We start from the raw sequence: 144,179 nt of genomic DNA, 5'->3' as shown, positions 1-144,179 counted from the left end.
ACCTAGGACGTGTGGTGTCTGGCTGTGACACCACAGGTAAAACTGACAGAACAGTGCGGTTGGTGTTAGAGACGAGAGAAATAAACAAAATCATCTTTCCTATAACAACAAGGCCAGAGAATTTAGAAGAGCAACTATTAAAGTTTCAAGGTGTTAGGTACTTAACATCCCTCGATTTGAAGACTCCATACTGGCAAATTTTATTACATGAAGAGAGTAGAAAGTATACAGCTTTCATAAATGTTGGGAGGAGCACCCAGTATAGGGTGTTACCTTTTGGATTAAACACGAGCACTGGTGTATTTATTGAAGCATTAGACAGAGTACTTGGACCAGAAATGCTTAGCCAGGTTTGAAGACTCCATACTGGCAAATTTTATTACATGAAGAGAGTAGAAAGTATACAGCTTTCATAAATGTTGGGAGGAGCTCCCAGTATAGGGTGTTACCTTTTGGATTAAACATGAGCACTGGTGTATTTATTGAAGCATTAGGCAGAGTACTTGGACCAGAAATGCTTAGCCAGGTTATACTCTACGCTGATGATCTATTAATTGTGACCTAAACATGGAATGAATATGTAAGTATTTTGGGAAAGGTTTTTCAAAAATTTGATCAATACAATGTCACAGTTAACTTTAAAATGTCTGAAATCAGAAAAGACAAAATAAAATTATTAGGGCATATCATTTCACCAGTAGGAATTCTACCTGACCCCAATAAACTAGATACGATATGCAATTTCCCAACATCCTACACAAAGAAACAATTAAAAGGTTTTCTGGGACTGGCCTCATTTTTCAGGAAAATTCTGCCACAACAACTGTTGAACAGTAGTTCACTATTAAACTTACTGCATAAAAACCACACTTCGTTGTGGACAAAAGAATGTGAAAATGATGTTCAGCAGATTAAGCAGGCACTGGTTAATTCACCTACCCTTAAACACCCAATATGGAGTTGGACTTCTATTTCAGCACTGTTGCTTGTTATCAGGGGCTTGGTGCATGTCTGTTTCAAACAATAACAAAGAATGGTAAACAAGAAGTCAATATAATCAGTTTTGCTAGTAGAACACTCACGGAATGTGAAAGATCTGTAACTGAGCTAGAAGTGTTAGCGGTAATTTGGGCAATTCACAAATTTCAGTATTACCTTTGGGGAAAACATACTAATGTTTACTGGGATCATCAAGCTTTGTCCTTTCTTCTTATGTGTAAGTTGTTGCATAAGAGAATAGCAAGACGGTACATGTATATTCAAGAGTTTGATTTTGAAATAGTGTACATAAATGGGGAACAGAATGTTTTGGCACATGCACTATCACAGTTATCCCAAGCATCACAGATTTCCGTGACTCAGAAGAACCAACATCAGATTTCAAGGTACTTTTTAAAAATGATGGAACTTTTAAAACCATATTATATCAAAATGTGGAAAAACATGCAACACTTGCAGGAAGAAGACCCAAGATGGAGCAACGTAATAAAAAAATTTTCAGTCTAGAACACACGAACATTTACAGAAGTATTACATTATAAATAATGGCGTCCTTTTTCACAGAAGAGATCGACGAATGGATAAGTGGTGTGCGTGCATACCTCAGGAATATGTGGACAACTTAATTCAACACATGCACCACACATGGGGCACGATGGAGTGCTAAAGTGTGCTGCCAAAATTTCTACATGTTGTTATTTCCCTAAGATGAGGCGACGTATAGAGTAAGTTATCAGATGCTGTGCGGTTGGTTGGTAGGTTGTTTGGAGGAAGAGACCAAACATCGAGGTCATCGGTCTAGATGCTGTGTGGTTTGCAAAAGGTCAAGCATCAGAATAGGACATCTTAACATACTACACCCAATAATACCAAAGAAACCAAGGGATCTTGTATCTATTGACACTGCTGGACGATATCCCCAAGCCCACGGCGGGGTCAAATACATCGTAGCCCTGTATGATGCTTTCAGTAAGTATCTCCAGCTACACGCAGTCAAAACAGTTAGGTCTGGACCAATTACAAGGCAGATTCTGGAAGACTACATACCACACATTGGAAAACCCTGTGCAGTACTAACATAATGCATCAAATTTTATAGGTGACCAATGGAAATAATTTTTGAAATCACAAAACATACGTCATATTTTAGTATCCAAGTTCCACCCAGAATCAAGTCCTGTCAAATGATGCTTTCATGAATTTAATAGATTTATCTGGGCATATATACCACAGAATAAAAAGAAATGGACAGAATACCTGGGTCCATATCAGCATATAGTAAATCACGTATCACACACAGCAACAGGGTTCACGGTGGCCGAACTTACGCTTGAAAAGGTGGAACTAGGTGAATGGGCGAAACTGATACCTAAATTAGAGCACAAAGACATAGCCTTAGATGAGAAAGTATGACAAGTGCTAATAACACTGGAAGAGCAAGCTCAACTATGGAAAGGAATTTACGATAGGAAATTGAAAAATGTACCAGAATTCCAGACTGGATAGTAGGTTCTACTAAGAACTCACCCAAAATCATCAAAGTTAAAAGCACTGAATACAAAATGGCAATTGTTATATGGTGGTCCATATATCATTGATGACAAGCCACATCCTGGGTCTACTTGATGGTAAATATAAAAAATTGTAAAATAAAAGGCATGTATCCACATAAAGATTTGCAGAAATTTATTAAATGAAAATTCAGGTCTCGTTCTTTCCTTATCAGTTGTATCAATAAAACACAGGAAGGTAGGAGGTTTGTCACCTTTTGACAAATAAATTGACTGGTGCTCGGTTCCTCTCCAGTTAGGGTGTACCAATACTCATATTTCCAGTACCCTCTCCCCGTTCTACTATCCTGTTTAGCCAATAAGAAATGTTCAATTTTCTTCTACTATCTAACATGCAAAGAATGAGATACAATATAGTGAATCGAAATTTTCCTTGTATTTTGATACTGTACTTTCTTAATACTTAAATGTCTATAGAAGCAAAGGAAACCTTTTGATATTTTTTAAGGAAACATGGAATATACAATAAGAACTGAAACAACTATACACAATATTGAACGAATATAAACCACTAGATGATGTAGTTATACTACATCAGGTGCAAAAACTTGAATAAGAGTGATGGAAAAGGAAGGAATTCACAGCGCGATAACTTTAAGCGGGAGTTATGAGCGGTGAAGTGTCCCCACAGCCGTGCTTAAGGTGGAGCGTACATTAACAACTATATGCGAAGCGGCTAACAGCTGATCTTAGGGGCAGAGTATGCAAAATGCAGAGTTGAGTTCAGTGTCCCCTTAAAGATGCACAACGACCCACTGGGCACCGCAATGGAGTCCATTTTAGAATTTACGCAAACCTTGGTGCGCAGCCCACTGGACAAAACAGGAATGATTCAAAATGGAGTACCTATCAGCTGATTCCTATAAAGTAAATCAGTTACACAAACAAAACAAATAGAGACATTTGTTCCCAAGTTGCAGACTACACTGAAAGAGCACTAATGTTAAGAGTATATCATTAGGTTAAGCATATGTAACTTTAAGAAAAGGAGCAAATCGGCACAAGTAAACTATAAGGAGCATAGAATACATTAAATTTGTAAACTTAACATAGGATATTGAATGTATGTAGTTAGAAATAAGTATTCAAAGAAGAAGAGAATATACACATGTAATGACCTATCCGACTCTATACAACAGGATTAAGATAAGTTTAAAAGAGAAGTAACAACATGTACACTTAAAAGAATGCGATTAGCACAGAACTTATGAACTAAGTGACTTACATACAGCACACAAGTAAGTGATGATGAGTAAGACAGAATGAAATATATACACACAAGAAAATCGGAGTGACTGAGGCATAAACTATAAAATAATATATCATACAAGATTTAGCTAGAGGAGCAGTTTTGCACTTATAGAACTACACTTCTTTACAGACAACATTAGAAGTAGTGAGCTTGATGCACAGGGAGAATACATACCCACAAATTTGCTATTACAGAACTCACTTACGTTAGTTGCTATTAATTACATGATACCTATAGGAAAACCATAAGTAGAAAATAAAACTGTGAACATGAATCGTACAACATGTGGGAAATAAGCTAACTAAATAAGAAAACAAACCAATACACACACAATGTAATTATATGAACTTAAACAAAATAACTGAGATAAGTACTGTTTATTAAAAAAGCAATATGGAGAAATAAATGAATTACACTGCCAGGTAATACAAGGAAATAGAGAGAGTGTGAAAGATTTTTAGATTCAACTGGAGGTGTTAATTAATTAATCTACATTTGTGGTGACATGTCATACATGGAGAGAAACTAGGAAGAGAATGAAAGTGTATTAGAGTAATACGAGTTTATTTATATATGTGGGAAGAAATAAATAGGTCAGTGGTGCTAGTGTGAGAACCCCTCGGGTAACACATGGGTATAAATGGAGATTTATGTGGAAGATTTTTAATGAATAATTGTATGGGTATACGGTGATGAATATGAAGATGAATATTACAGGGGTACCTAGGAATGGGCTATGAAGGTGACATAGGAAAGAATAGATTATATAGTTTTAAGTCTCAGAATGAATGACTGTATGAGTGTGGAAAGCGAAGTATGATGATACATGTACAGTAAGTAATTGTGAAAACAAACATCTTGAAGAAGCAGTGGAGAGTAAAGAAGAAACAGTGAATTCAGTAGTAACAAAGGTACACAGTATATTTAACGTACACCACAGCACATTAATTTTCTACACATAGAACAGAATGTAAAACAACTTAGTATGAAAACTATTTCCTTAGCCACTAACTGTTACAGCTTGAGCAACTGTAAGGTGAATATAAATGAAAATCTACCATTTGTATAAGGGATGAACACAAAATGCAGAGAAACAATATTTTCTACACCGAGTTCTTGACACATGCAGAAGCGAAAGAAGTACATTTGGCTTAAGCACCTTCTTCTTTAGCAGGAATGAATTATGAGTGGAATTATACATGACAAAAAGACAGTAAAATTACTGGTCACACATTATGAAGGTAAACGTGTATGTTGTTGCACCAGTAAGGCAGATATACAGCCTGAAATATGTGTACATGAATGTGAAATATTACGACGAATAACAAGCAGTGATGAAGTCAAGATTGTCAAGGGGAAAAACATTCCCCATACTAGCCACACTAATAAATATTGTACATAGTAGGAAGATTTATCAAATGCCAAGGATATAATACGTATGCTAACAATGCACTACAAGTAGCAATCCTAGAACTAGCATGATATCTGAAGCAGATCCTAGCAAATCCTCTTCTTTCCATGCAGTGAGTAGTGCTGGAACACATTTTCTGTGTGTAGTTGTGAAGCTAAAAACGTGCAGGAGGTTGGTCCTGCAATACAAGAAAAGAAAATGCAAATATTCAGAATAATTGCAAGATTCCTTCTGATTTACATATTAGTGTGTAAGATGGTGCACATCATAGATTCCATATTTGAAATTTGAATGTGAATAGTACATTTATTTGTCAACTTTATTATTGTCAGTGTCTATGTAAAATTTATGTTCTATTGCCAATTTTATGTGAAATTTTATTCTTGAAGAAGAACCATTTTATGTATGTGTGTGAAGTGCAACACGATGAATGAGTAAAAGGTTGGTTGGTTGGTTTAAAGGTGGGAGAAGGGGCCAAACTACTAGGTCATCAGTTCCTTGTTCCTAATAAAACAATGTCACAAGTGTGAGAATAAAATGGACGAAACAAATAACACAAAACAGAAGGAAAGAAAAGTCCACAGGAACAAAGGGAAGGCAACGGACACTAAAAGGAACAAAACAGGACAAGAAATCAACAGAGAGATGCTAGAAACAGAAGAGAGCAAGACATGAAAGCAGATTACAGTGGGTGGCCAACCACGAGAATAAAAAGGGAAAGCCAGCCACTCTGCAACACATTAAAACCTCCACCCCAAAAGCACTAGGGTAGAGGATACAGAAGAACAAAGGACATGCACTAAAACCTACATAGAAGTATAAAACCTACTCTCAGGGATAAAACATAAAACTAAAGCTGCTGTGGAGGCATTGTCGCCCAACACCGAAGGCAGGGTGCTGGGAAAGTTAAAAGTGCGCCACAGAGCAGCTAAAAGTGGGCAGTCCAGTAAGAGGTGGACAACTGTCATTTGGAGCCACAGTGACACTGAGGTGGGTCCTCGCAACAGAGTAGGTAACCATGCGTTAGCCACGTATGGCCAATGCAGAGCCAGCAGAGGACAACTGATTCCCTGTGAGAGGCCTGCATGGAAGACTTCCATGCATTCATAGTCTCCTTAATGACACACAGTTTGTTGTGCATGCTGTTACGCCATTCCGTCTCCCAAAGCCGGAAAACCCTGCCGTGTAAGACCGAATGCAGGTCAGCTTCAGGTGCCTGTCTCAAGAAGCGGTTTCCGCGTCGCCTGTTTGGCCAGCCTGTCGACAAGTTTGTTGCCGGGGATTCCGACATGTCTGAGGTCCACACAAACACCACGGAATGGTGGAACTGTTCCAAGACATAGATGGACTCCTGTATGGACGCTACCAGAGGGTGGCGAGGGTAGCACTGGTTGATAGCTTGTAGGCTGCTCAATGAGTCAGTACACAGGAGAAATGACTCGCCAGGGCATGAGTGGATGTACTCAAGAGCACGAGATATGGCCACCAGCTCTGCAGTGGAAACACTGCTGCCAACTGGCAAGGAGTGCTGCTCAATATGTCCTCCATGAACATATGCAAAGCCTACATTACCATCTGCCATTGAGCTGTCAGTGTAAACCACTTCAGAGCCCTGGAACATGTCAAGAATTGAGAGGAAGTGACAGCAGAGAGTGGCGGGGTTAACGGAGTTCTTAGGGCTGCACTCAAACTGCAATCGTTAGCACTGATCTGGGCCGCCGATGCGGGAGATGGACTGCCACAGGTGGGAAAAGGAGACAGTAACTGGGATGCTCAGGGGAACTATGAATGTGTGCTGTATAACTGGCGAGCAGTTGCGCACGTCTGATATGCAGTGGAGGACACCAGCCTCCACCAGTATGCTGGTCACCGGACTCGTCCTAAAAGCTCCTGTCACCAATCGAACTCCTCAGTGGTGCACAGGGTCAAGTAAATGCAATGCTGAAGGGCTGCTGAACCATACATGACAGTCCTATAGTCAGTTCGGGATTTGACAAGGGCTCTGTAGAGCTGCAGATCCATACAGCGATCTGCATCCCAATTGGTGTTGCTCAGGCAACGGAGCGCATTGAGGTGCTGCCAGCACTTCTGTTTAATCTGACGAAGATGAGGGAGCCAAGTCAATCGAGCATCAAAAAACAGGCCTAGGAATTGACATGTCTCCACTACAGTGAGTGGATCGTCATTAAGGTAAAGTGAAGGGTTCCAGATGAACGGTATGACGCTGACAGAAGTGCATGACACACGACTTTGCAGCTGAAAACTGGAAGCTGTGGGCTAGAGCCCATTACTGCGCCTTGTGGATGGCTCCCTGGAGGTGCCGCTCAGCAGCCAGCAGTACTGGAGCAGCAGTACGAAATGCAGAAGTCGTCTGCTTACAGAGAAGGTGAGACAGGGGGCCCAACAGTTGCTACTAGATCGTTAATGGCCACTAAAAATAGAGAGACACCCAATACAGAGCCCTGCAGGACTCCATTCTCCTGGAAATGGATGGAACTATGGGAGTCACCAACTTGGACATGAAAAGTACTGACCGGCAGAAAGTTTTGGATAAAAATCAGGAGTGGTCCCCAGAGTCCCACTCATACAATGTGGCAAGGATATGATGTCGCCAAGTCATGTCGCATGCTTTATGTACGTCAGAAAAGACAGCAATCAGGCGGTGACGTCTGGAATAGGCTGTTCGGATGGCAGACTCGATGGACTCAAGATTATCAGTGGTAGAGCGAGCCTGGCGGAAGCCGCCCTGACATGGAGCCAGCAAGCCACATGACTTCAGGACCCAACCCAACCGCTGACATACCATACGTTCCTGAAGCTTATAAAGAAAGCTAGTGAGGCTGATGGGCCAATAGCTATGAACATCATGCGGGTTTTTACCAGGTTTGAGCACTGGAATGATGGTGCTCTCCTGCAACTGTGATGAAAAGACGCCATCACACCAGATCCGGTTGAAGATGATGAGAAGATGTCACTTGTAGTCAGACGAGAGGTGTTTGATCATCTGGCTGTGGATGCGATCAGGCCCCGGAGCTGTGTAGGGGCAATGTGCAATGGCACTGAGGAGCTCCCACTCTGTAAATAGGGCGTTATAGGATTCATTGTAGCGTGTAGTGAATGAGAGGACGTTCCCTTCCAGCCGCCGTTTGAGTATGCGAAAGGCTGTGGGGTAATTCTACAATGCAGAGGCTCGAGCAAAGTGCTCGGCATTCGCGTTTGCGTCGGTACATAACTCACCATTTATGGTAACAACAGGGGCAGCTGTTGGGGCCCAGTACCTGAAAAGACGTTTGATATTTGCCCAGACTTGGGAAGGTGACGTGTGGCACCCAATGGTGGAGATGTATCTCTCCCAACACTCCTTTCATTGTTTGATAAGGTAGCGAATACGGGCATGGAGCCATTTAAAGGCTATGAGGTGCTCCAGGGAAGGGTGCCGGTTATGCCACTGTAGAGCTCGCCGACATTCCTTAATTGCTTCAGCAACTTCCGGCGACCACCAGAGGCCTTATGCCTTGGGCACCCTAAAGAGCGAGGGATCGCATTTTCTGCCACAGAAACAATTGTGCTAGTCACACGCTCAACCTTCACATCGATGTTAGCGTGTGGGGGAGATTCAGCGGTGACAGAAGAGGTGAAACTCTCACACACTCTTTCACATGAACGCAACTTACACACGACTGCAGTCTCAGGCAACTGAAACCACACTGCAAGCAGCTTCACCAATGCACGATGGGAGTTGCGACTGGGTGGGGGTAAGGAGGAGGCTGGAGTGGGTAGGTGGAGAGATAGTGGCAGACAATGAAGTGCTGCAGGTTAGATGGAGGGCAGAGGGCAGGGGAGAGGTGGGGAGGAAGGGGGAAAGTAGAGGAAAACGAGAAAAGTAAAAAGACCGGGTGTGATGGCAGGATGACAGCTGTGTAGCTGTGGGAACAGAGCAGAGGCTGGATGGATGAGGACATTGATTAATGAAGGTTGAGGCCAGGAGGTTTATGGGAACGTAGTATGTATTGCAGGGAAAGTTCCCACCTGTGTAATTCAGAAAAGCTGGTGTTGGTGGGAAGGATCCATATGGCACAGGCTGTGAAGCAGTCATTGAAATGAAGTATGTCATGTTTGGCAGCTTGTTCAGCAACTGGATGGTCCACTTGTTTCTTGGCCACCATTTGTCAGTGGCTATTCATGTGGGCAGACAGTTTGTTCATTGTCATGCCCACACAGAATGCAGCACAATGGTTGCAGCTTAGCTTGTAGATCGCATGGCTGGTTTCACAGATAGGCCTGTGTTTGATGAGATAGATGATGATAGTGACCGGACTGGAGTAGGTGGTGGTGGGAAAATGTATGGGACAGGTCTTGCATCTAGGTCTATTACAGTGGTATGAACCATTAGGTAAGGGGTGGGAGCAGGGGTAGATGGTTGAATACCACTGTGGGAGAGGTGGGAAGGATAGTGGGCAGGACATGTCTCATTTCAGGGCATGTTGAGAGGTAGTTGAAACCTTGTGGTGGGAGACTGGAAAGGTAAGGCCTAGGAGATTTGTTTTTGTACAAGGTTGGGAGGATAATTATGGACTGTGGAGGCTTTAGTGAAACCCTCGGTATGTTTTGAGAGGGACTGCTCATCACTGCAGATGCGACTAGGCTGTAAAGAGGTTTGGGCTTGGTTGACATGATTTTGCAGGACTATGTTGGTGAGGTCTAAGGATTGGCAGAATCTGAATAGGTGGAGGTCATTGTGGGTAATTTGATGGTAAGGCGATTAGCAGTGATTCCGTGAGCCAAGCAACAACGTAGGAACAGTTTGTGGGACTGGGACTGGGAGGGTCTGGCTGGGGATAAGGAAACTTTTCTGTATTGATGCAGATGGAAGGAGCAAAAATCCATGCAAAAAATTACATAAATAATGTTGAATTACATTGGAGAAATTTCAAAAAAATACTCACCCCTCCTCTCCACCTCCCTCTGCCCTCCATCTAACCTGCAGCACTTCACTGTCTGCCGCCACTACCACCATACTATCCCTCGCCATCCCCGCCTCAGCCTCCTCCTTACCCCAACCCAGTCACCACTCCTCTCATGCACTGGTGCTGCTGCTCACAGTGCGGTTTCAGTTGCCTAAGACTCCATGTGTGTGTGTGTGTGTGTGTGTGTGTGTGTGTGTGTGTGTGTGTGTGTGTGTGTGTGTATGTGCCGCCTGTTATTGACAAAGGCCTTAATGGCTGAAAGCTTTATTTGTGACAGTCTTTTTGTTGTGCCTATCTGCAACTCAGCATCTCTGCTATATAGTGAGTAGCAACTTTCCTTTTCATTGTATTGTTACATTCCATCCTGGATTTTCCATTGTTTGATTTTTTTTCTTGCACATTTCATATTCAATCTGGTACCCTTAACGTTATTTCAGCCTCTGAAATAGTTTATTTTTTATTTTGTGTATGTATCCCTTAGATCCTTTAATGCAAATGAGATGCTACGATGTGGAATGACTTAAATAATATACAAATGTATTTTCATAGAATATAGTAGTTGCTTTACAAAAACAGGCATAGGACATAACAGTTATTTTACAAAACAGTTATGCTTTCCCTGCAAAGTGCAACTGTTTTTATAAAGTAACTATGTCCTATGCCTGTTTTTGTAAAATAACTGCTATATTCTATGAAAATACACTTGTATATTCCATAATACATTATAATAATATAAAACTACAACAGAAAAAATAAGCAAAGTGATAAAGATAAGGATTAACACATAGTGTTTAAAACCTGACAAACATGTAGAGAAGCATAAATTTTGTGTATGTGTATGTGTGTGTTTTATGTAGAAAAATTCATCTAATAAATAAAAGGCTTTTTCAAATAAATGTACAGGAATAGACAAAATAATGTGAACACCTGTACTTACATGGGACTGGTTTATTAATAAGGGGTTGAATCCTCAATTGCCTGTAATACACATGTGATTCTTCTTGGAATGCTGGCATGTAATGATTGTACAGTCTCCAGTGGAATGTTATGCCACTCTTTGATCAGAACCTCTTCTACTGCAGTAGTGATGAGGGAGGTGGAAATTTGCTCAGGGTACTGCACTCCAATACTACCAACAAGGGTTGGATAATTTTCAAGTCCATGGACAGTGCTGCTGTTCAGTTGCATGCCCCTCATACCATGATTGTACTATCCTGGCTGTGTGAATAGGTGCATTAACGTCCTGAAATATGGCATCATTGTCAGAGAGCAACATGTGAATATGGGGTGCACCTGATCACCTAAAATTTTCATATAATTGTTGGCTGTGACACAGCCTTTGAGAGTAATGATGGGACCAGCAGAATACCATGATATGGCTGCCCAGACTATAACACTTCCACCTCCATACTTAAACATTGGAATCAAGCAATCAGGATTGTAGGCTTCATTTGGCATTCTCCAAATGTAAACCCAGCCTGATGTTGGAAATAATGAAAATGTTGACTTTTGGACCATTGACGTGTTTCCACTGATCAGCAATCCATGATTTATGCTCTTCACACCATGTTTTACACTTCTTTGCATTGGTTGTCATCACCAATGGTTTCGGTGTAGCAACTAGTCTCTGAACATTCCCTTTATGGAGTTCTCGGTAGACAATGTTAATAAATACAGGGTCTTGAAGATGGCTATTGAGCTCTGCAGTCACTTTAGCCAACACATATTTGTGTTGCTTTGACACAATTTGTGTTAATGTATGATGATCTCCGTCATTTAGTTTTGATTTGCACCCACTATTACATTTATACAATGATGTCTTTCCATGTTTTGTGTAGGCTGTCGGGACTGTTGAAACAGTTGCTCTTGAAACATTCAATAAGTTGTTGTCTTAGTTACAGATGCTTCAGCTAATTGGGCCCCCAAAATCTGCCCTCTTTGGAATTCTGTTATGTATTTGAGTGCACATCAACCTTGGGCTCTAAATGCAAATAGGAAGTGTGTACTAATCATAAACAACCTGCACTGAACCCTAGCCCATACTTAACATGCACAGTCCAGTGCGACATGTGTCTTACCTGCGTTGTTGACCATCAAACACAAACATCCCATTATTACCACAGTTACATTATTTTACCTATTACCAGTATCTTTATTTTTAAATAATGTTTTGTTACTACATAGATGTTTGATGGATTTTGGCAATGAATTAAGAATTTTAACACTGGAGTACTGTACACCTTTCTGCAACCGAGTTTGATTTTTTAGTTCAAAGTGGTCAGCCTTGCTCTCTGTGTTTTGATCATGGAACATTTCATTGGTTGCATACTGGGCAGGATTGTTGATAATGAAACTCATAATTGAGTAAATATATTGGGATGATGTAGTAAGTATACTGAGCTTCTTCAATAGATTATGGCAGGAGGTTCTCAGGTGTACTCTGCATATTATTTTGGCCACCTTTTACTGCTGCTGGAAGCTTTTCTTTGGTGAAGATGAACTGCCTCAGAAAGTAATTCCATAGCACATGATGGGAGTGGAAGTACCCAAACTAAAGTAGATTTTGTGACACTGATGTCTCCAATTTGTGAGATTGTGCTAATGACAAAAGTAGTGGAGGACAAATGTTTTATGGTTTGGAGGATATGGTGTTCCCACCTGACCCTACTGTCTATTTGGAGATTAAGAATTTGTTGCAGTGTACTTTGTATTTGCTGCCTGTCTTGTAAAATAGGAAGGTCTTGTAGGACTTTGTGATCGAAGCTGCAATGGATGTCATTGGTTTTGCTCAGGTTTATTGTTAGTGACTTTACTCTGACAGGTTAACAGTTCTGAAAGTAAGTTATTGGCTTCAGATGCAAACATAGTAAACTTGCATGTCTTGTATGATAAAGGTAAATCATTTATGTAAATCAGAAGCAGCAGTGGACCAAGGACTTATCCCTGAGGACTCCATGGAGTACAGTGCCACAATCAGACTCCACCTCCTTCCCTGCTACACTGTTCTTATAAATAACTACCCTTTGCTTCCTATATTTAGGTAAGGTTGTAAGCAGTTTCCCATTGCCCTTCTGATGCCATAGTGGCTTGCTTTGTTGACAAGTATTTTATAATCTACACAGACAAAAGCCTTAGAGAGATCACAAAAGATCCCAGCTGGCTTTAGTTTTGTTGTTAAAATGGAATACTCACAGTTTTTTTTATGAAAATCACTGATACTGATCAGTTTATATGTGCAGCAGTGACAAAGACTGACTTATCAGTGCTGCCAATGCAAAAAGCAAAATTGTACATTTGCATTCAGAAAAATAGCAGCTACACTTCCAAAAAATTGTAAAGTTTTTATCAAAGTCACCCCATGAATCAAAGTAACCCCACCCCAGTACTAAGTTCACCCACCTCGTCTCTTACATGTCTCATGTCTTGTTAGTTGTCCAATTAGACCTTCCAATTACCAGATCATGTACACTCTTGATCTCTTATTACCAAACTTATTGACTTCTGTTTGCAGTATCATACAGACAACATGTCAGTATCTGTCTCATCAGTCTTTCACTCTAGTTCTCCCAGATTAATGTATCTGACAATTTTTCAACTCACACTGTAGATTTGTACTTTGCAAATACCATCCTATACAAGGCCAGTTATGAAGGAAATTTCTCTTGGCTAAGATCTTGAACTTTTCCATTTGTGGCAATACAGCTCACCAGGTACAACACTCACATTAGTTTCCTCATATGAAATTAAAAAAGAAGGTTATGTTTCAGTAAAACTCCTTTAGTGTATTGGGATTAAAAATTCGTTTCTTTTTAAACGAATGACCACATTTGGGTCCTTTGTCTGTACTATGGTGTATATGCCACACCACTGCATGTCTAGCTTATAACTTCTGCCCCTTCGAATTCTATCATTGTACAATGGAACATGATCATTTACTTTAAAATCTTTTGGATTATGATGTCTATCATAGTACTATTTGTTTTTCTCCTTACACTGTTTATTATAATCCTTGGCACACTGGTGCATATATCTCATTTTCTCTTTTAATTTGAGTACGTAGACATCATAATTATAAGTAACACCTGCAGGATCTCTTTGCTCTGTACTAGGTATGTTACATGCCTTATCAAAAAATTGCTCATGTGGTGTACAATTTGTGGTGCTGTGGCGTGTAGTATTGTACACAAATACCATGAATGGAAACCATTCATCCTAATTTGGTTGAGCCCTATTGATATAATGTCTCATGAATTCTGTTATTGTTTGGTGTGGTCTTTCCAGTCCTCCATTCGACTGGGAATGACAGCAGGAGGTTTGTGCCCTGTCAGCCCTTTACATACTACACACTTTCTTTAGTATGTCACTCAAGAAAATTGTTACTATCCGCATCCTGCTTTTCTACCAGTTCTGCTACAGTGAACTTTGTTAGGGCCTCCTGTAATGTTAGTATATATTTTTCCCGTCTGTTACCACGAGGGGACCAAGAATATCAATGTCATACATATTGAACACGCCTTCTATTTTATCTTATTTTGCATTTCTTTCTCTTCCTCTCCTTGATTCACTTATATGTTCTCGTGCTCCCTCGATGACCCTTTTGGATGCACCGTGGAATTTATAATATAATAAAAAATATAATAAAAATGTTTAGATATATGGAATTAATGGGATTAATTTTTCAGCACTTGGACAAGCACAATAACCTGGGCTATGCCTGTAAATGATTTCATATTAGTTCTGCATGGATGAAATAGTCTTTCTCTTGTAGATTTATGCTTACCAATTAATAATACTATGTCCGATTGCCATATCCACCTACAATATCTTGACCGTGTCCATGATATGGTAATTGGATCTTCATTATAACTCTGAAGTACATCGGTAGGCTTCAATTCTTCTTATTACAATACTACTTGGAATAATAACTCAATTTTTCACAAACAAAATATGAATGTATTATTTCTTGACACACATAAAAAATACAGACTTTTCACTTATTCTCATAATCAAAATGTCTATCACTGATTATGCTCTAAAATAACATTAGCCTATCCTCATTCAATATCAGAGAGTGAGTCCTTCCCCTTACCAAGGCGCAGGAAAAAGTCATATTTTTTAACATTTGAAAATCAAAAATACATGACGGTAGGTGCAGACTCTATGCTGGGCTACTACTTCACCTTTTCCCTTTGCCTTTAAAGAAAATGAAAACATAAAAGCAAGAAATGCAAAAGGTACATCACAAATGCCTCCCACTGTACACTGTCAGAAATAAGACACTCTATTTAGGGAGCCTTATTTACATTGGAACTCATAGTTTGGTCACTTAGTACACATCAATGGAGTTTTAATACCCTTATGCTACTACAAGTATATCTACAAAGCTTCATTTCTTTGTCCATTGCAAATTCATACACATAAATACATTCACATATACTTATATTACATACCTGCAGATCTATGTTGTGCTAACATTTAATTATCCTAGCATTTGTCAAGCTGTATGGTGTGAACAGGGGAAAAATTTTAAATTTCCTAAATTGTCCTTCCACCCTGTTGTAAAAATTGTTTTTCTCACTTGCTTTCAGTTCATTGGCAATTCTGAGAAGGTGTCCTTTCGGCACATGCTATCTCATTGTTTGCTGTACTTATTGCCAGCATCATCTCAGCCCATTGTTTAATGCGTCCATCGCAGTGACCCAAGTGCTATGTGAGCACCAGCACTGCACACGCAGACATTGTAATATCGCTCCAGACTTCTGAAGTTGGTGTTGTATATGCCCTCCAGTCCAGAGACTGGATACAACAGATTCAGCTCCAACGCTCAACCCGAAGAACACCAATACATCATCTCGCACCTGGGCCAAGTCTTTGGCCAGTGAAATTGAAGGCAAGGCCGCACTGCAGGATTCGCATTATCTTCCATTGTGCATTGTAGTTCGGGGGTTCTCACAAGCCTATTCATAGATATATGGATTTCCTCTGATTCCTCCGTCGCACACGCATCACACTCACTGTATTCACTTCGCTAGACTGTAGCGTTTACTCTTGTCATGACTCGGGCACTATGTTCACTATTATCTGGCCTTACTATTTTTGTATCACTTCACAAGTGCGAGTATTTTACTCATCAATTTACTCGTAAATGGCCTCATTGAATGTTACATGCCTTCCAAGTCTCACAATATCATCCTCCAGTGGAACTGCGGCGGTTTTTTCCCCTGCCTTGCTGTTTTACGGCAACTGTTAGGCTTTACACCTGCTATCTGCATTGCCCTCCAGGAAACCTGGTTCCCAATGTGTGTGTGTGTGTGTGTGTGTGTGTGTGTGTGTGTGGGCGTGCGCGCGCGCGTTGGGGCTTACGGGCACTAAACGCTGAGGTTATCAGTGCTGTGACACACATTAAAAGAAATTAATGTGGACAACATTTGCAAAATGGGAGCATACACACAAAGAAAGTGGTAAAGGATGAAAAATGCTTTACAAGAGAATAAAACGTAAGTGAAATGATAAAAGAGCTTCAAGATCCCACAGGAAATTGTTACTGGCTGGCCACTTACATAAAATACGGGTGAGCCAGTCATCCTGTGAACAAATTAAAACCCTCTCCCTAAAGTCTTGGCAAAAACATTGGACAAGTCACAGAATTTGAAAAATCTAACCACATTCATTTGATTATTACCTAAAAGAGATGGCTGATCCGCTGGCAAGCCAGCTGTGGCCCGCCGGTCAGAAAATAAAACACAATCCAATAAAACATGGTGCACACTGATCTGGACACCACAAGCACCACACATTGAAGGATGCTCTCTCTGGAGCAAGAAGCCATGTGTCATAGGTCTGTGACCTATCCAAGGAGAGAACTTTGTCCAGTCTACGTGGATGGAAGGAAGTGGACCACACACGCATTGTGAGCTTGACTAAACGGAGCTTTTGTCAGCCACTCAAGGCACACTGAAATATGTGTGGATCAATAGATCTGCCCTTTTGTTCCCAGCAATGCCGGTGTGCCCTGGAACCCAGCAGAAAGCCACCACCTTCCCCACCCAGTCATTGTAGTTGGAGGAGGGCACCCTGGATTGTCTGGACCATTTTAATTGCTGGATACAAATGTTGCAATGAGTGAAGGGTGCTGAGTGAATTGGAACAGACAAGAAATTTAGGGCGAGAAGAGAGCCACATCTGCTCCAGTGCCCACAAGATTGCAGATAATACTGCATCAAACGCAGTAAACGATGGAGGCAGTCGGACCTTGACGACATGGTCTGGAGAAACAACAGAGAAACCAACAGAATCTTCCTGTTTTGACCCATCCGTAAAAACTGCTATATAGTCATGGTGCTCAGACGAAATGGCAGAAAATGTTGAATTAAAAACGGAAGCAGGAGTGCAATCTCTTTTGTGCCGCATCAAATCTAAAATCACTCTGGATCTCTCCAGTAACCAGGGTGGCAGGCAGTTAAAACCCTAGATTTGGGGCTGCATGAGCTCCACACTGAGGGACTCCAGCACACATTGCATGCGGATCCCAAAAGTTATCGTGGCTTGGGGACAGTGCGAAAAATGATGGTTCAGAGGCAGATGAGCAGCAATATGGTGAGCAGGTGAAGTTGGAGCTGCAAGAAACTTACACGCTTGGTGCAACAGCAGGAGCTGCTGCCGGATGGTAAGTGGGTTCCCCTGCCTCAGCACAGAGGCTGGGTATGGGCTAGTCTGATAAGCACCCATGGCCAGCCAAAGCCCCTCATGGTGGACAGCATCAACGATCTCCAAATAGGAAGACCTCACCGATCCACATGCTGTGCACCCATAGTCCAGCTGTGAAAGCACAAAAGCCCTATAAAACTGGAGGAGACGCACCCTGTCTGCCCCACAAGACCTGTGACTAAGTCACTTTAAGATATTCAGTGCCCGCAGGGTTCTGGCTTTCAGGCCTCGCAGGTGTGGCAATCACGACAATCGGGAGTCAAAAATAAGGACCAGAAACCACACTGAATCTCTAAAACTTAGGACAGTGTCCCTCATATGCAAGGCAGGTAAATGAAAAATACTATGAGAATGATTAAAATGAACACACACACAGAAACCCGTCTTTGCAGCCTACTCCTATAACAGCCGTACATTAAGTTGCAACTGATGACTTGCTGATGCAACACTGGAGGAGGAACAGAAAACAGAAAAATCGTCTACAAATAAGGAGCAATGTACTGGACTCCATACTGTAGACATGATACTATTGATGGCTATGAAAAAGAGGGTAATGCTTAAAACGCTACTCTGAGGGATACCATTCTCCTGCTCGAAACAATCTGACAGCAAGTCACCAACTCGGGGCATAAAACAGCTCAGACAGGAAGAACCGAATGAAGATGGGGAGATGGCCACGAAAGCCCCATTGAGCAGTTGACTGAGAATACATTGTCACCGAATAGTATCGTATGCCTTACTGACATCAGAGAATAATCCAATGCAGTGATGTCTACATAGGAAAGACTGCTGAATAGCCACCTCGAGAAGAATCAGGTTGTCAGCAGTGGACCGAAATCTTCGGAATCAACACAGAGCAGCTAAGGTGTTGCCTGGTCTCTAATAGCCAGACCAGATGCCAGTTAACCATTTGCTCCAGAGTCTTTCCTACACAGCTTGTTAAGCCGATACTCCAACAACTACTGGGAGACATACAGTCCTTTTCTGGTTTGAGGAGAGGCATCAAAACTGCCTCTCTTCACGAGTTGGGGAAATGACCCATCTGCCATATAACATTAAAACATTCAAGGAGGATTTGTTTCGGTGCTGCTGCCAAATGTCTAAGAATGCAGTACCGGATCTTGTCGTGATCAGGTGCCTTGTCATGAGTCTCAGACAGGGCTGATTCCAGCTCCCACATGGAGAAGGGAGAGTTGTAACTTTCAGAATCATTGGAACCAAAGTCCAATTTACTCGTCTCAGCAGTCTCACTGTAGTGAAGAAACGCCAGATCGTGGCTGGTGTTTGCAGTAGTTTGTGCAAAGGTCTCCGCCAGGGTCTGAGCAATGTCTCGAGGTGCTATTTGGAGACATCTTTGTGTCAGCACTGCAGCTATTGGTGAACAACTGCACTTACCAGAAATCCTCCTGATGGCTTCCCATACTTTCGTAGAACAAGTGGAACAGTTGATGAAGTCCAGAAACCCTTAACACAATCTTTTCTTGCTCTCCTTAATCACACGTCTGGCATTTGCTCTCGCGACTCTAAAGGCTATAAGGTTGTCTGCCGTAGGGCAGCTTTTAAATCCTCGATGAGCCACATACTGTTCTGAATGGCAAAACAGCACTCATCCGTCCACCAAGGCACAGGTCGCCTCTGAAGATGACCTGAAGACTTTTGGATGGATAAGTCAGCGGCATGATGGATCACTTGTGTGATATGGTCCACCCATTTCTGGACACTTTTGCAACGTTCAAACACAGCTAGCTGGCTGAACAGCGTCCAGTTAGCCCTGCTGACCAACCGTGTTGGAGGATGCACAACATGTGAGACATCATGAGGCTCTCTCAAACTCGTACCCCAAGTGCAAGGAGAGGTCGAGCCCCACAGAACATGGTGAGCATTGAAATCCCCTGGGAGAAGAAAAGGTCGAGGGAGTTGTTCCACAAGAGCTATAAGAGCCTCAGAATTAATCACATCTTGTGGAGGTAGATACAGTGAGCAAACAGTAATCCTCTGACACACAAATTTCGACAGCAACTGCTTGCAGGTTGGTAGCTAGAGGAGAGTAGAGGAATGATGCACACCACTGACAAACACCGCAACATCCCCCTTGGCCCTGTCCCCGGTCAGGACATCCTTCCGGTAAAGGATATAGCTATATAGCACGGGGGAGTCAGTGGCTTTAAAACATGTTTCACATAAACACAAGCACAGAGGGCGTTCCTCTCCTAGGATTTTAAGTTCCTCAACATGTGTCCTGAACTCATTAATGTTCCACTGTAATATGGAAGCCATCAATCACAAGGGTTGTACTTTCACCCTGTCTTTGCAATGGGACGGGGACCACATAATGGGTAGGGGCTCAGTCTTTGGGTGAGATAATTGCCCCTGTCTGACATCAAGCTCCATTAGTTCTACTGAGGAGCCAAGAGAGATGTCAGAGAGAAGGACATCCCCATTACGTACAGACCCCAGTGGTGGTGGATGCTTGGCCTTTGATTTTTTGCCCTGGGTAGGCTTTGGGGCCAAACTCGCGGCGGAGGTAGTGGCAGCACTGGACGGTGGACCAGACAGCCTATGAGGGAGCAGGGAGCTCTGCAGTGTCAGCAACAACAGATTTGTCCATGTTTTGGGAGTGGACTTTGAGGGAATTGCAGCAGCACAAGTGTTGTAACCGTGACAGGAACAGTTGCTAACAAAAACACGGCAGAACTGAATGGGAGCAGCCCACTGACAGACAACCGAGCAAGACACCAAGATCAACAACAAAGTACTAAGAATGGGGTCACAAGAGATAACCTCACAAAATCAAAATAATGTCCTCGTAATCGGGAAGTAAGCACATGCAACGTAAACACTATGTCTGTAAGCGAGATATCAACTGACTCAACACGAATACCAGACTGACTCACTGAGTGAGAGGCAGCCGCCTAAATACACAACAGGATATGTCACTATTGGCCGCTGGGATCACGTGCTCCACAGTAGTGCCCTCACGTTAAGACTTGGGCCAGGAGTGTGGGCAGCCACAGCTTATGGCATGACTGTGTAGAAACCTCTAGTAGTCTTTGATGTCCATGCCATCTGTCGTGGATCTGAAACCTGTGGCGCATGGTACCAGATCCCTCCATGCTGAAACTTGCACATAGGGGTGAAAACACCCCAGATGGTGCCGCTGTGGTTGGCAGATGGGAGAAGACCCAGGCTTGTCAACTGCCATTGTTGGAGAGGAAGGGATGTCCGAGGTGTCCATGATGGCCAATCCAGAGGCCAAGGTGTCGGAGGGAGCCTCTGATCCACCTAGGGGTGTGGAGGGCCAGTGTTAGGCTCATGGGGAGGCAGCAACCAGGGCCAGTGGCGGTGACTTGAGGACCACATCTGTGCCCGAAGGAGGTAGTGTAGGAGGAGGCGGTGGCGGCAGGAGTCCTGCGAGGGTATGTGGGCGGAGCTGGTTATGATGGCAGTGCTCCAACCCTTTTGACGTCTGTACTGATGTCACACGCTGCCCATGGGCTGCGACAACTGTGGTGGGAGTCCAACCACCTTACTCCCGTACAAGCAGGTCCATACGGCAGCGCCGGGTGTGTAACGCTGAGAGGACAGAGAGCTGGGGTGGGAGGGTGATGGGATCAGCAAGTGGAGCAGGGTCCGTGGCTGTCGCCCATGGAGGAGCTCCGCCGGACTACGCCCGGCAATTGCTGTGGTGTGATATGTGCTGAAGAACAGGGTTAGGGCTGATGCAGTTGGAGATGTTTCGACTGCCTTTTTCAACTCTTGTTTAGATGTGCAGACAAGCCTCTCCACTGTGCCATTGAAAGAAGGGTGGAAAGCCGGGCTACAGATATGTTTAATACTGCTGGCCTGACTGAATTCATGGAAGGAGGATGCTGTGAATTGGGGGCCATTATCAGAGACCAATGTGTGGGGCAGGCCCTCAATGGTGAGAACCTGGGCTAGGGCCATGAGGTGGCCTCTGTGGTGGTGGATGCCATATGGACGATATATGGGTACTTGGAGGAGGCATCAACGATAAGTAACAACATGGACCCCAAAAATGGGCCCACAAAATTGAGATGGATGCGATCCCAGGGTGGGCGAGGCACAGGCCAGGGTGCTAACGACTGAGGGGGGCTTGCCTGATGATGCGCACTCACAGTGCACCCGTGGACCAGGCAGTCAACAGTGCTATCGATGCTGGGACAATACACACGCCGGTGAGCCAAAACTTTCATGCGGGACAAACCCCAATGCCCACGGTGTAACATACTGAGCATTTGATGTTGAAAATCCAGAGGGATGACCACCTGATGGGCATCCAACTCTGTGGCCAACAGAAGGACATCATTGACCACGAAGAGCCTGTGGGGCAGGTGGCACCAGGGGCTGAAGTCAGTCTGCAACCAACGAGTAATAAAGGGGGCCAATCATGGACCATGTAGCAGAGAACCTGCCGCAAGATAGGGTCTCGGTGTCTAGCCGTGGCAATGTGAGCAGCCATAAGAGGCAGACCGTCCAGCGCATCCCGGAAGACAGAATCAATGTGAAAGCAGAGGACCTCCTGTTGGTCAAACACAGGATCGGGGCCTGCTGGGAGACGTGACAAAGCACCCACGTTAGCATGGTGATGGTGTGCTTATACCGGATGGTGTAAGTGTAATTCTGTAAAAATAACGCCCAGTGCTGGAGACGTTGAGCCGTCCTCTCTGGAAGGTGAGAGTGGGGTCCAAAAAGTGTAAGTAAGGGTTTATGGTCTGTCAGGAGGGAGAACTTTTCCCCAAACAGATAGATGTGAAATTTTTGGACGGCGAACACTATTGCCAGGGCCTCCTTTTCAATCTGGGAGTAGTTCCGTTGTGGCAGGGTTAACATCTTAGATGCATACGCAATGGGCTGTTTGGATCCATCGTTATTCCGATGTGCGAGGACTGCCCCAGTGCTGTATGCCAACACATCAGCCGCCCCAACCAAAGGGCGGTCTGGAGAGAAGGGAGCAAGGCAAGGGGCGGACTTCAGCATCACCTTTAAACAGTGAAAAGCCTGGTCACAGGCAAGAGTCCAATCAAAAGTCACCCCTTTGCGATGTAAGTGATTGAGGGGTTGAGCAATGGAGGAATCTTGGGGTAAGAACTTTAAGTAATAAGTAACCTTGTCCAAAAACACCTGGAGTTCAGATAAGTCCTTGGGACGAGAAAGAGTCTCAATGGCCACGACATTGTGATCCGAAGGGCGACTGACATCTATGCTAAGCGAGTGGCCTAGGTGTTCCACTTCCAGTTGGGGGGGGGGGGGGGGGGGGAAGCGGGGTGGGATAAGCTGCGTAAGCTGCTCCAGGAACCACTGGAAAATTGCCGGTGCCGAAGGGACACCAAACGGAAGGCCTTTGTACTTGTATAATCCGAAAGGTGTGTTGATAACCATGATGTTCTGTGAAACAGCATCCAAGGGTAACTGGTGGTAAGCCTCAGCCAGATCGATCTTAGAGAAGTACTCTCCCCCTGCAAGCTTGGTGAGAAGGTCTTCCTGTCGGAGAATGGGTAAGTGTCTACTAAAGACTGAGCATTGCCAATAGTGCTGAAGTCCCCACACAGCCAAAGGGACCCATTGGGTTTCCAAATGACCACCAATGGTGTCGCCCAAGCACTGTATGTCACAGGCTCTAGGAAGCCAGCAGCCTGGAGCCGATCAAGTTCCTTCTTGACTGCCTGTTTGACTGCTGGCCGTAAGGCTACTGGAATGGGTTGGGCCCGGAAAAAGCAAGGCTGTGCATCCAGCCAAAGTGTGATGTGTGGCTGAAAACGTGAAGCACACCCAAGATCCATTGCAAACAATGATGCAAAAGTCGAGGACAGATCGTCCAAGTCCTGAAAAGGAACGGCTGTGGAAATGACCTTAACTTCATCAGAAATTGAGAAGCCAAACAGTTGAAACACATCCAGGCCAAAAATATTTGAAGTCAACAGATGGTCGACGGCAAATAGGGTATGGATCCGGGGAACATGTTTGTATGTCGCCTGGACGACGAACTGCCCACGCAGGGAAACGGAACCATCGCTATAGGCGACCAGACGCCGAGAGGGAGGTGACAACACAGGGGAGCCCAGGCGGGTATATGTCACAATACTAAACATGGAGACGATGGCCCCAGTGTCGACCTGAAAACTGACATCCTCAGTAAAAACACAGAGCGTGAGAAAGAGCTTCCATGCTGATGGGTCCTCCAGTGGGACAACTGACTGCAGAGCATGTAGTGTATCCTGAAGCCAGGTAGGGGCAGGATGGGAGCAAGTCGAACGACTACGACAGACAGATCAGATGTGGCCCCCCTCCTCACACAGTGTGCACGCTTTCCAGTGGTGGGGGCAAGCAGCTCGAGAGTGTGTGGTAAAGCACTGTGGGCAAGATGAAAGTGGGCCATGCAACCAGTGACGAGGGGCGAACGGAGGCTTTGATGCCATAGAGATGTTGGACAATGAGGAGTCCCAACAGTGCTGGCCTCTGTTGGCTGGGCCATGTCTACATCGCGACACTGCCACTTGTGGCCACACCATGAGATGCTCATTAGCCGCCTGAGTAATTTCAGATGAGTGGGAAATGTGGAGAATCTCTTCCAATGAGGGATTATTGAGTTTCAACGCTGCAGTACGGACCTCAGGATCAGATCCTGCAGAATCACCACATCCTGGATCAGGGAGTCCGCATACAAAGCCTTACACTGCTGAGTGGTGCATGTAAGATCGCATTGACGGCTGAGACCCTGCAAGTCTGTGACCCAGGAACGACAGGATTGACCAGGCTGTTTATGGTACTGATGGAACTCCAGCCGAGAGGCGACCACATGGTAGCGCTGTGAATAATAGTTTGTCAGCAAAAGGTATATCTCTTGGACAGAGAGAGCCACAGGATCAGACTAGGGTGCCAACTTGCAGAGAAGAAAGACTGTTTGGAGAGGCCCAAGACAAAAACAACGACCACTGCAAGGGGGTCATCTGTGACTTGAAAGGCCATGAAATGTTGTTTCAGCTGATGTAAGTATGTTTTTCAGTCTTCTTTAGCATCATTAAACGGTGGGAATGACGGCGAACGTGGGAAAGCATCGGACACCAGAGGACTCTGAAGCTGTTGTGGGAGTGCGTCCCTGGCATTGACTTTGTCTGTTTGCTGTAAGATGTCTAACTGGAGCTGCTGCTGCTACATGAGCTGCTGCTGTTGCTCCAGAAGACAGACCAGCTTAGCCTCCATGCTAACAATGACTACCATCTACCTCATCACCAAAATGTTGTAACCACAACAGGAACATTCGCGGGGTTTCTGCTGAAAAAAATGCACAGAACCTAACAGGAGCAGCCGCGAGCAAACAAGACTGATGAATGGGAATGAAAGGACAACCACTATGATAGACAACCGAGCAAGACACCTAGATCAACAACAAAGTACTAAGAACAGGGTCACAAGAGAAAACCTCACAAAATCAAAACAACGTGCTCCCGTGAACAGGAAGTACGCACACGCAACGTAAACAGTATGTCTGTAAGCGAGACGTCAACCGACTCAACACGAATACCAGACTGACTCACTGAGTGAGAGGCAGCCGCCTAAATACACAACATGATATGTCACGATTGGCCGCTGGGATCACATGCTCCACATTGGTGCCCTCACGTTAGACTCGGGTCAGGAGCGCGCACAGCCATGGCTTACGGCGTGACTGCAGAGACCTCTAGTGGTAATCGAGTTCCATGCCATCTGGTGCAGATTCGAAACCCACGGAACTCGGTACAACAACAAGTGCATGCGCAAATGCAGGTGCTAGTGCTGACACTAGCAACCTCCGTTTGGGTAGCAGCATCGGTATTTGGAACTGGTTGTTTAAGACCAGATGCAAAGGAGGTAGCAAATGCTGGGGGCTGCAAGGTCTTATAGATCTTTTTGGTCTCTCCATATGAAATACGTCTAATCGTTTTGATTTCCTATATCTTCCTTTCTTCAAGGAAGACACTGCAGTCCCTACTCCAGACAGGGTGATCATCAGAGCAGTTGACACACTTTGGAGGAGATGCAGAACCAACACTATCACGGGTGGCCTTACCATATTTGCCACAAGTGGCAGCCCCCTTACAACACAAAGTGGTGTGCCCAAAGCACTGTCAGGTAAAACAGCACATCAAGTTAGGGAAATAAGGCCACACAAAGAGGGAAGAAACCAACCTTAATGTGTTCAGGAAGTTTTGTGCTGCTGAAAGTTAGTATAAATGAGTCTGACTTCACAAGGTCACCATCCACGCATTTCATAATGCTCTGGACATCATCAATGATTCCTTCCTAGGACTACTCAGCTTTCAGTTCTTCTCGGGGAATGTCAACCAGATCCCTGCAAGTCACAACATATTTGCTATAGTTTAAGGTGTTGTGCAGTTAACTTTCGATTGCATACTTCCCAAGGCACTGAGGTTTCTGGATGTTCTTGACCTGTTGGGAATTGGACATTTCGATCAACAGGGTCCCATTCCACAAGCGCTTGACAGTTTTTAAAGTTATGGCAATTCTCCATAATCCTTTTTGAATGTAAATAGGTGAAACTTTCTCAAAGCTCCCCTCCTTATGAATTATACGAAACACATTCTGGCCACCAGCATGCGTCTATGTCTATGTCTATGTCTACATCTACGTGATTACTCCGCTATTAACAATAAAGTGCCTGGCAGAGGGTTCAATGAGCCTCCTTCAAGATGTCTCTCTACCATTCCATTCTCAAACAGCACATGGGAAAAACTAGCACTTAAGTTTTTCTGTGTGAGCCCCGGTTTCTCTTATTTTATTGTGATGATCATTTCTCCCTATGTAAGTGGGTGCCAAAAGAATGTTTTTGCAATTAGAGGATAAAACTGGTGATTGAAACTTCATGAGAAGATACTGTTGCAACAAAAAAACACCTTTGTTTTAATGATTGCCACTTCCATGTCTGTGGCACTATCTCCCCTATTTCGTGATAATACAAAATCAGCCACCCTTTTTTCTACTTTTTCAATGTCATCCGTCAGTCCTACCTGATGTGGATCCCACACCACACAGCAGTACTCCAGAACAGGGCAGACAAGCATGGTGTAAGCAATCTCTCTAGTAGACCTGTTGCAACTTTGAAGTGTACTGCCAATGAATTGTGGTCTTTGGTTTGCTCTACCCACAACATTATCTATGTGGTCGTTGCACTTTAGGTTATTTGTAATTGTAATCCCTAAGTATTTAGTTGAATTTACAGCCTTCAGATTTGTGTGACTTATTGTATAATCGAAATTTAGTGGGTTTCTTTTAGTACTCATGTGAATAACTTCACACTTTTCTTTATTCATGGTCAATTGCCACTTTTTGCACCATACAGATATCTTATCTAAATCATTTTGCAATTCGTTTTGGTCATCTGATGACTTTACAAGATGGTAAATGACAGCATCATCAGCAAACAATCTAAGATTGTCTCCTGTATCATTAATATAGCTCAGGAGCAATAGAGGGCCTATAACACTTCCTTGAGGAATGCCAGATACTACTTCTGTTTTACTTGATGACTTTCCATCTATTACTATGAACTATAACCTCTCTGACAAGAAATCATGAATCCAGTCGCACAACTGAGGTGATATTCCATAGGCACGCAGTTTGGTTAGAAGACGCTTGTGAGGAATGATGTCATAAGCCTTCTGGAAGTCTAAAAATATTGAATCAATTTGACATCCCCTGTTGATAGCACTCATTACTTCATGACTATAAAGAGCTAGTTGTGTTTTGCAAGAACAATATTATGTGAATCTGTGCTGACTGCGTCAATAAATCATTTTCTTCGAGGTACTTTTGCAAGAACAATATTATGTGAATCTGTGCTGACTGCGTCAATAAATCATTTTCTTCGAGGTACTTCATAATCTTCAAATACCGCATATGTTCAAAAATCCTACTGCAAATCGATGTTATTAATTCAGCGGATTTCTCCTATTTCCCTTTTTGGGTATTGGTGTGACTTGAGCAATTTTCCAGTCTTTAGGTACAGATCTTTCTGTGAGCGAGTGGTTGTATATAATTACTAAATATGGAGCTAGTGTATCAGCATACTCTGAGCGGAACCTGACTGGTATACATTCTGGACCAGGAGCATTTCCTTTATTAAGTGAATTAAGCTGCTTTGCAACACCAAGGATATCTACTTCTATGTTTCTCATCTTGGCAGTTGTTCTTGATTGGAATTCAGGAATAGTTACTTCATCTTCTTTGGTGAAGGTGTTTCAGAAAACCATGTTTAATAACTCTGCTTTAGTGGCACTGTCATCAGTGACTTCACCATTGTTATCATGCAGTGAAGGTATTAATTGTGTCTTGCCACTGGTGTGCTTTATATATAACCAAAATCTCTTTAGGTTTTCTGCCAGATTCCGAGACAGAGCATCTTGCATTGAAGTATGTGCTATATTTTGAGCTTCTGTAAAACTTTGCCAGTCCTGGGGATTTTGCATTCTTTTAAATTTGGCATGTGGTCTGTTACTCATACCTGAAAGAGTCTGTGTAAATCCCAAGTCTGGAGGACTGGCTACATGAGCCCTCTTGTTTGTTTGGGTGTTGGTACCTACCAGCAGCCCACCCTTTCCCCTGGCAGGAAGAAGAGAAGATTTCGAAGGATCCATCTCAGTCCCACGAACAGCTAGGGAACTAGAAGTCCACCTAGACAGAGCCCTGCGTGCCTAAGTAAGCCTTATATAACTAGGTGTAGCAGACTCCCCAGTGGTTGCCCACTAACAACTGTTCCGCCTCAACAGCCAAGCATCCCATCAGTGCACAGCACACCTTGAGAGTGATGGAATCTTATAGAGGTTTATTCTGTCCTTGCGATCTAGACGGACAAGCTAAGACCTCTGTTCCCTGAGACACACAATGTTCCACCGCCATGCCTCACAGTGGTCGTTGAAGCATGCCCGGAGCTTATGGTGACACAGGACTGGCGGCGCTTACCAGTCCCCAGCTCAGGAACCTCGTGGTCACCAAGCCCTATCCAGCAAATCAATGCTGAGTCCCTGAGGGCATGTCTGTCATCTATTGTCGACAAAGGCCTTAATGGCCAAAAGCTTTATTTGTGACAGTCTTTTTGATGTGGCTCTATGCAACTCAGCATCTCTGCTATATGTTGAGTAGCAACTTTGCTTTTCATAATATTGGTGCAAGAAAAAAATATATTTTATGTTGCTATGTGTTTAATTAGCTTGAGAAATAAGAATGAACACATTATTGTAGCCTAGACAGACACCAAGCCCACACCTACCACAATAACACAAGTTTATGTGCCATCTAGCTCCGCAGATGACGAAGAGATTGAAGAAACGTGTGATGCGAAACAAAAAATTATTCACAAGACTTGTTTTGTATTATAACCTTAAAAATTTCATTCATTGGTCGTTTTTCTTTTTTACAGGGTGGTGTTGATCATAGGCATAGGGTTTCTTTAATCATTGATCAATCTCAACCCTTGACCTAGCAATTTTGCTGGTTTTGTCCTTTTTAACATTAACTGTCAATGTATTTGCAATGATGACTGCTTTACATGATGTCCCTCTTTTTTTGTTTTTTGTTTTTTTTAGTGCTATGCCAAAAACCTATAAAAAGCCTTTAGGTGTTTGCACCTATTGAAATTACGATGAAGAGGTGTTTGAGTGAGATTTAACAACTATTGCAGACGGTCATATACCCCTGCATTCAGCTTCTGAAAAAGTTAACATACTGTAATGTATGGTTTTCAATAAATACCAGGGAAAATTTGTTAAGAAACTGAGAGCTCAGCCAATATTTTCCAAAAATGGTGAGAAATCTAAATTGAAAGCTTGTGTCAAAGTTCTAAGTGGGGCTATCCCCTTACAGTCTTGGTTTTGCACAAGTTTGCTAAACTTCTTTTAGACAAAGACGGCAGAACAGTTTCTAAATTTAAAAATGACCTTCCTGGATAAGGCTGTGCATACTCACAAAAACGAGTATTCTAAATGGGTTGCTAGTAACGTCAAATAGGCTTGAGCTGCAGTATCTCCTGAAAGTATCAAAGAATGTTTCAACAACCTTAATAAAATGTAGATGTGCCTCACTCAAATATTTTCAATTACAATGAGTCTGTTTTGAGCAATGATCCAGGGGAGATGATAGGGATATATTGCAGAGGTGTCAAATACCTAGAAAAAGGAATGAATTTTTCTAGAAGTGCAACACTTGTAACAAGTTGTGGATCTGCTGATGGTGTGCCTTTACTTTTCTATATCATAACAAAAGTCTACACCTTTATGACACCTGGAAAGAGAGAGCTCCATGCAGTCCACTATGGTTCAAATAGCCTTGTTTGTCAACAGTTGCATGGTTTAACTGCACAGCCAGTGGTTGGATTGATGCATTAACATTCAGAGATTGGTTTGTAATCAGTGTTTTGCCTCATGCAAAAAGACTGTCTCAACTTAAAGTTCTAATTGGAGATAATCTTTCTTGTCATTTAGATAGAGTGGTTATACAACTTTGCGATGAAAATAATGTTGATTTTGTATGTTTAATGCCACGTTCAATGCATCTATGCCAACCTCTGGATGTGACATTCTTCTGCCCCATGAAAATAGCCTGGTGACAAGTGCTGTAAAATTGGAAGATGAAAAATGATAAATTGGCAACTGTTCCCAAGGACACATTTCCAGATTTTTTGACAAAAGGTCTCAATAAAATGGATCAAGTTCAACCAAAACCAAACTCTTCTTATGAGACATAACTTACAGGTTCGAACAGAAAATCATGAGCAGATTTTGTGCGAAACATTCGTCCTTGTAACACACAAAAAGTTCTTAATCACTTTCTGAGAGAACATATTGAATAACAGGAAACTGAAGATATTTTTGACATATTTCTTGAATGAATCAATTCATAGATGCACTTCAAAACAATCTGCAAGAAAGAGTATTGCACCATGAGCGGAAACAACTCAATCTGAAAATCAGCAAAGTAAAAATCAGGGAGATGAATAGAATACCACCGCAGATTCCGATCACCAAGTAATAGAAACTAAAGAATTGTTGAATTGGTTTCATCTCACGTTGGAGCTGCAAGTGTCTACAGTGAGAAAATCTCAAGATATACAACTGAATAAAAATGACCCTGACAAAGATGCGGTGGAATATAAAGACAAAGAGCTTTAGCAGATTGTTATCGGTGAAATTCTTTTTGAGACATGACAAATATGTTTGCCAAATTACTGAAACAATTCCTTACTTGTAGAAGGTTTTAAGTCAGTTTAAAATAAAAGAAAATTTAAAAGAATTCACAAGGATGAAATAGATCATGATGATATTGTACCTTTTTTGCCAAAACCTGTAGATGAGGGTGAATTTCCTTTTTTTCCCCCCCTTTTGAAATTAATATTCTGTAGATACAGATTTAAGATTAGGACCAATATTGATTCCTATTTATGTTTTTACAATTGATAGATCTCAAGGAAACTGTGATTGATGTTTCGATTTTTGTTTAACCTTACTAGAATTTTTGACAGTTTGTAAGACAGAGTAATAAAGTTGATTTTTTTCAAAAAGTACTTTTTTGCCTTGATCACTGTCACCTCCAAACTCTTAAAAATGTAATAACTTCTTTGGTATTTAACCAGTTTTTCAAACTTTTGAAAAATGTTTCTTAAAAAGGTTTTCTGTGATAAAACATGGGTGTATCAAAGTAACTCCACTTATGGGTTAACATTAATCAGTCACATTTATAATTTTTCTTTGACATTAATTCATTAAAAAAATCAAATTCATTGTCTCAATTGTACAGCAGAAACTGATATTCTCAGTTTTTTCCACCTTTGGTATATTTGTATTTTTGAAAATACGACCATTTGAATTTTGATACTAATCAGTGACACCCAGTTCCATGGTAAAATATTGTTTGTGATGATTTCTATTTCAAATCAAAGACTGATATAACTGAAAATGAACAGAGGCAGTTGCTTTAAGTTGACTGAAGAGCAAGTAAAAGATGTAAAAGCAACTTTGACAAGTCTGAACTGTACAGTAGCTTGCCTTGCACATAACAAGGAAATGATTGTTAAAAACATGGAAAAGCTCAATATGTACATGAATGAATATGGTAATGGCACTAATGAGAAGACATAGCCCTTAGCTGAGATCACTACTGTTACAGAACAGTTAATATTGATACACACTGAGTTAGAAAGGGAATATGAATGTTAATTTCTGCCATAGTAAGTCAACAAAAAGGAATACTAGAACCTCACATAATTAATCAAGTGTAAATAGTTAAATATTTGTGTTTAATTCAGTATGATATTAAAGACAAGAAGGTCTCAATCACTCTCACAGAACAAAATGGATACCAGTTATGAGGGCTATTCAGAAAGTAGGGAACATTTTGGCATTAAAAAACCTAAGTACAAGAAATACATTTTATTATATATACATTTTATTATATACATCTGAAAGAGTGACTGACGTACTACTTTTCCACGTAGTCACCAAACACACTGAGTCACTTATCATAGTGTTGGACAAGCTTTGAAAGACCTCCGTTGTAAAATTCTGCCACCTGGGACTTCAGCCAGTGAGTCACACCCACCTGGAGTTCCGCGTCATCATCAAAGCACTGCATTGGAAGCCAGTTCTTCATCTTGGGGAAACAAGGGGAAGTTGCTTGGTGCAAGACTGGGGCTGTAGGGTGGATGAGGGAAAATTTCCCATTTGAATGAATTAAGGAGTTCTTTAGTGCAGTTTGCTGTGTGAGGTCTGGCATTGTCATGCAAAAACAAAATTTTGGATGCCAGCTTTCCTCGGCGTTTGTTTTGAACTGCTCTTCTAAGGCTGTGGAAAATTTGACAGTACCGGGCAGAATTTATGGTTGCTCCATGTTCGAGAAAATCAAAAATCCCAAAACACTGTCGCCATCAGCTTCCTTGCTGACAAGGTTTGCAAACATTTTCTTTGTTTCTGGGGGGACCTTGTGTGTCTCCACTCCATGGACACTAATTTTGTCCCACAATTGACATGTTTCATCCAGGTCTCATCACCGGTTATGATTCGATCCAGTAATGAATCACCATGTTTGTGGTAGGCCTCCAGAAATGTCAATGTTGCCCCCATTCACTGTTCTTTATGGAGCTGTGTCAGCATTTTGGGCACCCATCATGCACAAAATTTGTGGTAGCCTAGCTTTTGAGTGACAATTTCAAACAACAAAGTCTGTGAAACGTGTGGAAAAGAAAGCGAAAGCTCCGTTATTCTGAAGCGATGGTTTTCAAGAATCATTTCACCAACTCTAGTGAGAAGATCGTCAGTCACAATGCTTGGGCGTCCACTATTCTCTTCATCATGAATGTTGGTTCAACCATTTTTAAACCAAATGCACGATTCCGGATGGAACATGCACTCATTATGTTGTTTCCATACACTTTGCACAGTTCACAATAAATTTCTATAGGTTTTAGCTTTTTTGCCAACAAAAACCATGTCACAGAATGCATCTCACAACTGGCGGGATTTTTGATTGCAGCACACATTTCAAATTCGAATATCAAAAAAACCAGATGTGCAGAGACGTTCCTGCTGTCACAGATGGTTGCCGACTGAGCTGCTAAGAATGCACATATCAAAATATGTGTGATTGGTGCACGCCTAGTGGCGTCGGATGGAAACATTCCCTACTTTCTGAATAGCCCTCATATTATACGCATGATTGAAGGTTTGTGTGTTTATGTCTGGTCTTATATTATGTACTGAATGCCTCACTAGAGGAAAATGAACTGTTTCATTTGATAGAGCATTACCCTTGATGGAAGTCAAGGTTTATTCATGTACATATGAGCAGAGAAAGATTCTTTATTAACTGACGAGTCCACATAGTGTTAGGCAAAACTGAGTAACAAACAGCTGTTGTGTGAAGACATTTATAGCATTCACAAAATTTATAAGCAAATGTTTTAGTGTCCACATATGATCATGAAATGTGTGAAGCTAGGATGTTGCAACCAATAAGGGTAATTCCAAAAGATTGTGTTAAGAAGTTTGCAAAACTTAAATGATCAAATTTGGACTCCACGGAGTCCATTGTTATTTGTTGCTCCAAAAGAGGAAGCCTTGACAATTTTGTGTAATGACAACAAGCCATGAGACAAATTGGTCAAAGGTGCAGTTAAAATAACATTTTATTGAAAATATAAAGGGAATGGAACACAGGTGTCCATACACTCTGAACAAATAATAAAAATCAATATGACCAGTGAAGACATAGCGCCAGCATGAAACATGGAGATAGATTGCTGTATTATACATAAGGCAAAAGAGGAAAATTTCTGAGTTAGACATGCCGCTGAAACATGTAGTACAACATTTATATGACCTTAAAGCAACAGGTTATAAAATAACAGAAATAGAAGAAGAAACAGCTTTCCATGAACAGAATAGTTTCTCAGAAATAACTTGGAAAATGAAGGGTATGGGGAAGTATAATGGTAACCCACATTAGCTATGAATGGAGATATTCAATTGGAAAAGTTTAAAAAATATTTCATTCATAAGTTATTAATACTTTATTATTTATGCAACTGGTAGTCACTGTACAACATCTTAAGCACACAAATCAATGGAAAAAAAATGCAAACTTTGAGTTAATAATGTCCACAACTCTATATTCTCCTAGCTGTGGCGAACATATTATGTGGCATACCATTGTCATTGTTTCCCTGCAACAAACACAGGACAGCTGAAAATTCTCACACTTTGTCTGCAGATGAATCTACATACTCATCCTCATTTGTAGATGTCTTCATAGTTTTTATTGCTTTGTAGAATTTGCTATGAATAGGTGGTATCCAGTTCAGTGCAGATATGAGGTCTTGTTTCTTCTTTGAGTCAATTGGAACTGACCGCAGAATACTTCTTTTGAAGACTGGTTCCTTCTAAGGTGGTAGGGCGACCTCTTTTGTGTGAACTGACTTTCTGCCAGTCTTCCCCATGAAAAGTATTTGATATGAACAAGATTCATGTTTCATCTGCATCAAGGAGGAGCCATACAGCATCTCGCATAACACCTTGTGCCCTTCTCCTGAGATATCCTTATGACTAAATGTAGATCTCATGTTACTGATACATACAAAATCTTCTGATCACATAACATGGACACAAAATGGTCGCGTTTGGTCACACTTCTTCAACATGTCCACCCAGTCTTGAGAGACACATACAAACTGCACATGTCAGCGAACATACTGCTCCACAACAGCAAAATCTCGATTGCTTGGCAACATGGAATGTCCAGGAAGTGGGAAGTGGTACTCAATGGGGGAAAATCTTCCTTTTTCTATAGACAGCATCCAAACAAATACAATGTTTCAGTTTTCGTTTTGCCCAGATCAGTTGTCTGAAATTGCAATCAACTTATTCCCTCGTATATTATGATCTTCAAAATACTTCAGTAAGCAGCTGCCTATTTCCTCTGAACCCCTTGATGCTACCATTTCATCCCAAACAAAAAAATGACCTGGTGATGAATTACAGGGATGAATGCTGAAGTTATATGTCCACAGTTTCCTCATACAGAACATTGGACCTGTAGAGATTTTAGGAGTGGAAAATGCCTGTTGTAGATCGAAAGTTGTAACATGAAAGTCTTTATCAAAAACTTCCTTCTCTGTTTGCACTTTTATATTATCTTGGCATGCCTGGGCTATTCTAAGATGTTACTCCTTCTCTATACTAATTTCTCTTAATTTTTCCAGGTTGTTTTTTGCTTCCAACAGTTTAATTTCATTTGAATCGCATGTTGGGAAAGTATTTGATTTTGACAGTTTGGATGAAATATTGAAATCTTGAATGAAAATGCGATGATACTTATCAAAAGATACAGGCTTCACTTTGATATCAAGACAGTACTGGTATTTATCTTTATAATGGTTGTAGCAACTTTGCGTGGAATATTCCATCGACACATAGAATTTTTACCATTATCTTTTCTACTATAGTGACTTTTGTATTTTGGAATACCTTCTATATGTTTTTTGACCAATTGCATGTCTTCCTCTGAGTAGGCATTTGGTCTATTCTTGTGTTTGCCTCTTCTGTCTTCTGGTGGAATAATAGCCCCTGCTCACATTTTGGATTGTGTGTTTTCTACTCTAGCTCTTTTGTGCTGCAAACCATGGATGCTTAAAAACAAAACTTTACAGGCATCAGTGCTTCTGCCATCTTTCATAACACTGTATTGTACAGTGTTGTTATGCCTGCTAGTTTCATTGCCTGTGTATTTTATTTTTATGGGTTCTAGCTGCAAGGAACCAAAGAAATAAGCATTTTCTCTATCAAAGTCCCAAATGTTCCAGAATGACTTGTTTATACTCTGTATAAGCTTCTCCCCAATCTGTTCAAATCACTTTTTAGAATATTTACGGGAAATTCCAACTAAATTTCTTGCCTGGATCACTGTGCCTTCTTCCACTATTCCTTGCAAGTTTCTTCTGTTGTTGTTTGTTCACTAGCTTTTCTTCTTTTACTTGATGTTTTCATTGTGACATATTTAATCCTAGGGTCAGTTCTGTTGTGATCCCCTTCATTCTATTAAAAAAGTATTTTTGCATGGATAGTGTAATATTAAAAAAGTGCTGTTAACCAATAAAATGATAACCTCATTAATGATAAGACGAATAAAATGGTAACCCACAACTATGAGAAAATTGCTTTTTGTAAACATCCCATGATTTACAGAGGACAATGTAGTTGCATTAAAAGATGTGTTGACTCTATCTTCATATCAAGATCTCTTAAAAAAGTTGAATATGGAAATAAAATAGTAGCCTAACTAGCTAGCACAAAGATAATGGTAACCAGCAATTAACAATATGATTTGGAAAACAAAACTTACTTGCCTTGCAGTAGAATTAATATAAGTAGAATCTTCCATCTCCTCATTTAAATTGAAATCTGGATCATTAATATCATCATCGAAGCAGTCAGAATCACTGGAATCACCACACAATTCACTTAAAATTACAAAAATATAAAAACTTCCCTCACTACAATCTGCTGCTGCCTCCATTTTGAATTTGTGGATTACCATTGTTCCTCACCAGTGTATGTGGGTTCCCACAAAAACAAATCAACATTGTGCTGCCATCTGTCATCAATATGATGAACTCTTTACACTACCTAGCATAGTCCAGGTTAACCACTGTCTTACTGTTCTTGGTTTGAAAATTCAAATTTGAGGGTTACCATTGTCTTTCCCCATACCCTTCAAATATAACAACGAAATCAATCAATTATTAATAAAATTATCTAATTGGATAGATAAAAAAATCTACTCACCAAGCGGCAGCAGAACACACACATAAAAGACTGTTGTGATTGTCAAGCTTTTTGAGCCAGTGGCTCCTTACTCAGGCAGAAGGTTTGAAGGGGAAGGAAGAAGGGTGAAGGAAAAGGACCGGAGAGGTCTAGGAAAAGGGGTATATTTTGGGAAAGTCACCCAGACCCATGGGTCAGGGGAGACTTACTGAATGGGATGAGAAGGAAAGAGAAGGAAATAATTTGGTAATGTTACTCATTCTTGTCTTACCTCTGAGTTTAAGTATAAACCACTATGTTATACATTGTTTGTGCAGATACTGCAACTGTTTTAGAGGATGTTTTAAGTATATGTTGAAAGGAATGGAAAGAGTCTCGCTACCTTTGCCAGCTCCATGCAGAGGTCAAAGACAACACAAGGCACTGCAAAACTCCCTTAGTACATAAGAAATTAGTATTGTGAATCACATAGGGAAAATGAATACAAGAATATTGTAAATTTAGTGTCCTTGTTCTGATTTATAATTGTAATCATGATATGCAATGTTCTGTAGTGACTTAATTATGAACATGTAATTTGAAGAAATAATAAACGAATAAACATTGATGTGTATATGTACATGTAACGTGAAAAAAGAAAAAGAGAGACAAAACAAATTTTTACTTTGTATACTACCTGTATTGTAGAAAACAAAAAATTTTAACCAATAATTTTTACTGATGTTTTTTCGTGTATGTACCTATGTGTTTGTAAAGTGCAGTGAAAAATGAAATGTTTTATATGAATGTCTATGTGTGTGCCAAAGTGAAATGAAAAATTAGTTTCACAAAGTGCAAGATACAAAAAGGGCTAAAGTGATCAATGCCATGTGATTGTCAATAAATTTTTCCCACAGGGGGAGATATATACTGACGGTGCAATGCCTTGTATTTTGTTAAACTTAAGGCTGTTGGAAGACAGCAATGGCACTCCAAAACAGGAAATCAGAGACACAATGCAGAGAGCAGGCAAAAGTGTTAGTGTTTAGGATACTAGAGGCAAACAGTAATGGTAGAGGCCTGCAAATTGTAGATGCTCAGGGTAGCTGCCCAGGGGAGAACTAACTAGTAACTCCACTTACTGTCCAGTTGTCATAGCAGAATGTGGTCACAACCAGGCATATCTTAGCAGAGGCAGCAAGCTGGATATTTGCCCTTGAGAACCACAACATCAGTGGGTTTACACGGGTAACAGTGCTACAACAGCAGTGCCCTCACGAGAGTCATCTGAGTGGGGCCAAATGACGTAAAACACTCCAGAATGAGATTTTCACTCTGCAGCAGAGTGTGCGCTGATATGAAACTTCCTGGCAGATTAAAACTGTGTGCCGGACCGAGACTCGAACTCGGGGGGACCTTTGCCTTTCGCGGGCAAGTGCTCTACCAACTGAGCTACCCAAGCATGACCCAAGCCCCGTCCTCACAGCTTTACTTCCGCCAGTACCTCGTCTCTTACTTTCCAAACTTAACATCCTTTCTTTCAGGAGTGCCAGTTCTGCAAGGTTCGCAGGAGAGCTTTTGTTAAGTTTGCAAAGTAGGAGACGAGGTACTGGTGGAAGTAAAGCTGTGAGGACGGGGCGTGAGTCGTGCTTGGGTAGCTCAGTTGGTAGAGCACTTGCCCGCGAAAGGCAAAGGTCCTGAGTTTGAGTCTCGGTCCAGCATACAGTTTTAATCTGCCAGGTAGTTTCGATGTAAAACACTGTTATTGCTAGACACAAGAGGAAGATAAGTGAAGTTTAGCTTTCAGATGCATGCTGTTGCTACCAAACTTAAAGTTTGTTAATGTAAAGTCCAGACATACCCCACCTATAGAGGAGGAGAAGGGGACGAATTTGAATATGGTTGCCAGAGGCATTCTGCACGTACAGAGCCACTCGTCAGATTGACTGAAGCCTGTAAAGTGGCGATGGGTTAGCGGGTCGACTATAGGAAGGGAGAAGTAACGCACCACCACAATTCCGTAAGAACCAATGTTTTTGTATTAAGACAAATTTCTCAGGCAGATAATTGGGGCACCAACTCCGTGTCACTCATCACCAGCCTCGGGCAAGCTTCGAGAAGTCTGTTTTTCCTCACTTGGAAAGCTGCTCTCACAGTTCGAAATTTACAATGCTGCTATAATTGCTGTTTCTGTTAGCTGTCGCCCCATGGACCCAGACAGTCTTCTGTAGTGCAATCAGTTGCTCCCTTTGTTTTTTCTAGTGTTTAGAATTAGCCTTCAGTGTAGTAGTTAGCCTGATTGTACATAAATAGTGTTAATCAGATCACCGAGTTCTCCTAAGTCTCGCAATGAAAACATCCTATAAAATCTTAAAATCTGCACCTCATAAGTGTTTTGTTGGTTTTGTTTTCAGGCATAAAAACAACCAGGGTCACATTCTCCCACGTAAAAACTGTAGAAAATGAAGACAGAGAGGAGTTAAAAAACGACTACACATTAATCCCAATCAAAGTACGAGAAGACAGCTAAAGACTGGGATGTGGAGAAAGGTCTATAAAATACACCATAGTTCCAGAACTGAAATTTAAATGGCCTTCACCATATTGCTACGATGGATAAAAAGTAAAACACAGCTGACAGCCTGAGCATCATTTGCTAAAACAGTTGATAACTCAGATGGCAGATCCAAGCGGGAATGTAAAAGGTTAAAAAATGGGCATTCCAACAGGAAATGGTGAACAGTTAAAACTTGGGCACAATGTGTACCAATTGGTGGTGAGCACCACTTAACAAATGATGATGGCTAAAAAGGTAGTGCCCAATATGTAACCTAGTTAAAATGACCTTCTCGTGGTTGGAGAGCCTAGAGGAGGTTGTCCAAGCCATTGGGCGAAGTTTAATAACCTGGAGCTTACTCTCACGAAGTGAGGACCAGTGACGATGCCAAAGTGATACCACCAACTGACAGCTGGAAACACAGAGATCATCGGAGGGAATATAGGAATTAGTGGGCTGAAGTACGAGGGCTGCAGCCTTGGCAGCAGTCTCATTTCCTGTCAGACTGGCATGACCAGGAACACACATAGAGAGCATAGTGACCCCATCAAGAGTGAGCAAGTGACAGTTTCCTGGACCCGGTGCACTAAGGGATGGGCAGTGTGCAGCACACAGAGGCTTTGAAGAGTGCTGAGAGAGTCTGATCAGATGACACAACTGAAAACCCTGTGTCGCTGGATGTACTTCGTGGCCTGATACTGGGCAAAGAGCTCTGAGCAGTGTGCTGTGAGCCGATACCAAAAAACATCGGTGCAAATGACAAAGGCACCCCCGATACCACGGTCAGTCTAAGAGCCATCAGTGTAGAAAAAGGTTCAGTCGTGAAGTTTCATGCTGCCAGGTAAGACACGTGGGAGGACGAAGCGAGTTTCCTGTTGAGGAATTTCGTAGTTTCAACAAATGGAAGAGCATCAGGCCCAAGATGTAAAGATGGTGGGAGAAACCAACTGCAATGCCACAAATTCATACAAACAGTCTCGTCAGTGGAAAAACGAATTCCATTGTCGGTGCTCTATGAGTAAATATGATTGAGACATTGCTGAAGGCGCCATTCAATGAGACAGGTCTGTGGAGAACTGCAATAGATGGCAAAATCATCAACAAAAGGGAGCCGGAGATGTCCAGTGGGAGACAGGCCACTATAGTGTTAATGGTGATAGCAAAGAGGACGACGCTCAGGACGGAACCCTGAGGCACACCATTTTCCTGGATAAAAGTGTCCAACAAGGCAGAACCCACATGGACCTTGAAAACTTGGCCTGTTAAAAAACCCTGAAGGAAATGGGGCAGGTGGCCACGTAAGCCCCATATGTAGAGAGTATGGAGGATACCAGCCCTTCAGCACATGTTGTAACGCTTCCTCCAAGGTGTGATAGGCTTTCTCCAAATCAAACAAACATGAGCACAGTATGGGATTTCTGCAGAAAACCATTCATTACATAGGTGGACAAAGTGATGAGATGGTCAACTGCAGAACACCGCATTCAAAATCCACACTGTGCAGTTGATAGTAAATTACGAGACTTGAGCCACCATACCAGTTGGGTATGAATCATGCATTCCATCACCTTGCAAACACAGCTGGTGAGAGAGATGGGGTGGTAGCTACAAGGCAGGTGTTTGTCATTACCGGGCTTAGGTATTGGTATGAGCTGGCTTCATGCCAGTATCTGGGAAACGTGTTCTGCGCCCAGAGGTGGCTGTTCATATGAAGCAGAAAGTGCTTACCCACAAGAGAAAGGTGCTGCAACATCAGAATGTGATCACCACCTGGCCCTGCAGTGGAGGACCCAGATGAAGTGAGAACATGACCTAGCTCCCTCATAATAAAAGCAGCATTGTAGCACTCATGATTCTGAGAAGAGAAGGGTATTACCCAAGCCTCCTCCACTCGTTTCCGATGGAGGAAGGCAGGGTGATAGTGGGAGGAACACGAAATCTTCACAGAATGGTGGCCCAAGGTGCTGGAGACAGCAATAGGGTCCATTATGACATCGTCTGCTACTGCCAGGCCAGAAATTGAGGAATGGATCTTGGTTGCAGAGAACCATCGGAGGTTGGTCCACACAACAGACAAGGGAATGGAACTATTAAAAGAACTAATGAATGAAATCCAGCTAGCTTTTTTGCCATCCCAAAGAATGCAATGACACTGTACATGCAACTGATGATACACGCAGAGAACACATCTCCATATGTGAATTGCATTGCAGTACACATCAGTCCACCAAGGGACGTGGACACAGCATGATAAAGAGGATGTGTGAGCAATGGAACATTCTGTGGCAGTAAGGATAATGTTTGTAACATATTCTACCTGGTCATCACAACTGGGGAAATTTTGTTCATTGAAGGTCATCAGGGAGGAGTAAAGGACCCAGTTGACCTTAGTAAGCTGCCATTTGGATGAGCATGTAGGTGGGGTAGGAGTCAGAAAATGGATAGCATACGGGAAATGGTCGCTCGACTATGTGTCTGAGAGAACAGACCACTCGAGTTGAGGGCAAGCTGGGCAGTGCAGAAGGATCGGTTAAAATGGGAATAGGTGTGGGTGGAGTCTGAAAGGAACATGGGTGCTCCTGTGTTAAGGCAGAGGAGGTTAAGTTGATTGAGGAGGTCAGCCAAGAGGGCACCTCTCAGACAGGTTGGTGCACATTTAAGTCACCAAGCAGCAGAAAGGGGTGAGGTTGCTGCCCAATAATCTGGAGAAAGTCTGACCTGGTGACAACAAATGATGGAGGAATATAAACGGTACAAAGGGAAAAGGTCAAGTGAGGAAGGAAAAGGTGAACTGCAACAGTTTGAAGATGGGTAGTCAGAGAGATGGTTGACCATGCATGTCATCCAGTATGAGCAGCATGACTTCCCGGCAACACAGAGGCCAACCGGGCGTAGGCATCACGTGGCGACACTGCCGAAGAGGATGTTCAAGTTGGCAAAGGAGAAGACCATTTGCCTTTGTTGGACTCCTTTGAGCCTTTCTGGATAGCAGAGGAAGACTTGGGTGTTGGTTGGCTGGAGGAAGTCTTCAGGGGAGTACTCCTCCTGTCCTTTCCAGACTGCCGGCTGTGTAGCTGGTGACTTCACCCCTTGAGGTGAGAGTTTGATGGCTTGTTGCACAGCTGGACGAGGGGATGGCAATGCCATCTTCACAATGGACGATTTCACAACTCAGAGCTGAATTTGAGGCTGCATGTCTGCATGGAGCGAGACATATCAAGAACAGTACTATAAGTGCCAGACAGTAGAACACAGAGTTTGCAACTAGCCAATAACTTACGAGTGACCGGGTAAGGAACATTTTCTTTTACCTGGACCTCTTGGACAGCCTGCTCATCGAGATACACTAGACAATCTCGAGAGGTGGCGGCATGGTCGCCATTGCAGTTGAGACAGCACGGAGAAGGAGGCAGACAATCGCCCTGGTGTGCATCCCTACCACAGGTTACACATTTGGCCGGGTGTTGGAAAGATATTTGAGTGTGGTTGAAATGATGACACTGGTAGCAGCTCATTGAGGTCGGAATGTATGGTTGGACTGTGATAACTTAATAGCTGGCTTTGATCTTAGAAGGAAGTACCACTCTATCAAAGAGGAGAAAAAAAGTGTATGTGGGCACCAAGGAGGAATCTACCTTTTTCATCACCCAATGGATGGCTACGGCACCCTGATCAGAGAGGTATGTTTGGATTTTGGCCTCAGTCAGACAGTCAAGCAGCCCACTGTAAATAACATCATGGAAAGAATGCAGAGTTCTATGGGCCTCGACAGAAACAGGATAGCCATGAAGAAGCGAAGTGGCAAGCAGTTGTTGTGCTTGAGAATCAGAATTAGTCTCAAAAACAAAGTGCCATCCCATAAATGAGAGCAGGATTTCACAGGGCCAGCAATTGCATCAACACCTTTAAAAAAAAAATGGTTCAAATGGCTCTGAGCACTATGGGACTTAACATCTGAGGTCATCAGTCCCCTAGAACTTAGAACTACTTAAACCTAACTAACCTAAGGACATCACACATATCCATGCCCGAGGCAGGATTCGAACCTGCGACCGTAGCAGTAGCATGGTTCCGGACTGAAGCGCCTAGAACCGCACGGCCACCGCGGCCGGCAAGACCTTTCAGAAAAGACTAGCGGATGCTTAAATCTACACTTGATGATAACAAATTTCTCCTCTTCAGAAACGCTTTCCATGCCATACCCAGTCTACATTTTATATCCTCTCTACTTCGACTATCATCAGTTATCCTTCTCCCCAAATAGCTAACCTCATCTACTACTTTAAGTATCTCATTTCCTAATCTAATTCCCTCAGCGTCACTTGATTTAATTTGGCTACATTCCATTAACCTCGTTTTGCTTTTGTTCATGTTCATATTATATCCTCCTTTCAAGACAATATCCATTCCGTTCAACTGCTCTTCCAGTTCCTTTGCTGTCTCTGACAGAATTACAATGTCACTGGCAAATCTCAAAATTTTTATTTCTTGTCCATAGATTTTAATTCCTACTCCGAATTTTTCTTTTGTTTTCTTTACTGCTTGCTCAATATGCAGATTGAATAACATTGGGGGCAGGCTACAACCATGTCTCACTCCCTTCTCAACCACTGCTTTCCTTTCATGCCCCTCAAGTCTTATTACTGCCATCTGGTTTTCATACAAATTATAAATAATCTTTCGCTCCCTGTATTTAGCCCCTACCACCTCTAGAATTTGAGAGAGAGTATTCCAGTCAACATCATCAAAAGCTTTCTCTAAGTCTACAAATGCTAGAAACATAGGTTTGCCGTTCCTTAATCTATCTTCTAAGGTAAGTCGTAGGGTCAGTATTGCCTCACATGTTCCAATATTTCTACAGAATTCAAACTGACCTTCCCCAAGGTTGGCTTCTACCAGTTTTTCCATTTGTCTGTAAAGAATTCATGTTAGTATTTTCAGCTGTGACTTATTTAACTGATGGTTCGATAATTATCGCACCTGTTTCCTTTGGAATTGGAATTATTATATTCTTCTTGAAGTCTGAGGATATTTCATCTGCTTCAAACATCTTGCTCACCAGATGTTAGAATTTTGTTGCACTGGCTCTCCCAAGGCTATCGGTATTCCTAATGGAATGTTGTCTACTCCCAGGGCCTTGTTTGATCTTAGGTCTTTCAGTGCTCTGTCAAATTCTTCACACAGTGTCATATCACCCATTTCATCTTCAACTATATCCTCTTCCATTTCCGTAATATTGCCTTCAAGTACATTGCCCTTGTATAGACCATTTTTATACTCCTTCCACCTTTCTACTTTCCCTTCTTTGCTTAACACTGGTTTTCCATCGAGCCCTTGATACTCATACAGGCGGCTCTTTTTTTTCCAAAGGTCTCTTTAATTTTCCTATGGGTGGCATCTATCTTACCCCTCGTGATATATGCCTCTATATTCTTGCATTTGTCCTCTAGCCATCCCTACTTAGCCATTTTGCACTTCCTGTCGATTTCATTCTTGAGACGTTTGTACTCATTTTTGTCGTCTTCATTTACTGCGTTTTTATATTTTCTCCTTTCATGAATTAAATTCAATATCTCTTCTGTTACTCAAAGATTTCTATCTACTAGCTCTTGTGTTTTTACCTACTTGATCCTCTGCTGTTTTCACTATTTCATCTTTGAATGCTACCCATTCTTCTTCTACTGTATTTCTTTCCCCTTTTCTTGTCAATCATTCGATAATGCTCTCTCTGAAACTTTCTACAGCCTCTGGTTCTTTCAGTTTGTCCAGGTCCCATCTTCTTAAACTACTACCTTTTTGCAGTTTCTTCAGTTTTAATCTACAGTTCATAACCAATAAATTGTGGTCACAGTCTACATCTGCCCCTGTAAATGCCTTAGAATTTAAAAGCTGGTTCCTAAATCTCTGTCTTACCCTTATATAATCTATCTGAAATTTTAAAGGGTCTCCAGGCCTCTTCCACATAAACAACCTTCTTTCATAATAACATTTTCACTCTGCAGCAGAGCATGCGCCGATATGAAACTTCTTGGCAGATTAACACTGAATGCCCGCGAAAGACAAATGTCCCGAGTTTGAGTCTTGGTCTGGCACACAGTTTTAATCTACCAGGAAGTTTCAACCTTCTTTCATGATTCTTAAACCAAGTGTGAGCTATGATTAGGTTATGCTCTGTGCAAAATTCTGTCATGTGGCTTCCTCTTTCATTCCTTACCCCCAGTTCATATTCACCTACTACTTTTCTTTGTCTTCTTTTTTCTACTATCGACTTCCAGTCCTCCATGACTATCAAATTTTCATCTCTCTTAACTATCTGGATCCTTCTTATCCTGTACGGTAAGTCTCCCCTGACCCATTGTGCTCGGTGACTTTCCTGAAATCTACCCCTTTTCCAAGACCTCTGCAGTCCTTCACTCTTCTTCCTTCCTCTTCAACCCTTCAGCCTAAGAAGGAGCCACTGACCCCAAAAGCTTGCCAATTACAACAGTCTTCTACTTAAACATAACTAACCTAAGGACATCACACACAGCCATGCCCGAGGCAGGATTCAAACCTGTGACCGTAGCAGTCGCGCGGTTCTGGAATGAAGTGCCTAGAACCGCTCGGCCACACTGGCCGGCATATTTTATCTATCCAATTAAACAATCTATTCTTTTCATAATATTATCATTATTTGATCATGGATTTTCCATTGTGCTATTTTTTTAAAAAAAGCTGTTACACTAAAATGAAGAACATGTTGATCCCTCATGTCTGTATCAATGATGTACCAGTTTGTAGTAGTATAGAAACCAATTTTTTTAGGACTATAGCTGCAAAGTAATATAAAATGGAATGAACATATTAAATACCTTAATGCAAAATTGAGCAAGACATGACACCTCCTCACTAAAATCCTACTGTAGCAAGGAAACAGTAATGAATGCAATCATGCCTATTTTCATCCTCACCTTAAATATGGGGTCCCTTTCTCGGAAACTCTAAAGCAGCTGTCAGCCCTTTCAAACTGGAAAAACAGTGAAACTTCCTGGCAGATTAAAACTGTGTGCCCGACCGAGACTTGAACTCGGGACCCTTGCCTTTCGCGGGCAAGTGCTCTACCAACTGAGCCACCGAAGCACGACTCACGCCAGAAGAGCTTCTGTAAAGTTTGGAAGGTAGGAGACGAGATACTGGCAGAAGTAAAGCTGTGAGACCGGGCGTGAGTCGTGCTTCGGTGGCTCAGTTGGTAGAGCACTTGCCCGTGAAAGGCAAGGGTCCCGAGTTCGAGTCTCAGTCAGGCACACAGTTTTAATCTGCCAGGAAGTTTCATGTCAGCGCACACTCCGCTGCAGAGTGAAAATCTCATTCTGGAAAAACAGTGTCATTAGAATCAACTTTGGACGCAAATCTAGAGACTCATAAACCTCTATATAAGATCACTGCAGAGGCATTACAGAAAGCCTTAACTTATTTAAAATAAATGTAATAGATGCGGTAAGGACTGCAGATTAAAAAAAAGTGATATTCATTATTACTTTACCAGAAAGAAAGAAAAACTTACATAAGACCCAAATCAACACATTCTTGTGCCAAAATGGTCCTTTCCACAAGGGAGTTAAACTTTGTAACAAACTTCCCAAAAAGATAAAAACAATTACTGAGGTCAAAATCTTTGGAAAATTTTTAAAGTCATATTTACAGCATCAGTGCTTTTATTCAAATGAAGACTGTAAATTTATGAAGAGTATTATATAATACTTAATGTATGAAGTGTACTATTTCTAATTTTCAATAAATATGCAAAGAAATGATTACCATCTGTCTATTTATAAGCTCACTTGTCCAATGTCTTATGCATATATTGCTTTATATGAACAGGACCAGTAAAATACAAGCTACAATCTGGTCTGAAGCTGAGGGCACTGACTTGTGCCTTGTGGTGTCCTCATAAACTATTTTTCAAGAGAGACATTAATATCAATTCCTTCAGAAACTGATTCCAAAATCAGTGATAATTACATACTTATTTTACTTTGCTACTGAAGACCGCAACTAAATGAATACCACTCCAGTCAAAAACATTTCACAAGCTACTAATAGCCATTTACTATTAATAGCAAGTTGTTGTGAATGTATGTACTGATTATTTACACATTAACCACAACATTTAACACTTATCTGAGCAGACTACCTTACAGACTGATGAACAAATTGTCCAAAAGAAAACACAGTATTTTAACATTACTTACTGTCGAAAATATTTTATGAATAAGTCACCTAACAGTCTTAATAGGCTGAATTGTTGTTGTCACATTTTCTTTCCACTGCTACAATTAAAAAAAAAAAAAAAAAAAAAAAAAAAAAATCCCGCACTTAAACTACTTTCCAATCACTTACAAAGGGTAGTCAAAGTTTTAAGTATCATCTCAAAATAAAGTTGCGACTGTCACGAGACTGTAATAGTGTTAGTCCTTCTCTATATATTCACCTTCCAATGCAATACATTGTTCCCAACGATGGATGATCTGAGGGAGGCCGTTGTCATAGAAGTCTTCATTCTGGCTGTTCAAGAAATGTTCCACCTACATAGTCACCTCATCGTCGTTCTCAAAATGTCTGCCACGCAATATTTTCTCCATCTTAGGAAAGAGGAAGAAGTCTCCCGGGGCCATGTCAGGCGAATACGGTGGGTGTGGCAAAATCTGATAGCCCAGATCAGCAGCGTGTGATTGCGTGTCCCGGTCAGAGTGAGCTGGGGTGTCGTCACGGAGCAGAAACACCCCCTTCGACAGCTTCATGTGACGCTTCTTCCTGAAGATGTTCCTTAACTCTGTCAGGAGGTTTCAGTAATAAGTCCCTGTGACAGTTTGCCCCCGACAAGCATAATCTGTCAGCAGCACACCATGACAGTCCCAAAATACCCTCAGTAACACCTTGCCAGACAACTGTTGCATTTTTGCCCTTTTTGCTGGCAGTATTTCACCTCGTTTCCACTCCTTGTTTAGCTCCTCTGTCATGGGATCATAGTGGTACACCCAACACTCGTCCACAGAGATTAGGAGGCTAAAGAAGTCAACCGGATCAGCCCGACACAATCGCAACATTTCTGCTGCCGCCTCAACTCGGCATGCTTTTTGAATGGGTGTCAGCTGTCTCGGAACCCAGCAGGCAGCTATCTTTTTCATGTTCAAAACGTCATGCAACATGTTGAAAACTGATCCGTGACTGATTCTGACTTTTTCTGCTATTGCCTCAATCGTTATACGCCTGTCTTCAACCACCAGGGCCTCCACTTCACTTGTGATTCCCGGTTTGTCAGTGAGGGAAGGTCTGCCACTCCGTTCTTCGTCGTTCAAACTTGTCTGACCTGACCTGAAGCGCCTGTGCCACCTGACCACTGTGTCATAAGACGGTGTGTTGCTGCCGTACACCTTCACCAATTCAGCGTAGATTGCTGCAGCACTGTTTCCCTTCAAAAGTAAAAAACCAATTACCGCACGGTACTCAATTTTATCCACAGGCTGCGCCATTTCGTGTCAGCTCTTCTGGTGGTGCGCTACAGTTCTGCAGTCCTGTACCTGCAAACAAACAACAAACTAATAACGTAACTTTTTTTTGAGTAGATAAGTATAACTTTATCACCAACCCAAATAAATGCCTTCACCATACATCTTGCTTAATAGATACCACTTTTAACTAATCTGATTCAAATTTCTTTAGAAGATTACAGCATATGAACACATTTCCATAACTGTAACAAATAAATATTGCCACACAGAAGAAGGTGTAATTACATAAATGATGAACACTACCTCCACTTAACGAAGGTTTATTCAGCACTTGCACATACAAGAGCTTGGAGCGAATTACCTCCAGCCAGAACACACACACACACACACACACACACACACACACACACACATATATATATATATATATATATATATATATATATATATATATATATATATATATCTATTTCCAAACATCCCAAATTGTCCTCACCAATTGATGTACAGATTCACCGGTCCTTCCTTTCTGTAGCTTCACTAAATGAAATGGTGACAGCATTTTTCGCTTGCACACTAACTCAAACAGAGACAAACCAGTATTGGTATGGACTTTTGCACTGTATGCACATACAGTATGCTTCAAATACTCATCCCACTGACAGTGATGAGAATCTACATAAAAACTCAGCATCTTCCCAATTGTTCTGTGTACCCATTCTGTTCTTCCATTCACCTGCGGATGCAACATGCTCATCCTCAACTTCTTTACATTCAACAATTTACACAGTTCCTTCATTAAATCTGACATGAAGTTGGTCCCTTGGTCAGCAATAATTGTCTCCGGTACACCAAACTTCAAAATACAGTTGTTTATTAATGCTTGTGTGACCATTACTGCCTGATGTGACTTACCAAATGAAAGTGCTGGCAGGTCGACAGAGACACAAACGAACACAAACATACACACAAAATTCAAGCTTTCGCAACAAACTGTTGCCTCATCAGGAAAGAGGGAAGGAGAGGGAAGGACAAAAGGATGTGGGTTTTAAGGGAGAGGGTAAGGAGTCATTCCAATCCCGGGAGCGGAAAGACTTACCTTAGGGGGAAAAAAGGATGGGTATACACTCGCACACACACACATATCCATCCAAAAAATTACAGACACAAGCAGACATATTTAAAGACAAAGAGTTTGGGCAGAGATGTCAGTCGAGGCAGAAGTGCAGAGGCAAAGATGTTGTTGAATGACAGGTGAGGTATGAGTGGCGGCAACTTGAAATTAGCGGAGATTGAGGCCTGGTGGATAACGGGAAGAGAGGATATATTGAAGAGCAAGTTCCCATCTCCGGAGTTCGGATAGGTTGGTGTTAGTGGGAAGTATCCAGATAACCCGGACGGTGTAACACTGCGCCAAGATGTGCTGGCCGTGCACCAAGGCATGTTTAGCCACAGGGTGATCCTCATTACCATCAAACGCTGTCTGCCTGTGTCCATTCATGCGAATGGACAGTTTGTTGCTGGTCATTCCCACATAGAATGCATCACAGTGCAGGCAGGTCAGTCGGTAGATCACGTGGGTGCTTTCACACGTGGCTCTGCCTTTGATCGTGTACACCTTCCGGGTTACAGGACTGGAGTAGGTGGTGGTGGGAGGGTGCATGGGACAGGTTTTACACCGGGGGCGGTTACAAGGGTAGGAGCCAGAGGATAGGGAAGGTGGTTTGGGGATTTCATAGGGATGAACTAAGAGGTTACGTGGACGGCGGAAAGACACTCTTGGTGGAGTGGGGAGGATTTCATGAAGGATGGATCTCATTTCAGGGCAGGATTTGAGGAAGTCGTATCCCTGTTGGAGAGCCACATTCAGAATCTGATCCAGTCCCGGAAAGTATCCTGTCACAAGTGGGGCACTTTTGTGGTTCTTCTGTGGGAGGTTCTGGGTTTGAGAGGATGAGGAAGTGGCTCTGGTTATTTGCTTCTGTACCAGGTCGGGAGGGGAGTTGCAGGATGCGAAAGCTGTTGTCAGGTTGTTGGTGTAATGCTTCAGGGATTCCGGACTGGAGCAGATTCGTTTGCCATGAAGACCTAGGCTGTAGGGAAGGGACCGTTTGATGTGGAATGGATGGCAGCTGTCGTAATGGAGGTACTGTTGCTTGTTGGTGGGTTTGATGTGGACGGACGTGTGAAGCTGGCCATTGGACAGGTGGAGGTCAACATCAAGGAAAGTGGCATGGGATTTGGAGTAGGACCAGGTGAATCTGATGGAACCAAAGGAGTTGAGGTTGGAGAGGAAATTCTGGAGTTCTTCTTCACTGTGAGTCCAGATCATGAAGATGTCATCAATAAATCTGTACCAAACTTTGGGTTGGCAGGCTTGGGTAACCAAGAAGGCTTCCTCTAAGTGACCCATGAATAGGTTGGCGTATGAGGGGGCCATCCTGGTACCCATGGCTGTTCCCTTTAATTGTTGATATGTCTGGCCTTCAAAAGTGAAGAAGTTGTGGGTCAGGATGAAGCTGGCTAAGGTAATGAGGAAAGAGGTTTTAGGTAGGGTGGCAGGTGATCGGCGTGAAAGGAAGTGCTCCATCGCAGCTAGGCCCTGGACGTGAGGGATATTTGTGTATAAGGAAGTGGCATCGATGGTTACAAGGATGGTTTCTGGGGGTAATGGATTGGGTAAGGATTCCAGGCGTTCGAGGAAGTGGTTGGTGTCTTTGATGAAGGATGGGAGAGTGCATGTAATGGGTTGAAGGTGTTGATCTACGTAGGCAGAGATACGTTCGGTGGGGGCTTGGTAACCAGCTACAATGGGGAGGCCGGGATGATTGGGTTTGTGAATTTTAGGAAGAAGGTAGAAGGTAGGGGTGCGGGGTGTCGGTTGGGTCAGGAGGTTGATGGAGTCAGGTGAAAGGTTTTGTAGGGGGCCTAAGGTTCTGAGGATTTCTTGAAGCTCTGCCTGGACATCAGGAATGGGATTACCTTGGCAAACCTTGTATGTGGTGTTGTCTGAAAGCTGACGCAGTCCCTCAGCCACATACTCCCAATGATCAAGTACCACGGTCGTGGAACCCCTGTCCGCCAGAAGGATGACGATGGACCGGTCAGCCTTCAGATCACGGATAGCGTGGGCTTCAGCAGTGGTGATGTTGGGAGTAGGATTAAGGTTTTTTAAGAAGGATTGAGATGCAAGGCTGGAAGTCAGAAATTCCTGGAAGATTTGGAGAGGGTAATTTTGAGGAAGAGGAGGTGGGTCCCGCTGTGACGGAGGACGGAACTGTTCCAGGCAGGGTTCAATTTGGATAGTGTCTCGTCAAAGATTTACTGTCCTACACTCGTATTCTCTGCTGGAAGTATCACTTTGCCACGAAGAAAAATGATCCTAATCCTACTCCTAATGATCCAACTCCCCAAGACACAATACTAAATTGGTGATCCCTTGATGCCTCAGAACGTGTCCTACCAACCGATCCCTTCCTCTGGTCAAGTTGTGCCACAAACTTCTCTTCTCCCCAATCCTATTCAATACTCCCTCATTAGTTATGTGATCTACCCATCTAATCTTCAGCATTCTTCTGTAGCACCACATTTCGAAAGCTTCTATTCTCTTCTTGTCCAAACTATTTATCGTCCATGTTTCACTTCCATACATGGCTACACTCCATACAAATACTTTCAGAAATGACTTCCTGACACTTAAATCTATACTCGATGTTAACAAATTTCTCTTCTTCAGAAACGCTTTCCTTGCCATTGCCAGTCTACATTTTATATCCTCTCTACTTCGACCATCATCAGTTATTTTGCTCCCCAAATAGCAAAACTCCTTTACTACTTTAAGTGTCTCATTTCCTAATCTAATTCCCTCAGCATCACCCAACTTAATTAGACTACATTCCATTATCCTTGTTTTGCTTTTGTTCATGTTCATCTTATATCCTCCTTTCAAGACACTGTCCATTCCATTCAACTGCTCTTCCAAGTCCTTTGCTGTCTCTGACAGAATTACAATGTCATTGGCGAACCTCAAAGTTTTTATTTCTTCTCCATGAATTTTAATACCTACTCCGAATTTTTCTTTTGTTTCCTTTACTGCTTGCTCAATATACAGATTGAACAACATCGGGGAGAGGCTACAACCCTGTCTTACTCCCTTCCCATCCACTGCTTCCCTTTCATGTCCCTCGACTCTTATAACTGCCATCTGGTTTCTGTACAAATTGTAAATAGCCTTTCGCTCCCTGTATTTTACCCCTGCCACCTTTAGAATTTGAAAGAGAGTATTCCAGTCAACATTGTCAAAAGCTTTCTCTAAGTCTACAAATGCTAGAAACGTAGGTTTGCCTTTCCTTAATCTTTCTTCTAAGATAAGTCATAAGGTCAGTTTTGCCTCACGTGTTCCAGTGTTTCTACGGAATCCAAACTGATCTTCCCCAAGGTTGGCTTCTACTAATTTTTCCATTCGTCTGTAAAGAATTCGTGTTAGTATTTTGCAGCTGTGACTTATTAAACTGATAGTTCGGCAATTTTCACATCTGTCAACACCTGCTTTCTTTGGGATTGGAATTATTATATTCTTCTTGAAGTCTGAGGGTATTTCGCCTGTTTCATACATCTTGCTCACCAGATGGTAGAGTTTTGTCAGGGCTGGCTCTCCCAAGGCCGCCAGTAGTTCCAATGGAATGTTGTCTACTCCGGGGGCCTTGTTTCGACTCAGGTCTTTCAGTGCTCTGTCAAACTCTTCACGCAGTATCATATCTCCCATTTCATCTTCATCTACATCCTCGTCCATTTCCATAAAATTATCCTCAAGTACATCGCCCTTGTATAGACCCTCTATATACTCCTTCCACCTTTCTGCTTTCCCTTCTTTGCTTAGTACTGGGTTTCCATCTGAGCTCTTGATATTCATACAAGTCGTTCTCTTATCGCCAAAGGTCTCTTTAATTTTCCTGTAGGCAGTATCTATCTTACCCCTAGTGAGATAGGCCTCTACATCCTTACATTTGTCCTCTAGCCATCCCTGCTTAGCCATTTTGCACTTCCTGTCGATCTCATTTTTGAGACGTTTGTATTCCTTTTTGCCTGCTTCATTTACTGCATTTTTATATTTTCTCCTTTCATCAATTAAATTCAATATTTCTTCTGTTACCCAAGGATTTCTACTAGTCCTCGTCTTTTTACCTACTTGATCCTCTGCTGCCTTCGCTACTTCATCCCTCAAAGCTACCCATTCTTCTTCTACTGTAGTTCTTTCCCCCATTCCTGTCAATTGTTCCCTTATGCTCTCCCTGAAACTCTGTACAACCTCTGGTTTAGTCAGTTTATCCAGATACCATCTCCTTAAATTCCCACCTTTTTGCAGTTTCTTCAGTTTTAATCTACAGGTCATAAGAAATAGATTGTGGTCAGAGTCCACATCTGCCCCTGGAAATGTCTTACAATTTAAAACCTGGTTCCTAAATCTCTGTCTTACCATTATATAATCTATATGATACCTTTTAGTATCTCCAGGGTTCTTCCATGTATACAACCTTCTTTCATGTTTCTTAAACCAAGTGTTAGCTATGATTATGTTGTGCTCTGTGCAAAATTCTACCAGGCGGCTTCCTCTTTCAGTTCTTAGCCCCAATCCATATTCACCTACTATGTTTCCTTCTCTCCCTTTTCCTACACTCGAATTTCAGTCACCCATGACTATTAAATTTTTGTCTCCCTTCACAATCTGAATAATTTCTTTTATTTCATCATACATTTCTTCAATTTCTTCATCATCTGCAGAGCTAGTTGGCATATAAATTTGTAATACTGTAGTAGGTGTGGGCTTCGTATCTATCTTGGCCACAATAATGTGTTCACTATGCTGTTTGTAGTAGCTTACCCGCATTCCTATTTTCCTATTCATTATTAAACCTATACCATCTCATTAGATCATACATATTATAAATTTCTTCCCCTTACACTTATGGCAGTTAATGTACAATATGCTGTACGCTGACGGAAAACAATTCACAATGAGGAGTTGTGACATAAATGATACTTGGTTGGCATGTTTCTGCATCTGAAAGATGATGTCTATTTAAATTTCATGCCACTCGCATAGGAGTGGCACTCGTACCGCCACTATGACAATGTAAATCAGGTTTGTTTTAAATACACACTTCAATGGCCATGAGTGTTAGTTATCTTGGAGACTGGACATGTTGATGTCTGATGATGATGTTTGGTTTGTTGGGCGCTCAACTGCACGGTCATCAGCGCCCGTACAAAGTCCCAATTTTTACACAGTCCAATCTAGCCAGTGTCACGAATGATGATGATGATGATGATGACAACACATACACCCAGTCCCTGAGCAGAGAAAATCTGCAACCTGGCTGGAAATCAAAACTGAGACCCCGTGATCCGGAGGCAGCAAAACTAGACACTAGGCCACGAGCTGCAGACGAGACTCGACGTGGTAAGCTGATGTCAGTCAAGGACGTCTTTAATGAAGAACAGCTCTGAGCGAGACACGTTGTAGCGTGCATTCCAGTGACCCCAGCCCACTGCCATTTCTGATTTCAATGGCATTAAGCAAAGGGGAGGGGGAGGGGGGCACGGTGGAGATCAGTTGTTTTCTGATGAAAGCTGGTTCTATCTTGGTGCCAGGGATGACTGTGTGCTGGTTAAGAGGAGGACCGTTGAGGTCCTGCAACCAACCTGTCTGTGTGCTAGACACACTGGACCTACACCTGGAGTTATGATCTAGGGTGTGATTTTGTATGACAGCTGGAGCTCTCTCGTGGTTATCCCACACACCTTGGCTGCAAATTTGTACATCAATCTGATGACTCAACCTGTTGTGCTGCCATTCATGAAAAGCAGTCCAGAGGTGTTTTCCAACAAGTTAAAATTTACCCATCTACTGCCGTTGTAACCCAACATGCTCTATAGAGTGTCAACATGTTGCCTTGGCCTGATCGATCACCAGATCCATCTACAATTGAGCACATACAGGACCTCATTGGATGACAACTCCTGCACCGTCCAAAACCAGCGTTAATGATTCCTGTATTGATCGACCTACTGAAACAGGCATGGAACTCCATCCCACAAACTGACATCCAGCACCTGTACAACACAATGCACGCACATTTGCAATGACTTCTCTTGTGCTTACATTATCCAATGATCTTGCAATGTTAATCACTTCAATATGTGACCTAGACAAATATATTACCGAAATTTGGTTACTGTACATTAATTATTTTTTGGTGCTGCAATTTTTTTCTCATCAATGTATGTATGCTTGAAAGCACAAAACACGCCAGTGGGAAAGCACAGCCAGTGACAAAGTCCAGTAAAGAACTGACACAGACAAAATGCTGTGAGCCACTTTTTCATACAACTTTCAGAGTGCGTCCAAAAGAACAAACATCATGCGGAATCCGCAGCTGTGATATATTATATGTAAATTGAAGGTGGAGAGGGCAGACAGGAAAGAAAAGGGAAGTGACTATCAGTGACAGCTGCATTGGGACTAAATGTGGAACCAGTAACAATGAGTTAAAATGTGTGCTGGACCAGGATTTTAACTGGGTATTTCCTGCTTGCTAGGGATGTGCATTAACCACGTCTCTATTCTCTTTATCATAATGGCGCTGATTATCTAGACATGCCTCTTCACCGGCCCACACTCCCATTTAGCGCCACCTATCTGCAGTCCCAGTCAATGTCCTCCATGCTCGCAACTGTCAGTTTCCCGCAGGAGGTCGGACGTAATCATGCATCCACAATGAAGAGTTGGATTTACTGCTGCAGAGGTATGTTGGACAAGGGTGTAAACTGTCAGGATGTGCCTTATTAAAACTCGTGTGAGTTTTCCAAGTGAGTTATTATTTCCAGCTACAGTGCACCTCTTCCTCTCGGTCTGCGTTACCGAGTCCCGCAATGCTGAGGACACCACTTTCCTGTCTGTGAAATGGCGTGGCGAGGAACGGCTGCTTCAGCGACCCATGGAACGCACAGCTGTGTGTCAGCCTTGTATGGCCGCGGAGTTGTGATGACATCAGGAAGCCTCTGCAGTCGACTCAGCGGTCTCCATCCCCGTTGTCTCAGCACCGCCGGTGTGGCTAGGTATGCGGTGACAATCAGTGCCCATGATCTGGCGTCTGAATCTGCAGCCCTCACCTCAGGATGCCTTCGGCATGTGTTGGGAGCCAACAAGATTGCCCTTAGTAGTGAGCCATGGCGTGGCCTGCTGCTGGCTGGCTATGGCCCCGCATTGCCCTCAGAGGGTCAAACAAGCGGCCCGCCATGGACTGGAATGCTGGCACCCCATCTGCTGCTGCCTGTAGCCAGTGGTATGATACACCCCGCTGTCCAGGAGAGCTGCCACACTTGAATGCCTTGTTAGTGAATCGGCACCTATTTAAATGCAGCTATGCCCCTCTGTTTTGCTAAACGTGTCACTCTGAGTCATGTACTCATAACACCTAGGGAGGCCAGTGGGCCCCTTCTGCCTGTAACTTGTGCGATGAGAACTGCTGTGTTTACTCTTTTCAGCAGTTTGACCGCCCTGTGGCCTCCATTCTACTTCGCAACCGCTGGTAATGTAACTTACTGTCAACAGGCCTGTGCTTGGCTGTAACTTGTGCGCTCCAAAATATTGCACCAAAGCTAACCTTTTCCCATCGTAAACGGTGGTGCCACTACATTATTCCCCCCTTCAGAAAGATCTGGTCCCTGGGTCAACCTCTAACTACTCTTAACTTGTTTGGGTCGGCACTTACTTACGACATATTTACTACTACTATTAGAAAACTTTGATGTGGTTTAGTCCTCTTAAAACACGATGTGAGACAAAATGTAAAAATTCCTTACTGGATGACCACTCCACTTAATGCTTGTCACCCCCTTACCTACCCGTCTTATGCCCTCAGTATCCGATCCACTGGGATTTGGACTACCGTCAGATCTCTCTCGGAATTGGCTCTCTGCCTGATCAGAATGAAAACAACACACAACAAACTTAAGGCTGCGATGGCACTTGGCGCAGAGGTGCTCAAAATGATTGTTACTTGGCTTTGCCTTTCCCTATATTAAGCGACATGCTGGACAAGCTTTTTGGCTGATTTGGGCCCCTCTTGCTCTGAAATGAACTGGTTTTACAGATCTCAACATACTTGACTCCAGAGTCTGATTTAACAAGGTCAGATTCTGCCTTGGCAAACACTCTCAAGTTACTTCTGGCCAGTACAGCTGTGGTTGTATAACATTCACTTGAGTGACTCCTGAAATTGATGCTGGCAGATGGTAGGTTAGTCCTATTATGTTACATGCAGTTCCATTGATTAAAATTAAACTCCCCCCGAGCTCTATACGTTTCACTTCAGCAAATACTCCCTGCTTGAAACAACTTGCTACTACTATTAATTTTTTGTAGGTGGAGAAGATCTAATGCAACTCAACCCATTGCAAGCTCAATTTTAGCTCTATGATGTCCCTTGGACAGTCTATTTCTTCCCTCCTGGCTAAAAATTACTGCACCGTGCATGTGTCTGGATTGGTGCTTAACATCCTGGCTGGACATACTGTTATTTCCCTGTATGGCACCTCCATAATTCCTCCCTTGTCATCTTGGCATACCGGCTGTTAACTGCTGAGATCAGCAATGCTTCCTCAGTTTTTACTTCTACCAACACGCTCAATGCTCCCCTCTTCACTGGCCTGAGGACAGGGATCACCATCACCCTTCCTCCCTCTTCAACCAGACTGCTGTCCATAGCAGGCTCACAATACTTGAAAACACATACAACATATGAAAATACAATGCCAAATTAATCTTCGCAAACCCAATGACACATAACAAGAAAACAAAACAAAAAATCTACAAAAACTCTACTACTTTCTGGATCGCAAAGCAGATGGTACATCATGCTGTACTCTATCTTCCTGGTTTTCTCTGCGCAGAACATCTCTCTCCACTCTCTCCTTCTTCCTCTTCACTTCCTGTGACATGCCTAGAATCACATCGAGACAACCCTTAAATGGCCACATCTGCCCAAGTGTACTATCATTGTTCTAGTTGGCAGCTGAAGCTTAACACTAACGGGAGATGGCCCTTGATACCTCGTGAGGAACTTCTTCGTTTTCCCTTTTGGTGTATAGGAGCTGGACAGCATTACCCATTGCCCCACTCTATACTGTGGTAAACTTCCTTTCTACTTCCCTGTGTCTTCCTACCTTTCCAAAGACTTCGTATTTGCCTTTCGTACCTATTTCCAAACATCCCAAATTGTCCTCACCAATTGATGTACAGATTCACCGGTCTTTCCTTTCTGTAGCTTCACTAAATGAAATGGTGACAGCATTTTTCGCTTGCACACTAACTCAAACAGAGACAAACCAGTATTGGTATGGACTTTTGCACTGTATGCACATACAGTATGCTTCAAATACTCATCCCACTGACAGTGATGAGAATCTACATAAAAACTCAGCATCTTCCCAATTGTTCTGTGTACCCATTCTGTTCTTCCATTCACCTGCGGATGCAACATGCTCATCCTCAACTTCTTTACATTCAACAATTTACACAGTTCCTTCATTAAATCTGACATGAAGTTGGTCCCTTGGTCAGCAATAATTGTCTCCGGTACACCAAACTTCAAAATACAGTTGTTTATTAATGCTTGTGCGACCATTACTGCCTGTTGATTTGGCGTAGCCACCACCTCCACATACCTTGAAAAATGGTGTATTATTGTCAGAACGAATCTTTTCCCCGATGGTGTTCGACTGAAAGGTCCTAAGACATCAATTCCCAACAAAGAAAATGGACATGTCGCTTCTGGCAGTCGTTGTAGCTGTATCCGTTTCTGACTCAAATCTGCTCTCTGCGCACATGGTATACAATTGTTGACATACTGATCCACATCTACTTTCCTACCTCTCCGCCAGTGCTTCTCCACCACTCTCCTATTTGTCGCTATACAACTGCCATGACTAGATAACACATGATCATGTGCTTCCTTTAAAACCTTATCTCTCAGTTTTGCTGGCACTACTACCCTTGGTCATAACTTCATTTCCCTGTACAAAAGACCATTGTACATATTACATTGTAGCTGTGCCCAATACAATTTACAATCATTGTCAGTGTCCTATAATTCTTGCCATCTTCCTAGGTCATAAACTATGACTTCTACTTTTGCCACCTTTCTACTCAGTGCATCCGCATTACCACGCCTCTGCCCAGGCTTATGCACCACCTCGTAGTCGAATTCACTAAGCCTCACAGCCCACCTAGTGAGTCTAGTGGACGGATCCTTCAACCTCAACAACCACTTCAACGCAGCACGATCTGTCACTACCCGAAATCTTCTTCCATATAAATAACATTTAAAATATGTGATTTCATAGATTACTCTAAGCATCTCCCTCTCTGTTGTTGAGTAATTCTTCTCAGCTGCATTCAACTGCCTAGATGCATAGGCAACAGGATGTTCTTCCCATCAATTTCCTGACTAAGAACACACATTAATGCTCGATTCGATGCATCGCATGCTAGAATAAATTCCTTTTCAAAATCTGGAAACACAAGAACCGGACTTGATGTTAACACATCTTTCAGTTTGTCAAACGCTTTTATGACACTCTTCTGTCCACTCAAATTTCACACCCTTCAGTAACAATCGCATCAATGGCTGTGGTAAATCTGCAAAACCCTTCACGAACTTTCGATAGAAATTGCAAATTCCAGTGAATGACTGCACTTACTTAACTGTTTTCAGCTCCTGAAAATCCCTTACAGCCTGTACCAACCTGTTACTGATGATATGACCTACATATTTCACTTCTTCCAATGCAAAACGACACTTCTCTAGGCTCTACATTAAACGAGCTGCTCTTAACCTCATAAAGACTTCCCTAAACCGCTGTCTATGCTGCTCCATACTGCTTGAAAACACTATAATGTCATCCTAATAGACCAGACATTGCCATGGTTTCAAACCCCTCATCATAGTGTCTAGAAACCTTTGAAATGTTGCTGGAGCATTCTTCAAATGGAATGGCATTCTAATGCATTGGTAATGGCCACCAGGTGTAGAGAAAGCAATTTTTGGATGATCCTCTGGAACCACCTCTAACTGATGATAACCACTTGTCAAATCCATCATAATACTGGCACTGTCCTAAGTGATCCAAAGTCTCCAATACATTTGGAATGGGGTATGCATCTGTTACTGTCTTATTATTGAGGTATTGGTAGTCACAACAGTTCCACGACAGTTCCATCCACAGAGTTTTTAGGCACAACGACAATGCCCGCTCACCAGCAACTATTACTATGCTCTATAATACCGTACGCAAGCTGCTGATCAATGAAATCCTCCACAATCAGCTGTAAACACCTCAGTATTCTGTATGGTTTATGGTAAACAGGTCTTTGTTCCCTGTTGGTATCCTATGTTGAACTAATGGAGAAGCTGGTAATGGCCCTTGTGGCAAAAAAACCTTAAATCCCCACAAAATATGCTCTTCCCATTCCATATGTTCTTTTTCTCTTCTTTTCAAATGCTTAACTTTGTTATGCAATGCAGTTCTATCAGCAGTTAGTGGTTGATCACTACGCCTACCTCTCGAACACAAGTCTTCGACGTCTGGTACATCCAAATTCGCTACTAAAACTCCTTTTCCCAAATTCGCGTCTACAGCGCTAAAATTATCCACGTTCACAGGGACTACTCACCCATTGTTTCCCTCTTGTATGCATGCAGTATTAAGTTTCACAAAACAACCTAATGGATCCAAAAATTCATTATCCTCCAATGGTTCAATAACAGGTAGATTTGACTCTACACTTACCCAAAGCAACTTCCTGGTGCCACTAGACACACACTCATGAGAGTTAAGCCTTAATGCTAATGTACACAGTTCAATTGGTTTGTTCATTACGTTGAATGCCCCTCGCAACAGCTCTGCATCCACAACAGTTTCCCCTAGCTAAAATAACGTTCCACGAAGTTCCACAGTTTGTTGTCTAAGGGCAATTTTGGCATGATGTTGATGCAGTAAATCTGCTCCTAGGATCATTTCATAGCCCTCACTTACCCATGGTACTACCTCCATGCATGCATCAAATCGGACTTTCCCTGTGCGAAAGTCAACTGTCACTGACCCCAAAGTTGTGACCTCTTTATCCCCCACTCCACGCAACCTATAATGTGGTGGATCTAACTTCCTTCGTCCCATTAAACTCCTAGTAACTACTGACACTTGCGCCCCTGTGTCCAACAAAATCTTAAACATTTTAGTTCCTATGGAACCTACCCCTGAAGATTCCACCTCTGCATACATATTTGTAGCATTGAAATTAAATGGGAGCTCCCTTAGGAAGGTCTTGGGCCCCCTCTGCTGTTTAATGACTGTCCACCTCTACTAACTCCACTTCTCCATCCTCCATGCTGCTGATTTCCACCCCTTCCTCTATTCCTCAGTCACTGGGTACAATGCATCTGTATGTGTCCCATACGACCACACTCATAACATTTTATACCTGCTGTAAACACTGCTTGTCTATCACGTACCCCCATTGACATATCTCTTTTCTCACATTGAATTGCCAACTGAATGGCTGAATACAAATCTTTCAGAATCCCTTCATGCACTTTCCATGACATATGCGCCAGTAACTGCCTCAAAAATATATCAAGTGCCCTTTGCTTGGCCTATGGCAACAGAACACTATTCGCTTCATCGCTCTGACCCAACTCGTAAGTATACTCGTTAATTTCCCTTATCCTGTCCCAAATTTCTCCACCATCTCCCCCTGTCTCTTTGTCATTGTACTTAACTTCTCCCTAAACCACTGAGCGCTATTCTGTTTCTTGTACCTTTGTAAAAGCCCTTCCTTTAACTTCTTAAACTGTCCCGCCTTCCTTAAGGCTTCATAACACCTTTCATATGTCTTCGCATCGCCCATTAATCTAATCCTGGCAACATGTAACAACTTTTCATCAGACCAACCATTCATCACAGCTGAAGTTTCCAAGTCCTCCACAAACAAACACAAATTGTCAGATGCCTTGCCAGAAAACGGAATAAGCAAACTCGCAGTGGCTCGATCAATCTCCTGCTGTGGCACCCTAGGCAACAACTGATCAGACGCAGTTTGCCACTCACTCCTACATGTTAATTCAATTCTGAACTGCATATTGCCTGCTGTCAATTGTGCTACCTTTCCAAACAAAATCCGTACTGATTCTGGTTCCAACACACCTTGCATCCCTGACTCTGCCATTGTGTTGCTTTAGTTCCCAGTTAGTCCCGAAACAAAACATTTAAGTACAAGACTTCCTACTGCTCCGTATTGTCATACTCAGTATCATCATATACCAATACAAAAGTAATCAAATGCCACGAAAAACAACATCTTACTGCCCCAAACACACTAAAACTTATTCTAAAAAAAACCTATGCAAAACATCTAAAATGGCCTGCCAGGAGCCATAATCAAAACACAAACAAAAAAAGAAAGAAAACGTCAAACACTCAAAAAGAAAAATTGGTCAACACTCACCACATTTTGTGAGTGTAATGCAGGCAGGGGGCTCAAACATCGTACTGTACAGACGATGTCCGCTATTCTGACACAAAATGGAAAGGGAAGATGAGAACTGTCAGGATGCGCCGTATTAAAACTCATCCGAGTCTCCCAAGTGATTTATTATTTCCAGCTACAGTGCCCCATTCCTCTCGGTCTGTGTTGCTGGGTCCCACAATGCTGAGGACACCACTTCGCTGTCTGCAAAACAGCTTGGTCTGGAATGCCTGCCTCAGCAACCCATGCAACGCACAGCTGTGAGTCGGCCTTGTACGGCTGCAGAGTTGTGATGATGTCAGGAGGCGCCTGCAGTTGACTCAGCGGCCTCCATCCCCGTTGTCTCACCGACACTCGCAGGAAGCCGCAGGGTGGCCCATGGCGTGCTTCCTCGCTGGTGTGGCTAGAATCGCAGCGACAATAAGCGCCCACGATCCGCTGTCTGAATCTGTGGCCTTCGCCTCAGGATGCATCCGGTGTTTTTTGGAGCCAACAACACTGCCCGCGGTAGTGAGCCGTGGTGTGGCCTGCCGCTGGCTGGCTACGGACACTGTGTTGGCCTCAGAGGGTCGAACCAGTGACCCACCGTGGACTGGAACGCTGGCACTCCATCTGCTGCTGCGGGTGTAGCCTGTGGTATGACACACCCTGCTGTCCAGGAGAGCTGCCACACTTTAATGCCTTGTTAGTGAACCGGCGCCTATTTATATGTGGCTGTGCACCTGTGTTTTGCTAATGTGCTGCTCCGAGTCGTACTCATAACACCTAGGTAGGCCAGTGTGCCCCTTCTGCCTGGTACTTGCACCATGCAAACCGCTGCCTTTTCTCTTTTCAGCAGTTTGACGGCCCTGTATCCTCAATTCTACTTCACAACTGTTGGCAGCGTAACTTACTATCAACAGGCCTGCACCTGGCTGTAACTTGTGTGTTCCAAAATATTGCACCAAAGCTACCTTTTTCCCATCTTAGACGGTGGTGCCGCTACACTGCAGATCGAGGCGATCTTCAACTTCATAAGTAAGATCAGACAACTGTCTTACAACCGTATAAGGTCCAAAGTAGCGCCTGAGGAGCTTCGCAGAGAGATCAACCTTCTGAACATGAGTGAAGATCCAGTCAAGGTCACCAGGCTGGTAGACAACAGGGCAGTGGCTCGCGTCATACCTTTGGCGATCGTTTTCTTGAGCCTGCAGTGTGCAGAGTTGAGCTAACTGCCGAGCTTCCTCAGCTCTGGTGAACACCTGGCTGATGTAGTCATTGTCCACGTCATCAGGATGCAACAGAAACATAGTGTCCATTGACATCATCGCCTCATGCCCATGCACCAGGAAACATGGTGTAAATCTTGTGGTGTCTTGTTTGGCAGTGTTGTGGGCAAATGTTACGAAAGGTAGCACCTCATCCCAGTTGCCCTGTTCAACATTGACAAACACTGATAGCATGTCGGCCAAGGTCTTATTAAGGCATTCAGTAAACCTGTTAGTTTGTGGATGGTAGGCAGTTGTCATGTGACGAGTAATGTTGCACTGACAGTTTATCTCTGTCACAAGATTCGATTGAAAAACTTTCCCTCCATCCATAATTAATGACATTGGGACGCTGTGTTTTAATATACTGTCTTCAACAATGAATTTGGCTACCTCGAATGCTTTGGCTGTTTTCATGGCTTTTGTAATGGCATAGCGCGTCAGATAATCAGTGCAAACAATAATCCATCTATTGCCACTAGCAGACGGAAATCATCCGAGGAGGTCAATCCCAACACACTGGAAAGGCATTTCAGCAGATGGAACTGGTATGAGTCAGCCAGTTGGTCTCTGAGGAACTGTCTTTCTCCTCTGACACTCTCGACAGTGTGACACAGTGACGGACACTCCTAAATAAACCTGGCCAGAAAAATCTCTTGCAGATCCTATTGTATGTCTTAATAAGTCCTAAATGTCTGGCCTCAGGTGTCATGGAATTTCTGTAGAACATCTAAGCACATGTGCTTGGGAATCACTGGTAGTCACCTCTTTCCAAAAGGATCAAAGTTTTTCTTGCAAAATAATCCACTAACTACCTTAATTTGTCCTTTCACATCTTCTGACCGATTTAAGGCAAGCATAATTTGAGATATCTTGGCGTCCTTCTTCTGCTCAGCAGAGTGATCCTGGAGTGCAGTGAGACAGTCACTATCTTCTTCAAAGTCTTGTACTAGGTTTCTTGGGGGACAGTCGGCACCTTGGTGTTTTCTTCCACTTTTGTGCATTATGGTAATGTCATACTCTTGAAGAAGTAGTGCCCACCTGGTGAGTCGTCCTGTTGGATCCTTAAGACTTGTCTACCAATAAAGTGAATGATGGTCTCTAACAACTGTGAATGGCCTTTCATAGAGATACTGTCGAAATTTTCACAAGGCCCATATGACAGCAAGACTTTCTCTTTCTGTAGTTGAGTAGTTTCTCTCGGCTTTTGTAAGTGTCCTAGAAGCATAGGCTATAATCTTCTCTTTTCCATCCGAAATCTGCTCCAGAACAGCACCCATCCCATACCCACTGGCATCTGTGTAGTTCTGTTGGTGCTTTCTCATCATACAGACCAAGTAGAGGGACAGTCATCAGAGCTTTTCGTAGCACACTGAAAGAATCTTGTCGAGCACCACCCCAGATGAATTTAGCACAGGTTTTTAACAACTCTTGGAGTGGCCTGGCTTTGATATAAAAGTCTTTTATAAACAACAGTAACAAGAACATAATTCGAGGGAGCTTTTCACATCTGTCACACTTTTAGGAATAGGAAATTCCATTGTAGATCTCAGTTCTTCTGGATCTGGCCGCACACCTTCATTTGACACAAGGTGTTCAAGTATTTTTATTTCTTTTGCTCCAAAGAGACACTTTCTTGGATTAAGTTTCAGTCTGCCTTGTTGGAGCCACTTAAGAACGGCCCTCAGTCTTTCTATATATTCATCAAATGTCTCTGAGAACACTATACTGTCACATAAAAGTCAAAGACACATTGTCCACTTCAGGTGCCTTAGAAGATTATCCATCATCCGTTCAAAAGTTGCTGGTGCAATACACAAACCAAATGGTATTACCTTAAACTCATACAGGCCCTCAGGGGGTGATGAATGCAGTTTTCTCACGATCAGCCTCATCTACTTTGATTTGCCAGTATCCCGAGTACATGTCCATGGTTGAGAAAAACTTAGCCCCCTTCAGACAATCTAATGTATCGTCAATTCGTGGAAGAGGATAAACGTCCATTTTAGTAATCTTATAAGCTTCCTGTAATCAAGCTAAAGCGCCAACTGTCATCCTTCTTCCTGATGAGAACCACTGGTGATGACCATGGGCTCTGCGAAGGCTGAATGATGTCATTCTTCATCATTTTCTCTACCTCATCGCGAATTATTCGACGTTCCATTGCTGACACACGGTGTGCTCTCTGGCTTATTGGTTGATGGTCTCGAGTGCTAATCCAGTGCTTCACCGTCGATTTGTCTAATTTGCTCTTCACCTGTGGATTGAAGCGTTCAGAGAACTCTTGAAGAATAACAAGTAGCTGCTTCTGTTGTTCCTTACTGAGATCTGGTGATAGCAGTGCTAGAAGATCTTGTCTTGTAGTGGTAGTGCTAATTTCAGCCACAGACTCAGCTTGGGAGGTCTCTATGACACTCAGCTGTTCTGCAATTAATGGCTCAGCATTTGCTATGCACATGCATCTTGGATGGATCTGCGGTTCTCAGCGACAATTAACTATCCACAATTCAACAAATCCATTCTTAAACAAGACGACACTGGCTGGGATGACCAAGTTATTCTTTAGTGGTGTGCTTCTCTTACATTCCACTACAAGATCCATGGGTTGATGCATGGCATGACACATGATAGTTACCTTTCTAGCGCTGACTGCAGGAATGATCACTTCATCCAGCACACATAGTCTCCACACACTCAGATGCGCATCTTCCTGTCCACAGTATCTCATCTCGTCTAGCATAATCCTTGAGCGACCACATTCTATAATTGCTTGAGAAGCTTTAAAAAAGTCCCATCCGAGAATGATCTCATAACTACACTCTTGTAAGATGATGAATTTGAAGTGCTGTGTATGGCCTCTTATACCCACACGAATGACACATCTTCCTGTAGGTTTTACGTATTTCCCATCAGCCACCTTCAGCAGAGATGTTTTGTTGTCGACAAATACGGTTTCCTGCAACTGGTGACACAACTTCTCCGAAATGACTGAATATGATGCTCCAGAGTCCACAAGAGCTTGAGCTGGTCAGCCATCCATGAGGATATCGACGTTTCTCTTCAGTGGCCTCACCTCCAAGGAAGGTCGCACCCTTTAGTTTTCCAGGTTGCGGCAGCTAGGTGATCAGCTGGAGCTTCTAAACATCGATGGAGACCTTGATCACCAATGTTGGGGAGCGTCCTCTCCAGCGGCTAACTTGCGGCAATGGTGACCTACGTCATCCTGCACCCACCTCTTCTTGTTCATCTTTGTAGTCTCAGAGTTGGTGTCAGCTAAAATCAGTCTGCTGTCTTCTGGCATGGGCATCATCAAATATCTGCCACCTTTCTCAATAATAGCACACCAAATGTCCCGGTCGTCCACAGTGGAAATGTACCAGTTGGTTACCCTGGGTCCTCCAGATGTTGGTCTTCCTTGGTACCCAAACAGGTTCCTCATGCGGCATTGTAGGAACGTACCTTTACCTGGGTCTCGACTTTTTCACCGTTTTAAAGGGAAATGAAGCACAAGAGATTGGGTTCAATATCTGTTCCACATCCTCCCTTATGACCTCTTGAAGCATCTCAGTTTTTTGCTTGCCGTGAAATCCAAGTACCTTCTGAACTTTCTCTCTCACTATCTGACAAAGAACACTTGTGAAATCAGTTTCTTCCTCCGTCACAGACATCGATACGATGTTTGGAAGCTGTTCAAACTTCTTGTGTGAAATTCTTTTTTGATACTTTGCCTCGATATACTGGCACCATTTTATGAAGTCATCTACTGTCAAAACATGCCACAGGAGTAGGGCTTGATACATGTCCTCAGCAACACCGTTCATTAGATATGCAACCTTATCTTCCTCCTCCATTCGAGGATCGACTATTTTACACAGCTCCAAGATATCTTGAATGTAGGATACTGTAGTTTCTCCTGGATGCTGTGCCCTGCACTTTAATTTATCTTCAATCTTGCACTTCTGTTGTTGTGTGTCACCGAAATACTTCCGCCTGGAATACTTCCCCTGCTTGTGAACTTCTCCTCTTTGTTCTCATACCACTGCTTGGCAGTGCCCTCCAAGTAGAAAAATACTTTAGCCAAACACACGGTGTCATCTCATTTGCTAAATTTGGCTATACGCTCATATACCCTCAGCCACTTGCTTGGATCTTGGCCATAGTCACCAGAGAACCCGGAAGGATGTCTCATGTGGTGGCACACAGTTGCTGTCATCATAATGTCCACTTCTTCTTCTTCTGTCTCTGATCGATTGCGATTGTTGAATATGGCTCGAACTCGGGTTTCTCGCCACATAAACGGCAGCTCTGTCGTGGCCTGATGGGAGCCACTGTAATGTCACGTAGAGGATGGTGTAAGTAATTTAATGTCAAACACTAACTCCACTTAATGAAGGTTTATTCAGCACTTGCACATACAAGAGCTTGGAGCAAACTGCCTCTGGCCAGAACACATACAGTATATATACAGCTACAGAATATTCCAGTACAGTGATTCTTGCCATTTCTGGATATTTCTAGAATGTACTCGAACAGAAGATAGAAATTAAAATGTTTCAGTTCAGGTGAGTTTTGAACTCAAGGCCTGCCATGCAACAATCTAGTACCATAACCACTACACTATGGTGACTGCACTACTCGGCTGCTTCTGCAACAATATGAATGTGTGGTGTCTGTTCTTTCGGACACGTCCCACAGAACAGACACCACTATATAATTAAGGTGAGGACACTCAATGATCACTTCAGTGCAGATGTACCCCACACACTAACACATACTGGAATCGGTAAAATGCCACGAGTAATGAGCAAGAGGCTCTACACCGCAGGGTGTCTACGTGGACAAGGAAAAAAATTCACGGATTTTTCCCGTATTTCCCGGTTAAAAATACACTTTCTCCCGGGCAAAAATACACTCTTTCCGTGTTAAGTGACCATATACTATCCCTTGGCACTGTAAAACTCATCATGTGTTTGGTTTTATATACCGACGTAGAATTTCACGCCACTTTAGAAAGTGAAACTCGGGGGGGGGGGGGGGGGGGGGGGGAACACGTTTTGAAAAACCTCTGATGTGCAGCCATATTTACGCTGCATATTTTTGTATTATGAAGCATTGAAATCGAGATTGCGATGACCTTCTGTAAGCCACTCAAAACTCATGTCACGTAATCTCGCCAGCTGATGACAGCATAGGACACGTGATGTAGTCAGCCAATAGCAACATCACTCTTAAGTGGCACGAAAACACAAATTAGAAAAGATTAATAAGCTGGAAGAGAAGCTAAGCTTCCACATATAATGTTAATCTTTTCTGCGCGTGATACACTTTAAGATACATCACACAAATGGGCCATAAAATTTTTAATAATGACGTAAATGTCTGATCTTCTGGGCTCAAAATTCTTCTAAATGGACATCCTCTAAGAGTTGATTTTTAAATGAGAGTCCAACGATTTGTTTAAGAAATTCATCGCACATAGTTCATCTTGCATAAAAGGAAATTTGCTTTTAATATAGCATTTTGGAAACTATCATTCACAATATTTTCCCCCTACCTGTTAGAAATAGGTTCGTTTCAGCAGTTGCAAGAGAGCACCAGATAACAGGCGTCACCGCGCGACGACGCAGGAAGGCCGTATGTTCGTACGTGTAAAATATTAAAAGATCTTACATTATGTCATAAAAGGAGCAAGACATCAGAGGACACTGCAAGAGCATCGGAATTTCATGAACCATACTAAAATGCATAATTCGGCTTAAAGTGCACATTCATATGTCCAGATTCAGATGTAAATTTTCTTGGAGTACCAGTATTGTATTATCTCATGTTTGGTTCTTTATTATGGCATAATGCCATACGTGCACTTGAAATCAGTGAACAGCTGAAACCAGCCAACAGTGCGAAATTAAACAGTTCGTTTCAAATAAACTGACTGCCTCAGCAGGAAAGATTAATTAAAGCCAAATCTCTTTACCAAACCGGCAAATATAACTTCATTGTTCTGCAAGGCGATTAATGCTTGACTGTCAGAAAGGTGGAAATAAAATCTGAAACTAATAACATATTTTAGCCTTCCGTAATTATGCGAACGTAATTTAATTCATTTGATATCTCCCGGTCACAAACATCGGTTTTGTTATCATTCACCATGAGAGCAATAAACGAAGAGGAAACAACAAAATCATTGAATGTAAACACAGGCCATGTGGAGACGACCCACCTCCCCACCACAACTCAGACTGCTCTGTGCATCAGACCCGGATTTACTATATTTCTGAACCGGGGCAATATTAGGTAGTGGCGCCCAGCCACACTTCTGTAACCAGAAGCGGGAGAAGGTACTACTCATACGCGACTCAACTACGCATACAAAAGAGCCCGCCCGCAACTGCTAAAAAGGAATCTAATTTAAACAGTTGTCACGTCACACTCATTGGAGGCAATTTGCTGTTGTGAAGCATTGCATAGTCTTCTCAAAGCCTTTGACACACTTTGCTGTTGGCACACACTCGTATGAGCACGGCGCATTTCCTTTGCAACTGAAGTTTTTTTTCCTTTTTTTTTTTTTTCCCCTCTCTCGTTCATGTTTCGTTGTTGCAGTGTTATTCTGCAGTAGCGGAGTACAATAACATCCTTTGTTAGAGTATTGGTTCTTACCACTCAAAATCACAAAAATTTAACTGAAAACTAAAACAATAAAAAAATTTCCGGAATTGTAAACAATTCCCGGGTTTTTCCCAGTTTTCTCCCGGATGAAAAAATTCCTGGGTTTTTCCCGGATCTCCCGGTTGTCCTAGGTCGTATACACCCTGTACACTGGTAATGTGTAGATAAGTTGTGAATTTGGGTATGACATGAGGTGTGCTAAGGTAGCCCATGCAGTTGTGATGATTGCTGTTGTAATCTCCCCACGGAAAATTACCCTCTACCACGCAATAATTAATAATGGTCAATCAAATCATTCACATTTATTTACGTTTGAAAAGTATCTAATCAGATTTCCTAGTAATATATGCGCCGACAGCTCGTCGACGCCAAGGTATTTTTCTAGTACGTTTATCCTTTGGGAACAACAGAGGTACAAAGATGTATGCTCCATGGTTATTATAGAGAGAGAAAGGAACAGCTTCAGAAAGTATCGGTTGGGAGTTTTTTCGGATTGCTAAAAGAGATTTGTTTACTCTTCTTCACGCTAAAGCGAGAAAGGAAGTTTGTGCCGCTAGCGTGATAGGTCAAGAGAAAGAGAGACTGTAAAAGCAACTTTCATGAGACTGAAAATCCACAGAAAACGGAACATGTACGGAAATGGATTCAATAGACAATTTTCCTCAGAAATAAGGTTTGTGACCATTTTATTCTAGAGTGAATGATGAATGAGTTCTCTGTCTGAATCATTGATGATTGTCTGGGCCCTGTAATTAATTGGGAAGTTTCAGCTGTGACGGAGAGAGCCTGCAATCTCTGAGTTTTTATAAATCGTCCAAAAAGGCTTCGTCCACATCTGAAATTTTAGATCTGTCGTAAACTGAACGAATTGTTCAAACGATCGATTTTCCCAACTGAATGCAGCGCTTAATAATAATAACAAATGCAAAGATCTTTTCTAGCAAGCCAGCCGCTGAATATTAAGACGAGGGGCTCCACCAGAGATTCTACTAGGCTGATTTCATGTAAATAATAGATTTTAATTGTACACAGATAAAGGACAGAGAGAGAGAGAGAGGGAGCGAGTGAAATTCTAGAAATTACTCAGAATCCTCAATTAGCATAATTGTTTGTCTGTCTTTTCAAGGATCAGCCTATTAAGAAAACATAAAGCCCTGACTTTATTGTAATGATTTATGTGTGAGAGTGAAAGAGCGATAAAGGCGACAGATACACTTCTGTACAGACAAAACATTACACCAAGTTAGCGGCAAGCTGCATTCACAGAGACTTTCATCATTTACAAAACAAAACAGTAGTGCACAGAATTCATTATAATGGCCAATCCGTGACAGGACACGTTTTTGGACGTTGTTAAAATAATTTTGTTCTCTGTTTCATGTGAATTACGACGAGCCAACTTTACTTGGGAAAGAGAAGAAATACTCGCAGTCAAATCTACACAGATAAACAGCACGCTGGGCGCAGAAAAAAGGCCAGATCTATAATTTTTTATTAAAGCTTGCTAGTATTCTGGAAGTAGACGTAGATTTGAACATTTACTAATTGTGTTCATGCCAGACGTAGATTGATTGAACTGCCCTAGTTGCATTTACCTGTATAAGTACTATAAGAAAGTAGCCACAGAAGTATTATTGTGTGAAGGGAGATATATACATAGTGACTGTAGAATATTTATATGGTTTTAACTAGGGCAATGTTTAAGATGAGTCAAGCAGAGCAGAGCAACACGCAACAGCCTTCAGCTGTTAGCACTGAGGATAATAGTGATGTAGTAAGAAGTGTTACAGAACCGATCGCTACAGATAGCGCGATAGAACGCCCTGTAGACACGGTTGGAGATGTAACAGCAAGTATGCAACATGGATTAGATCCATTAGTCATTATCATGAGGCAGATGCAGATGTTAACTGAGACCATGAATAATATGAATGCGAAATTAGCTTCAGTTACTGAAGGGCAGGAAAATTTGAAAACCGACATTAACGCGAAGTTTGCCTCAGTTAATGAGGGGCAGGAAAATCTGAAAGCTGAGATTAAGCAGCAGTTACACGACAGTTTTTCCGAATTAGAGCAGCGGCTAGAGGCAAAGACAAAGGAACTTAAAGATCAGGCCGAAGAGACGGAACAAAAATTAACTGCACAAATAGAATTGGTTAAAGCTCAATGTGAGGAATCTACTCACCGCGTACGTGTAGAAATGAAGGAGTATGTGGCCATTAAGATAGATACCGTACGGGAACAGGTGGAAATGGTTCCGCAATTAGTACAAAAGCAAGATAACATGTCATGTGCAATTGCGCAACTTCCTGAACTGGCACGTACGCAGACTAACCTAAAGGAAAGTGTCGAACATCTGACAGAACGTCAAGACGTTATAGACCACCAAATTAATGTATTAACGGGTAAATTATCCGAAATCACATTAGAAAACAAAAGGCTAATGTGTAAAAACGTTTAGCAAAATGTTAAAGCAGCATTCCAGAGTCTATGTGGCAAACAGGAAGAGAATTTGTTTGCTAAAGGACTTGAGGAAGTGCGACAGCAGTTAGGTGCTGATTTCAAGCATTGGAAACAAACGATCGCAGAGTCGATACGCGTTTCACAACAAGGCTCAGAACAAATGAATACAGGCCAGCAGCAGAAGGTGGCGGCGACTATAGAGCCAGTTACTGCACATTCGCACACAATACCAACTTGTGTAAGTAACTCAAATATTAAATTGCCACGAGCTAGTTGTTCGCGTGAAGTTTTATCTGACGGAGATTACGAAAGCCTTTGCCATGCCGAAGAAAAAATGATAAAGCATCGGCAATTTCAGATTTTTAACACTGACAAAAGGGAGGTCCATCCGATTGTTTTTATTCGAAGTTTTAGAGGAGTGCTACCCAGAAATTGGTCGGAGTGGCAGAAGATCAGTTTCGTTACTGGGTATATACAAGGTTCGGGGGCGATCTGGGCCTCGGACATGACTTCTGTTTGCTCGACATATGACGATTTTGAGAAAGCGTTTTTAGCAAAGTTCTGGTCAGAAGGGGTACAGGAACGCCTAAGGCAGGAGGTGCTCTACCCAGAGCCTTTCTCTTTTTCAAAGGGAAGCCTTAGGAAGTATTTTGAAAAATATATAAATAAAACCAGATATTGGGACAGACCTATGCCTTTGCCAGATATAATAAACATACTTAAGGCAAGATTACCAACTAACATACGGAATCAATTAATTTACGGGAACGATAAAGACCTGGAGTCGTTCCTCACGACGTTAGATCATATAGACATTATAGAAGAGAACAACCAGAAAGCCCGTAACAATAGATTCCAATATAGGGAGATAGAACCTCCGGCAAATGGTAGGCAAGGGAACGCACAGAGATCGATAAATAGTGGAGAAACCCCTCAAAATCTCAATAATAATACCGGCAATAGTCTTGCGAGGGGCTATCCAAGGAACAACAGGAATGGGAAACGATACAATCCCGTATGGGGAAACAAAAGGAATTTCAGACCGCAAGCTTGGAACAATAACGGTAATAGAAAGTGGAATCAACCGGGGGGAATAAACTCAAACAACCAACATCAGTGGGGACGGACATCTGCGAATCAACTGGTAATTACCGAAGTGACGGACGATGTCAACCACCAGGCGAATCAAAATCCAACAAACTTGTAAGGACCCACTCGTGCCCCGGAGGAGCGGTCAACAATAGGTTGAGAGGCAACAGGATATGTGTACCCATGCTAACGTATAATGATGGACGATTACTGGCAGATGAATTGACCGAGGACTTACAACTCCAAGATGAGGATAAGGAACAGGTGGCAGTAGCCGAAGTGCAAGTCATTTTGGAGACTGTACCTATAGTGGTGGTTTTAGACACAGCTGCAACCACAAATGTTATTTCGGAGGCTCTATTCAACAAGATCAGAAATATAAGACGAGTACCAATTTTTCCAGTTCAAAATTGCAGAATAATAGGCGCCGTTGGGGCTAGATCGGCTAATGTAAAAGTGCAGTCACTACTTAGTGTAGAAGTCGGAAATGTAGCAATATTAAGCACATTCCTTGTAAAAAATTTGGTGGTAGACTGCATTATCGGAGTCGACAGCCTACGTCAATACGGATGCAGAATAGATTTTAAAACAGGAAAAATTTGGTTAAATGTAAATAAACAAGAAATTGAGTTGGACTTGTTGAAAAGGGAAAGCCTTACCAGAAAATATAATAGTGGGATCAGCGTGCAAGTAATCAGGACTGCACAGAATTCTAAACAGCACGTAAATAATGAGGTCCAAGTCAAAGGAGATTTCGGTCAATTAGTGTATGAGAAGTTAAATGAATCCGACTGCATTGCTGAAGATCAGAAGAAGCAGCTCAAAGAATTATTATTAGTGTATGAAAACGTGTTTGATGAAAGGCCAGGAGTTATTAAGGGATACATATGCCATCTCTACGTTAAGCCGCACGAAACATATTGTAGAACTTTCTATCCTGTTCCCTGGAGGTTAAAGGCTCAAGTTCAAAAAGAAATAGATCGCATGTTGAAATGGGGTTTGATCGAACCCTCCACAAGCCCATACTGCCCCCCATTGTTGGTCGTGACAGCATACCCGGGATCGAACAAAAGAAAAGGGTTATTTTCTCATAACGACTTAAAAAAATATAATGAAGATTAGAAGATAGTGAGGAATGGTGTTCCGAGTGACAGAAATGAACGCTCGTAAAAAACATAATAATAAACTGTGTGTGTGTAGTGATAGAAACCTGTAAATTGAAATAGTTAATCAGTGACATAGAGTATAGAAATAGTGACTAACTATTATTATCGAGTGTTGTAAAGAAGATAGTGGAGATAGGCTTCACTTGTGTTGGGGTGAATATAGAACTTTAGCATTGCTAATGTCATCAAGAATGATTAAGGATCTAACTGACCTTCAAGAAGAATGAAATGTTTCCTGCAAATGACGCTGAATAATTAAAAGAGGTTCCAAGTGAATATTCATATATAATCTCATGTGATCGCTTAGATGTGTAAACGTATGAAGGGATGTGTTGTGGCAGTGAATTGTGAGTGACGGTTAACGCCGCAAAGATAATTTCCCGCGCAAAACAGTTGACGTCGGCGCGAGAATTAAAATCGATAGAGACGACACAGATATACTTTGTAAGAGACTCGCACCAAACGCGTGTTGAACTTTAAAAGGAATAGGTGGTATAATTAGAAGTTAAGAGTTTTTAATTTATTAATGAATGCTTTAAAAAAAAGTAATATTCATAGAATTAGGAGTAATTTAATGGTTCATGTTCGTTTGGGAATTTTGTTTGGAAAATCCATTTCCATATATGAGCATGGATGAACGCCGTATGAATCAGAGAGTAAATGAAAGAAGCGAATTCGCATTCCCCAATGCTAATAACTTTTACATTTCAGCACTCAAGCGTAAAAATATATGTATTTAGAAGAAAAGGTTTTGAGTATAGCTAAATTATATGACTTATCAAGGAAATATGGATGATGTCTTGGTGTAAAATGAACTACACTTTCCATTATTCGATGATTTGAATCCAAAATCTATAGTAAGTTACATGAATCCTTTAAATTACGAAGAACAAATCAGTCATAGTAAATCTGTTAAAATTTTTGGACTTATAAGCACAAGTGGGGAGGCAAAGTCAAAAGGAGTATTCAAACGAGAGTAAATTGGATGATGCTTTTGGCAACATCATTAGTTAATGGTTGAATTTCTTGAAGTACGTCGTAACAAAAAGGATCCATGAAGCCATAAGGATTTTGCTTTCAAAAAGGAGAATTTTGGACGGTGCAACCTAATCAGTTGTCTTACAGGAAGAGTTTCCCTTTTGGTCATTGCTAATTCTTTTGGAATGAATGTTGCATGTGAATTCGAGTATCCCTGTCCCTTCTACTCTTCCCATTGTGGGCCGCGTAGAAGATCAACTACAAAGTGGGCCGCGTAGAAGATCAACTACAAAGGGGGCCGCGTAGAAGACCGACTACAAATGTGGACGTCGGGGACATGCAAGACCCGGGGGAGTTTAGCACCGCAAGATATTGTACTTGGAGCAAGATTGTAAAACGAGAATTTACGTTATTTATTGTAAAACGTTTTTTTTGCTAGAGGCACAAACCACTCTTTTCCAAATCGTGATACAAATTGATCCCTGTCTTTCCTTTAGAGATGAATTTCAAAATCATTTTTGTTCTTCTATAGGCTTTCCTATCTTCTATGTACCGTAGGCTGGGGGTCTAAGCTTAAGAGGTTTTCCAAGGTTTCCCTGCTTAAGAAAGTTCCCGAATGGGTAGACCCTGACATCAGTTCATGAAAGATCATCTTCCTTGGTTGTGCACAGCAAACATAACACCTAGATGCACGTAAAAGCAATACAGCCGCGGTACCTGTCTCTTCATTTCTTCTGTCTTCAACATTTCTTTTCTTCGTCTGTTACAAAAATAATATTCTTTTTCAGTCGGAGGACTGACAATCATCACTTCCGGGTTATCCACGCTAATAGATAGCTCGCGAAGTGTGTTCGGTGAAAGAAAATTGAGCTCACAAACTTCGCTCGCTGCGAGGGGCATTGTAATCTCCCCACGGAAAATTACCCTCTACCACGCAATAATTAATAATGGTCAATCAAATCATTCACATTTATTTACGTTTGAAAAGTATCTAATCAGATTTCCTAGTAATATATGCGCCGACAGCTCGTCGACGCCAAGGTATTTTTCTAGTACGTTTATCCTTTGGGAACAACAGAGGTACAAAGATGTATGCTCCATGGTTATTATAGAGAGAGAAAGGAACAGCTTCAGAAAGTATCGGTTGGGAGTTTTTTTGGATTTCTAAAAGAGATTTGTTTACTCTTCTTCGCGCTAAAGCGAGAAAGGAAGTTTGTGCTGCTAGTGTGATAGGTCAAGAGAAAGAGAGACTGTAAAAGCAACTTTCATGAGACTGAAAATCCACAGAAAACGGAACATGTACGGAAATGGATTCAATAGACAATTTTCCTCAGAAATAAGGTTTGTGACCATTTTATTCTAGAGTGAATGACGAATGAGTTCTCTGTCTGAATCATTGATGATTGTCTGGGCCCTGTAATTAATTGGGAAGTTTCAGCTGTGACGGAGAGAGCCTGCAATCTCTGAGTTTTTATAAATCGTCCAAAAAGGCTTCGTCCACATCTGAAATTTTAGATCTGTCGTAAACTGAACGAATTGTTCAAACGATCGATTTTCCCAACTGAATGCAGCGCTTAATAATAATAACAAATGCAAAGATCTTTTCTAGCAAGCCAGCCGCTGAATATTAAGACGAGGGGCTCCACCAGAGATTCTACTAGGCTGATTTCATGTAAATAATAGATTTTAATTGTACACAGATAAAGGACAGAGAGAGAGAGAGAGGGAGCGAGTGAAATTCTAGAAATTACTCAGAATCCTCAATTAGCATAATTGTTTGTCTGTCTTTTCAAGGATCAGCCTATTAAGAAAACATAAAGCCCTGACTTTATTGTAACGATTTATGTGTGAGAGTGAAAGAGCGATAAAGGCGACAGATACACTTCTGTACAGACAAAACATTACATCAAGTTAGCGGCAAGCTGCATTCACATAGACTTTCATCATTTACAAAAACAGTAGTGAGATTTTTTTTTTTTTTTTTTTTTTTTTTTTTTTTTTTTTTTTTTTTTTTTTTGTCTCTGTACAATGCAGTGATCAGTGCATCTACCTAATAAGCTGGATACTCGAGTTTGAATCCAGGTCCAGCACAAATGTTCAACTTTCCCCATTTATTTAAAGCAATGCCCACTGGCAGCTAATGTCATTAATTCCTTTGTATCTTTGTGTGCAATTAATTTTCCACAGTAGTTGGGACAGTTTTATGCTGCAAATCAACTGGCATCACTTGTGATGGCAACTATGACAAAACTGGCAGCATTTGCTGTTAGCTTACCCATAAGGGATACTTCTTACTTCTGCAAAAAATATAATAATGATATAGTAACATTAAACAACTCTATCACAGTTATGTAGAAGACCAAAAATCATCAAAAGCAGATTCAGTCTACACAAAAGCAGTAGTACGAATGCCAAGATTGTCTTACTCTGATTACTGAAGTTTGGCAAACCCCATTGCCCACCAATTTTGATAGGCTGAAACACACTGGGGACCACTAACAAGCAACTCTTGCAAGAGTGTTAATGTCACTAGGATTTCTTTGGTACCTCACCAGTTGCAAACAGTAAAGCATTCACACACATTTTTTTCAAAGAGTAATGCTGAAGACCTCGACACTGTATGCATAATTTAATAGAAACCAAGCTGCTTAACTTCCTTGCAGGATTACTCTACTTGAAAAAGATGAATCTGGTGTAATTTATCATAGTAGACATTATCCTCACACGTGACAGAGGCAGTATATTGCTGCACTGAATGAAGGAAACAAGGAGCATGTTACATCTGCCATCACAACATTCTATTATAGTCAATGATGGATGGTACACTGTTTAAGCTTTGAAGCTTCTCAGGTCTGTTTTGAGCAACGAGGATTCTTGATTGCCTACCATTTTCAAAATATTTGGTTTTAATAAATTTCCTTCATTGACTTTATTTGTCCCTCATTGAAGTATATTCTGACAAAAAATATATACATGGACTCTTCGTTTGCCATTCACGAAAATACTCCCCCAGCTGTTCAGGTCTTTCTAAGCCCTACGTATTTTAACCTTCATTATTAGAACACATTGTGAAATTTGCACCCGAGATCTCCGCAAAATCGTCTGAGCCTCTGGTTTAAGCCTTCTACTCGGCTCCAAACCAGAGGACCGCGATCGGTTCTGGGAACGATACTACAAATAGTTAGCTCAAATTCCACCCTGCGAGCGAGGCTTTCCGCCTTCACCAATTCTGCCAACTGCCTGTACGAACTGAGGATGACCTCTGAACCCAGATGGCAGGAGTCATTGGTGCCGACATGAGCAACAATTTGCAGTCGGGTGCACCCAGTGCTCTCTATCGCCACCAGCAGGGCCTCCTTCACATCTTGGATGAGACCCCCCCCCCCCCCCCCCCCCCCGACAAGCAGACAGAGTGCACACTGGCCTTCTTCCCCGACCTTTCTGCTATTTCCCTAAGGGGCTCCATCACCCGCCTAACGTTGGAGCTCCCAATAACTAATAAACCCCTCCCCCTGTGTGCCTGCTCGGACCTTGCTGAAGGAGCGGCCACATGTCCACTCACAGGCAGAGCGGGCAATGCCACATGGCCAGCGTCCACATTGACCCTCTGCCTCGTGCGCCGCAAATGCCGCTGAACCCGTCACTCCCCTTGGGGAGAGGGTGGCCCAACCATGCCCGGTACCCGCAAAGATGTCTCGACAGCAGGGACAGTGGATGAAGCATGTAACATCTGGGGTGTACCATGCGATGCACCAGACTCCCCACTGCCGCTACACTCTGAGGCAGCAGCCTGAAGACGGCTGACCGCAGCCATCAACATGTTCAGCTGTTTGCGAACAGTGGCCAACTCCTCCTGCGTCCGTACACAGCAGTCACACATCCTATCCATCCTAAGAAATCAGTTTACTGTAGAGAGTTAATCAACTTTTAACTAGACTGCTAATTCACTAAAGGCAGCTGATAGCTGACTAAACTGTGGTTACTAGACACTTCTTGTTGAAAACAATGAAAATAAGCACTACCTGTCTCTGGACTGTATTCAAAACAAATGCTAGCACTACTGGCACTAAAGCTGACTAAAGGTACTCTCTGACTGTATTCAAAACAAACACGAAATCTATGGAACACTATTACTAGCACTTGACAATTAAAGCTTCCTAAAAGCAAAACCACACGGAAGAAGAAGTGACAAGTAAGAAAAATACAGTTAATACTTAAATTAACGTAGCTCGCTGCACAGCAGACGTGAAACGGACGGCAGTTACGACAACACTGCTTACATACACTGAGGTGACAAAAGTCATGGGATACATCCTACCATAGTGTGGGACCTCCTTTTGCTTGGTGTAGTGCAGCAGCTTGACATGTCATGGACTCAGCAGGTTGCTGCAAGTTCCGTGCAGAAATACTGAGTCATTCAGCTTTATAACCATCCATAACTGCGAAAGTGTTGCTGGTGCAGGATTTTGTGCATGAAGCGACCTCTCAATTATGTCCCATAAATGTACGATGGGATTCATGTCGGGTGATTTAGGTGGCCACATCATTTGCTCAAATTGTCCAGAATGTTCTTCAAACCAGTCACAAACAATTTTACCCTGGTGAAATGGCACACTGTCATCCATAAAAATTCCATCATTGTTCGGAAACATGAAGTTCACGAATGGCTGCAAATAGTCTCCTAGTAGCTGAACATAGCCATTTCCATCCAACGACTGGATCAGTTGGACCAGAGGATTCCGTCCATTCCATGTAAACGTAACCCACACCATTAAGGAGCCACCACCAGCTTGTACAATGCCTTGTTGAAAACTTGGGTGCCTGGCTTCATGGGGTCTGCACCACACTCGAATCTTACAATCAGCTCTTGCCAACTGAAATTCGGACTCATCTGACCAGGCCACAGCTTTCCAGTCATCTATGGTCAAGTCAGTTATGGTGTAAAGTCAAGTGCCCGAATGCCAGTCAGAAACGACAGAGAAGAGAGGGCCGTGATAAATTGTCAGCCAATTGCACGCTGACCAACCCCTCTCTAGGATGACAATGTGACGGCAGCGACCTCTATGCGGAGACGACATAAGCACTACGCCGACTGGTCACGGCCTATTTCTACAGAAGCGTAATGACCAGTGACCTGGATAGAAGCATCCACTGTATTACTTCAACTGTATTGGAATTGTTATACTGAAGGACACTGATTATATTGTCTGTCACCTTTTGCTTGTGACACATCTTTGTCAACCTCAAAGTTAAGTATTGTCATTGATTCATTTCATAATAAAAATCTTTGATAAAATTTGCTTGAATTGTCTAGCGATCCGAGAAAGCAGATTTCCTAGACACCCCATAGCTGACGAGTAGGCACAATTCAACACAGTTGACATGGTCATGAGCCCAGGAGAGGTGCTGCAGGAGATGTCGTGCTGTTAGCAAAGGCACTCGCATTGGCTGTCTGCTGCCACAGCCGATTAACACCAAATTTCACCACATGGATATGTTCGTTGTACATCCCACATTGATTTTTGAGGTTTTCACACAGTGTTGCTTGTCCTTTAGCAACTCTATGCAAATGCCACTGCTTTCAGTCGTTAAGTGAAGTTCTTTGGCCACTGCGTTGTCCATTGTGAGAAGTAATGCCTGAAATCCGATAATCTTGGCACACACTTGACACTATGGACCTCAGAATAATGAATTCCCCAATATTTTCCGAAATTGAATGTCGTACGTGTCTAGCTCCTACTACCATTCTGCATCCAATATCTTTTAATTCCCATTGTGTGACCACAATCACGCTGGAAACTTTTTCACACGAATCAGTTGAGTACAAATGATAGCTTCATTAATTCACCGCCCTTTTACATCTTGTGTACACGATACGATCATCATCTGTTCATATGCATATTGCTGTCCCATGACTTTTGTCACCTTAATGTATGTCTGTTGTTATTAACAGGAGTTTATAAATCATGCAATGACTTTACTGAAGATTTATGGGTGACTATAAAGCTTGCTTAATTTTCAGAGCTACAATGTTATTAGAAACATTCAAAAAGGTATCAAGGGTTATTTGATTTCATGGCCATGAGACAAGACTACGAAGACATAAACCAGGTAAGTTTGTACCTATAAGGGATTTCTGGGAGAAATGGGAGAGAGATAAGCTAATTTATATAAGGATGATTCCAATGAAAATCTTTAAGTTCCATAAAATTTCAAAAAGTTGTGTGATGGAGTTGGTAGGTGGCAGTAGTGTTCCTTCAGGGTCAGAAAGTACTCAACAGATGGTGAAGTGATGCTACAACACAGGAGAAGGTAGCAGCATCCAAAACAAGACGGCCACCCTGCTGTCAATATGTAGCACTATTGAGCAGTGAATGGTTCAAATGGCTCTGAGCACTATGCGACTTAACTTCTGAGGTCATCAGTCACCTAGAACTTAGAACTAATTAAACCTAACTAACCTAAGGACATCACACACATCCGTGCCTGAGGCAGGATTCGAACCTGCGACCGTAGCGGTCACGCGGTTCCAGACTGTAGCGCCTAGAACCGCACGGCCACACCGGCTGGCTATTGAGTAGTGATCTGTGATGTGTCTTTTGTGCAGTGAAGGTGTCAAATCAATTAAAATTAATGGCAGAATGGCAGCAAGTACAGTGATTCGTGTTTGCCACTGCAGCAAGTGTACGAATGGTGTGGGAAGTGACCAGAGCAGGCTCACTGTGTAGCAACGATGGGAACATTGCGTTAGTGGAGAAGCTTGTAAAGGAGAAAACATGCATAATTATAAACAAAATTGCCACAAGTTTGAAGATTAGAATTGGTTCAGCCCAGAATACTGCTCACAACAAACTGTACTGTAATAAGGTGCCTGCAAGGTGGGTGCCACGTCAGTTGACTGTCAAACTGAGAGACTTTCGCATTGTTGCCTGTAAAGAACTTGTGCGTTATTTCCACATTGAATGTGATGCAGTTTTGGGAAACAATGTTACAGTCTATGAGGCTTGCATCTACTTTCATCAACCACAAATGGAAACGTCAAGCAAGGAATGGTGCCTCAGCTCATTGCCAAAACCCAAAACAATTCTGAACTCAATCGTGTCCATGACACACACTTCTAATTACACTTCAACATTTGCTTTCAAAAAGCACACACAAATTGTACCACACATCACAAAGAAAAACAAATTTGTTATTTTGCAAAGCATTCTGCATCATGATGGCACCAGAAGAAAGCCTTAAATTATTTTAGACTACAATGCTACAAAAGAATCTGGGGACATATTAGATAAGATGGTAGCAAATTATACAGTAAAGAGGAAGACAAACAGATGACCTATTGTGTTCTCAGATATCACTGGCATATCTGCATATAACTCTAATGAGTTATTTAAGGCAACTTAACCCCCAATGGAAATTAAACACCCTACAGTGAAGAAGACTATTTCTAGAATATCTTGGCATGCCATTAATTGGTGGGGAAATGAAGAGACAAATGACATCTTCCAAAAGAAAATGCTACAAGCTGAGCTGTACAGAAATCACACTGTCTGAATCTGCACCACCCACATCAGAAGGTAATGATGCTAGGACTAAGAGGGGAGGCAGTGCCACCTATGAGGAAAACCTGGTAACAAAAGTCCAGTAAAGTGTGCTATGCATAAAATATTCACTTGCAAGAAAAATCTCAAATACACATCTACATCCACATCCACACGGATACTCTGCAAATCACATCTAAGTGCCTGGCAGAGGGTTCATCGAACCACCTTCACTATTCTCTATTATTCCAATCTCGTATAGTGCACGGAAAGAATGAACCTCTATATCTTTCTGTAGAGCTCTGTTTTCCCTTATTTTATTGTTGTGATCATTTCTCCCTATGTAGGTCAGTGTCAACAAAATATTTTCACATTCGGAGGAGAAAGTTGGTGATTGGAATTTCGTGAGAAGATTCCGTCGCAATGAAAAAAGCCTTTCTTTTAATAATGTCCGACCCTGATCCTGACATTCTCTCCCGTATTTCGCGATAATACAAAACATACTGACCTTCTTTAAACTTTTTCAATGTACTCTGTCAGTCCTATTTGGCAAGGATCTCACACAGTGCAGCAGTATTCTAAAACAGGACGGACAAGCGTAGTGTAGGCAGTCTCCTTAGTAGATCCGTTACATTTTCTAAGTGTCCTGCCCGTAAAATGCAGTCTTTGGTTAGCCTTCCCCACAGCATTTTCTGTGTCCCTTCCAATTTAAGTTGTTCGTAATTGTAATACCTAGGTATTTAGTTGAATTTACGGCTTTTACATTAGACTGATTTATTGTGTAACCGAAGTTTAACAAATTTCTTTTAGCACTCGTGGATGACCTCACACTTTTCATTATTTAGGGTCAACTGCCAATTTTCGCACCATTCAAATATCTTTTCTAAATCGTTTTGCAATTTGTTTTGATCTCCTGATGACTTGATTAGTCGATAAATGACAGTATCATATGCAAACGACCTGAGATGGCTGCTGAGATTGTCTCCCAAAAAGTTTATATAGATAAGGAACAGCAAAGGGCCTATAACACTATCTTGGGGAATGCCATCAATCACTTCTGTTTTACTCAATGACTCTCTGTCAATTACTACGAACCATGACCTCTCTGAAAGGAAATCACAAATACAGTCACATAACTGAGACGATATTCCATAAGCACGCAATTTCACTACAAGCCACTTGTGTGGTACAGTGTCAAAAGCCTTCTGGAAATCCAGAAATATGGAATCGATCTGAAATCCCTTGTCAATAGCACTCAACACTTCATGTGAATAATGAGCTAGTTGTGTTTCACAGGAACGATGTTTTCTAAACCCATGTTGACTGTGTGTCAATAGACAGTTTTCTTCGAGGTAATTCATAATGTTTGAACACAATATATGTTCCAAAATCCCGCTACATATCGATGTTAATGACATGGGCCTGTAATTTAGTGGATTACTCCTACTACCTTTCTTGAATATTGGTGTGACCTGTGCAACTTTCCAGTCTTTGGGTACAGATATTTTGTTGAGCAAATGGTTGTATATGACTGTAAAGTATGGAGCTAATGCAGCAGCATATTCTGAAAGGAACCTACTTCGTATACAGTCTGGACCAGAAGGCTTGCTTTTATTAAGTGATTTAAGTTGCTTCACTACTCCGAAGATATTTACTTCTACGTTACTCATGTTAGCAACTGTTCTCAGTTCGAATTCTGGAATATTTACTTCGTCTTCTTTTGTGAACGCATTTCGGAAGGGTGTGTTTAGTAACTCTGCTTTGGCAGCACTGCCTTCGATAGTATCTCCATTGCTATCGTGCAGAGAAGGCACAATTGTTTCTTGCCGTTAACACACTTCACATATGACCAGAATCTCTGGATTTTCTGCCAGGTTTCGAGACAAAGTTTCACTGTGGAAACTGTTAGAAGCATCTCACATTGAAGTCCATGCTAAATTTTGAGATTCTGTAAAAGATCACCAATCTTGGGGATTTTGTGTCTGTTTAAATTTGGCATGTTTGTTTCATTGTTTCTGCAACAGTGTTCTAACCCATTTTGTGTACCAAGGAGGATCAACTCCATCATTTGTTAATTTATTTGGTATAAATCTCTCAATTGCTGCCGATACTGTTTCTTTGAATTCAAGCCACATCTGGTCTACACTTATATTATTAATTTGGAATGAGTGGAGATTGTCTCTCAGGAAGGCATCAAGTGAATTTTTATCTGCTTTTTTGAATAGGTATATTTTTCACTTATTTTTGGAGGATTTGGGAATTACAATATTCAATCTCGCTGCAACAACCCTGTGTTCACTAATCCCTGTATCAGTTTTGATGCTCATTATTAACTCAGGATTATTTGTTGCTAAGAGGTCAAGCATTTATTATTCGCGTGGGCTCATGAACTAACTGCTCGAAATAATTTTCAGAGAATGCTTTTAGCACAATTTTGGATGATATTTTGTGTGTACCTCTGGAATTAAGCATGTATTTTCGCCAACATATTGAGGGTAAATTAAAGTTACCACCAACTATTATCATATGAGTCGGGTACATGTTTGAAATCAAACTCAAGTTTTCTTTGAACCTTTCAGCAACTGTATCATCTGAATTCGGAGGTCAGTAAAAGGATCCTACTATTATTTTATTCCAGTTGCCAACAATGATCTCTGCACATACTAACTCACAGGAAGTATCTAGTTCAATTTCGCGACAAGTTAAACTACTTCTAACAGCAACAAACACGCCACCACCAACCGTGTTTAGCCTATCCTTTCGGAACACCGTTAGGTTCTTCGCAAAAATTATAGCTGAGCTTATATCCGGCTTTACCCAGCTTTCAGTGCCTATGATGATTTGAGCAGCAGTGCTTTCCATTAGCGCTTGGAGCTCTGGTGCTTTCCCAACACAGCTACGACAATTTACAACTGTTATACCAATGGCTCCTGTATCTACGTTCTACCTGTGTTCAGCCTGCACCCTTTGTGACTGAAGCCCTTCTTGTGTTTTCCCGAGAGCCTCTAACCTAAAAAACCACCCTGTCCATGCCACACAGCCCCTGCTACCCGTGTAGCCACCTCCTGCGTATAGTGGACAACTGGCCTATTTAGCAGAACCTGAAACCCAACCACCCTATGGCACAAGTTGAGGAATCTGGAGCCTACAGTCGCAGAACCATCTGAACCTCTGATTCATACCATCCACTCACCTCTGTACCAGAGATCCACGATCGGTTCTGTCGACTATGCTGAAAATGGTCAGCTCTGCTTTCATCTTGCAAGCAAGACTGGCAGCCTTTACCACTTCTGTTCACCGCTCAAAACCAGAGAGAATATCTTCTGATCCAAAGTGACACACATCATTGGTACCGACGTGAGCAAACACCTGCAGTTGGCTGCACCCTGTACTCTTCATGGCATCCCGGAGGACCCTTTCCACATCTGGAATGACTCCATCTGGTATGCACGCGGAATGCACATTGGTTTTCTTTTTCTTCTTGTCAGCCAAGTCCCTAAGGGGCCCCATAATGCACCTAATGTTGGAGCTCCCAACTACCAATAATCCAACTCTCTGTGATTGCCTGGAATCTTGCAAGCTGAGTGGTTTCCTTTAAAACAGGACAGGCGATAGCATCTGGCTCAGCGACAGTGAGAGTCACAGACAGAACCTGGAACCTGTTTGTCAGACAAACGGGGAGGCCTCACGTGCGGCCGCCTGGGAAGTCTTTCACCACCTGCTTTGTCCCGGGGCGACCTCCCACTCGACCACCACCTGTGGGGTCAACCTCAGTTCAAGCAGTAACTGGATTGGCCACTGGTGAGGACGATTGGAGGACTCGCATGTGTTGGATGTCCGTTGGACCCCCAAGGCCAGCCCACAACAGTGGTGCCCATCCACTGCAGCCTCAAGCTATGTAACTGAAGCCATCACAGCCTGAAGCTGAGAGCAAAGTGTCAATCAAACAGCATGTGATACAAGTGCCTTCACAGCCAGCCTAGAGATGTCGCCTCACAATCTGGACAGACGGCATAGCAAGCTCTGTGCCATGTGCACAACAGCTCAATACAAGCTTGGCAGACTCGGCCCTGTGCCTCACTTATGTTTACTTACTTGTTGTATGCTCACCTAGACTGTATAATGATGTGTTCTATAGTTATGAGACTTTGTACCATTTCATACATCATTCAGTGTTATTGTGAATCTCTTCAGGTGGAACCAGAATAAAATTTGGTTGGTGTTTCTTCTGATATTTTGTTTGTACATTGTTACAAGGTGTTTGGCGACAAGTGTGCTTCAATTCTTGGTTCGATATACAACCATCGTGTCGGTGGAAGAAATTTTTCACTCTTTTGTTAAACATCAGCGAGCTCTCACTGGCCAGGAGCAGGCTCTCTCTGTGGCACTAAACAATTTGGCTACCTCGTTGACATGCCAGGTTCGATTGCCATTCACGCAACCCCCCCCACCACTTCCTCCATATAATAATTCTGTGGAAGATTGGGATACGTACAAAAAATGCTTCAAGCTTTTGGAGTCGCCAATCCCAACTTGTGTAAGACTTGTTTTTGTCATGGATTTCTCCTCATGTTTATCACCATTTGTGACAGCTAGCTCCTCTTCAGGAACCTCCCAGTCTCTCTTTTGATGAAACGTGTCAGTTGCTCTCTAATCATCATTACAAACATACTCACGTTACTGCTGCTCATGTCAAGTTCTACCGTTTTCAAAAGTGGCCGCAACATTCGTACAGAGTTTGGATAGTCGAACTTCACAGGTTTAGCTGTCATTGCCAATTTGTTACTGAGTCCATAAGGACTTTTATGCTGATTCGATGGTTAACGATGCTATAATATGCTTGGCCCCTGATATGGAAGTTTGTGAAAGAACTTATTCCTGTCTCATGGGTGTTCTGAACATTGCTCAGTCTTTGAAGTATCTAGGACAGCAGGAAATCTGATAGAAGTATGGTGTGAAGTATCCACCGTTGCTTCAGCTCCTCCTCAGTCATACTAAGCAGCAGCAGCAGCATGACAACAGCGGCCATGTGCTTATCTTCTGTCATTCCCTTACTGTTCTGTCTTGTGCAACTATTGTACAAAGGGACATGCGAGATATAGGTGTGACTCTCAGACTCCTTCACCAGACATGAACATGGATACTAACAGTGTTTCCCAATTGACTGTAGCCCTGAACAAACTCTACATTGAAGTATGTGTGATGGAAAAATGTTACCAAGGACATCAGTTACAGTAATGACTTTGTTAAATTCTCAAATTTATGTGGATTTCTGATCACCAGCACTGTCCTCTCTCTCTAATCAGTTGGTGAGTTAAAACAAACAACAAATACCTATATTGGGACACTTTTCTACTTCTGTAGTTTACAGAGCAGAAATCGTCAATCTGGTAACAGGGAAGTGTGCGGGAGGAGGGTAAAAATACAGGGGAGATTGAGGATCAAGTACAGTGAGCAGGTCCAAATGGCTGCTGGTTGTGGCAGTTGTGCAAAGGTGAAGAGGCTCACAGAGGACAGGGCTGTGTGTACAGCTGCGTTAGACCAGTCGTCACACAGAAAACAAAATTAACAATCCGTAAACACTGCGACTGAGGGCACTGTACACATACAACTCCGTATGACCCACCGCTGAATTTTTGTTTATAAGGAAGTGAATCGTGGATAATGGACTGTGTAGATAAAGAACAGAAGCTTTTGAAATGTGGGTCTACAATGAGTGGTCAATTTGGAAATGAAAGAAAGTATTGGGGTAAAAATAGTAAAACAGTACCTGCACTAATTACAGTAAAAAAGTTTGAGCGCATGTAGGTGGCAGTAGATATGAAAATACCTGCATGGGATAGACTGGCAGGGAGAGCTGCTTCAAACTAGCCTTTGATGAAGACAACAACAACACGAACAACTATACTGAAAATGTAATTTTATTGTATCCCCAGCTGAAACATGTGAAGGCTGGATAATATTTGCAGATTTCATCTTGAAAACTCTTGCAATGTACGTCATACCTGCATGTAAATAAAATGTTACTGTTTCCCTCAAAATCTTTGTTCATGGGTAAATTGATCTGTAGTCTAATACAAAGTCTAGATTAGGAAGGAAGATGGCAATTTAGCTGAAAGCTGGTGACACCAAACAATGTGACTGAGAAGGCTAGCACTGATCTATAGCTCGGTTGAAACTCTACAGCTGCCATGACATAAAAACTGCATTTCAGCACAACAGAGGTAAATTTGGATAAAACTGCATCACATATGATATAGATGTCTGACAATTATTTTAGTGTACTGTATATTTAAACTGTGGAAGAATAAAGGGGACTACTATAAACTAACCCTCCAAAATAATTAAAACAAATATGTGACAATTGTGCTGATCTCTGCATATTGTGGTGGGAAAGCAAATGGGTGTGGCAGCAACTGGCTGTCAGTAGTTTATGAGAGGGGAACAGACAGACGTATTTCATAACAAGACAGTAACTACCTTTTTCAAATTATGAAATAAATGTCATTACAAAAAGTGCAGTGCATTCAAAAAACATCAGTCAAAATCACAAATTTTACCAAAACAATCCCCATGAGAATCCAAATAATTATGTGGCGCATCCACGGCTTGTGTTACCTTTTTGCTTCGACCTGTGATTTAACAGTGCTGCATTGTGTGACATCATGGTGGAGCAGTGTATTTGGAATGTGCTGCTTGCAGATTATGTGCTCAAGAATGTCATGACAATCTCTGGTATGGGATGTTTCTGTTTATAAATTGTTTGCAAGTGTTGTTAGCAATCATTGGAGTGCTGCAGTACTGTTTGCAAGAATAACACTTTAAGTGTTTGTGGGGGTTTGTTAGAGAGTTATTTTGGTACTGACAGTTATGGGCAATTAATTCATTTTTTACTTTGGAGTTGGGTATTAGTATGGTGTGTTGTTTATGGTTGAGATTTAATTTTATGGTTCATTTTCTGTTAGTTACGGATACATCAGAACAGTTCATGAGTGGGTTCCTGCACATTGCAATGGGGACAACATGTTGACCATAATTAAATTCCTAAAGTCATTCAGTTTAATTGCAGGTACATGATGCAATTTACTTGGTGGCAGAACAAATGGTTTTCTATAAGCTGTTCCTGGTGTGAGAAATATATGCTGACCATTCAAGAGATTGTATTGGTGACATATATTTGTTATCACTATATTGCTAGATTTGCATGTTGGACGACTTTAGCTGGTAACTTTTTTTACGAATTTTTGTGTTGTGTTATTAGTAATTATTTTGGATTGTGTTTGGTAGATATCGTGGAGCTGATGAGATTTTGGAAGGTTTTGGTATTATTTATATGGGTGAGTTTTGATTTTGTGGTACCAAGGACTTCATTTTAGCTATGTTAGATAATTTGTCAAGTTGCATGTGGTTCTGTGTATTTCATATGCAGGTGAAGTAAAATTTCTGGTACTGGGTTTTGGAGGTACGTGTAGATTCATGCTCAGTGGCGTATTTACAATTTGTTTTTTTCAGGGTGGGAGTGCCTTTCATTTTACAGTAGCTTTAACTGAAAATTAATTTTATTGATCCATATTAATTTAATATCCAAAACTATAAATATAAAATGTGTCAGTGGTCTATATTTGTATAATTAGAACACTAATGACATTACAAAAATTATTTACTGAGGTTACAAATTACAACACGAAGCTTGAATAATTTTAATAAAACATAATCCAGTAGCTGAAAGAATTTTTGGCACTGATTCTATTAAATTGCCTATTTTTATAGTCTAGGACAATGTTAATTTACTTTGAAGTATAAAATCTGCTTTTGTCTGATACTTGAGTGCAAATAATTATACCATTACCTAGAATTTTAATGTACAAAAGGAAGATGGCAGACACTTTGTTTTGCCATATCACTCATCATAGTCTGACATGAATCCCTTCCTCTTGATGAATTATCATCATGGTAATCCCATTCAGATCCCCATGTCTCCCAAGTGTCTTGATCCTCTTAAGGGTGGAAAAAATTGTGCTCATTGAAGGCCATTGTTCCTGGTAGAGCTTTAGAAACTGAAACACATTAGGATACATCTGAAGGTTGCACACAGACAAGACTTCCACAGCATTTTGGGGCAATTGCTTCAGTGAACTCAGACACTGATGAATGTGTCTCAACTCAGCCATTCTTAAATTGGCAGGATCTGAAGGATAAAATGAATGGAGTTTCATAACTCCATCAATTGCTGAAAATAATTACAACAATCTAGATCAAAAGGAACATTTATTTGAAAGGTGATCGGTTTTGATCAGCACAGGATCATCTTCAGAGCTATGGCTATACTGATGGAGTAGGAACTGCTAAATGATGTTTCAGTTTACTATTGTCATTCAGTGGTTCCTGCTTCCTGCACAGCCACTGTCCATCAATGTGGCTGTAAGTCTGAAAATGATCATGTGATGATAAAAACCAGTCACCTTTCCCTAAAGGTGCCTTGTGATCTAGACTGATATAATTATTTTCAAAAATTATATTTTCATTGCTGATATCTCCAATAATGTTTTCAAAAATAATTTATTCCATCAATGATACCTATGTCTTCAGTTTTTCATGGTAGAAGATAATCAAAGATGTTAAAAAAGTGCACGATGTGTCAAGAACCAATCCTACAGTGAACTAATTAAGGCATCTTGAAAGGACATGAACAAATTTTGTAGTTATCCTCAACATCAACAAACTATCCTAATTTGCTTGAAGCATCTGCTTGATAGAAATTCATGGCTCCTCGATTTCAACTCCGTTGACTGGAGGTAATCCATTGACTTATAAGAAAAGCCATGTGAAAGTATATTTTCTCTCATTGCCAGCAGTTTCCTAATTCTTGAATCCTCTCCAGAGTTTAAACAACACAACCATACATTTCCTTGAAGTCTTGTGTCACTGCAAAGACACTCAAATCCATCTAGTGAGTGTGGTGCATTTCAAATTCCCCCTCGAACATCAGTTAATGATTCTAGCACATCATTTAATATTTGCCTACGCTTTTGTGGCCCAAAGAAATTACATACCATTTCAGTGTTCCTAATGAATTCCTGATATGTGGAATGTTGCATGTGTTGATGACTACCAAACTGAAATTATGAGCTGCACAATGAGAATATACAGTATGAATGCATGAGCCCCATGAACCTTCCCTGACACTGATGCAGTAGTCACAGCCCTGTCCTCATAAACAAATAACACACCAAGACCAAATTTTACCAAGTGTTCAATTATGTATCCAGTTAATCCATGGCCAGACACGTCACACACTGGAACAAATTCCAGGAAATCTTCACGAATCCTGAGATCTGGAGAAATATAATGAGCACAAAGAGAGACTTGCTCTATTCTACAAGGTGTACAACTTTGCTTCCAACGTTTTTCCCCAAAAATTGAGGCTTTAATGAAAGAAATTGGTTACACATGTATCATTCAAAGTATTTTCCATTACTGGCCACTACTTTCTCCCATATTTCAGGCAGTGTATGAATCTGGCGTCGAAAAATTGTTCATCTTTTGAAGTGATCCACGAATCGATCCAATTTGTGACTTCTTCATGAGATCGTAAATGTTGGTCAGCCAGGCCATGTGCTATTGATCTAAACAGGTGATATTCAGAGGGAGAATGTCTGGAGAATACAACGGTAGGGTAGGACTTCCCATTTTAACGTTTCCATGTACGTTTTGACCTCTTTTGCAACATGGGGTCAAGAGTTGTCGTGCTGCAAAATCACTTTGTGCCTCTCACTGTATTGCGGCCATTTGTCTTTTAATGCTCTGCTCAAATGCATTAATTGAGTTCAATAATGAGCACCTGTGATTGTTTCACTTGGTCTTAACACCTCATAGTACACAACGCCGAGCTGGTCCCACCAAATGTGGAGCATGATCTTGGAGCTGTGAATATTCGGTTTGATCATCAATGTGGAAGCATGGCCAGGATATCCCCATGATTTTTTGCATTTAGGATTATTGTAATGAACCCATTTTTCGTCCCCAGTCATAATGCGATGCAGAAATCCCTTCTGTTTTTGCCTCTGAAGCAACTGTTCACAAACACACAAACACTGTTCAATGTCTCTTGGTTTCAGCTCACACGGGACCAAAGTTCCTTTTTTCTGAATCATGCCCATAGCCTTGAGATGTTTTGAAATGGCTTGCAGTGTCACTCCCATTAATCGTGCCAATTCTTCTCGAGTTTGATGCGTCTTCATTCAGCAATGTCTCCAATTCTACATCTACATCTACGTGATTACTCTGCTACTCAAAATAAAGTGCCTGGCAGAGGGTTCAATGAGCCAACTTCATGCTGTCCACTCTTGAACGGCACGCAGGAAAAACAAGCACTTAAATTTTTCGGAGAAGATCCCGTCGCAACAAAAATCGCCTTTGTTTTAAGGATTGCCACTCCAATTCACGTATCATGTCTGTGACACTATCTCCCCTATTTCACGATAATACAAAACGAGCTGCCCTTCTTTGTACTTTTTCGATGTCATCCATCAGTCCCACCTGACGTGGATCCCACACCACACAGCAGTACTCCAGAATAGGGCGGACAAGTGCAGTGTAAGCAGTCTCTTTGGTAGACCTGTTGCACCTGCTAAGTGTTCTGCCAATGAGTCGCAGTCTTTGGTTTGCTCTGCCCACAATATTATCTATGTGATTGTTCCAATAGGTTATTTGTAATTGTAATCCCTAAGTATTTAGTTGAATTTACAGCCTTCAGATTTGTGTGACTTATTGTATAATCGAAATTTAGTGGGTTTCTTTTAGTACTCATGTGAATAACTTCACACTTTTCTTTATTCATGGTCAATTGTCACTTTTTGCACCATACAGATATCTTGTTGTTGTTGTTGTTGTGGTCTTCAGTCCTGAGACTGGTTTGATGCAGCTCTCCATGCTACTCTATCCTATGCAAGCTTCTTCATCTCCCAGTACCTACTGCTACCTACATCCTTCTGAATCTGCTTAGTGTATTGATCTCTTGGTTTCCCTCTACGATTTTTACCCTCCATGCTGCCCTCCAATGCTAAATTTGTGATCCCTTGATGCCTCAAAACATGTCCTACCAACCGATCCCTTCTTCTAGTCAAGTTGTGCCACAAACTTCTCTTCTCCCCAATCCTATTCAATACCTCCTCATTAGTTACATGATCTACCCACCTTAACTTCAGCATTCTTCTGTAGCACCACATTTCGAAAGCTTCTATTCTCTTCTTGTCCAAACTGGTTATCGTCCATGTTTCACATCCATACATGGCTACACTCCATACAAATACTTTCAGAAACGACTTCCTGACACTTAAATCTATACTCGATGTTAACAAATTTCTCTTCTTCAGAAACGATTTCCTTGCCATTGCCAGTCTACATTTTATATCCTCTCTACTTCGACCATCATCAGTTATTTTGCCCCCCAAATAGCAAAACTCCTTTACTACTTTAAGTGTCTCATTTCCTAATCTAATCCCCTCAGCATCATCCGATTTAATTTGACTACATTCCATTATCCTCGTTTTGCTTTTGTTGATGTTCATCTTATATCCTCCTTTCAAGACATTGTCCATTCCGTTCAACTGCTCTTCCAAGTCTTTTGCTGTCTCTGACAGAATTACAATGTCATCGGCGAACCTCAAAGTTTTTACTTCTTCTCCATGAATTTTAATACCTACTCCGAATTTTTCTTTTGTTTACTTTACTGCTTGCTCAATATACAGATTGAATAACACCGGGGAGAGGCTACAACCCTGTCTCACTCCTTTCCCAACCACTGCTTCCCTTTCATGCCCCTCGACTCTAACTGCCATCTGGTTTCTGTACAAATTGTAAATAGCCTTTCGCTCCCTGTATTTTACCCCTGCCACCTTCAGAATTTGAAAGAGAGTATTCCAATTAACGTTGTCAAAAGCTTTCTCTATGTCTACAAATGCTAGAAATGTAGGTTTGCCTTTTCTTAATCTTTCTTCTAAGATAAGTCGTAAGGTTAGTATTGCCTCACGTGTTCCAACATTTCTACGGAATCCAAACTGATCTTCCCCGAGATCTGCTTCTACCAGTTTTTCTATTCGTCTGTAAAGAATTCGCGTTAGTATTTTGCAGCTGTGACTTATTAAACTGATAGTTCGGTAATTTTCACATCTGTCAACACCTGCTTTCTTTGGGATTGGAATTATTATATTCTTCTTGAAGTCTGTGGGTATTTCGTCTGTCTCATACATCTTGCTCACCAGATGGTAGAGTTTTGTCATGACTGGCTCTCCCAAGGCCATCAGTAGTTCTAATGGAATGTTGTCTACTCCTGGGGCCCTGTTTCGACTCAGGTCTTTCAGTGCTCTGTCAAACTCTTCACGCAGTATCTTATCTCCCATTTCATCTTCATCTACATCCTCTTCCATTTCCATAATATTGTCCTCAAGTACATCACCCTTGTATAAACCCTCTATATACTCCTTCCACCTTTCTGCCTTCCCTTCTTTGCTTAGAACTGGGTTGCCATCTGAGCTCTTGATATTCACACAAGTGGTTCTCTTCTCTCCAAAGATCTCTTTAATTTTCCTGTAGGCAGTATCTATCTTACCCCTAGTGAGACAAGCCTCTACATCCTTACATTTTTCCTCTAGCCATCCCTGCTTAGCCATTTTGCACTTCCTGTCGATCTCATTTTTGAGACGTTTGTATTCCTTTCTACCTGCTTCATTTACTGCATTTTTATATTTTCTCCTTTCATCAATTAAATTCAATATTTCTTCTGTTACCCAAGGATTTCTATTAGCCCTCGTCTTTTTACCTACTTGATCCTCTGCTGCCTTCACTACTTCATCCCTCAGAGCTACCCATTCTTCTTCTACTGTATTTCTTTCCCCCATTCCTGTCAATTGTTCCCTTATGCTCTGCCTGAAACTCTCCACAACCTCTGGTTCTTTCAGTTTATCCAGGTCCCATCTCCTTAAATTCCCACCTTTTTGCAGTTTCGTCAGTTTCAATCTGCAGTTCATAACCAATAGATTGTGGTCAGAATCCACATCTGCCCCTGGAAATGTCTTACAATTTAAAACCTGGTTCCTAAATCTCTGTCTTACCATTATATAATCTATCTGATACCTTTTAGTATCTCCAGGATTCTTCCAGGTATACAACCTTCTTTTATGATTCTTGAACCAAGTGTTAGCTATGATTAAGTTATGCTCTGTGCAAAATCTTATGTAAATAATTTTGCAAGTCGTTTTGATCATCTGATCACTTTTCAAGGTAGTAAATGACATCATCATCTGCAAACAATCTAAGACAGCTACTCAGATTGTCCGCTATGTCGTTAATATAGATCAGGAACAATAGAGGGCCTATAACACTTCCTTGGGGGAAGCATCTCTGAAAAAATTCTCTCTTCCACCACTATGCCGGTCTACCACATTAAGATCACCATTCTTGAAGCACTGAAACCACTCATGACATGTTCTTTCACTAATAGCGTCCATACCATACGTACCTGAGAGCATTCAATGAGATTCAGACACTGTTTTCTTTGTATTGAAACAAAACAGTAACACCTCCCACAAATGATGAGAATTAGGCTTGTAAACTGGCATTTTCAATCAAGAACAACTTTATGATGCAGACACAAATTGACTAATGTTTGAATGAGGTTACGTTGACTGAGGTCCAATCTAACTGCCTAATGTCTGTGACCTGTTTCTTTCGACCGCTACTTACCGTTGTCGCCACCTACTGGCAAATGGCAGAAGCTAAGTTGTACACCTTGTAGCAATGTCAACAGTTTCATCCACAAGACTCCATGAAACCTTTGGCATCATTAATGTAATGAACAATCCTTCATGGAAGGTGGTTATTGATGCAAATGATTATCTGATTTTGGACGGTGCTCTAAGGTAGTTTTCAATTCACCAGTTCCTTCCAAACTTGCTCACATGTTTTTGTCATCTTTCATGCAATATTTTAGAATGGTGCAAAAGTTACCCATGTTTTTGTCAACTTCAATAGGCTCGAAGTTCCTGTGTCTCTTTAATGCAATCTCCTGTCATTTACAGTAAAACATCGCCTCAATGATTGGGACTATGCATTTTCTATTTTTTTTCCCACCTGCTCCACCAAGCTTTGGTCCATGCAATGTTTTGTATCTTCTGTCTTGTTCACCACAAAGTGAACAAAATTGTCACCATCGATTACACCATGGTAGGCAATGACCACATTGATGTTGAAATCTTCAAGAGCATGCTTCCACTTAGAAAACTTGGAGTTATCATGGCTCCAACATTTTGATGGCTACCTTTATCCGAACTTCTCTTGTTAGTGAAAAACACACAGTACCTCAAAGGGCACTCTTTGGGAGAGTATACTAACCAAACATATTTCTCCATCCAACTTAGGCTGGACTTACAATATTGGCCACTTTGCAAAGTCAGGGGAAATCTGTAAGTTGCGTCAGGCACAAAAAGGCTTTGGAAATAATGTAGCTCCATGTAGTCATCAACTTTGTTATTTGATAACAGACAATTACTTCTGACACACTTACAGCCCCACAGTGGCTTGGCAGAGCTTGATGTGTCAATGAAAGATTTTGCTTTTGCTTGAGGGCTCGACAAAGGTCATTTTGAATTAGCAATAGTGCTTCTATTGTTTGAAAACAGCAGTGGTAGAAACTGTGGTGGATCATCCATATTCCTGGCCTGAGAGAATAGTTTCTTCTAGTCATGCTGTTTCGGAGAAAAAATTTCTAAATGTTTCCACTTTTCGTTTTGTGATGCACTTCACTGTACTAGCTTCAATAACACGGGTTTTCGCAACACTGTCCTACTAGCAATCTAAAAACTGGCAATTCAGAGAACTATGTAAAAAATGAACTAGAACATTTCCTGGTTGGTGCATGTCCTGACAATGGTCCACCATCTCTATAATGTGCATTGTTTCTATATTTATTAATCTTCACTTAAGGGTCCTGTAATGTGCTGTGCTCATAAACTTTAATGTTAAATTGACATGAAAACATTTAATGTTACTACGTAATGGAGAATCTCATTTAAATAAATAAGCTTTAATGCTTAAAAAAGCTCTATTTACTATTAACCAATCACAACATACAACCATATCAGTTATTGGCGATTTTCTTTTGTGTGGAGATCTGTTTGGAAACATCCTGTCATTGGCATATTGTAGAAGCATACAACCGGCTTCTTCACATACTGAAGCTGAAGTCTTGTTAGCTACATAGGTCAAGTGAAACTTCTAGTACCAGTTTTTTAGGTTTTTGTAATTCTGTTTTTGTTGACTGTTGAGGATTTCATTTATTTGATTTTTGTATTAGAATTTCTTTTAGTATGTCTTTCCTGCTGTACATTTAGTTTGTCCCCACCCAAAGCCCTCTAATTCCCACGCTTGACCTGTTAGTTTCATGTTATTTTGCATTATTTGTGTCTGTCTGAGTGTGTAATGAGTGATGTCATCGTCACCATATGGTATAACTTGAAACCGGTGTGTCCGTCATCTTGATGATGCCATGGGTCAAAACCAACAGATGGTACCAAACTGTTCAGTTTTGTCATATATCTGAAATGTCAGAATAAAGTAGTGTGTAAGGGACTAAACCTGAGTAGCGATTCTTCTGAATAACTACTTAGCTGCCCCGTAAATTTGGCCAGGCGTGTTCTTTATCACATTTGTTGGCTTCATCAGCTCTCATTCATATTATTACCTTTCAGCCTAACCCAAACCTTTAGCTACACTAAAGATATATCTGTCACCACAACCCTCATTCGAAAGTAATAAATGTGGGAGTTGCAACAATGATGATTCAAGATGACCATGAATAACCAGCCGATAATAAGACTGTTTCCATTCCAGCACCTCTCATTGCCTAAAATTATTCCATATCCCATGGACTATGAAAAACTTACACGTTACCAATTTATGAGCTGCACAACAAAAGTACCCTGACCCTGTAAGCATAAAATAATATAAATTCCAAACACTTCAATACTGTGCACTGTACAAGGTGGAAAAAATCTAATTACACTGAACGCAATGAGGCAAAATTGTGTCAGATTTATTACATGTGAATCTTAAATCTAAAATATGCTGGCATGCAAATCAAAATGAGAAACATTTTCAAACTCGAAATAACAAATAAATTTCTGCTGCTAGCAACAGATGAAGTTGTGTCCAAATAAGTAAAATTGAAAAATGAAGTTTAATCAACAACACGTATTTTGAAGACTCAAGAAGAGGCTAAATACTTGTGACATGGGCCATTAAGTATGACAAATAAACAAGGAAGAAACTTACATATGTTTAGGTAGCCATGGAAGAGGTTTAGCATATTTTATGGCAACCATGCAGACAAAACTCACAGCAACTGGCACTATCAACCATTTATAAGATGTGCTGAGAGACATTGTTAAAAAGGGTTCCAAATGTTTGATGTTGGTGGAGGAAATTACTTCTCTAGGAATGAAAGTAGCAACACAACCAGGACAATACAGAGGCCTGATCTAAATGAAGCCTCATGTGAAGGTAAAGAAATTATCAGCACAAACAGAAAATTTATGAAGGTATGATGCTATTTTCAAAATCTCACATTTATTACAGCTACAAATTCAGTATGAAGACGTTCATGAAATATGGTTGGCACAAAAAGAGTTTTGTGCAAAACACGTTATGTCCAGAGAAATAATGGAAAATATTTACTGACCGTGACAATACACAAACCAAGCCCAGGTCAATAATGAAAGAAAAAGAAGTGACATCACTGTGTTCAGGGAAGGAAGGACTACCACAGACCCAGAATGAAGAACAATAAGAAGAAATATTGCTACGCATGGAGACGAGGAGGAAACACCAGAAGAAGGATCATTCACTCCTTAAAGGGAAGAACCATCACAGACTGAAGGAAAGAAAAAGAAGAAGAAACATCCCACTGCCCTGCAAAAGAAGATATCACTGGTCCCAACGGAGGAAGAATCATTATCACCAGAAAGGGAGCCACCATCAAATTTGGGGAAAGGAGAAAGAATGGACACAAACATCTATTTGATCAGGATATTTTGTACCAGCAGCTAGAGGAAAAAGAAAATTTAGGTAGAAATCGGTTCGTGGTCTAGCAACCACCCGTATACTTATCAGAAAAATGGGTGTACATGTAGCTATCCTACAGTACAGGACAAAATTTAAACGGTACACACTTCCTCCAGCTGAGGAAAATTAAATAAATCATTTGTTTCTTTTGGATTAGGAGTAGTCTAGGTTGGGCTTTGGATGGCTTATAAAAGCATTACTTGTTCTGGGCAGTTCCCGAGATAATCGTGAAAAAAAAAACCATGATTTTTGGGTACCAAAAGTACCATTTGCGGGGAAGGTAACTTCTGTAAATTCTATTCATAGCACACTTCGAAACGTTTCTCAATATCATTATTTGCTATATCTGTATCAGAGGTTCAACATTACCATACTCCTGCACATAATAGCCTGTCTCAGCAGTAAATGTTCTTTTGACTGCCGTAATGAACACATGGCAAAAGTTCTGAGTCATCGTGAGGATTCTGAGGTGAGCAAACTATTTTTAGTCACCATTTTTTACCAATAAGACTTTATCACACTCTCTCTGTACAACGAGCACTTCACACCTATACAGGCTGTCTTGACCTGTAAAGTATTCCACAATGTCACCAGCTGGCACAAACACAATTTTTTTTTTGGTCATACAAAGTTCACTGTACTTGTAAATCAAGCACCACAGTTTTTTATGTAGCATATGTGTAGCCTTAAAATGTGCATTTTTACGTAAAGCAGTGTAAAGTGAACTTGTATTGGGTGGCAGACAAGTCTGTTTTAACGTTACATCATGAATAATTATTTGTCCTTTTGTCAAAGCATGTGAATGTGTCAATAAAGTGTCATCACTTAACTGACCTACAGAATTTGTTTTATATAAGCTGCACATCTGCTGTAAAGGGAAAAGAAGGGAACAAGCCAAAAAATGTCCCTTTTGGAGCACAAAAAAGCAAATATCCTCCTCCTTAACAGACAATGACAGAAAAGTGGGAAACAAGCTGCCTGAATCCTCATTACACCTTCCTCATAAAAAATTATGACATGCAAACATATTCATGCTTTTTTGTGCTGAAAGAGTGTAGCATGAGGCAGTGACACTGGAAGAGAGGAGACAGTGCCAGTGTGAGAGAAAGAGAGAACAGACTATGATAGTGGTAGAGAGAAAGTAGCGGTAAAAGAGAGAGAGACACATATGAAGACAATAGCAGTGGTAGCCAAAGGAGAGGAAATGGTGATGGGCAATGAGAGACAGTGCCGGTGAAAGATAAGGAGAGATGGGAGAAAGAGAGAGATGAGACAATAGAAATGGAAATGAAAGAGAAAGAGAGAGAGAGAGAGAGAGAGAGAGAGAGAGAGAGAGAGAGAGAGAGAGGAGACAATACTTACGCTTAAGGGGGATTCTATGGAATGACATTACAACACTGTGCAGAGAGAATTTAAATATTTAGTTGACACTGAAAGAGCAAAAAATTACGATTGATAGACAGGTTCATTGTTCTGTATATCAAGAAGCACTTTGGGCTAAATTTGCAGGCATGAAAAATGTGAAAAAATTAGTCTTATAAATAGTAAATTTTCTGAAGTAGAAGTTGTACGTGTTATTCTACTGTCTAAAAACAAAGATGATGTGACTTACCAAATGAAAGTGCTGGCAGGTCGACAGACACACAAACAAACACAAACATACACACAAAACTCAAGCTTTCGCAACAAACTGTTGCCTCATCAGGAAAGAGGGGAAGGAGAGGGAAAGACGAAAGGATGTGGGCTTTAAGGGAGAGGGTAAGGAGTCATTCCAATCCCGGGAGTGGAAAGACTTACCTTAGGGGGAAAAAAGGACAGGTATACACTCGCACACACACACATATCCATCCACACATATACAGACCGCAGGCGCGCACACGGGATTCGGGCTTTCGCGGCGGACTGTTGCCTCGTCGGGGGGAGGGGGGGGGAGGGGGGGAGGGGGGGCAGGGGGATGTGGGTTTTGGGGGGGAGGGTGGGGAGTCATTCCAAGCTTGGTCTGTATATGTGTGGATGGATATGTGTGTGTGTGTGCGAGTGTATACCTGTCCTTTTTTCCCCCTAAGGTAAGTCTTTCCGCTCCCGGGATTGGAATGACTCCTTACCCTCTCCCTTAAAGCCCACATCCTTTTGTCTTTCCCTCTCCTTCCCCTCTTTCCTGATGAGGCAACAGTTTGTTGCGAAAGCTTGAATTTTGTGTGTATGTTTGTGTTTGTTTGTGTGTCTGTCGACCTGCCAGCACTTTCATTTGGTAAGTCACATCATCTTTGTTTTTAGATACATTTTTCCTACGTGGAATGTTTCCCTCTATTATAACCTTATTCTACTGTCTGTTGCAATAGTTTTCAATGGAACTGAACGACTAGTATGAAGACTTTATATGCTACTGCAAAGTATATTGGTCAAGTTAAGGGGCTTGCCTGGGATTATTTTTTGATTTAAAACCCATTATTGTCGAATTTATGAGGGAAAAATGAAAGCAGGAACGAAAATTAGAACATGTGGAATCGATTGCAGACCTCGTATTTTCAGCCGATTTGACTGCACACTGCCTACTGTAAGACACTGCAAGGTGAGAAACAGCTTGCAGTGATGCACTTAAAAAGAAAATCACATTATGGAATGGACCAATTCTGACAAAAAAAAAAAAAAAAAAAAAAAAAAAAAAAAAAAAAAAAAAAAACACTGTCCATTTCCCTAAGATCATTGGCTTTAAAGAAAAGGCAAAATTTGAAGAATCCCTTCTGGCCTTCAAGGAATTACAAGAATAATTTTCTAAATGTTTTGAGAACACAGCCGATCTTACTTCTGTTTGTGAGACTGTTTGCTGTTTCAGTTAAAAGTGCCTCTGTGCATGTGCAGATGGAACTGATTCATTTGCAGCGTAATTCCCATTCACTTATGTTAAAACTGTCCCCAAGTGGTCTATGCTGTTTAACTCGGGAAGAGTTCCCATGTCTCCATGATGAGGTTTTAAACATAATAAACCATTTCAATCATGTGTTTGTGTGTAAGTCGCTTTTTGATTATGAAACTAAGTACGTCACAAGCGTGAACATCTGTGAAATTGTCTGTGTCCCACCATATGCCAACAGTTTGTACCTTATAAAAATTATGTCTTTAATCTTCCCCAAACATTTAAATAATACTGAAAAATTGTTTTGCTTGTGATCTGTATCATAATGCTCATGTGCCAAATCCTTGCCTGTCCCAGTACTAGCTGACTATGATGTGCAGTAAGGCCTCTAGCTCTTCTTACAAACTTAGCTATTGAATGAAGAATTTTTCCATGTTCAAAGAAGGTAAAGAAATCTCTAATACAAAGGAGGCAGCATAAGGAAGATTAGGAAATTTTATACCCTATCTATCTCCTTTTTCTTACCTAATATAATAGAATAACAGAAAGTGTACTTAAAGCCAATAGCAAATTTCAGAGGAGAAACCAATGCACAGCATGGATTTAGGAATGGCAGATCTACCAAATGTTTACAACTTGGGCACCAGATGAAAAGAAAATGTTTGTGATACATTTATTGACCTTTCAAAAGCCTTAGTGTCTTGCATAACGTTTTCTGTGTTATGGATAAAGGAGATAGCAGCCAATATCATATAATCATTGATGAATAATAGAGAACACTCTGTAGAAATAAAGTAGAATAAACAATAAAATTACAAATGTCTATTCAAATTTTGAATTTGATAAACATGATGTGCCTTAAGACTCAATACTTGGCTGACTACTTTTCATTTTATTTGTAAATAATACGCCTGAAATAATAGATGGAAATGTAATGTGTGCAGATGACACTTCATTTGTTATAATAAGTAGTGTTTCAACTGATCACTTACAAAACAAAGTTTCTCTAAATATGAAAAATGGAAACAATTCTCTCAAAGAAAATAATCTTTTGTAATATATCCCATACATGCAAACAAAACACACATAGTGCTATCAAGCATGGAGACTTGGATCTAAAAGAAAGTCATAAATTCAAGAGGGTGATGATAGATACAAACAAGACATGGATGATTCATGAAGATATCTTTTGTACAATGAATTCAAGCAAATTTCTGACGAGAAACCTGTCCAGGAAAAACACATAAACACTACTACTAATAATGCACGATCAACTAGCCCATTCTCAAATATCACATGATATCCTGGGCTAGAAAAATGCTGCTAATGTGCAGTTATAGTGATTAGATTCAGTTTTTGTTCCACAGACCCAAAAATGAGATGATTCTCATGTGTGTGGGACATCTCAGAAAGTATTACACAAAAAACAGTAGAAAATCTAAGTGTAATACTCACTTCCCCGATCATTTGTCATGAGATTAGCAATCATGTGAATACATTACAGTACACTGGACCTGTTAATAACTACAGAATTAACACACAATCAAAATGAAACATAGTTGTACATTTTTAATACATTTCTCATACACAAAATATCTAATATCAACTGTTCTTACTGCATGTTGTAAAACTGAAATCTAACGTATATTTTCACTTAAGCTGGTGTAACAGTCCCTGTTAAGATATTCATTTATAGGGTAGGAGGAGTTGCCCACCAGGAAGTCTTTCAAATTCTGTTTAAACTGTACTTCATCTGTAACCTTTAATATTTGCTCGAATTTTATTCAAAATGTGCATTCCTGAACATTGGACCCGTTTTTGGACCAAGTGATTTTAGGTCTTCATGTAAATTGCTCTTATTCCTAGCACTGATACTATCTGTTGAGCTATTGGTTGGAAATAGACATTATTTTCAACAAATTTCATTAAGGAATAAATATACTGAGAAGCAGTGGTTAGAATACTCATTCTTTGAACAGTTTGTACATGATCTTGAATTTACAGTACAAATTAGTCTTGTTAAATGCTTTTGCACTCTAAAAGCTTTTGCTCCGTTTGACGAGTTACCACAGAATATGATCCCATATGACATACCAGAATGACAGTAAGGAAAGTATGCAAGTTTTTTTTATATTTATATCTCCTCCATCTAACATCTTTTGAATTGCAAATACAGACTTGTTTAGCCACTTCATCAATTCTGTGGCACGCACTTCCCAAGCGAATTTATTATCGAGTTGCAATCCCAGAAATTTAACGCTGTCCACCTCTTCTGTCTGTGGAAGGAAATCTCTTATAAGTTCTGAGCTACATATGGTGGGTCTTTTCAAAGTTTAATGACCGTGAATTAGCTTTAAACCATTTATTAATGGCAGTGAAAATTTGATTAGCAGCCATTTATAAATCTGTCAAGGACTGCTAAAGCTAGAAGAGAAAGCTGAAAGATGTATAGCAAAAATATCTTCTAAAGGATTTCTGCAGAAATAAATTCAGGAACTAAACATCTACATCTATACTCTGCAAACCACCATGAGGTGCATGGCACAGGGTACATCTCACTGTAGTAGTATTAGGGTTTCTTCCCATTCCATTCACCTATGGAGTGTGGGAAGAATGATTGATTGAATGCCTCTATACATGCTATAATTATTCTTATCTTACCCTTGCAATTGGAAGTGGCACTGGGATACCTAGTCCATCACTATGTCATTCCCAATCCCAATCCCTTGCCACAAGGATAATATCCCTGTGGAACACCCAAGTGCAAGCCCTGCCCAATCCACCCAACCACTCACCACTTCCTATTCCAGTCCTGTCACAGGTTTATTCTGCCCCATCAAGGACAGGGTCACCTGTGAAAGCAGTCAAGTCATTTACCATCTCTGCTGCAATCTTTGCACAACTTTTTATATTGGTGTGACCACCAACCAGCTGTCCACCAAGATGAACAACTGACACCAAACTGTGGCCACAAGCAAAGTAGACGACCCTGTGGCACAGCATGCAGTTCCACATAAAATGCTGGATTTTAATGGCTGCTTCACTGCCTGAGCCATTTGGATCCTCCCTTGCACCACCAGCTTTTTTGAACTGTACGGATGCGAATTATCTTTACAACACATTCTCTACTCCCATAATTATCCCGTCCTCAATCTATGGAAACACGCTGTTCCCACACCCTCCGGCCAACCCCCTGTCCTATCATCTCCTCCCCATCCTTGTCTCCCACTTCGTCTGCCGCCCTCTGTCAATGCACATGCCCATCTTTCCCCACTCCTCTCCTTTTTCACTCCTCTTCTCCCCACCTCCCTGCACCTGTTGGCATTCTAGTCCCTGCACACTCCACCAGGCAGTGTTTGCCCCCCCCCCCTTCTCTCTCTCTCTCTCTCTCTCTCTCTCTCCATCTGTACACTACTATACCTTCCTCTTCTCCATCTCCTCCAGACTGCTGCTTGCATCCTATGATAGCTGCATTCCATCCAAAGAGACAGGAGTTGGCGGTCATGTGTACATGAGGCATGATGGTTCCATGTTTCCATGTGGGTATGAATGCTGTGTTTTTCTTTTGCTGATGAATGCCATGGCTGAAAGCTTTATGTATGTGTGTTATAAAAAGTTACACACAATAGTGTTACACTATTGTGTGTTTCATACATACACTCCTGGAAATGGAAAAAAGAACATATTGACACCGGTGTGTCAGAACCACCATACTTGCTCCGGACACTGCGAGAGGGCTGTACAAGCAATGATCACACGCACGGCACAGCGGACACACCAGGAACCGCGGTGTAGGCCGTCGAATGGCGCTAGCTGCGCAGCATTTGTGCACCGCCGCCGTCAGTGTCAGCCAGTTTGCCGTGGCATACGGAGCTCCATCGCAGTCTTTAACACTGGTAGCATGCCGCGACAGCGTGGACGTGAACCGTATGTGCAGTTGACGGACTTTGAGCGAGGGCGTATAGTGGGCATGCGGGAGGCCGGGTGGACGTACCGCCGAATTGCTCAACACGTGGGGCGTGAGGTCTCCACAGAACATTGATGTTGTTGCCAGTGGTCGGCGGAAGGTGCACGTGCCCGTCGACCTGGGACCGGACCGCAGCGACGCACGGATGCACGCCAAGACCGTAGGATCCTACGCAGTGCCGTAGGGCACCGCACCGCCACTTCCCAGCAAATTAGGGACACTGTTGCTCCTGGGGTATCGGCGAGGACCATTCGCAACTGTCTCCATGAAGCTGGGCTACGGTCCCGCACACCGTTAGGCCGTCTTCCGCTCACGCCCCAACATCGTGCAGCCCGCCTCCAGTGGTGTCGCGACAGGCGTGAATGGAGGGACGAATGGAGACGTGTCGTCTTCAGCGATGAGAGTCGCTTCTGCCTTGGTGCCAATGATGGTCGTATGCGTGTTTGGCGCCGTGCAGGTGAGCGCCACAATCAGGACTGCATACGACCGAGGCACACAGGGCCAACACCCGGCATCATGGTGTGGGGAGCGATCTCCTACACTGGCCGTACACCACTGGTGATCGTCGAGGGGACACTGAATAGTGCACGGTACATCCAAACCATCATCGAACCCATCGTTCTACCATTGCTAGACCGGCAAGGGAACTTGCTGTTCCAACAGGACAATGCACGTCCGCATGTATCCCGTGCCACCCAACGTGCTCTAGAAGGTGTAAGTCAACTACCCTAGCCAGCAAGATCTCCAGATCTGTCCCCCATTGAGCATGTTTGGGACTGGATGAAGCGTCGTCTCACGTGGTCTGCACGTCCAGCACGAACGCTGGTCCAACTGAGGCGCCAGGTGGAAATGGCATGGCAAGCCGTTCCACAGGACTACATCCAGCATCTCTACGATCGTCTCCATGGGAGAATAGCAGCCAGCATTGCTGCGAAAGGTGGATATACACTGTACTAGTGCCGACATTGTGCATGCTCTGTTGCCTGTGTCTATGTGCCTGTGGTTCTGTCAGTGTGATCATGTGATGTATCTGACCCCAGGAATGTGTCAATAAAGTTTCCCCTTCCTGGGACAATGAATTCACGGTGTTCTTATTTCAATTTCCAGGAGTGTATATATTGGGGGGAGGGGGGGGGGGTAATACACTTCCCTAGTGGACATCTATATTAATGTATTTCACATCCAGTAAGTGTTTTACTACTAGGCTTTTTGAAGTATGTGAGATTTCAACTCTTTGCACCCGGATTACCATGTATGACTTAAATTCTGTGCCATACCCATTCTTCCTAACAGCTCTAATTTGTGTACTAAAATTCTGTGGTCAGCTGGTTCAAATGCATTTGACAGATCCAAAAAATGCCTATTGCAATCTCATCCTTGTCTAGTGCTTCGAGTATTAAACTGTGCTATAGCTGGCAGTGTACTTCTTGTGGGTCTGAAACAGAATTGTTCATTGCTCAGACAGTTGTATTTATTTAAATATTCATTAGTCTATTTTTCATTAAGGTTTCTATAATAAAGAAAATGGTCTGTGGTTTTCTATATTTTCTGCATCACAATTTTTTTAGTACTGGTATTACTTTTGCTTGTTTCAGGTATTCAGGAAAGCTGCCAGATCTGGAAGATTCATTAATTATTATTGTTAATGGGGATTTTTTTAAGGGCTCTTATTGGGATCTTATTGAACCCTGTGAATTTTTTATTGTTTAATTGGTGTATTACCTGTGCCGCCGCCTCCTTTGTTGTTGGAAAGAGCACCATTGAGTGTGGTCATAGGTCCCGGTGGTGTAGAACATAGGTGTCTGGAAATTTCTCTTGCAGTTTCTTAGCAATGTGGCTAAAGTATTTATTTACAAAGTCTACTAATTCCTTTGGGTTGCTGATTTGAACATCTATGCTTTTAATTTGCATCTGCAGATGTTTTTGTCCAGCATTTGCTGTCTCCTGTTTGATTATGTTCCAGATTGCTTTGCTTTTGTTATCCGACTTCGGTACTGTTTTACTGATTATTCTGAAAAATCTGGGCCAGTCTGGCAATTTTTGATGGATGTACAGTTTCAGAGAATTTTTTGATACCTCTGGTCATCCATATACCTTTTTTTTTTTAAGCTGCAATGGAATGCAATGTTTTGGGAAATGCTTCCTCAAATTTTAGTTTAACTCTTTGACTGCAGCTGACTGCCACAGCAGTTCTGCGCTGCCATGCCCAGGTGCTGCCGACAGCTGCACAAGTTCTGAGATGTTCACTTACCTATTGTTTAGCTACACTTGAATAAGTCGTCTGTCTGTTTGCAGTGGCACTGGCTGACTCTGCCACACCTTATCATTTGCTCTAACTGCAACAGATAGTGTTTCAGTATGCAGAACATGACTGCATTTGAAGTCAATGTCGGCACTTTTGGTGGACCCTCACAGTGCTTGAACAAGTAATTTGCTTTACACACAGCAACAGATGACGCTACTGTGATTTCTGTTGAACTGCAGTTTCACGCCTTTCTGTATGACTCTATTCTTGGTTCAGATGTCAGTCGCTTGTTATTTGCTTGTGATTGCATAGTGAATTTATGTATTGTGGTGGCATGTAAAACACCCTCACCTCCAAAGAGATAGTGCAGATGCTGATGGAGAGTGACTCTGAAGAATCGCTGTGCTCATCAATAGACAGCGATTCGGATGAAGAAGATTCTCTTACGAATAATTTAAAATCTACAGACATTGTTGATTATCATTCATCTCCATCTGTAATTACCAGTGCTATCAAGGTACCACAAAGCTGAAATGCAACTTACTTCAAAAAGAGACCGAAGGGGTGGTGATCTGACAATGAAACCGAGTGTGGTAATAGATTATAATAAATCAATGGGACTAGTCGACTGAAGCAGCATGCAAATAAAAACAGTGTAAAGTACATGGAAGTTGTCTAAGTGGTACAGGAAACCGTTTTTGCCATATTTTGGACATGGCAATGTTCAATGCCATCTGCTTATACCGGAAATATGGGACGAAGATGAAGTAAGAAAAGTTTCATTTCAATACAATTAGAGAAAGTTTTGCAACATTTTATATCAATCACAAGACAGCAGGTGGTCTAAATGTCAAGAGTACCCTATGTTTACCAGATCAGTGGGAAAAGTACAAGACGTGCATAGTCTGTGCTTGAAATGGTGTTAGGAAACAAACTAAGTTGTGCTGTAAGGAATGTAATGTAACTCTTTGTGCTTATCCGTGCTTCTAAACTTACCACAAACAGTTTCAGCAATAAAAAAAAACTATTAAATCTTGTTTTGAGAGAACGTAGAAGTACATCACTACAGTAAATGTCTTTATTTGTATATACATTATAATAAAAATGCACCTCACATGAAAATGAAGTGTAAATATTGCAAATAAATACCCCCAATTCTTCCAAAACCAGTCCAAAGACCAGAACAAAATAGAAAGCTGAAAAAACAGAGAGGGTGTTGGAAGCATTGCGAGTAGCGAGCACGCCAGAAGCATTCAGCACCCAGTGCACAGCACGACAATGAAGCACGCAGGTGTGACCACTAGTGTTGCACATAGCAGTCAATGGGTTAAATAGTGGCATGAACTTATTAAACATTTTGTTTACATTTTTTACAGTATAAACTTCCTCCCACCTTTCATGTTGTAATTGGAATGGGAAATTATATAGACTCGATTGTGAGAAGACCCTTTTGTATGCATTCAATTTAGCAGACTTTTCTGCAGCTTGGCCTTTAATATCTGACAGAGATGATCTGACAGGCGTCAGTTTTGAACAACTAACTTGCAGTGCTTTCTTTCTCTGTCTGCTGCTACATGGTCTGTTATTGATGAAGACTGTTAGGTCACTCTAATTTGACAGTTTATAAGTGACATTATGTTATAGCTGCAGAAAATATTCATTCAAGTATGTACTATTAATATTATCCGAATCCACTGTGTTGATATTTAAATTCCCACATATTAGAATGTTCACTTTTGGACTAGATACCTTGCCCAAGCTTTGATCAAGTTACGAGGAAAAAATGTCCATATTACCAATAGGGGCTCTATACAAACAAAATACAATTAATTTTTTTGAATTGGTGTTTTTTGTTATTTCAACTGCTGATAATTCAAAATGTTTATCTTCACTTAACGCTATAATGTCTTTTCTGATTTTAAAAGTAATATATTTTTTCACATAAATACATGAACCCCCACCTTCCACAGAAATTCTACTATAGGCATGTCATATGATATCAATACAAAATATACCATTCAAACAATGGAAAATCTAGGATGGAATGTAACAATATTGGGAAGGAAAGTTGCTACTCACCTTATAGTGGAGATGCTGAGTCGCGATAGGCACAACGAAAAGATTCACACAATTATAGCTTTCAGCCATTAAGGCCTTTGTCAGCACACACACACACACACACACACACACACACACACACACACACACACAAACACACACACACACAACTTGCACACATGTCTGCAGTCTCAGATAACTGAAGCCACACTGTGAGCAGTAGCACCAGTGCATGATGGGAGTGGCGACTGGGTGGGGGAAAGGAGGAGGCTGGGGAGGGGAGGGGGAGGAATAGGATGGTGGGGATGACGGTCAGTGAAGTGCTACAATTTAGATGGAGGGCAGGAAAGAAGGTGGGGAGGGGGAGGCAGGTGGGGGTAAGTAGCGGAAAGGAGAGAAATTAAAAGACTGGATGTGGCAGTGAAATGATGGCTGTGTAGTGCTGGAATGGGAACATGGAGGGGGCTGGATGGGTGAGGACAGTGACTAATGAAGGTTGAGGCCAGGAGGGTTACAGGAATGTAGAATGTATTGCAGGGGAAGTTCCCACATGTGCAATTCAGAAAAGCTACTTACCCCCCCCCCCCCCCCCCCACTTTCTTTCCTGCCCTCCATCTAAACTGCAGCACATCACTGTCCATCATCCCCACCATACTATTCCTCCCCCTCCCCTCCACAGCCTCCTCCTTACCTCCACCCAGTCGCCACTCTCATCACGCACTGGTGCTGCTGCTCACAGTGTGGTTTCAGTTATCTAAGACTGCAGACGTGTGTGCAAGTTGTGGGTGCGTATGTGTATGTGTCTATTGCTGACAAAGGCCTTAATGGCCGAAAGCTATAACTGTGTGCATCTTTTTGTTGTGCCTATCGCGACTCAGCATCTCCACTATAAAATATACAATTTCATTTTTCTTACAACAATTTTCAGTGATGATCCTGTCTAGTGTTTGCAATTCTAGTTGCTGAGCTTTATTCTTTATGGAATGTATATTTTGATGAAATACTGTTAAAATTTATTTCTACTTTTCGTGGTGGTTTTCTCCTCTTCTTGCCCGATGTTAAAAAGGTCCTTCAGTGTGATGGTAGCACTATTTTTCATCTGCTTATTACACTACAAATTTCCCTTGCAGTTGTTTCCTCTTCCTCTGTTGGTGGTGTTTCTATGTCTTCCACTGTAGTTGTAGTAGTAGTAGTAGAATGATTTGCCCATTTTACTCAGATGCATGCCAGGTGCTGTAAAGGGTTTTCTTAGATCATCTACACCCTGAGGAAAGAAGCACTTGGACTGGACTGACAGATCTGCCGGTAAGTCATGTTGGCCTTTTGGAGCTCTCTGTTTATAACAGAAGATTCCACTATGCCTCTCACAATTGCCTTTTGACCATCTATTTTACTGAATGTATCTCTCAGAACTATGGTTGCAATTTTGAGTTCGTTATTGTACACAGCATTTCTGCCACTTAGAATCATGAGGCATTGATTTTATAACACAAAATTTCTGTTTTTTGTAGTCCTTCACAATTTCCTGCAATCCAGCATTATCTAAAATTACTCTTCATACGTGCAACAAACAGTAATTCTAAAAACAAAGATGATGTGACTTACCAAACGAAAGCGCTGGCAGGTCGATAGACACACAAACAAACACAAACATACACTCAAAATTCTAGCTTTCTAGCTTTCGCAACCGACGGTTGCTTCGTCAGGAAAGAGGGAAGGAGAGGGAAAGACGAAAGGATGTGAAGGGGGTGGGGGGGGTGGGGGGGGGTGTAACCTGTAACCTGTCTCTAGCCTTGAAATGCGTTGTAGAAGTAAACAGTGACTGGTAAAAGTTTGTTTCATTTGACATCAATAATAGTCACTGCAAGGCCTAACCTAAAATGTTCGCACTTAAAGTCAACATATAGCAATATATCATTTTGCTAAATACAATACACATCCATGTACCTTCATAAGAGCTACATGTCACGGCTTTCCTAAAAACAGACTACCACCGCGTGAACACCCAACCTACATTTTCATTGAAAGCTGGCGAACGCTACAGTCTGCACGCTTTCACGGTTTCCTTTTGTCGTTCAACTACACAGTTTGGCTCCTTTCTGCAAAACGGCCTACTACGTAGTACGCACGAGTATCAATTACAATTTTCAAAATTTCCGTGTAGCGCCGCAGATGACGCTACGATGTTCCATACAGAATCGCAGCCAACAACCAGCGTAAACACGTCGATGTGCGCATGCGCAAAGCCTGCTTTCTCGTACACCGTACAGTACAGCTGCACTGGGGCTGGTAATGACAAACCGTTGCGCGCGAACGTTTGAAAACAGTACATTCTGAATGTCATAGCTGCATACTGTCAGAATTATGAGCCAAATTTTCACGCAGGGTCAGTTGCTGTAGCTGATATGTTGCAAGTGTGTTTCTTTCTCTTGAGGTCAAGTTGACGTGGCTTTGTCTTGTATATTACACAGATAATCACCAATGATCCAAACGAATATTTTGGAAGTATTGTGGTTTCAATCAGATGAAATTCATGCTATCCTAAATAATACAACAACAACAGAAGGATTTAATATATTTTAAAAACGATCAAGTGTCCTACCATTTTGAATGCTACAAGATAAGCTCTGAAGTTGTAGCTACCTCCTCAGTCAGAATGCCATGAAAATAAGAACATTGCGAATCAGAGGAGTTTTGTTGTGAAAAAGAAGAAAACGGCAAGAAAGCAGTTACTAACAGATGCAGACTCTCTGAGAATTAGTCTAAACACATAGCTCGAGCCCATGCCTTTGGGACACAAAGAAAAGGTCTCTCCTACTCCACCAGAGACTCCAAATAATTAGTGTAATGAAAATAGGCAATCAAGTTATATTGTACAATTAAAACATTAGAAGAGGCAGAAGCCGTAAGCTCAACACACTGTGCTGTGGCCCATACACTGTAGTGAGGACAAAGGGTCCAGCAGTGGCCATTCATTTATAAAGAAATGGTGCATGCCAATAGGTTAAAGGAATTCTACTGAAATAGAACTATTTCTTGAATTTCAGATGAGGAAACTGATGCGAGTGTTGCACCTGGTGATCTGTATTGTTGCTGTGTGAACTAAATTGTGATTGATTCATCCCATAAGATAATATGTCACTCATTTGATTAGAGTGCAGGAGAAACGTCAGAATATGCATAATATAATTTCACTGACATAAAGCTATAGTTAATGAGATGGAGCCGTATTGAAATATTCATGCAACTTTTTTGTGAAAATATGCCTTTGCTTATTCACATAACATGACAATTTATGAACTACATCCTTCTCAAATACTCAGTTTGTTGTTCATGAAATCTTCAACTGAGTAGTAGAATCATTGAAGTACAGTATCATGTAGCTTTCTTTTCAGTGAATCCAGGTTCACACTAGGTTCTTGGCTTTTAATTTGTAATCGGTTTTTATTCCCATATACTGGGGAGCCTGAACTTGTAAGTTTAAACGATCAGCAGGGAGCATACGGGGAGCGTACCAGCACTATTAATAATTTCAGATTTTTAAACAATGGGCAACTTGACTTCCTTGCATGCACAGTACATATGTTTCTAATAATTCTTTTCTGTAATTTCAGTATTCACATTAAGTTACTTGAATCTCACCAATAAACAATACCATAACTTAACCTGACTGCAAGTAGCTTCAGTATGCAGTTTTCCTTGTGTCCATGTCAGTGACATTTGTAATATCTGCTTTGTAAATGCAAAGCTACATAGTTTGCTTCATAGATGGTCCACATGTTTGTTGCAATTTAAATCCTTGTCTAGGTTTAATCCTAAAAAATTCACAGAATCCTCAACTTCTAGATTTTGATTTTTATGGTTTATTTCAGTTTCGTGGGAGGTTGTCTGTTTTGTTCTGAACTGGATCATATGGGTTTTTGGGATGTTCAGGGTTAATCTAGTGAGACGAAACAATATTCCTAAATGACTTATCGTACTGATGATGCAGACAGAGATAGTTTCCTTCTCAATCTCCTCAATTAATACAAATGTGTCTTCCACAAATAAAACTGATGGGGCATTTATATTGATTGATATATCATGAATGTACACTCATGCTCATAAATTAAGGATAATTGCAGAATGTGGTGCCACACAATGCGGCACTGCACAAAACTGGTGCTAATAGCATAGGCACATAAGGAACACACAAAACACAGATCTGTAAGTCCACGGTATTGGTGATAAGTTGAGAAAACCATCCCAAAACACATGTGCTACAAAACGCCACTATTTCCTGTGCATGTACCCCAACATCAATATGGGATATGATCACCATGTACACATACACAGGCCACACAAAGGGTTGGCATACCCTGGGTCAGGTGGTCAAGCAGCTGCTGGGGTGCAGCCTCCCATTTTTGTACCAGTGCCTGTCGGAGCTCCTGAAGTGTCATGGGGGTTTGAAGATGTGCAGTGATATATCGACCAAGAGCATCCAAGACACGCTTGATGGGGTCTAGATCTGGAGACAGGCAGGCCACTCCATTCGCCTGATATCTTCTGTTTCAAGGTACTCCTCTATGATGGCAGCTTGGTGGGGCCACATGTTATCATCCATCAGGAGGAAGGTGGGACCCACTGCACCCTGAAAAGGCAGACATACTGGTACAAAATGATGTCCCGATACACCTGACCTGTTACAGTTCCTTTGTCAAAGACATGCAGGGGTGTACGTGCACCAGTCATAATCCCACCCCATACCATCAAACCACGACCTCCATACAAGTCCCTTTCACAGACTTTAAAGAGTTGGTATCTGGTTTCTGGTTCATGCCAGATGAAAATCCGGCGAGAATCACTGTTCAGACTATACCTAGGACCACTGTTCCAATGATCATGTACTGTGTGTGTTATTGACACCAGGGTTTACGGGCTCTCCTGTGACCAGAGGTCAGTGGAATGCACCTTGCAGGTCTCCAGGTGAATAATCCATGTCTGTTCAGTCATCTGTATACTGTGTGTCTGGAGACAACTGTTCCAGTGCTGCAGCAAGTTCCCGAGCAAGGCTACCTGCAGTACTCCGTGGCAATCTGCAGGCACTGATGGTGAGATATCGGTCTTCTTGTGGTGTTGTACACTGTGAACATCACTTACTGTAGCGCCTGGACACGTTTCCTGTCTGTTGGAATCATTGCCATAATCGTGAGATTACACTTTGTGGCACATGGAGGGCCCATGCTACGACCTGCTGTGTTTTACCAGCCTCCAGTCGCCCTAGTTTGCCACCCCTCATAACGTCATCAATATGTGCTCTTTGAGCCATTTTCAACACACAGTCACCATTAGCATGTCTGAAAACGTCTGCACACTTACTCACTGCACTGTTCTCTGACATGCACCAACACACCTCTGCATACGTGGACTGATGCCAGCGCCACCGTGCGACAACCGCAGGTCAAATGCACCGCATGGTCATACCCCAAGGTGATTTAAACCCACAAACTGCCTACCAGAGCGCTGTTCCATGTATCAGCATTATCCTTAATTTATGAGCATGAGTGTAGAGTAGAAACAAAATAGGTCCTAGGATAGAACCTTGCAGGGAAACCTTGTGTCTTCCATGAAGAACAATAATTTCCTGGATTTTTAGAACAGCCACTCTCTGTTTTCTACTGCACAGGTATGAAGTAAGCCATACTTGTCAAGCTTATGGATAAGAAGTGCATGACTTATGGAGTCAAAGGCTTTTGTGAGATCTCTGCAACTTTATTTTTATTGTCTAGTGATGTGCTAATCTTGTCAACAAACTAGTTAATTGCATCTATAGTGCTTTTTCCATGCTGAAAGCCAAACTGATTTTTCAAAATAATTCTCAAGTTTTTCAGTAAAATTTTTAATCTAGATGGCTGCTACTTTTTCAAATACTTTTGACAGGACTGGAAGAAGAGATATGGGACAATAATTTCTCATATCTTCTCTTGACCCTTTTTGGAACAGCAGTTTACTTCTGCATACTTTAGCACCTCTGGGAAACCATGTTCAGAAGATTGGTTTATTATTTTGCACAGTGGAGTCCTATTATTTTAAGCACAAATTTGAGAACTTTTGTGGGTATCCCATCTCAACCTGCAGAAGTTTTGTTTTTCAGTATTGATATAATATTTCCTACTTCAATTGATGATACTGTTTTAAATTTTGTGAGGCATTCAGACATTTGATCTAGGCCAAAGGGACATACTTTGTTGTCATAATCTGTGACACTGACATCTGACTCCGCAACATTCATGAAGAATTCATTGAAGCATTCTAAAACTTGAGTTGGATTTACAAAAACCTCCTCTTCAAGCTTGATTTTACAAATTTCATGACTAGAGGATTTAACACCTAATTCAGATTTCATAGCTGACCCACTGTCCTTGATTTATTGTCATGTCTTAAATTAAACTATTATTTGCCATTTGGTTTGTTTCCTTGACAACTTTGTTATATGTAATTTTGTACCATCTAACATATTCAACAAAGTCAGTAGTTTTACTATATCTTAGCTCATCATGTAGCTGTCTTTTCTTAGCACTAGAGACTTTTAGGCTTTTAGGTATTCATTTCAGCTTTTTTGTTGCTTTATTAAAACAAGTTTTACGTGGAAACGTTTCACTGAAAATACTTAAAAAAAACTAGTTCAAAATGCTTCTAAATTTGCACAGCTTCAAATATTTTGTTCAAAGTGCCGTTCTGTCTCATTCAACTTGTCATGAATTGAACTCATGTTTTCCTGATTAAAGTACCTTTTTATGTAGACTCTTTTACATCAAACTCCTTACTTGATCTCAGCTCAGTGAATAATGCTGCATGATCAGAAACTCCTAAATCTAAATTTACATACATCTTCAAAAACATGATTCTTTAAAATAATACGTATACTTGTAGATGACTGAGCATTTTCTCTTGTTGTTTCCAAAAAAACTAGTTTCAAAATGTATTTTTTTTATTATGTCAATTAATTTTGATGCTTCATAACTTTCACTCAGCACATCAAAGTTGAAATCAGCAGCACTTAAATTTTTTTTCTTTTTCTCTTTATTGGGGAGTTCTAGCACACAATGAAATTTACACAGGAAAGCTTAGTTCCAGCTTTCCCTGGAATCCTACATATCAACATTATAATAACATTTAAGTTCCTTAATTTGACACAGCATCCCTCAAAAAATACACTCTTCTGCCTGGTCTGGGTGCTAACGAGTCCTCTCCATTTAGCTCGGTCCTCCCACCACTTTTCTTCTTCCACTTGCTGCAGGTCACACCTCTCCTTTCCACAGATATTCTCACTCCCCTTTTCCACCGTGTCCTTGGGCACCCTCTAGGTCTTTTTCCATCCATATTTAGTTCTTCCGTAATATTGGGGAGTCTCTGCCCACGCATCCTCTTCACATGCCCGTATCATCTTAAACTCTTTTTGTCAATTTCTTCTCATGTACTTTCTTGTTTAAGGTCCTTTCTAATATCTACATTCCTTACACTGTCCTTTCTTGTTTTTCCCTTAACTGCTCTGAGAAATTTCATTTCCCCTGATTGCAGTCTGCTCCAGTCCCTTTCTGTCAGTGTCCATGTTTCTCCTCCATAGGTGACAATGGGGTTAGTAATAACTCTTATACATAAGGAGTTTTGCTTTTCTGGAACTTCCTTATTCCAAATCAGGCGTTTTACTGTTTGGTAGAAATTTCCTCCCTTCTGTAACCTCCTATTAATTTCGTTGGTTATTCTTCCATCACTAGATATTTCACTCCCTAAATAAGTGAAAATGTCCACCACTTTGAGGGATTCTTCATTCAAATTAATATTTCTGTTGATCCCTTTGTCTCTTCCAAATACCATTACTTCAATCTTATCTTTATTTATTTTTAATCCATACCTTTTCATTATTTCCTTCCACGCATTGAGTTGTAACTGTACATCTACCTCTTTGTCGCCCCATATTATCTGCAAAAATAATCTTTTTGTCTTTTTCTTTTACTATATCTTTAACTGCCCTATTCATTCCCTCCATTGCAACATTAAAAAGTGCAGAAGATAGAATACTTCCTTGTATAAGTCCTTGTCTTATTTCGAAGTATTCAGAGTTCCCCTATGGTGTTCTAATTTTACAATTGTGTCCTCTGTATATTGTCTTTATTACATTAATGTATCCATCTTCTATATCTGTCTTCTTCATTTCTTTCCAGAGTCTTTGCCTGTTAACTTGATCATATGCCTTTTCTATGTCTATAAAAGCCATTATCACCGTTTTGTTGTACTCCCAACTATTTCCATCAGTTGACGGATATGCTGTTCTTCACACAGCTCCTTTTCTATCTTTTCACTTATTCAATTCAGTAAAATTCTTTCAAAAATCTTGGCTGTATGACTCATAAGGGTTATTCCTCTGTAATTTTTACAAAGTCTTATTGCCTTTTTTGAAGATGGGAACAATGTCTCCTCTTCTCCAATTGTCAGGTATTTCTTTTGGAAATTTTTGTGTGATTAATTCTCTATACTTCACAGCACTCTCACTCTCATTCAGTTTCCAACCCCATATCCTCATCACTTTCTTCTGTTTTTTATTTTTCACACACTGATTCGTTTTCCATTGTCCCACCAGTAATCTATGGTCTCCCTCTGCACTCACACTTGGAATTACTTTCATATTTGTTACTTTCTCTCCCAATTCTTTGTCTACTAGAATATAATCTATTACACTCTTGGTTGTTCTGTCCCAACTGTATCTGGTGATAACATGGCTTTCTCTCTTCATAAACCAGCTGTTTGCTATTTTCATTTCATTCCTCTGGCACAAATCCAGGAGTCTTTCCCCTTCTTTATTTCTACCTCCATATCCAAAACATCCCAACACTTGCTCAAATCCCTTTTGTCTTTGCCTACTTGTGCATTAAAATCTCCCATCACTATATTAGCACTCCCTATATGGTTCTCTAACTCGTTTTCAATGTCCATCTTCTCTTCTTCACTACATCCCACTTGAGGTACATAAATCTGGATAACTTTTTGAGTTTCTTTTTGGAATCTCAGGCTTAAGATTATGATCCTGTCTCATATATATCTCACCCTTTCACTACAGCTTTGTACATTTTTATTCACCATCACTGCCACACCATTTCTTCCAAACCTATTATTCCCACTCCAGTACAGTTTTCCTTCTCCTCTCAAATTCTTCTCACCTTTTCCCTTCCATTTCATTTCGCTTAATCCCAAAATATCTAACTTTCTCTCTGTTAGTACATCTGTTGTTTCTTCCATTTTTCCATTGAGGGTTAATATATTAAGGGTGCCAATATTTAGGTTATTTTTTAGTCTATTTGGTTTCACCTTCTTGTACTGATGAATATCATCAGTTTGAAAGCAATATATGAAGACTAGCTTGCTAGGCCTAATGCAAGAAAGAATTTTCTGTTGGGGTTGTCTGCCTTAGCCTTTGGAGCTTATCCTCCACCACAAGGCAGTGGTTCCTTTCTCATTTAATCCCCAGAAAGGAGGGTTGCCTCATCTGTCAGCTATGCAGTTCCGAAGTCTTTCTTCTTCGCCGTCGCTGCCATTAAGGTCTTCACCTATAACCCTGAGCATGTGTTCTGTGTTATACCCCATGGGATTGGGTCCCTGTCTGAACTCAGCACTCCGGCCTACTGAAGTGTGGGATGCCCACCCCCGCGATGTGGATGTTACAGACAGGAATTACCCCAGTGGATGAATAGGGAAGGGGACCCTACCTCCCTGGAACCAGGTTAATAATGGTGTATGGTGCCACAATCAAAGGCACTCTTCATTTAAACAGTTAAAAGTCACTTTTTTCGTGGTAATCTAAATGCTAATGAATAAGTATGCATGAACTGCCTCGTGACTTACTTTTCTTTCAAATGCTGGTAGCTAACTTAAAGATTTAGATTTTAGTTAGGATTTTTATTCTACATTTACTAAGCAGAGTTCATTTAAACAAGTTACTTTAATATTTTTAAACTCAGATAAACTTTAGATTTTTGTCACCCGAGTATTTAGTGTTTAATCCATTTACATTCCAATGCATGATATATGTACTCTCAGTTCTATTAATAATTTTAGATATAGATTCTTAAACATCCCAATCAGCACTTATTAATTTCCTTTACTATTTATGGTATGATAAGTATCAGTGAGCATTTTGCTACATGTTTTGGAATCCAATCTGTTCAGATGTAAACCATCTTTCTCCAAACAGTTATAGCTTAGGAATTTATTAGGATATATAAATCACTTTCTAACCTGTTGATACTGGAATTTATTCTCACTACATGCATTTCACTCACTGATTTTCTGTATATTATGCCACTTATTACAATCCTAGAAGCTTTGTAGATTCTAGTATAGAGAAGTTTCCCTCTTCGCTGGGCTTATATTGTGACAGTATTGGTAAGGTACAAATTTACAGTATGACATGGAAAACTGTCAGTTACATTAATCTGTGAAAACCTCAGGGAAAAGCTGATGTGAGAGACTGGTGCATTTATATGTAGAATATTGTAAGCAGAAGTTAATGAGCTTGGGAATAAGAAATCAAGAATATACAGCTGTACAGTAAGGCATAGAATTGTGCATCAAAAAGATCCAGAATCCACAAGGTCTAATTGGACAATTAACAAGACATGAGACATGTAGGTGTCCAGGCTTCTTAAATTTTGTCAGCGAAATTAGGAAAAAAATTGAGATGTTAGAAGAACAGGGTACATCCTATTTCAAATCAAAGACTGATGTAATTAAGTATGAACAAAGAGCAAGTAACAGTAGTAACAGCAACTTTGATAAGTTTCAATCATTTATTTATTTATTTATTCATCCTTTGATCACTTTTTAGTGCGATATTAGCTATTTCAGTACATATTTGCAATTTCAGCTACAGTGTAAATCACAATTTGAGGACATATACAATTACTTTACAGTATGTTTGTAGACAAATAATAATAATAAAAATACTTGTCTGGAAATTTACTTAGAAGAAAGATGATGATCCTATTATATTACAAATGGAAGCAGAAGTCCCAACAGAGCACTCTAATATGTGCATAGACACAGAACAGGAAAGGTTACAGTATAATACTTTCAACAAATGTGCAGACAAACAGCCCCTCTACAACCAACTTGACAAAAGTGAAACTAAATCTACCATTTCCCCAAATTCTTTTCAAGATATGAAGCTAAAAATTCAGTGTCAAAGGAGTAAATGCTTTGAACTACAAGCTGCCTTAGATCAGTTTAATATTGACTGCTTGCATCTTTGAGAGTATTGTTGTATGGACTATGAGTTAAACAACATCATTATACATCCTTTTAGACTAGATACCTTTTACTGTATGGATGTAGGGAAAATGCCAAAAATGGTGGCGTCTGTATTTATACAAAAGCACGGGTAAAATGCAAAAGGAGATGGGATATTGAAATGTTAAGTGCACAAACACATTCTGAAACAGCTTCTGCCAAGTCGTATGGAAGGCAAAGGAATACAATAGCAATGACTGTGCACAGGTCACCATGTGGAGAGGTAGTGAAATTTATATCAAAACTAGAAATGATGCTAAACATTGGGTACAATGAAAAAGCTACTGTGCTTCTTTGTGAGGATTTTAACATAAATCTTCTGTGAAATATGACAGTTAAAGATCCTTTTTTAATATTTTACAGAGTTGTACATGTCACTGCATAATATAGGTCCCACTCGAACAACACATGCATAACACACTCCTATAGATAATACACTCCATAATGAAGTGGAGGTAATTAATACCAACCTCGGTTTGTCTGATCAGAATGCTGTTGTGCTTCAGTTCCCTCAATGCCTGGGAGAAAAGAAGCTTCACACTACATTTATAAAAGAATTTTTTTGAAGATAACTGCACAAATTTTGTTAACTGTCTAACCCATAAGTGCTGGGCAGTTGTGCTATGTGAACCAAGTGCAGATAATGCTTGTAACATTTTTTCTTCTATATTCATGTCACAATTTAAAATGTGTTTTCCTAAGAAATTAGTGAGGCTCAATTTTTTAGAACAAAAAAATACATAAACCTTGGATAACTATAGGTATTAGGATTTCCAGGGTAGCAATGAAATGACTGAACCAAGAAATCAAAATGTGCAGATCCATAATTTGTGGACTTTGTAAAAACATACAAAAAATATACTGAAAGGCAACAGAGAAAGCAAAGCTGCTATATAATGACAATTTAATCAGTAATTTTGACAACAAATCAAAATCTATAAAGAAAATGGTAAGGAACAAAACTAGTATCATTTGTGAAGATGAAGAAATAACACACAAAAACAATACAAATTATAGTATACAAAAGAAGAAAAACTACACTAACAACTATTTTTTAAAAGTACCACATTCACTAAACTTAAAATTCACAAAATGAAAAATAATACAGGTTCCAAGAGTTGCCTGCAGAATGAAGGTTGCTTCAACAAATAAACAGGAAGTAATTAACAATGTAGGGAAAGATAGATTGCTACCTACCATAAACACCTCAAGTTGCAGACAGGCACAAAACAAAGATGCTGTGACTTAGCAAATGAGAAAGCGCTGGTAGATAGACACAATAAAAAACGCACAAACACTCACACAAATTTCATGCTTTCGCAACCCAAGGTTGCTTCATCAGGAAAGAGGGAAGGAGAGGGAAAGAGGAAAGGATGTGGGTTTTAAGGGAGAGGGTAAGGAGTCATTCCAATCCTGGGAACGGAAAGACTTACCTTAGGGGGAAAAAAGGACGAGTATACACTCGCACACATGCACATATCCATCCACACATATACAGACACAAGCAGACATATTCAAAGACAAAGAGTTTGGGCAGAGATGTTGTGTGTGTGTGTGTGTGTGTGTGTGTGTGTGTGTGTGTGTGTGTGTGTGTGTGTGTGTGTGTATGTGTGTCCCTCTTTACTACAAAGGCTGTAGGCAAAAGCTACATGTGAGTGTCTTTTAATCATGCCTGTCTGCAACTTGACATGTCTTCTTTACAGTAAGTAGCAATCTATCTTTTCCTACATCGTTGGTATTCCCAACTGGAGTTTCCATTTCACTGTAAAAATACAGCAACCAGCCAGTTGGCTGGTTGCTGTATTTTTACAGTGAAATATCATTATCCACGGCCACGGAGCTCAACAGTCCAAAAAAAATGGACAAATTGTTATTGGAGTTTCCATTGTTTGATAGGAAGTAATTAGGGTGACTAACAGCTTAAAACCAAAAATACTAAATAATGATTAATGTAGAACTGGATGACAGACTAATAGAGAGAGCACAATTTGCAAACCTGTTGGGAATCGAAATAGATGAAGCTATGAATTGGAAACACCATGTAAGATTCCTTACACACTGACATAACTCAGCCTGCTTTGCACTGAGAGTTATTGCAAATGTTTGCACTTTAGAAGGCATCAGAATGACATACTTTGGATATGTTCAGTCTGTTGCTTCATATGGGACAACATTCTGGACCAACTCAAAATCTGATTTAGAAGAAATTTTTATCTTACAAAAATGGGCTATTCGAATAATTACCCACAGTCCTATACATGCTACCTACAGACCTCTTTTCACGAAATTAGAAATACTTAATCTGTCATGGAAGATAAGGTACCTTACAATTAGCAATACACAAGTGCCCAGCAGAGCCTTGTGCTCTGACTCATACAGCCATTAGTTCTGACAGGGGCGCATCCGGAAGGCTGCATACACAACTGCTGTTGTATTAGCAAGCCTGGTGGCCTCTAGTAGCCCAATCCAGCACAAAATTCATGCGCAAACTATGAAATGGTGCACACACAGAATTGATACAGCACTACCCCTCCTATGCGAAGAAGTGAGCACTGTGTTTACATACATTTCGTCTGTGGTTGATGTAAGCTGTTGAGTCACGTGACTTGCTGCCGCTGGTGCATAGGGCCAGAACAGATGCAAGCACGGACAGGTGCAGTGCCTGTCCCCCTGTGAGAGGCCACATGGTATGACATGCAATGTTGGTATAGCTTCCATTTCCACATCTGAGTCCAACCCCAGGGTAAGAGGTTGCAGCAGAACAGCTATGATTTAGACAGCAGTTGGCTGTGACATCACAGCACCTGGGGTCCCACCGTGACCCCTGATAGCTGAAGGGCCACCCACAGCAGAGGAGACAGTAGTGAAAACGTCAGTGCCAGAGGAGGTGAAGGCACCGGGCATGATGTAGGAGACAGCCAGATTGACAGATTACACGGGGTGGTGGAGGCAGTGCGCAGCCGCCCATGCAAAGCCATAGCTGGTCGACGTGTTGCAATGCCCTTCCTTCAGTCATATGGACAACACAGAAGCATTGCCCACAGGTACTCTCGATTACCAATGGCACCCGTTTTGGCTGGCAGCCAAACTTACAAGCTCAAACAGCTGTTGCACACCAGAAGCATTGCGGCATCAGTGCCAGCGGATGGCCTGGTGTCGACCGAAGTGGATGTAGCAGAGTCCAGGACTGTGCTACAACTCCACTGGACTCTTTATCGCCAACAGGGGTGAACCTATAAGAACTGAGGTACCAGTCGAGAGCTAATTCTGATGACACATCCGAAATGCATTTTTTTCATCTGAGTGTTAAGTGTTTGTACAACTCATTCTGATTCACCGTGAGATTGGAGTGGAAAGGAGGAGCCATGGCATGGTGAACACCACTTTTTCACAAAACTTTTCAAATTCCTGGGATATGAACTGGGGGTTGTTCTCTGTAACTAATGTATATGGAAGACCCTCCATTGCAAAATGTTTGACAAAGCTGAAATTGTTGGCACTGCAGAAGTAGCCAGACAACACACTACATACAGAAACTTAGAATAAGCATCAATTACAACAAGACAGTAGAAATTCAATGAATATCACACAAAATCTAGATGAGCTCATTCCCAAAGCTGTTGTGGATCCAGTGAGAGTGACAAAGAAGCACAGGGAGCTGCCTGATGGGTGGCACACTGTGGGAAGCTGCATCAACTCGTGCTGTTTCCCCATCAATACCTGGTCAAGAAACACGTCTACATGCTAATGCTCTTGTATGTGACACACACCAGTGGTCTGCATGTAATAAATGCATAACATCATGCCAAAGGGCAGATGGGACTACAACCCAGGCAGTGGTATCCTTTGTAGCTAAACAGCAACACTTTGTCGCAAACAGGATGACAGTTCTGTAAACCAAAATAATTTTTCATGGGATCAGAAGCATGGCCTTGAGATGTGTCCAGCCAGCCATGTTGCAAGAAAGAAATAATGTTACTTAAGACAGGATCTGCAGCTACTGTGATTCCAATTTTAGTGCTAGTAATGGGAAAACCATCACCAACATTTTGTGAGTCCACGTCTCAATAAAAACAAAGCAATTCCTCTTTATCAGACTCTGCATCTTGTAATGGTACTTGAATTACGTAACCATTACGGCACCTCACCTGAACCTCTCGATACCAGTAATATTCTACTGTATTTCTGTTAACTACTTAACATATTTCTGAGACAACATTAAGATTTGATTTCATTTGTGATACATCGATATGTTTATATTGCAATGATATTATTCTTATGTGTATTCTTTCTTTTGTCACTATGGTCTTTGACGTACTTGTAACTCTGATTTTTGGGCGTGTAAGCGACTATTAGTTAGTTGTTGACTTGTTAGAGAGTCGGACCTTGAGAAAGTCAAGTGTTGGACGTCATGTTGGAAAGATGCATAACGTAGTCAGCTTATAAAATGTGAACTTTAACAGTGACTGTGAGAAAGATGTTTTCAAGTATGTTTTGTATTGTGAAGTGATGTTTTGTGTTTACGCGATATTGCAATTAAAAGGAAATGTAACTTAAATTCGGAGTGCTGATTGCTTTTTCTTACATCACCATTGTCCAGCAAAAGTGTAATCTTCAAGGATGGTTTGTGAAATGCATCTACATAACTTTTGAATATAGCAGAATAAAACCTAGGCCTCTTTGCATCCAAGCTTGGAATCATAACCACCTAGATTTTCAATGATTGAGCCATGATTTTATGACGAGACCAGCATGGGAAACACAAAAAGATGAGTGCCTAGTTTTTTGATTATTACATGAAATGACTTTATTAACTGTGCTCTAATGACACCTGCCACATAATATGACTGTTGTTGCCCAAAAATGCAGTATTTAGCAGCGTGAGCAACACCACAATCGTTATTAAATGCTAACCTTTGTTGTGGTAGGGTTGTTAGAATCTGGACCAGTTGGCAACTGCAATAAGATGTCATCATTTGCTTGTTGAGCCATACGTCAAAAATGTATTGTATCCTGACATGAAAAGAGCCCATCACTGTGAGTTGTGTGCAGCTTTGTCCAGCAAGGACACTGAAGGATTGAAAAGAGACACCAGTGGTTTGTAGTCTGTGATCAGGTGAAACTTAGACTTGTATAGAAAAACACAATCTGAGAATAATGCTGTTGCACTGAATTTAAGGATTTAGGGGCATCTGCAATAGGGCATTCGGATCTGTCCACATACTTATGAGCAAGGATCCATTGCTAACACAAGTGACCAAACAAAGGTCAACTGCAGTTTAGATTTAAACGACTTGAATGTCAATCACAAGCCAGTTACCAGTAGAAAGGAACATCTTTACATAACAATTCTAGGAGTGGCTGCGCCACAGTAGCAGCATCCAGTAAGAATTTGTGGTAGTCTGCTATTTTGCCTAAAAATTCTTTGATGGACATGGGATGAGGCAATGCAGTAATAGCCACAATATGCTGGTGCAATGATTTAAGGCCAGCATGCAACACTTCAGAACCCAAATAAATAATGGAAGATTGGAAAACAATGTATGTTGTACAAATTGCATGCAACACTTCAGAACCCAAATAAATAATGGAAGATTGGAAAACAATGTATGTTGTACAAATTGCACTTTAACCCTGCACAATGTAAAATAGACAACAGAGCATGAAGATTCTGCAAATGTTCCTCTGTAGAGGCACCAGACACTACTATGTCATCTAAATACATCTACATCCATACTTCGCAAGCCACCTGACGGTATGTGGCGGAGAGTACCTCTGTCGGTTCTCCCTTCTATTCCAGTCTTGTATTGTTCATGGTAAGAAAGATTGTCGGTATGCCTTGGGGTGGACTCTAATCTTTCTGATTTTATCCTCATGGTCTCTTTGCAAGATATACATAGGAGGAAGCAATATACTGCTTGACTCCTCGGTGAAGGTATGTTCTCGAAACTTCAACAAAAACCCGTACCGAGCTACTGAGTGTCTCTCTTGCAGAGTCTTCCACTGGAGTTTATCTATTATCTCCATAACGCTTTTGCGATTACTAAATGATCATGTAACAAAGTGCACTGCTCTCCGTTGGATCTTCTCTATCTCTTCTATCAACCCTATCTGGAATGGAACCCATACCAGTGAGCAGTATTCAAGCAGTGGGCGAACAAATAGTTGAGGCAGCTTAGAACTGATGCAATAAATTGCTCTAAAAATTGTTGAAAAATAGCTGGTACACTCGCCACACCAAAAGTCAAATGCTGATTACAATAGAGTCCAAATAGGGTAATGATAACTAGAAGGCGTTTAGATTCCTCTTCGAGCTGCAGGTGTAAATTTGCATCTGCCAACTCAATCTTTGAAAAATAATAGTCTCCCCCCCCCACCCATGATAATTCTGATAACAGCTTATCAGGATGTCATAAAGAATAGGTAAGTATCGATAACTGACAGTGCATTAATGGATCTTTTAAAATCACTGCAGAGGCATAATTTACTGGTAGGTTTTTTTACTACCACCAGTAATTTTAACCATTCACTGGACGAAATAGTTCAAACACAATCAAGTGAGTGATGATGTTCTAAATCTGCTTTTACTTGATCCTGTAAAGTTACCGGCACTTGGCAGACCTAGAAAATTGGGGGAAGGCAGACTGTTTCATCGTAAAACGAAAATTCACTACCGACAGCATCTAACTATTGATATGGAACTTGATCAGAAACCAAATGCATTTCATCACTGATGAAGAATCCAAACAGTTTAAAAGTGTCCAAAATAAACAGGGTTTCAGCATAAGCGTTGTCCAAAACTGGGAATGTTAATGAATGAACCACTGCCTTGTAAGTCACAGGTGCAGAAAACTGTCCAAGAACAGGAATCTGCTGTTTCGTATAACTCACCAGCCTCTGTGACCCTGGAGTCAGAGGGGGAGAACACAAAAGTCTAAGAATTCACCAATGTTGCTGCTGCACCTGTGTCCACATGCATTCTCAGTGGTTTGCTAAACATACACACTTCAATGTATAACTTGCTTTGAGACATCATCACTGCCGACACTATTCACATCCATGTTCCCTTCACCCCCACTCAGGTTTGAAGAGGAGTTACATACAGAAGCAATGTGTCCTGTCTTATGACACCTATGGAAGGATTGCCAGAAAGTGAAGCTACGACTAAAACGGCTCACAACAGGCCTAGCAGTAGATGGGTAACTGTAAAATCGAAGGGGGGCGCTTACAAACATATTAACAACAAACATAGGCAGGACTTTGTGTTACCATTAAATAACAAATATAATTCGCTTCAAAACACAGATGACATAGAAACCGTATCAGCACACTCATCTGATAAGGTGGTGCAGGACTCTCAAAATTTAGCGAACAGCCAAGGAAGGTATAAGAAAAAACGTAAAATCAAGATTTATTCAGACAGTTACGCCAGAGGACTAGCAGCTATGTTAACGGAAAGCGGACCTCGTGTGATTAACGAGTTTGAAATAGAAGGTACTGTTAAATCAGGAGCTGGTTTACGAGATGTTTCAACATCAATCAAGAAAGAAAGCACAGTCCTCGCGGACAGAGACTTTGTAGTGGTAATGGCCGGAGCAAACGACGTCAGCAGAAACGAAAGGAAGATTGCTACTTCGACACTGAAGAAGACTCTCGGAATGTTAACCCACACCAACGTGATTGTTGTTAATGTGCCACATCGACATGATTTGCCCCAGTGGTCATGTGTCAATAAGGAAGTGGAGCAGACAAACAAGGAGTACAAAGCTATCTGTAAGCACTTTAAGAATGTTTCCCTAATTAACACCAGTAGTTGTAGCAGAGAATGGCATACCAAGCATGGTCAACATTTCAGTTATCTAGGTAAACGTGTTTTAAGTGATACAATTATCGGAATAGTATTGGATAAGCTAGAGAAGGAAAAAAGACCAGTAATGTGTTTGGATTATGTTTCAACTGAGATGACAAAAAACTTGTATGCATAGACCAGGTTGGGTGTTCTAGTAACATAAGGACACAACCTGGTCAACTTTCATGCAGTAACAGTAGGTCATGTCAACTAAGAGAATACGCAAAAAAAGAAATGCCTAAAGTAGAGTTTAAAATATGCTACCTCAATATTCAGGGCATGGCAGATAAAAACTTAATTGTCAACGAATTTTCAAATGAAAACGTGATAGATATTCTATGTTTAAGTGAACATTGGTGTAAAGAGGATGAGCTTGGGTACAAAGTATTGGATGATTACACACTACTTAGTTGCTATTGCAGAAAACAGCACTTACGTGGTGGGGTAGCAATATATGCAAAAACACCTCTTGCACCAAACTGTGGCAGGATGGATCTCAATACCCTTTGTGATGAAATGCATTTTGAAATGTCAGGTATAGTAATTGAGAGCCTTAAGCTAATGGTAGCAGTAGTGTACAGGCCACCTAGTGGTGACCCCCATATCTTTCTGGAGAAACTTGAGGAACTCTTAATGTACATATGTATACCGAAATGGAAAAAATACAATGTTGTCATTGGAGGGGATATCAATTCAAGTTTTGATGTCCTGCAGGACAGAAAAACTGTGACAGAGCTCAAAAATGTGCTTCGACAATTTAACCTGTACTATGTTAACTGCAAACCTACCAGAGGCTCGTCCTGTCTAGACAATATATTTACAAATATTAAGAGAACTTGTATGTCCACTGATGTAATTAGTTTCCCTTTCTCAGACCATGATGCAGTATATCTTAGTCTTAATAATGTAACTTCAGACTGCACCAAACCAGAATCTAAAACTGTGATTACTAGACCAGTGAGCAGAGAGAGGATGGATAGGTTTAGACATGCCCTCACTTATTTCAGTTGGGACATATGTTTTATTAGGCTTCAACACTGTTCAGCTGATATTGTATTCACAAAGTTTTTCTCCATCTTTTTAAATGTATTTGAAAATAGCATCCCTCTGAAAAAATGTACAGTGAATATTAGTACTAATTACAAGAGAAGGAAAACGAAGGAATGGTATACTCCACAGTTAGGGCAACTGAAAAATACTGTTATGCTGTATTCTAGTCTGTACAAAACCAGTAAATCAGAACTGTATAAAGACCTGTGTGCTAAAGCTAAATGCAAGTACAGGAAGGCAATAAATGAAGCATAGAAACTGCATAACATAGTAAACATTGAAAAATCTAACAATAAATGCAAGAAGGCCTGGAGTGTAATAAACTCCATTGCACACACTAAACACAAAGAGGAAATTACCATTACCCCAGAAGAATTTAATAAATATTGCATTCAGTCTATTGAAGAAATTAGTAGTTCAATAATCAAACCACCTGAAAATGCACTTAGTATTATGGACAGCTGCTTTGAAAAGCTTCCCCCAAGCACCTTCACTTTCACAGAAGTGAGCCCAAATAATATCCTAAAAATAGTGAAAAATTTCAAATCTTCAATTAGTGTTGATTACTATGATATGTCATGTAATTTGTTGAAAGATGTTATTGATTGTGTGATTTATCCTTTAACCTTTTGTGTTAACAAATGCCTAGTTGAAAGTAAGTTCCCCGACATACTAAAAATTTCTAGAGTTGTGCCCATATACAAAAAAGGGGAAAAGAACTGTCCCGCTAGCTACAGACCTATATCCATGACCCCAGTTTTTTCAAAAATTTTAGAAACGATTATGTATGAGCAAGTTAGTGCCTACTTGGGTAAACTAAATATAATTAGTGATAAACAGTTTGGATTTAGGAAAGGTAAATCCACAACAGATGCAATGGACTCCCTCGTAAAATTAGTCCTAGATGTGTTCGAGGCTAGGGACTATGCCCAGGCTACATTCTGTGACCTGAGCAGAGCCTTTGACTGTGTAGAGCATGACACTGTGCTGAATAAGCTAGTTTACTATGGTTTTGATGACAACAGTATAAATATGTTCAGGTCTTTTCTAGAGAATCGTCAACAAGTTGTGTGCATTGGTAGGGAGAAATCAAATTTGGTTAATGTTAGGTACGGAGTGCCTCAAGGGTCGGTGCTTGGACCTTTACTGTTTATACTAATGATTAATGACCTGCCCTTATTCATAAAATCTCATACAATATTATATGCTGATGACACAACTTTTCTACATAAAAGCTCTGATCTAGGTACACTGAAAACACTGACCGAAAATACCCTTGCTCAGTCCTCATTATGGTTCAAAGCTAATGGCTTCTTGCTAAATGAAACCAAAACCCAGACACTTTACTTTAGCCTCAGAGAGATTCCTAACTACCAGGAATTACAAACTGTTAAATTTTTAGGTGTTACTATTGACAATAAATTGAAGTGGGAACCACACATTAAGAATATATTGGCTAGGCTTTCAAGAGTGATTTATCTAATTAGAAATTTAAAAAGACATGTTCCCAATGAGTATGTGAGATCAGCATATTTTGCCTTCTTCCAAAGCATCATCTCTTATGGAATTTTACTGTGGGGTAGTAGCTGTCATGTAAATGACATTTTACTTTTACAGAAGAAAGTAATAAGAATAATAACGGATCCTGATAAAACAGAACATTGTAAACCTCTGTTTATTAAATTGCAGTGTCTTACAATAGTAAACATATTCATCTACAATGTTTTAATGTACATTAGAAACAATGTGTCTAATTTTGTGTTGAGAAGTGATATTCATAGCCATAATACTAGAAACAGAACATCTGTAGACGTACCATATCATAGATTATCAAAATCGCATAACTCTTACCTAGTTCTTGGACTAAGGATGTTTAATAGACTAAGTGCTGACTGTAAAGAACTGCCTGTAAATATCTTTAAAGCTAAATTATACAAGCTACTAGTGAACAATCCGTTTTACTCCATTGATGAATTCTTTGAAGATGAAAATACTATATTCTAACATGTACCTATTTTATGTAAACCAATTCACTTCGATATAGGCTAGTAGTTTATGTAGAAATATATGCTCTTGACTTTGTCTATTGCTGTAATCAGCTGAACGACAATAAAATTATTATTATTATTATTATTATTATTATTATTGCCCAGTGCCCAGTGCTTTGGACACGCAGTTCATCCATGTTGAATGAAGCAGCATGGCTTTAAAAGGTTTCCATCTCATTGTTTACATTGTATCTTAATTCTACACTTTGTTCTGTGTTTTCTATAATGATTTTGTTAGACTGGCTGCATTCCTCCTGATATCATATCTATGCAGTTTATCTAATAAAGCAGTATGGCATACACAATTGAAGTCTTTAGAGAGATCAAGAAATAAGCTTCCGAAGCTCTGACTATAAATGTCATGAAACTTGCCACAGTGGTTTTTGTAGAATTCCCTTCTCTACATCCATAGTGTGATTCATCGAGAATATTTTGTTTTTCTATGAATTTTATGTTTTTAATAGCTGTTTATACAATTTTTGATAAGGTAGATGTAATTGTCGCAAGTCTGTAGTTTCCAGGATCCTCCTTGTTGCCATCTTTGTAAACTGACACTACTTTACCCTTTTTGAGACATGTGAGGAACAGTCCCTTCTCTATTACCAAGTTAATAGGAATGTCAGAGGCTTAACTAGATACTGTGACCAGCATATGATTACTTTTGCAGGCATTCCATCCTCGCCCTCTTTGTTTTTCAGTGAGCTGATTATATTTGTAACTTCTGTTTCATCTGTTGGAAATAGGAACAGACATTCTGTTAATTCTGGTTGAGCTACACTCTTTTTTAGTCAATGCTTCATGTGTTTCATTAGCTTCTGACCTATATTTACGTGACACTAAATTAAAGTGAAAGACAATTCACATGGGCCAGGCAGTTATTTCCATTGTGTTGTAAGTACTATGTTTCCCCCTTCTGTCTTATTTGATTCATTTCTGTTTGTATTTATGTGTGAACAGACCATATTAGAAATTTTTGGCAAATTTCCTCTTTGATGTTTATAATATCTTTATTTTGCTTGTCTTATCATCTTGCGGTGTTTTCTCTTCTTATGTCTGTACATGTGACAGCATGCTTGTCTATTACATTCCCTATATCTTTCATGCAAATCCTTTAATTCCTCTTTAGCATTCATAATATCTCTAGTAATCCATTTCTTACTATGTCTAACATTTATCTTTCTGCTGACCTTAGGAAAAGCTATGCTTAAGTTGTGACTTAATGTTGAAATGAAAGTTTTCCAGCCTTCTGACACATCACTGCTTTATGCAGCCTTCCAGTCTTCTGATCTGAGAAACATTTCCAATATGTTGAGATTTCCAGCATTTGCCAGCCTACACTCTATAACTACATTTCTAGTTTCATTTTTCTTATTCTGTAGCTCAATGAATCTTGACAACAGTGACTTGAAATGACTATGGTAATTATGTATACTTTCAGTTTACTTAAAGGTAGATTTATAAATATATGATCTGTCATTGTGTGTGATGATTCAGTGCTCCTTGTTGGGTTATTTACATGAAGCTTCATATTATACAACATAATGAGAACATTTTGTACAGCTACTGTGTTTCTATGTATGTATGTATGTATGTATGTTTAGGTCAACAACTGCTATTAAGAATGGGAATTATTTGATTGCATTGTCAAGTAGTACTTTGAGTTCTATTGGGAAATCTTTTATCCTAGAGCATGGAGAGTGATATATATCTAACACTAGACATTTGTCCTGAAAATCTGTTTGAATTGCTACTACTTCTAAACGCATTTCTCTACAATTTGTAACTGGCCATGGAACACATTTACTTATGGTGCTACCCACATACAGTGTGACCCCACCTTGAAAATATGACACTCTGTTACAAGCCTGTGAATTGTATATTTTATTTCATTTTCAGTCAGTCCATGCTGAGTCATTATGAATATATTTGATACCTCTGCATCAAGTAAAACTTCTATCGCCTCAGATTTTTAAAAAGTATATTGAAGATTTTAATGAAATATTTGGAACTCAAAATTATTTCAATTTCTTTTGTATCTTCTGTTTGCAATGACTTTCAGAAAGCCACACGTGTGGCGCCTCAGATGTGTGTGTGTGTGTGTGTGTGTGAGCAACAGAGAGAGAGAGAGAGAGAGAGAGAGAGAGAGAGAGAGAGAGAGATCATTGTCAGAGCCCGTGTCAGACCCCAATCAATTTAAGGCTGTCCGAGCTACACTTGGTCCCAGTTATCTGTGTTTATGGCTACAGCTCTTTGTGTATGTGATTGGTTCCTGTTGATGATTGGTTCCTGCTGAATGTTACTTAAATAATGTGTTCAAGTTGTTAGCCCTGTTCTCTGAACAACTTTCTACTCTGGTTGATTCTCTGTATTTATGTGATGTCAGTATAACACTGGCAGTACACTCGAAAATAGACCCAACTTTCACCTACAGCAGCATGAGAGCGATGGGTCCACAAGCTTGCATCCAGTGGTGGCTCCCTGGGGCATCGGCGTGCTCAGGAAATAGGTCTTCGCCCACGTCCAGTCACGTCAGCAACAGTGTCTAGGTGAACATGTATTTTGATAGGAATTTCTCAGGTACCAAGTATTAAGGGGATGTCACCGCCTCATGCTTGCGGGATCTGAACGGGCACCTGTGTGTGATTTGACAGCTGACGGCCACGTCAATAAGTTGGGGCTGCCGCTACCTTCTGCGTGGTCCAGTGGACAGGGTGCAGTGGATGGTGCTTGCGCATTAACTGTGGGACTGTTGCATTATTTTGCAAACAGGTCTGTAGGCTGTGCTATACGCTATTTGGACAGTTTATGAGTTGATTTTGTGTCTGCACATCTGTGAACTGCATTATTTACGTGTCTGAAGAGCGTTATTTAGAAGTAGTTTACAGATCTGTGAGCTGTGTGGCATGGCCCCAAGTATGTCAGAGCATGTGTTCTGTGTCATTGCGATAAATATATTCCATCCCTAAATAAATTGCTCCAAAATAAATAAAGTACACTCTTTCGTTACTCTCTCCAGTGGCCTAGTGCAGGCTGAGTCATTTTTGCGCCATTTCCCCCTCCAGACCATCATCTTGGATTATGTGACAGGAGAGATGACACCACTCTCTGGTGGCAGTACTGTGTACTGGATCAGTTGGACTCTAGATCTCATGGTGGAGACACTGTCTGCAAAATAAAGATCTATATCCAGCACAGGCACAGTCCTTTTCCCACCATTTCCCCCACTCCAGACCGTCATCTGAAATCACATTACAGAACAGATGACAGTGCTCTCTGGTGGTGGTACTATGTAATAGACCCAGATCTCGTGGCGAACCTTTGCCTTTCGCGGGCAAGTGCTCTACCATCTGAGCTACCGAAGCACGACTCACGCCCGGCCTCACAGCTTTACTTCTGCCAGTATCTCGTCTCCTACCTTCCAAACTTTACAGAAGCTCTCCTGCGAACCTGAACTTGCCCGCGAAAGGCAAAGGTGCCGAGTTCGAGTCTCGGTCGGGCACACAGTTTTAATCTGCCAGGAAGTTTCATATCAGCGCACACTCCGCTGCAGAGTGAAAATCTCATTCTGGAAACATCCCCCAGGCTGTGGCTAAGCCATGTCTCCGCAATATCCTTTCTTTCAGGAGTGCTAGTTCTGCAGGTTCGCAGGAGAGCTTCTGTAAAGTTTGGAAGGTAGGAGACGAGATACTGGCAGAAGTAAAGCTGTGAGGCCGGGCCTGAGTCGTGCTTCGGTAGCTCAGATGGTAGAGCACTTGCCCGCGAAAGGCAAAGGCCCCGAGTTCAAGTCTCGGTCGGGCACACAGTTTTAATCTGCCAGGAAGTTTCATATCAGCACACACTCCGCTGCAGAGTGAAAATCTCATTATGGTTTGGTATTTAACTAATTTGTAAATGGAAATGATAATCTTATTTTATTACACTGAGTAATTACTAAATAATTTTTCTCCCGGCTAAAGATTTGATCACGTTGCTAAAGAACTCCAAATTAACGTCGTGTTAAAGGATTGTCTGTAAGTTGTGTAAGTGTCACTAAATCACAGTTCATACAACGGATTCTATACAACTATGGATTATGATGGAAACAGTTATCTTCAGCAAAATGATCATTAAAACCACCGAATATCAGCCGTGCACAACACTGACGTATGTTACCTGAAACAATATTCTTCGCAACTCGTGCGTAATTAATTTCGGCTCCATACATCAGCTAGAAAAGTTTGTTATAACGATCGTGTTATGAGCACTGTTTTTAAAGAACCAATCTGATTCGAATCATTTTCATTAAAATGAGTTCGGGACCACCGGTGCACATTTATTTTTACACATTTGTATTACGTTCGGCATTTATGTCTGCAGAGTTGCGTAATTTGAATTTGCCGCTGTGATAATTGTTAAGATGGCGGCAGAAAATTGATAGAGACTTTCTATTGTTAGAGCAAATAAGTATTTTATATGCTTATTAAACTTTACAGAAACTATACTTTCGTGTTGTGCACTATTTACACTTGATCAAGCAAACATTTGATTTGTTTCTAAGGAAAACACAGACAAAAACGCGATACAAATCGCTATCATCAATGGCTGCGCTCCTTGCAGCGGAAATAAATAATTAACACAGATAATGCTTACTGAGAGAGGAATTAAAGTTACAAATAATTATTCACTCATGTTTGTAATAATAATGAACTCTATTTTCAAGTAATAATTAACAAATAATTACAATTTCTTAACAGACCTCAGTTTGATATGCGTCTTGCGTGCTGAACCTACATAAGCCATCCAACAAAAGGTAAAAACAAAGGAAGACAAACGCAGATCATAAAAGGAATTTACAATTATGATTGTCTTTGTATAATAGACATCGATATGTCCAATTACTTCATAGAATATTATATAAATAATTAATATTTATAAGTTTTTTTTCATACGTCGAATACATAATGTTTATAACTGTTAGAGGCAAAATTTCCTCTCGTCGCACTGTAGCCAAAAATTTATTACGTGGATGTTACAATGCCCCTTGGGCTGAGAAAAAAAAATTAGTTTGTCTATTGTGTATTTTTTCTATTAGTCCACGTAATCCACGTAGATTTGCTACTCTCAAGATGCAAATGTTAATTTCAATGTTGTTTTAGACATGATGAAATTATAGTTGAATCGAGTACTTTAAATGATTTCAGTGACTGTATTATCTCGGAAATTTCTGCGGATACTTCCCGGATTAAGTTATCCCTCCCCCCCCCATTTCGGTTCATTGGACTCGGAAAACCGGGAATAAAACCGTCCAAGGGGCTTCAAGAAAATACAGACACCTACCTTTAACAGTCAGGCTTGACATGAATGTAATAAAATATGCTGGAAAATGCAAATTTATGGCTCTGTTGTAAGCATCTGAGATAATGAATGTTTTTAAATGGTGGTATATCATAAAATTTCCAAAGTCACTCATTTATCGAATGTCATAATTTGCCGCTGACGTCGTAAGACCGCCCCTGTGTCGAGCCGTTGGACCGCAGACAGGTAGTGGCTGCTGCTGGACCGCCCCCGGCCGAGTCGGTGGGGCGTCGGCTGCCGTCGGCTGCATCGTGGTTTGGATCTGCTGCTGGCTAGAAGTCGCGCTGCAGCGGGTCTTGTTCCTCCTTTCCCACGTCCCTCAGTTTAAGACGGGTACATGAAATGTCAAAATATAAGCATCAGTGACAAGATAATTACTATTCTCATCCTGTGGAAAAGTTTATTAGCGTCCATTTCACTTGCATTCACACGGATGGAATTAGACTGTTTTTGGAGTATGACACTGTTCAACACAATGTTGTGATTCACATGTAAGTTTATCACAATATGCACATTTTGAACACTGCACCGTTAATCATACAAGTGTCCGTAGTGTGCTTCGTTCACTTAAGCGGAATGTCAATATTTTCGCGGCGCGCTGCGTAGCCAACGTTGCATTATTGTTTTGCCGCGCGGCTGGGTGTACAGTCCGTCACATTATTTTTTTGCACGCGGAGACGCTTCATATCAAACTACTAAAGGTCATCAGTCCAAGTTAATTTTTAATGCAATCAACAGTACTCAACGTTCATAGCGTTGCTGCTAACTTTGACACTCCAAGAGCGTTCATAAGGTTGCGTGACCACAGTTTTTTTCACTGTTCATCATTATTCACAATATAACCACAGTTCTTCACGCTCCACAAGTTCCTGCGAAACACGTTTTACTGTTCTGACTGCTGTCAGTAGTTTTCCACAGTACTTAACAGACAATCTATATGCAAATGACACTTTTCAAATAATGAGGTCTGGTACACTTGCACCTAAGTTCATATTACCATGACTGAATAACAACATTTAAAATTTTACACTGTCACATAAACATGAGACAATATAAAACTTTCAGAATCTGCTACATTATCTTGACCGTGAGATCGTTACTGAACTGTCCAGATAACAGTACATTTCCATTTTTATTACAGATACATATTTTTTTATTTTTTTATCGGGATTGTTATTAACATGTTTTTGGGACAGATGTCCATGTTCGGTTTATCTAACCGGAAAGTTGCTCATAAGAGCATTTTAAATGACTTCGTAATGAAACCGTGTACGTAAATCAGCACACATTCAGATTTCGCTTCACTAGTGGTAAAAGCAGTTTATTTTATTTTTTACTTTTTTTTTTCTCAGACACACAGCTCACACACCACCAACACTCGCTACGTGTGTGGGACTACATGACTCGATCTTATGAAAATATTTTTGTTACATCCATTCTTACACACGAACAAATATATTATTTAAGCATTTTAATTATTTCTATCCTACGTATGGAATGGTAAAATTCCTCACATCTAATGCAACAACACTCAAGTGTTTATCAAGTTATTTATCCATTTTAGAGTAAAAATACATTTATTATGGAGACTCCCTACTCCTTGTTCAAATAATTCAAGAACGTTACAGTGTAATACTTGACATAAAAGCTTATAAACTAATACATACATAATATTATCAAATTATTACTGCTAATTATTTTACCATAAACATTATATTTACAGTTATAGGATAGTGCACTTGCACTTCTGATTGGTCCTTTGTATTTTCCAACATTAAATTGGTTTTCCTATTGCAAATATTTTTTTAAGTCTTTATGACAATACAGTCCCTTCCTCTTTCCTGTATTGACATCCTCTAGTATATAGCACCCCTCATGTGGGATATTAGCTATTTTATATGGTCCTTCATACAGTAATTACCATTTTTTATTTTTTTTCTTGATTATCGATGCCTTGGGATGCGTCCTCAACAATACTAACTCATCGATACAATATTGTTGTGTCTTAGTAAGTTTTTTGTCAAACTTCGCCTTGCGGAGCTCTGCTTGGCGATTTATGTTCTGTAGAGCTGTATCTAGTTTCTTCTGATAAGTTAATTGTTTCTCTTCGATCTTCGGTATTGGATTAAACCATTCGTCCACTTCGTTTTTCTGTTCATTCATTAGTTCACTGGGCGTGAAACCAGTTGTCATATGTGGTAAATTATTATACGTTTCCATGAAACTATTTAGGTATTCCACCCACTTAGTGTGACTGTTGTGGGCGTACGTTCGGATGAACCGGTTGAGTTCCCTGAAAGTTCTTTCAACCGGGTTACTGCTCGGTGAAAACCTTGAAATTAGAACATGTTTGATGTTATATTCATCCATAAGGTTCTTCCACCTCTCTCCAGTAAAATACGTGGCATTATCTGTTATGACAATCGATGGGCACCCGACAGATTTGAGGTAATCTTTTTGCAATACTACTGGCAGTCGATGCCCTAAGTGGGTACATTATCACGTATTTTGAAAATGAATCATACACTGCAAGCACGTATTTCACTCCTACTCTGGCAGTTGGTAGGGGTTCTGCAATGTCGATGGCTGCAATCTGCCGCGGACATTTTGCAATAATAGGATGTAGTTCAATATCTCTGCAAATATTGCTCGGTTTGACCTTTTGGCATATTTTGCAGGTTCTGATAAGTTCTTGAACTCTTCTTTTTAAATTTGGGAAATAACAATACTGACTTATCTTCATAGTACACTTAATAATGCCGAAGTGCCCCCATGCCCGATGCGTTAACCAAATTAAATCATCCAGCAGGTCTGATGGAATGCACACTCGCCATCTACTATTAGGATTGTCAGATTTGTAAAATAAAATGTCATTGTTCAACTGGTAATATTGGTGGAAAGCACTATCATCTTGCTGATACAATGCGTCCCTGATGTTCTTCCATATTGGATCCTTTCCTTGACATTGTGTTACCCTTTTCCACAACGCTAAATATTTTTGTCTATTAGCTTTGTCCTTTATAAGAAGAATTTTATATTCTGTAGAACTTTCTACTAGAGCTGCAAACGCTGGTAATCCTCGTGGTAACCTAGATAATGCGTCGGCAATTACATTATCTGGTCCATGGACATGTCTAATTTCAAAGTCATACTCTTGCAAGGCGAGAGTCCATCGAGCTAAGCGCCCGTGCAGTAATTTGCATGTTAACATGAAACTCAGAGCTTGGTGGTCACATAAAACATTGACATGTTTCCCGTAAACATAGTATCTAAATTTTTTAAAGGCAAATACTACGGCAAGTGCCTCAAGTTCGGTCACAGTGTAGGATCGTTCACAT

At 41.1% G+C, this 144,179-nt stretch overlaps 1 protein-coding gene across 4 annotated transcripts; it reads right to left on the bottom strand.

Annotated features, from left to right (window-relative positions):
• Nucleotides 1–48,120: 48,120 nt before the first annotated feature.
• On the bottom strand, nt 48,121–115,415 carry LOC126262781 (histone-lysine N-methyltransferase SETMAR-like). 4 transcript variants are annotated; one of them, XM_049959598.1, is made up of 2 exons: nt 115,186–115,415; nt 48,121–49,325 (listed from the first exon to the last, which is right to left on the bottom strand). In XM_049959598.1, exon 2 carries the CDS (start codon nt 49,275–49,277, stop codon nt 48,591–48,593), a length of 687 nt encoding a protein of 228 aa, XP_049815555.1. In that variant the 5' UTR covers nt 49,278–49,325; nt 115,186–115,415; the 3' UTR covers nt 48,121–48,590. The 4 variants fall into 4 exon arrangements, with proteins under 4 accessions (XP_049815555.1, XP_049815556.1, XP_049815557.1 ...); XM_049959599.1 differs by having other exon boundaries at nt 115,253–115,415; XM_049959600.1 differs by lacking the exon at nt 115,186–115,415 and adding an exon at nt 92,843–92,940.
• Nucleotides 115,416–144,179: the final 28,764 nt, after the last annotated feature.

This window comes from Schistocerca nitens, chromosome 6 (assembly GCF_023898315.1).
Source record: "Schistocerca nitens isolate TAMUIC-IGC-003100 chromosome 6, iqSchNite1.1, whole genome shotgun sequence".
Classification (NCBI taxonomy): domain Eukaryota; kingdom Metazoa; phylum Arthropoda; class Insecta; order Orthoptera; family Acrididae; genus Schistocerca; species Schistocerca nitens.
Note: the sequence above shows the minus strand (reverse complement) of the source record. Positions and strands in the feature narration are given on the sequence as shown.

Bases quoted from the DNA above. Each gene is read 5' to 3' on its own strand.
- LOC126262781 (XM_049959598.1), bottom strand. From the start codon at position 49,277: ATGGCGCAGCCTGTGGATAAAATTGAGTACCGTGCGGTAATTGGTTTT.